The sequence below is a fragment of the Nesoenas mayeri genome (genome assembly GCF_963082525.1).
Source record: "Nesoenas mayeri genome assembly, chromosome: 18".
NCBI lineage: Eukaryota > Metazoa > Chordata > Aves > Columbiformes > Columbidae > Nesoenas > Nesoenas mayeri.
This window is the reverse complement of record NC_137566.1, coordinates 2201446-2317745: the sequence shown is the minus strand read 5'-3', so window position 1 is coordinate 2317745 and position 116300 is coordinate 2201446. Positions and strand designations below refer to the sequence as shown.

Below are 116300 nucleotides of genomic sequence, written 5' to 3'. Positions count from 1 at the left end.
CATCTCCAGCAGCACGTCCCAGGGCCTGGCTCTCCCCTTGGCACAGCCGAATCCAGCACCTGCAGGGAAAGGAGCCTCAGCAGGTCTGGGCTGTGGTTCCCCCAGGCAGGTCCCACAGCCCATGGCTGGTTGGGGGTTGCCCACATGATGGGCTTTTTGCATCCTCAGGTCATTTTCCTGTGGCTGCCCTCCCACCCCAGAGCCACCTGGCACAGCTGGCACGGGCAGCCCGGCACGCTCAGCCCGGAGTCAGGAATGGCCTTTAATTCCACCTCACCCACTCGATTATTTTTTTTTTTTCCTTATAGGAATATAATTACAACAGGGGGGCTGTTCCAGCTCTCCCGATGCTTGGCAGTGCCACGTGCTGGGCCAAGGGCTGCTGCTCACACTGCAGCCACCAGTCCCTGCGTGCCAGGAGACCCAAAGCAAGCGCTTCATAACCAGCACGAAGCACCTTCCCCCAGGCCAGTCAGCAGCCCCATCTCCATCCCACCGCCATGGGGGAGGCTCCTCTAGCCTATCTCTTCGGCATATCTCCAGTGCGAGACGGCAGCAGGCTCCGGGTAATCCGAGTTAATCAACAGGGAGCGGTGCAGGCAGAGGGGTCGGGCCCGGCCCTGCCCTGGCTGCGCTCAGGGCTGCCGGTGCTGCCCGTACCCGGCAGCCGGCATCGGGCAGGCGGGTCCAGCAGAGCCCACCCGGGCGGCAGCTTCGGGGTCGGGGAAGCTCCAGGTGGCAGGGCAGGAGGCAGGGAAAGGGGAAATGCCTGGAGCCGGCCCCGATAGCACCATTGTGAAGGGCAGTGTGAGAGGAAAGCCCTTAAGATAGAGAAAATATCCAGCGCGCTCCATTGTGGAGCAGATGGGCCTGATAGCTGGGGCTGCAATTAGCTCCACATCGGCACGCCCAGAGCGCCGGGGACTCTCTGCCTGCACAGGCTTTGTAGAAGGACATGCTCCCTGCGAGGCACGGCCTTCCTCTGCGGGGTGATGGAGAGCAGAGGGGCTGTGGGAGTGTGAGGGAGCTGAGGAGCCCCACTTTTGCCCATTAATCAGCTTGCAGGGCACCCCACGAAGCCGTGAGGCTCTGCCGCTGGGATCAGAGCAGCAAGTGGCGATGGCCGAGCTCTTGTCCAGCTCTCCCGCTGCACAACGACACCAGCCTCCCCGGGGCTCGTCCTGCGGACAAGGGGCTGCTGCAGCCCCGGGCAGGCTGCCATCCCTGCCCCTCAGCCCCGGCTCACCAGGGCAGCTGCCCCCGTTCCCAGAGAGATCCCGGTTCCCTGCCCGTGCACAGACCCTGCGGCACAGGGAAGTTCCCAGATGGGGAGACGCTGGGGCTGGTACTGTCACAACATTTGGAGACGTGGGCCCACGAGCATCCCAGAGCTGTGCGGGGGGCTCTGTCCTCTGTATCACACGGGGTGATCGGCGCCAGAGCGGTGCGAGACCCCGCAGCGGGGTCCCTCGCACCCCGGGGCCACCCCGGCCCACTCCTCCCGCCCCCCAGGGCCAGGGTGCGGGCGGGCCACAGCCCACCCTCCATCGCACCTTCCCTCCGGTGCCCCCCCCCCCGCCCCCCCTCGGGGATCAAGTTCACGCCCGACCCACCGGTGCGGGGCCAATGGGACCGGGGCCCATTTCCATACAACCCGGCCCGGCCCGGCTCGGCCCCACCGCCCTCAGAGGCCCCGGCGGCGCCGCAGCAGGGAGGCAGCGGCCGGCGGGCGGCCGGGCCGAGCCCCGCATGGAGCCCTAGGGCTGCGGGCAGCATGTTCAGCCCGGACGGGGGGCTGCCGGCCGCCCCCTTCGGCCTCCTGCCCGACGCCGCGCCGCCCTTCCCCCGCAGCGGCTTCGACGGGGCGGCCGCCCAGCCGCTCTTCTTCCCCTTCGCCGCCGAGCCCGAGGCCGCCCGCGACCCTGCGCCGGCCCGCGCCTGGCTGCCCCCGCCCGCCGGGCCGCCCGCCAAGGCGGAGGCGCGCCCGGGCCGGCCCTGCCGCCAGCCCTCGCCCGAGCCCCGCGCCGCGGGCTGCTGCGGCCCGGCCTGGCCCGCCCCGCCCTGGGCCGGGCCCGCGGCCCCCAACGCCGCCAACGCCGCCCTGCCCGGCCCACCCTTCCCCGGCCCCGCCGCCGCCTTCCCCGGCGCCCAGCTCTGCCCCGCTGCCCTGCAGCCGGGCTCCGGCGGGCTCTCCGGGCTGGGCAGTAGCGGCAGCTCCAGCGGTGCCGCCAGCGAGGGCGGCCACTCCAGCGACAGCGGCGACGAGGTGAGATCCGACGGGACGGGAACCGGCTGCTCTCCTGCCCTCCGCCCGGGCAACCCAGGTGCCCGGCACCCCTCGGAGGTACAGCGCTTCCCTCCGTGCCCCGGTGCCGCTGCGGAGGCGGGAGCAGGGGCCAGGCTCGCTGCCGTGCCGCCCCGTCGGGGAGGGGAGCCTCTCTGGCCACTCCGGCTATCGCCGGCTCTGCCGGGGCAGCGGCAACCGGGCGCCCCGCCGGTGCCGTCCTGCCGCGGCCAATCGTGGCTCGGAGCCGGGGCTCGTCCCGGATGGGTCAGGCGCTCCGCGAGGGGAGCGCCTCGGGAAGGCCGCTTTGGGCTGAGAAAGCTGTTTTCGGGGATTTGGTGAGCAGCTGTCACTTTTGCCTACCGTCACTCACACGCAATGCCGCATGGCCGCCCTATACACACGGTGCCCGGTGACCGTCCCTGGTGCGCGATACTCCAGCTCGGGGCGGCGCGGTCACCCCGGGCTCTGTCCGGCTCCTGCGTGACTGCGGCTGCTTCCCCGGCCGCTCCCGCCGCGGCTCCGACGGCTGCCGGAGTGCGGGCAGAGCCAGCCCGGAGGCCTCGAGGGGATGGTAGCGCGGTACATGTCAGTAAGACTGGTAGCTGTGGTTTGGGCTTATTTTCAATATTTTGAAGTCTGGACGTAACATAAGCCCGTCCGGCCCCGGCAAGCCCGCCGCGGGGGCAGCAGCGGCAGATAATGCCGGGGTTTGCTGTGGGTGCGTTGGTTGGGTTTGTGCGGAGCGCCGCGGGGATTCAGGAGTTTCCAAGACGGGAGCTTGGAGGGATGCGAGTCCCCGGGTTCGCAACCTGCCGAGCTGGGCGGGGGCTACGAGGGGCGTTTTTTCCCGGCTGAGTGGGGTGAGGATTGCCCGAGGCAGGACTCTCCGAGCTTCTTGCTGCCGAGGCACTAGAAGCCGAGATTCGGTGCTAGGACGGGCGTCTGCAAATTCCGAAATTGTGCTGCAAATGTGGAAATCGGGTAAAAGATTGCCAAGGGCCCCGCAGCAGCTTAAAGGCTGCGCTGCAGGGAAGAAGGGAAGCACCTGGGTAAGCAGTGTTGCAGAAGGGAAGAGCTTGATTGTGGCAAAGAGGTGTTTGAATCCCACCCAAGTCTTGGGCGCTTTCATCGTTCACTTCATCTGAGCTGTCTCACCTGCCCTGGGCGCAAGCAGAATGGCTGGCGAGGGGCTGCCCCGCGCCCCAGAGCCGGTGCGAACGTGTCGTGGGATGCTTGGAGCGGGGCCACTACTAAATGCGCCCATCAGTGCTGCCTCTGGTCAGGCCACGAGGGTCTGAGCCTGGGGGCAGAGGGGACATTCCCCGGACATGTTGGGGCAGAGGGGGAGCACTGGCTGCTCCCGGGACCTGCTTTTTCCCCAGGTCTTTGTGCCACCCTGGAGCATGGTGTGAGCTGGGCCGTGTACACGGTTGCGGGCTGTCTAGTGGGTCCTGCGCTGGGGCAGGGTGAGGTGGGGGCACGTTGGGCTCTCTGGGCAGAGGTCAGAGGTCTTTTGTGCAGCGGCTGAGGAAAACTCATTTGCCACCCACCCCATCGCTCAGAGATGGCAGCGACGGGCAGGTGTGGGTGCTGCCAAGGGCTCAGCTGAGCCCTTTCCTGTCCCTGTCCCTGTCCCATGCCGACCACATCACACCGACAGACCCCACTCTTGGCAGCCTTTGGGTGTGAATTGTCCCGTCTCAGTTGAATTCTGCCCCTGCCAGGAAGCGCCAACCTCGGAAGAGCTGGAGCAGTTTGCCAAGGACCTCAAGCACAAGCGCATCATGCTGGGCTTCACCCAGGCTGACGTGGGGCTGGCTCTGGGCACCCTCTATGGTAAGGATTTGGGAAGGGTCCCGTCTGCCCCCACACCCGGGGGAAAGGGAGAGGCCGAGGAGGGGGATGGAGCACCTGGGCAATGGAGATTTCTGCTCCTTAACGACCTGCAAAGGAGGCGGTGAGCACCAGCCCCAGGCCTCCTGGGGCTCCCTCACCCTGTTAAAGTACTCGCTCAAGGTGGAAGGGTTTGGTAACAAGGAACTGGTTTAAAATAGCTACAGCTGCTTCTTGAAGAGTGTTTCAGTGCTTTAAATCCCTGCTGAAGCAGCAGGGAGAATGCCTTTCCTGGTCCCCTGTTCCATGCGGGGGGCGTCCTGGAGGGCAAACGGTGGGACACCCCCAGCATGGGGCAGGAGTCTGTGACACCGTGCCTGCCCGCACAGGGAAGATGTTCAGCCAGACGACCATCTGCCGCTTCGAAGCGCTCCAGCTCAGCTTCAAGAACATGTGCAAGCTGAAGCCGCTGCTGCAGCGTTGGCTCAATGAGGCAGAGAACACGGACAACATGCAAGAGGTACGGGGCTGGGGAGCACCGGGAGCCAGGGGCACCCGCAGGCCGAGCCCTCGAGCTGCAGCTTCTCCCTTTTGGATGTGCTTTTTGGGCGAGAACATCTCACTGCCATGGCTTCAGTCTGGTTGTGGGGGGAACTGCTGCTGTCACCTGCCAGGCTGGGGGGAGCCCAAATGCCCTGGCAGACACCTCGTGACAAGTCTGGCAGCTCCTGTCTCAGAGCAACCAGATCCTGCTGGAATCTCAGATAAGCTGCAGGTGCAGCTTGCTGCTCCCTGGGGAGCTGGGGGGTGCAGGCAGATGTGTCCATCTCCCCTGCACCAGCTGCAGGCACTGCTGGGACACTGAGGATGACCCCGGCTGCAGTGGAGTGACACTTTGCGCACAAAGCCTGTCCCCATCCCTTCCAGACCTCTACAGCCAACCACGCGTGTCTAGAGCCTGCTGGGGACATTGCCAGCCCTGTGACTAAACGTGTGGCCTCTTTCTCATTTCCAGATGTGCAATGCGGAGCAAGTGTTGGCGCAAGCCCGGAAGAGAAAACGCAGGACCAGCATCGAGACCAACGTGAAGGGGACGCTGGAGAGCTTCTTCCGCAAGTGCGTGAAGCCCAGTCCCCAGGAGATCTCCCAGATCGCCGAGGACCTCAACCTGGACAAAGATGTAGGTTGGGAGGGTTTGCAGGGTGGATGCCCAAACTGCTGCTGTTCCTGAGCACCCACATCAGGCCAGTTTGATACTGGAAGCTATGGCGGAGTGGCTGGGGCTGGTAGCCACCATCTGCCTGTGTGAGCCCAGCCCCAGGAGGCACTGTGGCAGGGAGGGGGCTGTGCTGGCAGGTCAGGGTGCTGTGGAGGTGTCACCAGCAGAAGGGTCTCCTTGTCACCCATGCAGCGCCTGGGCTCGCCCTCCTCACCCTTCCCCATCTCTCCCTCACAGGTGGTCCGGGTCTGGTTTTGCAACCGGCGTCAGAAAGGCAAACGGCTGCTGCTGCCCTTTGGCAACGAGGCGGAGGGGGTGATGTATGACATGAACCAGCCCCTGGTGCCCCCCGGCCTGCCCATCCCGGTGACGTCCCAGGGCTACAGCCTGGCTCCCTCCCCTCCTGTCTACATGCCGCCCTTCCACAAAGCTGAGATGTTCCCTCAAGCGCTGCAGCCTGGGCTCTCCATGAGCAACAGCAGCCACTGAACCGGGGGCTGCGAGGCGGGCAGTGGTGCCGCCCCGACACCGTGGCTGGGCTGGTTCTTGTGGGGGACAGCTGGGCAGCTCCCCCCTTCACCCCGGGACGGCACGGCCACTCGCTGGGCTGCCTTGGGGCTTTTGGGGCGTGAGGGGCAGGGGAGGGGCTGGTAGCCCGGCATGGGGATGGTGCCTCTGCTCTCTGCGGTTGCTCCCAGCCCTTCCCCGTTATGTGAATTTACTGGTCCCAGCAGTGTTGGGTCCCCACTCCAACCTGTCCTGGGGGGTGGCTGCTCCTGCCCCACTGCACCCATGAGTCTCCATGTCGCTGCATGGAGCCGCCCGCACCCGGCCCCACCTGAGCCGCTCCTGCAAGACCCAGAGAAAAAGTATTTTTTTGTTGTTGTTGTTGTTGGTTTTTTTTTTTTTGAGGGGTGGGTTGGGGGAGGGGGGGGAAGGTTTTATGTATGTTTTTTTTTTTTTCAATGGTTTTGGTTGTAGTTTTTATAAAGCAAAAATCTTTGTAGCGATTGCTAGTTTCCCAGAGTTCCCTCCCTGTCACATGCGCTGGGCTGGGGCGCTGGGCCCAGGGCTGGGGTCCCTGGCGGCTCTGCCTGGGCGGCCGGGCCGGGGCTGCGGTGCGGAGCTGGAGCTGAGCCCTGGCAGCCCGGCCTCCCCTCGTCCCACGGCACACGAGAGCTTCCCCCGGCATGTGGCAGGGCATGTTTTGGGGGCTTTGTGCCCAGCAACACCACGGGCCCCCTGTGCTCTCCCCGTCACCAGCCCTGGTCCCTCTGCCCCAGCCCAGCTGCCCAGGGACCATCTTTCCCTGGGGGTCCCAGCCCAGGGGGGCCAACACCGTTCTGTCCATGCTGCTAGCACCCCGTGCCTTTGAGCCTGCTGTAGTTGATGATGATTTTTATAATTTTTTTTCTTAATCATATTCCCTCTGGTGATGAAATAAATCTCAGTTCTTTGGGGCATGAATGTGAGTTAACCCGTTTCTTGCTTCTCTTGTATTTCTGTGTGGTGCTGGCCAGCCCAGCACCATGGGTTTGGCTGCATGCGGGGCCATGGTGGGGCTGCGCTGGTGCATCCAAATTGGGTGGACGTGTCCCCATCAGCCAGCAACACCTGGCCCTGGATGGACATCAGTTTGTCCAGGCACCGCTCCCCAAAGCAGAGACAGTAATGAGCATGTTAGGGTCATCTTTCACCCGACTGGAGCTGCTGTTTTTGCTGTAGCTTCTTTTGGGAAGGGTGGAAGCACAGTTGGATCTTCAGGCTGTTCAAGCAGATGCCACAGACAAGGAAGGACCGTGTGGGGATGGAGCAGGATCAGCTGAGGTCCCAGCAGCTGGGTGGGCAGCGGAGACATCTGGGAAGCCAGGGCTGTGGGGACCGTATATGAGGAAGCTCCACGGTCCAGCCGGGCAGGCTGGCGGTGCCCGTGCCAGCCAGGCAGGTCAGGGTGGGCAGCAGGGACTGAGCTGCTGGGGGTCGGGGTGCCAGCCCAGCCAGGAGAAGCAAAGGGCTGGGGGCTGACACCTTCACTTGTCACCACTGTGGCCTCTGAAACCTGGTTTGCCACCAGCCTGCACCCCAAAAGGATTTTTCCCCTGAGCAGAAGCAATGAAATGACCAAGCCTGTAGTGAAGCCTCTGAAAAGCCGCTTTTTCAGCTCATCTGCCAGTAAACAATGGGTTTGCTCTCTGGGGCTGGCCCTGCTCCCGTGGGGTGGGCAGGAGTGGGGTGACTGCTGGCACCCTGCAGAGGGCTGGGATGCACACCTGGCTGGGTGTCCCTGTGCAGAGGGGTCCCTTGGTCTTGCCCTGTGTCCCTCCTTGCTCCTGCGTGCCCCGCAGGATGGGAGCACAGCCAGACACGGCACCCGCTGGAAGCAGCTCCCCTGCACTGCTGCCCTTCGCTGCCGTGTGCTCTGAGGGTGCCGGGGGCTGGCGATGGGCAGGGTTGGTAGCAGAAACCCTGCGAACGGTGTCACCTCCCTGAGGTGTTTCTCTCCACGTTTCCACTGTCCGACCTTCTGCTCCAGCAAAAGGCCAGGCAGGCAGGACCCCCAGACCCCCTGCCCCAGCGCCCTGCCCAGGGGTGCTCAGAGCTGCTCCTGCTCTGTTTTCGGTTGACCCAGAAGACACAAGACGGAAATTGGAAGCCACAGAAATCGGAAGAGGGCGACGTGCCTATCAAACGGTAAACCAGAGAGGGCTGGGCTGGGTTAGCTGGGACACAGTGGAGCACCAGCCTGGGGCAGGAATGTCCCCTCTGCTGAGGGGTGACACTGCAGACCTGGGCCTTGCTGCACCCCAAGCACAGGGAGCAGCTCGTGGGGTGCCAGCAGTGGGGTTGCGACTTCAGGGCTGCAGTGAGGGACATCCGTGAGTTGTTTATACTGGGATGGGCTGATGGCACCATGTCAAGGGGCACATGGGGAAGGGTATGAAGAAGACGGATGGAGCAGTCACGTCCCACCCCATGGTCCTGTCGCCTGACCCTGACATTGCTGCCGATCCCAGATAGGTGTTTCCCCTCAGGGTGCTTGGGCAGTGCCTGTGCCCAGGGTGCGTGTGTGCTGCAGGGTGTTTGTGCTGCAGGGTGTGTGGCAGGGTGCCCACAGTGCTGTGTGTGGCACAGGGTGCTGGCAGCGCGGGTGCCTGGGGTGCTGGTGGGTGCACAGTGCAGGGTGTGCAGGGGCTCGGCAGTACCCAGGGCACACAGAGCAGGCTGCCGGTGCCGCAGGGTCCCCATGGGAGCAGCTTTGCTCTGTGCTTGTTGCAATGCCCTGGACTCCCCCGCTTCGCTGGCTTCCTGCCGCAGCAGAGGAGTGAGAAACCACAGCATCCCTCTCTGACTCGGCCCTGCACTGAGCAAGCTGAGATTGCACTCAGGAGCATCTGGTGTCCTGCCAGTCCTTCCTGGCACGGTGACACCCACGGTTTGAGGTGGGGGTGGGTGGGAGAAATGGGTGTGCTGAGAAGCAGCGGAGCAGAGGCTGTGCCTGCCGTCTGTGCGCCAGCGTGCTGGGGACACCTGGGCTGCCCCGAGGTAAACTCCTCCATCCTACTCAGAAATGTCACCACCCAGCAGAAGGTGCTGGGGGGACACAGAGCAATGGCGGGGAGAGGCTGAGGAGCCCTGAGCCCACAGCCGGCCCCCCACGCTGCCCACCCCGTGCACCACAGGCAGAGCCTCTGCAGCACTGTATCATTTACTTCCAAAGCACCCTCTTGTCCTGCCAGCACCCTGGCGAGGTAGGTCAGTGTCGGGTCTGGGGGTGGGGGGTTAGTCCTGTTTTGCAAGAAATTAAGTCACATAGAGTTGCTCAAGGTCCCGGTGTGGCAACAGCTGGACTGGGAAGAGAGGTCAGGGCTTCCGTGTCCCTCCATGCCCCATGTCCTGCTCTGTAGGAGGGTGTCCCAGGCTCCCCTCACCCCAGAAGTGTCCCTGATGGTCACAGCATACATTGCCCTGTGCTAGGCGTTGAACCAGCTCTCCAGGTCGGGATAGACATGGCCACGGGGCAGGCTGGGGTAGGTGGTGCAGATGGTGCAGATGCGCTCCCTCCAGTCGGCATAGAGCTTCACGCTGTACCTCTTCTGCCAGGCAAAGAACTGCCGGTAGCGGCTGGAGTTCATGGTCTTCAGGAAGGTGGCCAGCTCTGCCAGGGAACCAAAGTCATCGACGTGAATGAAAGAGTCTGCAGGGACAAACTGCTCGTAGTTGGCCCTTGGAGGGCCCAGCACCACGGGCACGGTGCCGGCCAGCAGCGAGTTCCTCCAGAGCTTCTCAGTGATGTAGTCCTGGTGAATGGAGTTCTCAAAGGCCAGGTAGAACTTGGACTTGGATGTTGTTGGCAAGAGGCAGTCCTTGCAAAGCGGCTTTTTGTTTGCTTTCCCGTATATGTTAACATGGAGGTACCTAGAGAGGTTTTTGTAGACTTCAGCTCTTTTCTGAGTCCTATGATAGTTGCTGATAACCCAGGACACCAAGTTGGTCTTTGTGGGGATATTCACGGTGGCTGACCGGTTGGGCACAAGCTTGCCATAGGGGATGAAGATGTCTGAGTCCCGCCTGTATGTCATCACCCAGTTGAAGGTCTGGTTCCATCTCGCTAGAGCTTTAGTGTTGGAAGGGGACTCCAGCGAGACCCACACCCAGTTCTGCCCTGGCGGCCTCTCCTTGGGCAGCCTGTCCCTGCCGGGCTGCAGCCTGGTGTGGGGAAACACCACCACGTCTGCCCGGTGCAGGAGCCGCCGCTCCGTGGTGAGCCAGCAGCCTGCGATGCTGTACAGCTCACGGCAAACGTCCCCGCTGATGTTGGGGACCTGCTTTGAGGGCCATGCCCACACCAGGACCACCAGTGGCTCAGTGTGCTTGGGGGCTTCTCTGGAGACCTCAGAGGGGTCGAGGAAGCACCTCAGGTTCCAGAGGGTGGTTACAAGCACCCCGGCAGTGACCGCCACCTTCACGCCGGGCCAGCCCCACGGCAGCCGTGGCAATGCCCGGAGCATGCTGCTGAGCTGGCTGTCACCTTCTTGGGTGACAGACCCACACCTGGGAGAGAGGAGAGGCCACTGAGGAGTGTCAGCTCGTCTTGCCAGAGGTGAGGGCAGTGGGGAGGTGCTGGGGCCAGAGGGGATGGAGAAAGGGCTTCTCCATGAAACTGAGGCCCCAGTATCACCCCTGACCCCTCTGCTGCCTCTCGTCCCTCCCCCGGGTCCCCCATGTACCTGGTGTGACCCCGGGTGGCTTTTGTGTCCCTGGTGTCCCCAGCTCTGGGGTGAGCAGGAATGCTGCTGAAGTTGGGCACGGAGCTGATGAGCAGCAGCCACCTGTCCCCCCCACCTCAACTGCCTGGCACCGCTCCCCATTACACGCACAAGGGATGTGGTCTTGATACTTGCTCTGTGCCTCAGTTTCCCCACTTAACAAATAGTCACAGTCCCACTCCACCCTTCCAGCTTTGCCCAGGGCAGGCTGGGCCCAAAAAGCAGCCAGCCTTGCTGCAGCCAGGGACCACATACCAAAGGGCAAGGGGTAACACCCTGAGCCCTGTCCCAACACCTCACGGTGAGGCCCCAGCTGCAAACTGGGGTGTCCCTGGGAGTGACTGGGAACTCCAAAACCCTGCGCATGGCCAGACTGGAGTGTCCTGACCAAGAAGTGCCCCCACCCCAGCACCCTCCTGCAGTGACCGCAGGGCTCTCCCCGGGCTCAGCATGCGCCCCTGGGCTTGGGGTGCTCCCCCGGTGCTTAGGGTGCTCCCCTTGGGCTTGGGGTGCTCTTCCTGGCCACCAAGGTCACGGCAGCCCCATCAGCCTGGGAGCTTGCAGCCTCGGTGCCCAAACACCGATATTTTATTTTGAGGGTGTCACCGATGGCCGGAGCCCCGCGGGGAGGGCAGGGCAGGCAGAGGCCGTGTGTGGCTGCTGCTGACAGGGCTCAGGCCACGGGTGCACAGGAACCTGGCTGCAAGATGCTCGCCCTGCCATGGTGCCCAGCTGCCGGTCTCAGGCCTCGGCTGGCAATGCTGTACTATAACCTGTGCCGCGGAGGGGACCAGGGAACAGTGGCAGGGATGGTGAAGGGGACACTCGGCTGGGCTGGGGACTGGTCACCAGCTCGAGCCCACCCAGCAGTGCTCAGTGCCCATGGGCACCCAGAGAGTTCAGCACCAAAGGCAGTTTCCTTTTTGCAGTAACCTCTATAAACACGCTGGCTTTCTGAGCCCTGCTGCCAGCCAGGGCTGTGCCCGTTCCTCTGTGATTTTGGAACCTCCTAGAAAGCAGGGCCCTGCTTTCCCACCTCAGCTGCTGCAGCTTTGCTGTGAAAAATCCCTTCCCTGCGCTGGCCTGCTCTGCCTGTCCTGCTAAAGCACACGAGCTAAATTTATGCTCCAGAAAACGCCGGCATGCGAAGCAGGGAGGGCTGGGAAAGCTCTGCCGGCTCCCTGCACCGCACACGGCAGCACCAGTGCCTCAGGTGCCTCTGCCCGCCCGTCCCCAGCAGTGGGGATGCTGCCCCCGTTTTGAGGATGCTCTGGGAGGGGACACCCTGCTCCGGCAGCGCTGGCAGCTGACTCGTTTCTCAGCCTCTGTCCCTGTGACGGGTGGTGGAGCTGAGCTCAGACTTACCGGGGAAGCGCTGGCGCGGCGGCGTGCGAGGTGCCTGCGTCTGCCTGGGCAGCTGTGCCGCTGCGCTGGGGCACTCTAGGGCTTCCTCTTTTCTGCGGTTTTGCCTCGTCCTGGCCCCACGACGGGTCCTTCCTGCTGCGTGCGGTGCTGGCACAGCGGCTCCCGGCACCTCCCCTGTGCCGCGTGGGCAGCGTGGGACCCACAGCTAGTGTGTGCCCCAAGGGCGGGTGCGTGCCCATGGCTGGGCGTGTGTCTTGTGGTTCCTGCATGTCCCATATCTGAGAGGGTGCCCAACGGCTGCGTGCATGTCCCATAGCAAGGTGGGTGCCCTGTGGCTGCCCGATGGCTGTGTGAGTGACCCACGGCTGGGTGCATGCCCTGTGACTGCCCGATGGCTGGGTGGTGCCCGTCACTGGGTGCGTGCCCCATGCCGGGAGGGGGTGCTGCTGCCCCACAGCAGTGCCCTGGCACCCCCAGGAAAGGCTCCTGGTGCAGGTGCTGCTCACAGATCTGCACCTGCCCACCCCTCTGTGCTTCCCCTGCCACCCTCCAGCTACGCTGTGACTACTTGGAGAAGGTACATGTGGCCCCACATGGGATTTCAGTTCCCTAAAGGGGTTTCTCAGGTGCCAGGCTTGAAACCGAGCCCAAAGTGTAGCTCGCATCTGCCAAGCATCTCTTCTGTCCCAGCCGGCAGCCAAAGCCCTGATGTCCCAGCTGAGCTGCGGTTTTCCAAGGTACCCACCCCTGTTTTGGGGTTTGTAAGGTGGCCCCGTGTCCCCCCACTGCACTGGGGCTCTCCAGCACTGCCCATGGTGTGGAAGGGTCCCCACGCAAGCTGGCAGGGACTGAGCCAGTGCCCACACCAGTCACTGTCCCCAGCCGCATTCCCAGGTCCCTGCTCCCAGGGCAGAGGAGTGCCAGGGGATGGGGAGCAGGCACAGGGTGGCACAGAGGAGGGGACAGCGGGCAGAGATCCCCAACCCACGCTGAGGCCTGCCACCCCACGCTGTCCCTGGGCACCCAGCCCTGCGGGGCAGGATGGCAGCACGGTCTGGTGCCCCAGTGGACTGCTCTGCCTGCACCGCTGCCTGCCCTGCTGCCTGCCCTGCTGCCTGCACCGCTGCCTGCCCTGCTGCCTGCCCTGCTGCCTGCACTGCTGCCTGCCCTGCTGCTTGCACCGCTGCCTGCCCTGCTGCCTGCACCGCTGCCTGCCAGAGCCAGGACTGTGCTGTGGGGAAAGCTGCCCGATATGGCTGTGCCGAGCCCATGGGATAGCTCTGCTAGCTGGCAGCTTCATGCTAAAGCACACCCCACAAACACTCTTCTGCTGAGACCACTAATACATCATCACTATTTTTCTCAAAAGCAGGATTGCTGGGTCCAGCTGCACGCCCCTGGTGTATGCAGCTCCTTCTGAGACCACCTGGGAACAGCTGAATGGTGAGATGCTCATTCAGCTTGGGCTCGAACCAGGTGCTTCCTCTGTGTTTGCTGCTGCTGTGGCAGAGCTGGTGGGGATGGATGGGGACATCAGCTCCAGACCCTCAGCCTGGCACTGCCACCCAGGGCCACGGGTGATTCCCTCCTGGCGGGCGGTGGGCAGGAGCTGGTGCCTTGCCCAGGTGTGTGTGCCGGGCTCTGAACACCCTGCTTGTGCTGACACGGGTGCAGGCAGGGCCATGCCCTCAGCCCAGCCCAGGTGCCTCCCGTATGCCACCCACAGCCTGGTTGAAAACAGGATGCCAGCCTGACTCTGAGTGCCACTGACTCATCTTGAAACTGTCAGCTAAAGTGGCACCAGCAGCTCCTCGGTGCTGCCAGGCCCCAGGCCCCTGCCCTGGCCAGGATGCTTGGGGCTGAAAGGGGAACAGGCACACGTGTGCCTTGGCTGCGTCTGCACTGAGAGCTGCCTCCCGTGCCCAGCCTGCTCATGCACATGGTTGTTTTCTTTGCTGCCATTGCTGTCCGAGCACCAATCTCCCCAACAGCCCTGCCAGGTGAAGAGCGATGGGGAAACTGAGGGAAGGAGGGGAGCCCCGAGGCGTGCAGCGCTGTCCCCAGAGCTGGCAGGGGCACACAGCTGGGAGCAGGGCCCCACACTGCTCCTTGGGGGTCCTTGGGCTGCTCAAGCACCCCTGGCGTCTGCACCCCCCATTTCACGTTGCTCCCATCAGCTGCCTGGATCCTGGGCGTGAGGACGGCCACAGCGCTGCCGGCGAGGCGAGGGGCTGGGCAGCAGCTGGGCACAGCGCCGTGCCACCGCGCTGGCGTGCAGCAAGGCTCAGAGGTTTCGGTGCCGCCCTGGGAGCCCTTGGAGGCCAACTGCAGCTCACACTGGGTGTTTTTTCCTCCCCAGTCATGTCCCCTGTTTCCTGTTATCTTTTCTCACCCCCTTTCTGCATTTCTTCTCCTGCGTGACTGGTAGCGCAGACAGCGGGCATTGCACTGTTCCCGGCCCAGCTGGCTGCAGGCGGCGCTCCCCGCTGCTGTCCCACCCCCCTCACCACGGCACAGGGCCATTCCCCTCCACAGAGGACAGCACGGGGTACAGCATCCACCATGAGGTTTCCACAGGGGATACAGGATGGGTGGTGGACCAGGAGGAGCTTTTACCTGGCACTTGTAGCCATCACCCCCAAGTGCTGCCCCAGGACACTCTGGCAGCAGGGACGATGACCTGAGGGATACTTGCATCTTGTGGGTGCAGGCACCCTGACCCCCGTGGCGCAGGGACGTGGCAGCAGTGGCCAGAGGCTCCGAGCCAGACTGGCACCAGGGCCAGCTCTGCTCAGGTGTCTCTGGGGCCAGACCAAGGGACCATTGGGTAACGCCAGATGGCACCAGCACAGCGCAGGGAGCTTTGTGTGGGTGGGTGCTGCCACCTGCAGATGACCCTACACAGATGGAGAAGCTTGGCCAACCCACAAGAACTGCTCCATGTCCATGGAGGAGATGGGGCAGCAGGTCCTTGACACTGTGCTGCCCCATGGGACGCTGCTGCTGGGCCTGTCTCTTGCTGGCCCCTCGTGGGGTTTTGTGGTTGTGCCAAGCAGAAGAGGGGCCGTGCAGCTCACTGAGATGCACCAAGGGGCAGCAGGAGGGAGGTGTGTGGGAGACCCAGGTCAGGGCTTTGAGCCCATGTCACCCACAGTCCCCACCCATGACTCATTCTGCTGCGTCCCTCTGAGCTGGGGACCCACTCTGCTGCAGGGCAGGGCTTTTCTGAGGTTTTTCTAGTGTGGGCTGGGGACAAACCACATGCAGTCCCCTGGAAGAAGCCAAGGGTGCATGCACCCGTCCTTCCCCAAGGACCAGCTAACACCCACTGCTGCAGTGAGGTCTGGGGCTGGGCAGCCCTTGCGCTGAACCCCCACAGCCCAGCTTACCTTCACACCAGATATCTCTGGTATTTCAAAGGCAGAGAAATGCCAGCAAAGCTCGGGGTCATCCCGGCAGTTACTCGTGTTGGCGGGGTGCAGGTGGGACGGTGCTGAGCCAGCCCTGGACAGCCCCTGCCCAGCTCCTCTCGATGCCAGGCGGCTCTGCTGCCCGCACGCCTGCCCACACACCCAGCCCTCCCAAAACAGCCGTCGCGCAGGGCACAGAGCCGGGGCAGTGCGGTGCCTCTGCGCCACCGCGTCCCCTCGGGCAGCCCTTGTCCTCTCTCACCTCGGCACAATGTTTCACCCAGAAGTTTTTTTGAATAATGGCACTTTGTGGCAGGACAAGCGGAGCTTTTGTCAGTGCCTGGGCAGCTGTTGTAGAGCCTGCCCAAAACGCAGTCACCCTTAGCAACACCACTCGGGGCTGGGGCAGCCAAACGTGTTATTCGCAGCTCCCGGCTGCACTTGGCCCTGAAAGCAGCATGGCGGGCGAGAGAGTTAAAGACAGTTGTGGGAACGGAGAGGGGGGAAGGAGAGAGGTGGCTCTGGACGGCTGGGAGGAGACCGAGGGACAGGTCCTGAAATTAAGAGAACCAGAGGGAGCAGGAGGGAGGGAAAGAAGGATGGGTAGATGGATGGATGGATGGAAGCAAGGATGGCTGGATGGAAAGAAGCATAGAAAGAAGGAAGGATGGAAGGAAGAGTGAATAGAAGGATGGCTGGCTGTGTGGAAGAATGGAAGGAAAGAAAGACCGACAGAGAGCTGGCCTGGTTCAATGCTGACTGCTGTTGAGGGTGTCATTCCCTGTCTTGGAGTCACAGCTGGGCTGGGAGTGCAGCTTGGAGCAGGCAAGGTGGTCCCAGCCAAGAACACACATGGACACACCAGCACTTGTCCATGGGATTGGTTGGGCAGGAGCTGCGGGCAAGTGGACCTGAGCAGGGCCAGCAGCAGCGGTGTGTGGGGAACAGCAATGCCACCCGAGCAGGTCTGTCCTGGAGGGGCAAAGATGGAGGAGACGCTCAGCTGGGGGTAACCTCGTTTTGTCTCTGGCCTGAAGAGGCGCAGCGGCACCTCCAGAGGCAGCTCCTAGGGACCGCGGGTTTCTCTTACCCGGCAGCTCCCTGGGGCAGGAGCCTGGCTCCCAGACAGCCCGCACCGGGGCGGCACGAGTGCTGCGGCCGCCCCACTCCGTGCCCCGGGGGCTCCGTGCCCCGGCGGCTCCGTGCCTCAGTTTCCCCGGGCGGCACAGGACCCACCCGCAAGTGCCCGCCTGGCAGCAAATCCCCGGGCCCGCGGCGTGACGGTGCGCGCCGGGGCTCCGGCCCTCGCGGGTTCCAGGCTCCCCTGGCCCGGGCTGGGTCGTAGGGTCCCCCCGGGCCCCGCACCGGCCGGCGGTGCCTTTAATGGGCGGTGGCGGGCGGGCGCCTCGGGGGCGGCGCTGCGCAGGGCCGGGCCGGGCCGGGCTGAGGCCGGTGCGCTCCCTCCCAGCCTGCTGCGGAGAACGGCGGCGGCCTGCTGGCTATGGCGGTGGGCGACGGGTGATCCGTGAGCTGAGCGGGGGAGCCCCTGCGCGGGGTGGGCCCGGCCATGGGGTTCCTGCACCAGCTCCATCTCTTGCTCTGGAAGAACGTGACGCTGAAACGGCGCAGCCCGGTGAGCGCGGGGGGCGGCGGGTGGGAGCTGCCCTGCAGCCCTGGGCGGCGCGGGGGCGGCCGGGGCGACACCCCCGAGTGGGGCCGGCTCCGCGGGGCCGCTGCGTGGGACGGGGGGAGCCCGGGGGCCGCAGGGGGGGTGCGGAGCCACCCCCGGGCCGAGCTCTCCCCGCTGCCCCCGCCGGCCGGGCCCGGAGGACGGGCGGTGCGTGGGGATGCGGACCTGGCGTGTCCGCTCGCGTGGGGCTGCAGGGAACGAGCCGTGGGTGCCGTCTGTGTGCGCACCCACGGGATGCCCCGGCTGTCGGCACGTCGGCCCCGGCGTGAGCCCAGCCCGGCGGGGCAGCAACAGTTGGGTCTCCTCTGCCCCGCTCCCACCCGTGTCCGTGGGAGCTGCCCGGGCCCTGTGGCAGATGGAGGAGCCCAGGGCCGTGGGCTCAGTGCCACCTCCCACCCAACCCTCGGGCCCGGGCAGCATCTCCCTCCCCGCCACGGCCCGCGCTCGTGTCCCAAATGCTCCGGGTACGTGCCAACCCTGTCCTGGTCCCCAGGGCTGCTCCTCCGGGTGGGAGAGCTCTCCCAGGCCCGAGGGATCTGCAGCCTATAAATAGGCTTCCAAGTGATATGTGGGTCAGAGTCGCGTCTCCTCCGTGGGCTGGACAGGAGCTGCCCCCGTGATCTGGGCAGAGGCCGAGGCAGGTGGGGTTCCCGGGGCCTGGTCCCCCGGGCTGGCAGAGGCGGCAGGATGGCACCTTCACCGCTGGGTCACACAGCAGCTGTAACCTGCCCCGGCCCCTCCGGCTGCTGCGCAGGGCTGCCCTGCCAAACCTGGGGGACGGGCGCAGGGACCCCGGGAGGGACCCCGGCCGCAGGGACCCGGGCAGCGGTGCAGCAGGGGGATGGGTGCGCTGGGCGCCGAGGGAGCCGGTTATTTTTAGAGGGTGGGGGAGGGTAGCGAACTGCTGCTCCCGAGCTGGCAATGCTCGCTCCTCTTCCCTCTCCCAAATATCCTGCAGGCCTCATCCTGCCTGCTTTCCCTCGCCAGCAGCTTGTGAGCATCGCGCCTTGCGTCCTTTCCAGCGGCCGGGGCAGCAGGGACTGCCAGGGCAGCAGGGCAGGGTGTGCGCGGGGCTGAGGCCCGCGGTGCAGCCAGGTGCCAGCTGCATGGGCAGCCCTGGTGCCTGCAAAATGGGTGAGGGGGATGATGCTCTTCGGCTGAGTCATCTCTGCTCCGTACCCCGGGCAGAGCTGCGTGGCCATGGCGAGGGGCTGCCCGGCTCTGTGTGCCGGAGGCCCCTGCCTGCAAGGCTGAGCCGGCTGGCACAGCTGCGCCCTGCTATCTGTTGGCCCTTGGCAACTGACCCGGACCTGGCTGCTGGGGCTGGTGTGGTTACAGCCTGGGGTTGCACATGTCTTTTGGGGACCTGTTTCTCCCTGACCCTCCCCAGCCCTGTGTGCAGCAGGGAGTGCAGCGCGGGATGCTGCGGCTGGAGGAGGAGGATGAGGAGCCCAGGCCTGGTCACCGCCATATGTGAGGACTGTCGCTGGAGTGCCCTGCTTGCTGCAGGCAGGGTGGCAGGGGAAGGACCAACACCTCCTCTCCCACCCAGTGATGCCGTATGTGGGTGGGGTGTGTGTAGGACCAGCCGTGTGCTGGGACAAGAGCTGCCCCCAGTGCTGTGGGTGCTCACGGATGGATTTACTGCAGCCCCAGGGACTGTCATGCCCTGAGGATGTGTGCCCTGTATGTGTCACTGATTTCCTCGTGGTCCTGCTGTGTACAAGTCCCACAGTCACCTCGTGCTCCCCATCTGCGCAGGGGACATCATCCTGCCCCGTGCCAGAGCCCAGCCTCCTCAGCACGTGCCTTGCTCTCCCTGGGTTGGTCCCCCAGCCCTGGTCTGCCCTGGCCTCATCCAGAGTTGCATGTTTCACCACGCGAAACAAGCTCCATATCTGGCAGGTGGAGGCTGGGGAGATCGCAGCAGGGAGGGGTAAGCACGGGACCCCTTCCTTGCTGGGGGTTCACCCCGAGGGGTCGAAGTTGGGGGTTGCTGGGCTTCTCCCAGTCTCGCAGTGTGGTGTGTGCCCTGCGCTTGCCCTGCCAGCAGCCGCCCGTGGGCACAGCTCCGTGCCACAGCGTGCTCCCCTGGGGTAGGTGCCTCCCACAGCGTGCTTCCCTCCGGGCAACGTGCAGAGCAGTGGCCCTGGTGGTGTGGGATGGGATGGGGAGCAGACACTTCATCTTTAGCTGAGAGTGCTGGGCTGGGACTGGAGAGAGCTGGAGCCAGTCATCTGTGCTGCCCCTGCATGCTGGTGGCCCTGGGAGTTCCCATCATACCTGACACCGGGGCTCTTTGGGGAGCAGCATTGCAGCGAGGCACAGCAGTGGTTTTGGGACAGACTTTGTCCGTGGGCACTTGAGGCTGCAGTGGTGGTGGGTACAGGGAGGCTTTGAGAGAGGCGTGCTTCTGACCCACGGCACCACGTCACCTGCTTCCATAACCGCTTTGTCACCAGGCGGGCTCACCTGCAGCCTGGCAAGGGTGAAGGTCTCATGTCCAGCCCTTGGGAGCAATGGAATTTGCCTGGCACAGCTGAGCTGTTTTGGGGTTGTTCTGGGGTTTGGCTGGGATTTTTATTCTTCCCAGGGCAGAAATTCAGGCAGGAGCCCTGGAGCAATGGGGGTCTGAGCAGAACCGCGTCAGCGGCTCTTGGAGGGAAGGCAGGGCTGTGGGTGTCTGAGGACAGGCTGTGCCATCATCTGTGTCACCTTGGCTCTTGCTGGGACAGGGGTGAACTCAGCTTTGTGTATCTTGCGGGCTGGGCTCCCTGATGACTATTGGTAGCTGGTTTAAAGCTACATTGGGTGTAAAACTAACAGGTGATCTCTCAAAAGTTACCGCAGGCACAGCTGAGGGTGTTTGGCACTTCTCCATGGCCCTGTGTGCCCACATGTTTGGGACAGGAAGGCGACCGCAGTGGGAGCTCCCGGCTCTGAAGTGCCGGTGCCAGGAGCGTGCTGCCGGGTTTTGTTTGGCCCGGGAGGGTTGGTGGTTTGGGGCTCTTGCAGAGGAGCAGTTGAGGCTCTGGGTGCAGCTTCAGTGTCACAGCGTGTTGGTGGCATTCCCGTGGCGTGGGCCCTGGGGTGCAGGGAGGATGCACGTGGGGCAGGGGAGAGCCGGACAGTGGTGTGGCTGCTTTGCCCTGTGCAGGGTTTGTGCCTTTGGCTCCTTGGTCAAGAGCCAGGAAGCTCCCACCATACAAAGGAGTTGTCCTGGCAGGCCTGCCCTTTCATCCCTGGCCAGTTGGAGCAGAGCTGTGGGGATCTTGGTGCCTACAAAATAAGAAAGGCTGAAACTGGGGCACAGGGGGTGCTCACTCAGCCAGCAGGGCCCTGGCGCAGCAGCATCTGTGCTGGGATGCAGCAGCATCTGTGCTGGGGTGCAGCGTCCCTGGGGGACAGGGCACCCCATGCCTGTAGAGCCGCTGCCAGGCCCTGCTGCCGGGGCCAGGTGGGGCTGGTGCCCGATCCTGCAGCAGGAATCGATGGGCTGGTGCTGCCCCAGCTCCAGGTGCTCTTTGCCCCTTGGCTGTTTGCAGCTGGTGCGGGGGAGGCGGGGGGGCACGCAGGGTGGTGCTGGGCAGGGCGATTGGTGGCCACAGTGGCCCACAAGGCAGGTGGCCATGAGCCACTGAGCCTGCAGCGCTCTGCGTCGCACCGTCTGCGGGGAGAGGCTGTGGGCAGCCAGCGCCTTCCTCCGCACCGCGGCTGCCGGCACGGTCCCACTGCTCTGAGGCCGGGCACCTTGTGCCGGTGCGGGGTGGCTGTGTCCCAGCGCCGTGTGTTGGTGTGGCCCTGGGACAGGGCGCTGCCGATGGTGTGTCCTGCTCAGCCAGGCACACTGGTGCCCAGCTGGCACAGCACCATGGGGCTGACATGGGGGAGAACCATGCTGGGCTCTCCCTGGGCTCCGGGTGCTGGCACTGTGTGACGGGCTCAGGGGAGGTGTTGGCAAACCCTGTGGGGATTTCTTCCTCCTCCAGCTCCCCCGAGGCATGTCCCCAGGCTGTCACGCCAGCGTGTGAGGAGTTGGGGCAGGTGACAGGCGCAATTTGCACGGAGCAGGGCTGTGACTGGCGGCAGGGGTGATGGCAGCCTGGCCTTGGCTGTCCCCATGGGTGAGGGCACAGGCAGGTGACCTCGGGGAGCCCTGGCAGGTGTCCAGCTGGGTGGTGAGCATCCGTGGGTGCCTGTGGTAGGGCAGGGCTGGCCTGGGGTTGTGGGGTTAGCTTGGCCCCCTGGGTCTGCTTGGCTGTGGGGCCTGGCTTACCCACCAGCTCTGGTGCTTCTTTAGCAGTGACCGCAGCTTCACCCACCTGTGCTTCCCAGCTGTGGGCAAGTAAGTGGATATTTAATGACGATTAAATTCTGGAGCCATCAAAAAGTTTAAGATATTTCCACCAGACCTAAAATGCTTGTTGGAAACGTTGGGGTGCTTGTTCTCCAGGAGCTGAACCCCATCACTTGGGGCTCCTGTGGGCCAGCACCTGCTGGAGGGCAGGGACGCTGGCAGGGAGCGGGCAGCAGCTCTCCTTCCTCCAGGGACGGGCTCAGGCAGACCCTGCCCTGTCCTCCGGTGGGTGCAGGACGGGGAATTTGGAGACCAGGCTCGCCTTGGGCTGTGCACAGTGCTGCTTCACCTGTGTTGGGACCAGGAAATCCCCTTGCAGGTGCCGGGTGTGGGGAGAGGCTGGGTTGGGCTGCAGGGCTGTTATTGAGGTGACCAGCTTGTGGGTCTCTGGGTGGGATCTCCCAGCCCCTGGCTGTCCCTGTGCTGCAGGGCGCTGGCTGAGGGCAATGGCTGCGAGTGGGCAGGAGGGACGGAGCGGAGTTCTGGGTGGTGCCAGCGGACATGGAGAGCTGTGTGCGCCTGGCCTGGCTGCTCCCGCGGGGAGTGCCGGCTCAGCCGTTGGGGCATGCACGCTGCCGTGTACTGGGGACACTGGTGCAGTTGTCCTGTTCAAAGTCCATGGCTGTGCTAACCCTGGCTTCAGTGCATCTCCCGGCTGCCCGGCGGGCACGGTGGAACCGCTGCACTGGGCGGGGCTGTTGGCTCTTGCTGTGCCCCATGGGGCTGGTTGGTGCTTTTGGCCTGGCACCCGGCTGGTGCTGCTGCTTCGTGCGCGTCCTCCTCGCAGGTCCCTGCTCCCATCTGCCGGTGTGGAGTCGTTGACCCTGTGCTCTGTGGAGCTGAGCACCACCTGGGCAGGGAGCTGCCTGCCAGGGGCCAGCACCCTGCCCTCAGCACCCACCACCCTCTGCCTCCCTCACAGGGGACTCGGGCAGGATCCTGCTGCCCCTGCATCCAGCCCGTGTGAGGCTGAACGTGGGATCCCACCAGGCACGGGTGTACCCCCGCTCCATGGGGGCGGCAGGAACACATAGCCGCACTCATGGCCTCACCCTGCTCACCTCTCTGGCAGGTCCAGGTGAACCTGTGCCGAGGGATGTATGCACACGCGTATGGGCTGGATCCCTCTGGCTGCTGAGCTCTGCCACAGCCCAGGACCTGCCCCTGGGCCCTCCCAGCCACTGTCACCTGGGCACAAGGGCCCCTGAGTCCCATGTCCCACCCTGCACCCCACTCCAGGCATACATGTGAGAGCCCTCACCATGGGAGGAGGGGTGAGGAGGGTGAGGAGACAGGACAGAGCGTGCTGGTGGGTGCTGGTGGGTGCAGGGCTGGTCAGCTGCTGGCAGGCACTGGCCCTTCTCCTCTCCTTGTCTCTCTCCTTCCAGCGTTTCCTTCCCTGGATCCTGGCCTTTTTGCCCCCTTGCTTCCTCACACAATCCCAAAATGTCCCTCAGAGTCCTGCACCTGCAGGCAGGGACCCTGCAGTCCCCAGGCTGTGCCACACTTGGGTGCCAGCTTTGGGTGCCCCTGCTGGGTGCCCCCCAGGGAGGGCTGAGGCTCCCTTGGGACAGCATCCTTTCCCCTTCCCCCCACCGCCTCTGCCCCATTGTGAGTGTGGGGCAGCCCTGTCCCCCTCACACCTGGAAAGCCCCTTAGGGGCAGCCCTGGGGACCAAAGGGGCAAGATCAGTCCTGGAGGTGCCGACTGGTGACCCCCACTCTGCCACCAGTTCTGCCCATTGCCGTGTCACCCCGGGTGCTGGTGCTGGGGCACAGCCTGCCCTGGCACTGCGGGATGGGGGTCACAGGAGGGGTCGAGGACAGAGGAGGTCTCTGGGGAAGGAGATGAGCAAAAGGTCAATGACCCACTCTAAAAAAATAAATAGCAACAAGCAGGTCCCTCTTGTCACCACCAAGGACCCGGCAGTCCCCAAAGGAGCCTGGTACAGCCCGGCGTGGGTGTGGGGGGACGGTCCCACAGGCGCCAGGGCACAGAGGCCCCTTTGTGTGCCTGGTAAACAGGCAGTGAGTGGCAGGGCGGGAGCCATGGGGCAGGCAGAACGGGTCGGGGTGTCCCTTGTCACCCCCCAGTACAAGGATGGTGACACCAGGGGCTGTGCCTGGGACCAGTGGGACAAATGGGGATCCCCTGGCACTGCTCCTGGAGTGTTTGCAATCCCCTCCAGCCCTTCTTCCTCCAGTCTCTGCCTCCCCCCACATCAGCTCTAGGGGTGGAGAGGGCAGCATGGGGGGTACCCCTGGGTGCAGCCATGCCCGTCCCACCAACCTGCCAGCCCTGGTGCCCGCAGGAGAGCTGCGGCCACGTGCGGTGGGGGCCAGGGGGTGGGGTCCCTGTGCTTGCTGCTGTTTGCTGGGCTGTGGTGACTTTTTGGCAGAGCATTTGCAGGCCCTGGGTGAGGCCATCATGGAGGTGATGCTTTTGGGGACAGGAGGGCCTATCCCTGTCACTTGCTGCTGGTTGTGTCGTTCCAGCCAGCCCCTGTGGTGTTAAAGCCCTGCTGGTGAGCCCCTCTGGCAACTGGTCACCACGGGCAACAGGACCGGTGCGGGAGGAGGTGTTGGTGCCGCAGTGGGAACCTTCCTGGCAGCGGAGCTGGGTCTGCCCTGCGCTTGGTGGCAGCTGGTTCCGGGTGCCAGCCTGGGGTCTGCTCTGTCCCTGGCGTGAGCTGAGTGTGCCTCACCTCACCCTGTGCCTCAGTTTCCCCACACACGGTAGTTTCCATCCACTCAGCAGCAAGGGCAACAGGGCCATGACGTGTCCTGGGCACTCCCAGTGCAAACCAGCGGCAGCTGTGCTGGCAGCGTGCCGGGTCCGGCTCCTGCCCGTGGCTGAGGGCACTGATGCCCATCCCCAGGGCCTCTGGGCACAGAGCCCAGCCTGGGCTGCCTGCGCGATTGGGGTCAGGGATTCCTGAGGATTTGCTGTGATTTACCATATGCCACCGGTGGAAATCCTGTGCAGCCGTAGCCTTCTGGGAGGGCACACAGGGGGTGCCAGGAGCCCCCACGCTGCCCCCAGTTGCACCTGGGGCCAGTGCCAGGGTCTGAACCTGCCCCGGCAGCACTGGAGTCTGCGCTCTGCATAGCCCAATGTGTGGGACCCGGCAGTGGCACAGGCGGCTGGGGGTGTCGTGCCAGGGAGCTGCCAGCCGTGAGGGCACTGCCAGGCTGGGGACCTGTGGCTCTTTGCCAGTCATGGGGACTTGGGGTTATGTCAAACTTGGGGTTTACAGCTGGCTGAACATGACCCAGTGTGTGTATAGGTGGCCAAAAAGGCCACCAGCATCCTGGCTTGTATCAGCAATAGTGTGGCCAGCAGGACTGGAGAAGTGATTGTGTCACTGTACTCAGCACTGGTGAGGCCAAACCTTGAATCTTGGGGTCGGTTTTGGGCTCCTCATCGTAAGAAGGACATTGAAATACTGGAGAGAGTGCAGAGAAGGGACCGGAGCTGGTGAGGGGCTGGAGCACAAGTGCGATGGAGCGGCTGAGGGACCTGGGGCGTTCAGCTGGAGAACAGGAGCTGAGGGGAGACCTTCTGATCTCTGAACTGCCTGAAAGGAGCTTGGAGCCAGGGGGGTCGGGCTCTGCTCCCCAGGAACAAGCGCCAGGAGCAGAGGAAACGGCCTCAAGTTGCGCCAGGGGAGGTTGAGGTTGGATGTGGGAACAATTTCTTCCCCAAAGGGCTGTGGGGCATTGGAACAGGCTGCCCAGGGCAGTGCTGGAGTCACCAGCCCTGGAAGGGTTTAAAAGACATTTAGACCAGGTTCTTAGGGACATGGTTTCGTGCTAGAGTTAGATTAGGTTATGGTTGGCCTCGATGATCCTGAGGGTCTCTTCCAGCTGAAATGATTCTATTCTATTCCTCTGGGCAGCCCCAGCTGCAGTGGCTCATCAGGCTGGGCTCCAGCCCAGCACTCTGTTTGCATTGCTGGAATAGGGGCCTCTCCCCTCTGTGGTGCCCCCTCCTGTCCCCAGGTGCTCCGGGCAGGATGGTGCAGGCAGGGCTGAGCAGGAGATCCTTGGGTGCCCAGGGACCCGTTTGCCTCAGGCTCAGCTGTGATGGTGCCACCCAGGACACGGGCGCTGCGCTACACCGTGCCTCGGGAGCCGCGTCCTGCCCACACTCCTCCTTGGCAGCCGGGTCCTGGTGTCACGATCCCTCTGCTTTGTGTCATCCCCAGTGGGTGCTGGCCTTTGAGATCTTCATCCCCCTGGTGCTTTTCTTCATCCTCCTGGGGCTGCGGCAGAAGAAGCCGACCATCCCTGTGAAGGAAGGTGAGTGCTGGTGGGCGGTGTCTGGGGCCACCCCAGGCTCTGGGGAGCCACTCCAGCCCCTTGGGGACAGCCTGGGTGGGGCAGAGGGGCTGCAGCAGCTGGTGGAGACCCAGAAGGGCCTTTTGGGGGACATGTTGCTGGGCAGGGGCTGCAGCTGGTGGCTGGTGGGGCATACACAGCGCAGCAGAGTCAGTCCCAACATGGGGGGATCCGCTGGGGTGGCAGTGCCAACCAGCCTGTGGCTGCCATCAGCAGGGACAGTTTGTGGGGGAAATGGAGCTGGATGGTGCTGGGACAGCCACGGTCACCCTGAATCTTTAAGGAGCAGCCAGGCTGGTGGTGGGAAGGGTCCCGAGCTCCTCATTGTGCCGGGGGCGGAAATTCACCACATGGAGCTCCATACCAGTTATGGGGGGGTCCGGGATGCTGGGGCCCTGGCAGGGTGACAAACTGATGAGACCGGAGCTGGGGGCTCCTGGTGATGTGCAGCCAGGGCTGCAGGTGCTGGTGCCTGCGGGCTGTGCTGCAGGTGCCGGTGGTGCGGTGGGGCGGGGAGGAGGTGCCGGGAGCCAGCAACTTGGTGTAACTGTGGTCCAAGCCTGTGTTTCAGCACGTGCCGGCGAGGGAGAGCCCAGCTGTGGGGTCCAGCTGTGGGCGGTAGCGGGTGCTGCCCCGGTCCCTGCCCCGGCGCTAATGTGCGCTCTGTGTTGTGTGGTTTTGGTTTGGTTTTTCTTTTTGCTCACGTTTTCTTTTTCTTTCCCACCACCTCCCCTGCCTGCCTGCCCTCCATGTCTCTACTGCATGCGCCAGTCTGTAAGTTGGTGGGGTGGGTGGGTGCCTCCCCCCTTCCCCTGCCTGTGCCAGCCACATGTTTTGGGGAGAAAGAGTCCGGTTTGGATCAACTCATTCTGGCCTAATCCACATCTGTGTAACCCTGTCGCCTTCCTCCGTGGCTGGTGAAGATGAGCTTGGGCAGCACAGTGTGGCCCCTGCCTGCTCCTCCCTGGGGCTGCCCAGACAGGACCAGCCATGGTGGTGTCCTCACTGGGTTGGTGCTGTGTTCCCCAGGTGCGGGGGCCGCTGGTGGCGATGTCCCTGTCCCCCCCGGGACTGCAGAGGGCTCTCCAGGTCAGGAGTAGCTTGTTCTACCCCTTCTCACCTCCCTCCTGGGGCAGACCCTGCTGGGTGGTGGCACCCATGTGGTAGCCTGTGGTCACCCTGGTCTTGCCTATGCTCCCCCCAGTCTGGTCCTCAAGGGGCTAGAGATGGCTTCCAGCCCGGCACCACCACCAGGTCCCTGTTCTGGCCCCTTGCAGCTGGGATGGCCAGGACATGGCACTACTAGGAGCCTGGAGGCCACTAAGATGCCACCAATGTGCTGGCTTCCAGCCACCACCATCTGCCCTGCCAAGCTGCTGACCCATCCGGTGCTTCCCTGCCCTGGGCTGTCCCTTGTCGCTGCCAGAAGCCCATCTTCACCAGCCGCTGCCCGTTGCGGCTGTGCTAACAGCACTGACCTGCCTCTAACCACAGAGCCGCCGGCCGGGCCGCGGCGTGCAGGGCCCCTGCCTGGCGCTGCCTCTGGTCCCCTTTGGGCAGGGCCCTCCTGCACTTGCCCAGTCCCAGGGAAGGATGTGGAAAGACCCCGGCAGGGACGATGGCTCAGTGCCGGCTGAGGGGGAAGGTTTGCTGTCCTCTCACTGCTCCTTATTTCTTCCATCTCCCCCACTGTGTCTCCATCTCCATCCACCTCCAGCAGCCGCTCGTCGGGGCAGCCGGGCAGGGGGAGGCCGGGGCTCGGGGAGCGGTGGTGACAACTTTCTTCCCTGTTGTATTCTTCCTCCTCCTCTTCCTCTGGAGATCCGGCGGTGCCTCTGAGGTTACTAACAAGAGGGGCTGAGAGGCCGGGGAGGTTGGTGGCTGTCCTGGCAAGCTGCAGAAGTTGACATTGTCCTGGGGTGGGAGGGACCTGTCACCCAGAGGGAGCGGGCAGGAGCCAGGGTGGCAGGAGCTGCCCACAGCCCCAAGGGGCCACCAGCCGGGGACAGCCTTGGTTGGAAAGCTGCAGACTTCTGTCCTTGGCCGCCAGCCTCCCACGGGGCTCACAGGGCCCAGCGCACGCTTCTCTGAACTGAGTGTCTGTCTCTCCGGTGGCCCCCTGCCTCCCCCCTGCCTCCCCCGCCTCTGCACCTTCCTCGGCCTGTTCTGCGCTCCCTTGCTGGCTCCAGCTTTCTACACGGCGGCCCCGCTCACGTCGGCCGGGATCCTGCCCGTCATGCAGTCTCTGTGCCCTGACGGCCAGCGCGATGAGTTCGGCTTCCTGCAGTACTCCAACTCCACGTGAGTTGTGCCCTTGCAGAGTGTCCTCCTCCTGTCCAGCCTGCCTCTTCCCATGCTGTCACCACCCCTCTGGGAGCAAGGCGCAAGCCCCTGTCCCCCAAAGTGTTTGGGTGCAGAGCACCATGTCCCCAGGGTGCAGGGGACATCTCAGCCTGTTCCCCTGTGGGCGCTCAGGTGCCCGGTGCTGGGAGGAGGGCAGAGGTGGCCCCCAGGGGCACCTCAAGGCGCTGCGGCTCTCTTGTGTACCCCTGGCATGGTGGATTCGGTGTGCTGGCACGGCCAGGTCCTGGGGCAGCAGTGCCCGAGGCAGGCAGCACTGCTGGCCCATGCACCGGAGGGGCTTGTTCCTGCCCAGGGCTCTGTGGGAGGCGTCCCCACCCCTCCGTCCCTGTCCCTGAAGCCGTGGTGGTGCTGGGCTCTTGCAGGGTGACGCAGCTCCTGGAGCACCTCAGCGAAGCTGTGGAGCAGAGCAGCCTCTTCGACCCGCAGCACCCGGGACTGGAGGAGGAGCTGGAGTCGCTGCGCCGGCGCCTGGAGGCACTGAGCAGCAGCGAGCCCAGCTCCATGGAGACCCACTTCAGGAACCCAGCAGGTGGGCTGTGCCCTGCCTGCCCCCCCGCTGCCTGCGCAGGCAGGGCTGGGGCTGCCCGCCTGCCAAGCACCCGGTGGTGCGATGGCACGTGGCAGCGCCTTGCCGCTGGCCCACATCACTGCGTGCCGGGCAGGGCCAGCTGTGATGCGTCTCTGCGTGGGGCCGTGCCATGTGCCACATTCTGGCGGGCTGCTCTGAACCCCTGCCTTGCTCTTGCCAGGATCCGGCTTCACATTGGCGTGGGCAGCCAAGGACCGGGGCGAGCTGCAGCGCTTCCTGACGCGGAACCTGTCCCTGCCCAACAGCACAGCCGAGCTGCTCCTGGGCTCCAGCATTGACCTGCATGAGGTGGGTGACAGCCTTTGGTACTTGGTGACAGCTTTTGGGAGGTGGGTGGTGGCCTCTGGAAGGTGGGTGACAGCACAGTGCTGCAGGGCTGGGCTTTGCAGGGGTCTGCACCGCCCCAGGGAATGGGGCACCAGACTCAGGTGGGAGTTGGTGAACACGTGGCCAGGGCTCATCCTACCACCCCACGCCAGGGTGCTGCTGGGCAAACGGGTGCTTCTGCTCCTGGCGCGCTCGGCAGCTCCGCTCCCGTCCCCGGTGCAGGTGTACCGCCTGTTCTTCGGTTCCTTTCCTTTGGTACCCGATGAGACCCATGAACGAGACCTGTGGGACGGGTTTGGCCCTCGTGAGAAGATGACGCAGCTGGAGGTGAGGAGTGGTGCCATGTGTGGGAGACTTGGTGGGGCAGAGCTCATTCTCTCCTCGGTGGTGTCCGTCCTGGCAGAGGGGATGTGACAGGGTGCTGTCAGGTGGCCAGAGCAGCAGCAGGGGTGGCTGGGTCCTCAGTTTCCCATTGCAGTGGGTGATGGCACCACCTGAACGATGGCTGTGAAGGGAGGGGGAAGATTGTGTTCTGTCCTGTGGCTGGGGTGCAGACGACCTGTGCTCCCCCCATCTGCACGTCCCCTTTTCTATCCCTCCTTGCGGAGACCATGGGTGTGGGTGCTGTGGGGCCATTCACGTGTGCTTGGTGGGTTCACATGGAGGGAGACCCTGTGATCCCCCACACCACCAGCCTCCTCCTTGGTCGTCTTGCAGAAGAGCCTCCCCAGTGGCTGGAGGAGCCTGCGGGAAGGGCTGGTCCACCGGGCGCTGCGGGACCCTGCGGCAGCCCCGCGCCGGCCAGCGCTGCTCCGCCTGCTCTCCCAGGCCCTGGGCCTTGCCAGCACCACCGCAGCACCCGCCGCCTCCGACAGCCCCCAGGCCTTTGTCACCGAGATGGAGGTGAGTGCCTGGCAGGGCCAGCCAGGGTGCGGGCAGCCGCTCTGCCAGGGCGGGCACTGTCATGTGCCCCTGCACCCGGTGCTGTGCCATGACAGCTCCCTGCCCCATAGGGCGTCCTCTTCACCGGGCCGGTGCTGGAGCAGCTGACATGTGAGCAGAGCCCCGGGGGGCTGCGCCGCCTCCTTCGCGTGGCCCCCGCGCAGCAGCCGCTGCTGCGGACGTACCGGGCGCTGGCCTGCAACGGCAGCCGGGCCGCCCGCCGGGAGCGCTTTGCCCAGCTGGCCACCGAGCTCCGGGAGCAGCTGGACACCCCCAGGATTGTCAGCAGAGTGAGAGCGGGGCTGCGGGACATGCCTCCCACCAGTGTGGGGTGGGCTGTGGGGCAAGGACAGGGACAAGGCCTGGGCAGGGTCTCCCTGCTCACCGGGGATGTGTGGGGGTGGAGGGCTCTGTTACATGGCACAGTGCCTCCTGATCACCCACCTACCCCACATGGGCACCCCTGCCGAGCCCCACAGCGGGACTCTGGATGATTCCCCCTCCTGGCACCTCCTCAGACACTGCCCATGGGATGGGGCTCTGTGTCCCCAGCATCCTCCAAGCACATCCCCACAGGCTCCTCTCCCAGGACTGGTGGTGTCCCTGGTGGCACAGCTCCTCGAGGCTGGCTCTGAGGTCTCCCCCTCCGTGTCCTCCTGCCTGAGTCTGATCTGTCCATTGTGGTCACAGGGGACCACCCTTCCTGCCTGGGGGACATCTTGTGTTCCTCAACAAGACCCTGCCAGCATTTGCCTGCACTCCTGCTGCCTGATAGCCACAGATGCATGGCAATGAGTCCAGGGCCTCAGCTGGTCATAGCTTCAACCTTTTAACCAAGAAAGTGGACATGCCACTGCTTGGGGTGCTCCTTGGTCCCCTCTGCTGCAGAGCAGAGCCCTGTCACCTCAGCCACAGCTAACCCCTTGCACGCTTGTCTTTGCAGCTGAAGCTGGATGAGGTGAACAGCACGGCCGCCCAGCACCGCCTCCGCGCCCTCCTGGAGGACCTAGCAGAAATGGAGAAGGTTCTCCGTGATGTGGACATCCTGTCGGCGCTGGCCAAGCTGCTGCCCAGGGGAGCCTGTGTCAGCAAGGCCCCGCTGCCCACTGCCAATAGCACTGGCTGGGCCAGTGCCAATGCCACGGCTGGCAACACCACAGCAGAGGAGGAGGGAGCTGGGGGTGGCGCAGCCGGCAGTGACAACCCTCAGGGGCAGTTCTCGGCATTTGTGCAGCTCTGGGCCGGGCTGCAGCCCATCCTCTGCGGCAACAACCGGTAGGAGCCCCGGGGGTTGGAGAGAATGGATCGAGGTGGTCTCTGGTCAGGCAGGGCAGTGGGAGAGCCCACCCTGCCTCTGCCATCCCAGCGAGGGGCCGCGGTCATCCCTTGATGAGCACGTGGGAGATGGGTGCTGTGCCGCATCCTTGTGCCATGGCTGGGGGCAGCTTCTCAAGCTGGGCACCATGCTGGCACAGGAGTCAGTGTGAAATCCCCTCCTGGGCAGGGGTGGGGGCTGCTCACAGCAAGGGCTGCTGGGGCTGGAGTGGAATTGGCAGCCTGAGCCCCCTTTGCAGGACGATTGAACCCGAGGCGCTGAAGCAGGGCAACATGAGCTCGCTGTGCTTCACCAGCAAGGAGCAGCGGAACCTAGGCCTTCTCGTGCATCTGATGACCAGCAACCCCAAAATCCTGTATGCACCCGTGGGCACCGAAGTGGACAAAGTCATCCTGAAGGTGAGGGTGCAGAGACTGGGACCCCCATCCTTCCTCTCCCACCTGCCCTGCTCTGCAGGGACCTCCTTGCCCAGGCATGGCCCAGCTGCCAGGAGCCTGCAGCTGCCCTGGCCTTTGCCGATGATGGGTGAGCAGATGCCTCTGTGGCTGCTAGCCATCCCAGAGAGCGGGGTGGCCCTGCCTCTTCATGTCCTGTGTGACCTTCCTCCCCCTCAGGCCAATGAGACCTTTGCCTTTGTGGGCAATGTCACCCACTATGCCAAGGTGTGGCTGAACATCTCCCCCGAGATCCGTGCCTACCTGGAGGAGGGCAGGCTGCAGAGACGCATCCGCTGGCTCCAGCAGGTAGGATGGTGCAGTGGGGACTGAGCCAGCCTGGGCTTTGCTACCCCAGGCCAGGTGGAAAGGGGTGTCCTGCCCTGAGGCACCTCTTGGCTTCTTCATATGAAGCTCTCAGGTGCTCCTAGGTGCTCACCCTGGTGTTGTGAGGACCAGGCTGGTTCCCTGTGCAAGGTGGATGATGTTCTGGCCCCAGGAGAAGCGATGGGTCCTGTTTGTGTCCATGGAGAGGACAGGGGCTGAGAGGCAGGACACACATCCCAACTTCTCCCTCCTGTGTCTCCCTCTCTGTCCCAGTTCACCGCTGACCTCCACAAGCACCCAGAGATCCTGAATGTCTCTGACAGCGATGTTCTCCACAACTTCCTCAACGGCAACTTCTCCCTGCCCAATGCCAGCATCCTGCTCCAGCAGCTGGACACCATCGACAATGCCGCCTGTGGCTGGGTCCACTTCATGGCCAAGGTGAGGTTGTACCCTCCTGTAGGAATGTGGATGCTGGTGCAGCAACCGCTGCCCACAGCCAGGCTCTGCAGGGCCGAGGACAGAGGTTAGGTCTGCCCAGGCCCCCTTAAGGCCATGGGATGGGAGTCCTGGAGGACACAGGGGCTTCTTCAGTGTGAGGAGCTTTGGGGTAGATGTCAGCAGTTGAGGTGCCCACCTGGTGTTGGGTTTGGGGGCTCATGGGATGCCTGAGGGTGACACACGGTGTGCAGGGTCTGTGTGCTAGATCCATCAGGGCAGTGAAGTCTCACTGGCCTCCTCCACTAGGTCAGTGTGGACATCTTCAAAGGCTTCCCAGATGAGGAGAGCATCGTCAACTACACACTGAACCAGGCCTACCAGGACAACGTCACGGTCTTTGCCAGTACGTCCTCATGACCCGGCCCCTTCCTGGGGGTCCTTGAAGCCATGTCCTCCAGCCATGTCCTGGGCTGGGGCCGCTGGCTTTGGACATGGCTCTCCTGGTGCATGTGTTGGGTGGAAGAGCAGGCTGAGCATCTCACATTGCCCATCCTCTGCCCCTGGCCAAGCCGTGCTGGGCGCAGCACCCTGCTGCTGTCCTGGCTCTCCCACCACTGCCTGCTGCCCGTGTGCCCTCACATCCCATACCAGGGCCATGGCCACCTTCCCCATCCACAGCAGCCCTCATGGTGCGCTTGGCTGGGACACGCTGAACCCCTCCGCACCTGTGCGGGCCGGCTGGCGTGGCCATCTCCCGTGGTGCCAGCAGGCTCCCTGCCCACAGGTGTCATCTTCCAGACCAACAAGGACGGCTCATTGCCGCCCCACGTCATGTACAAGATCCGACAGAACTCCAGCTTCACGGAGAAGACCAATGAGATCCGACGGGCATACTGGCGTCCTGGCCCCAACACCGGTGGCCGCTTCTACTTCCTTTATGGCTTTGTCTGGATCCAGGGTGAGTGCCAGCCCCTCGCCGCAGCTGCCTACGTCCCCGGCCCCTGACTGCGCTGCCCGCTCAGCCTGGCCTCTCCTCCCCAGACATGATGGAGCGTGCCCTCATCAACACGTTCGTTGGGCATGACGTGGTGGAGCCCGGCAACTATGTGCAGATGTTCCCATACCCATGTTATACCCGGGATGAGTGAGTAGCACCTGCGTGGGCAGGGGCAGAACCTTCCCTCTTCCCCTTTGCAGACCAGAACACTTCAGCTGGGGAGAGGGGACAAATCTGGGGGCCTGAGAGAGGTTGGTGACATTGGGAGTGATGACCAACCAGTTAAGTTCCTTGGACCAGAGGTGAAGCAAGCAGGGGAAGGATTTTGTGCCCAGTTCACAGCTGAAGTGAGGAACTCATGGCTGTGGGGTGCCTTGTAGGCTGAAAGACTGGAGAGAACACAAGCAGTGTGGTAAATGGATGGCATGTGGGTCTGTCAGTGGTTATTGAACCTGGAGAAGTCCCAGATCCACCAGCTCTCCAGGACAGGGGGGTCAATAGGGTCCCATCCCCACCAGGGTGGGCAGGGCAGTGGGCTGAGCACGCGACTGCTGCCTGCCTGCCAGGACCTGGCAGCCAGGACACCAGGTTGTTCTATGGTCTCATTGGAGAAGCTCTTTCAGGGCACTAAGGAGCCACTGGGCTGGGTGGCTGGTTGTGTCCGTGTGGTGGGAGAGCCCTTTCATTGCCGTGGAGTCTCCAGAGGTCTCTGTAGTGGTGCCACAGTCCAGCTCTCCCTTCTCTCCCTCTACCCCACCAGCTTTCTCTTTGTCATCGAGCATATGATGCCCCTGTGCATGGTGATCTCCTGGGTCTACTCGGTGGCCATGATGATCCAGCACATTGTGACGGAGAAGGAGCATCGCCTGAAAGAGGTGGGGATGGTGGGAGAGATCCCTGGGGAGGAGCTGGTGTCTCCAAGTCCTGTGCTGCATCCATGGACACCTTCCCTGTGTCCCTGGGCTGTGCCCAGGCCCCGCATCGCTGGGCTGAGCTGAGCTGGTCCTTCTCAGTGTTCCCAGGACCAGAGGGAGCTGAGCCCCTTGGCACCCTGGCATGAGGTGCTGTGTCCTGCCCACTCCCTGGGGGGCCCTCAGTGCTGCCCATTGCTCTCCCAGCCCCAGCGACTGAGGCAGTGGGGATCTGCAAGGTAGGGGACAGCCCTGCTGAGCCGTGTTGGCCTCATAGGTGATGAAGATGATGGGCTTGAACAACGCAGTGCATTGGGTAGCGTGGTTCATCACAGGCTTCGTCCAGCTCTCCATCTCGGTCACAGCACTCACCGCCATCCTGAAGTACGGCAAAGTCCTGATGCACAGTGATGTCCTCATCATCTGGCTCTTTCTTGCCATCTACGCAGTGGCTACCATCATGTTCTGGTGAGCTGCCCGGGCCACTCTGTGGGGTGAGGGGGCACAGGCAGCACCAGGGTCCCTGTGCCGTGGGGCGAGGGTGCTGGGAATGGTGTGGGCAAGGGCTGGTGGAGGGGCACGCATCTCCCAGCCAGCTGATTTGAGGGACAATTTATCATCTCCATGCCACCGAAACCAGACGGTGTGGGGAAAGCCCTGGTGTGGGCTCCACGGTGACACTGTCCTCCCTGCAGCTTCTTGGTGTCGGTGCTGTACTCCAAGGCCAAGCTGGCCTCTGCCTGCGGCGGCATCATCTATTTCCTTAGCTACGTGCCCTACATGTACGTCGCCATCCGGGAGGAGGTGGCGCATGACAAGATCACAGCCTTTGAGAAGTGCATTGCGGTGAGTTGGCTCTAGCTGCTTGGCCCCAGGTTTGCCTCAGGCACCCCAGGTCCAGTTCATAGGCCACCAAGCTGTCACCAAGGCCTGCACAAACTTCTGCCTGTATGAAGCACCTCCCCATGGTGCTTTGGAGGCATCTCCAGAAGGTTTGGTGCCTCCCAGGGCAGGGGGCATCTCTACAGGGCTGGGGGGGGCGGCACTGGAGCTGGCCTGGGATTCCTGCTGACATCCCCTTCCCTTCGCTTTCCTCCACCTCTCCGTAGTCCCTCATGTCCACCACAGCCTTTGGGCTGGGCTCCAAGTACTTTGCACTGTACGAGGTGGCCGGTGTGGGCATCCAGTGGCACACCTTCAGCCAGTCACCTGTGGAAGGAGACGACTTCAACCTCCTCCTGTCCATGATGATGCTGATCGTGGATGCTGTGGTGTATGGGGTGCTCACGTGGTACATTGAGGCTGTGCACCCGGGTACGTGTGGGCAGTGGGGCATGAGGGCATCTCTGATCTTACGGGAGCCTCTTGGCTGGGGACACTGCTGGTTCCTCAGTCCTGACATGGTGAATTTGGCACAGTGTACCTTTAGGGTCCCATACATGTGTCCTGTTGGGGACACCTTTTCATATGCCCTGACCCACTGGTGATACCAGCAGGTTCCTTGAAGATCTTCAGTCTTGTGCCTTGGTTCAGTGGCCAACCACAGCAAAGCCAGGTGTCCACAGCTGGAACACTGGTTCCCCTTATCTCCCACTTGAGGAGGAGTCTCACCTGCTTCCTTCGCTTTCCTAGTAAAACCAAAGTGGGAGCCAGGCCCAACCCAAAGCCCAAAGGACTTTGCTTCCTTGCACAGCCCAGCAGTGTCACCCTGAGCCCAGCAGCCCAGGGTGCTTGCAGTCCCACCCTGCAGTGACATCCCTGAGCTGGGGAATGCTCCAGGCCCATGCCCTCCCCTGTGCCGAGCTCTGCCCCAGCCCTTGGCTGGCTGCTGCATGGCCATGGCTGTAGGCTCGGCCCTGACCCCGGGGCTGTGCTTGCAGGCATGTTCGGCTTGCCGCGGCCCTGGTACTTCCCCTTCCAGAAGTCCTACTGGCTGGGCAACGGGCGAGTGGAGACCTGGGAGTGGACCTGGCCCTGGTCCCACACCACGCGCCTCAGCATCATGGAGGAGGATCAGGCCTGCGCCATGGAGAGCCGGCGGCTGGGTGAGGGCAGACGGGTTGTGTGGGGGGGCCCTGGCTCTGCTGCAGGGTCCTGCGTGGACCCCTGTGTGCCCCTGTGGCCTTGGCAGGGCAGGGTCCTGGGCCAGGCACTGCTGCCTGTGGTGCGGGAGGGGGGACGCTGGTGAGAAGCCGAGGGTCAAGGGGCCATGAGCCACCACAGCCACTGCAGGATGGGGGTGGGGAGGTTCATCCCCCGGGGAGCCCCGCTCCATCCTCCTGACACCCCCCAGCTCCTCACCATCCTGCTCTCGTGGCAGAGGAGACTCGGGGCATCGAGGAGGAGCCAACCCACCTCCCCTTGGTCGTCTGCATTGACAAGCTCACCAAGGTTTACAAGACAGACAAGAAGCTGGCGCTGAACAAGCTGAGCCTCAACCTCTATGAGAACCAGGTGGTGTCCTTCCTGGGGCACAACGGTGCAGGCAAAACCACCACCATGTGAGTGCCGTTGGGGCAAATGTGGGATGTGTCCTTCTGGGCAGCCGCAGTGGCTGGGGAAGGTGCTGCGTGATGTCCTCGCAGGGCCCTGTGGCAACTGGTGCCGTGCCCAAAGGGCAGTGGTGTGGATGTAGGGGTGACACAAAAGGGGACAGGCAGTGGGCACATGGCCCTGCACTGGCATTGCTCTGCCTGGGGCCCAGCAGGTGCTCCTGGAGGTGGTAGTTTGGATTGGGACCAGATGGAGTACGAGGTCCCTCACATTGTTGCCTTTCTTCATCTGTCCAGGTCCATCCTCACCGGCTTGTTCCCTCCCACCTCGGGTTCTGCTACCATCTACGGCCACGATATCCGGACAGAGATGGATGAGATCCGGAAGAACCTGGGCATGTGTCCCCAGCACAACGTGCTCTTCGACAGGCTGACAGTGGAGGAGCACCTCTGGTTCTACTCGCAGCTCAAGAGCATGGCGGAGGAGGAGATCCGCAGGGAGATGGACAAGTAGGCACTCCCCCCAGCTCCTTTTGCCCCATCTGTGCGTTTCGCGTGAGTGTGTTCCCTTCCTGCTGGCTGTGCTGTGGTGGGTGATCTGGGAGCAGAGATGTCCCTGAAGCATCTCCACCAAGTGTTTTCCAAAACTTGGGGTGTCAGGCTGTGGAAGCAGCAGCAGATGTTTCTGTAGCCTGGCTGCAGCTAGGCTGTCCCGGCAGCTGAGAGCTGAGGGCGCCATGCGGGGAAGAGGCCTCACGTGCTCCCTGCAGACACGGGGTGCTGGTGCAGTCCCCCCGCATCCCCGGTGCTTCTCCCCTGTCCCCAGGATGATTGAGGACCTGGAGCTCTCCAACAAACGCCACTCCCTGGTGCAGACCCTCTCAGGGGGCATGAAGAGGAAGCTGTCGGTGGCCATTGCTTTTGTGGGTGGGTCACGGGCTGTGATCTTGGATGAGCCCACGGCTGGCGTGGACCCGTATGCACGCAGGGCCATCTGGGACCTGATCCTCAAGTACAAGCCAGGTGAGCGGAGGCAGGCAGACCCAGCAGTGCTCCTCTGGCCGCGGTGGCTCTGGCCGCTCTGATGAGGCTCTGTGCCACCATCAGGGAGGACCATCCTGCTCTCCACACACCACATGGACGAGGCTGACCTGCTGGGTGACCGCATCGCCATTATCTCCCACGGCAAGCTCAAGTGCTGCGGCTCTCCACTCTTCCTCAAGAGCACCTATGGCGATGGCTACAAGCTGACAGTGGTGAAGAAGCAGTCAGACACCAGGAACAGCACAGGTCTGTGGGCAGCAGGACCTCATATTTAGAGGAGTAGATGGGACCAGCCCTTCTTCAGCCCAGGAAACAACAAGAGGCCAGCACTCATGTGCTCCTAGCTTGAATTTCCTTAGGCCACACGGAGGGTGAAGGGGGACAGGGCAGGGGTGTGGAAGGTGGCGTCACTCAGCCTTGATTTCTCCCACCTGCGTCCCAGGTTAGACCCCACATGGTGACATTTGCCTCCACGTGCTGGTTCTCTGTGGCCCCTGGGCTGCCCAGCAAGATGTCCAGCATGGGCTGCAGTGCAGACCCCATCCCCAGGCCAGGGAGGGTGGCTGGGGAACCTCCAGCACCCCACAATGGGCTATAGTGTGGACATGGTGGGTGCTGGTGGGAGGTGGGGTGAGAAGTGACTGAGCGCTGCTGCCCCTCTGCTGCAGAGCCCGGCCAGCCGCACAGCCCGCTGGCCCACTCCTCCATCAGCCCCTGCTCCGAGCCCCGCGTCTCCCAGTTCATCAAGAAATATGTGGCCTCCTGCCTCCTCATCTCGGATACCAACACTGAGCTCTCCTACATCCTGCCCAGCGAGGCCGTCAAGAAAGGCTGTTTTGAGAGGCTCTTCCAGGTACCTGTGGGGGCTGGCGGGGCAGGTGGGTGCGGGGGCCGTGATGCTATGGGCACCTCCTGCCCTCCTCATGCAGGATTTTGCCTCCGCAGCACTTGGAGCACAGCCTGGAGGAGCTGGACCTCACCAGTTTTGGGCTGATGGACACCACACTGGAGGAGGTCTTCCTGAAGGTGTCTGAGGAGGACCAGTCTCTGGAAAACAGTGACGTGGGTACGGGCAGGGGGGTCACACGGTGCTGCTGGGGCTGGCGAGGGGCCGTGTGCCTGTGCCTGGGCTTGGTGGCTCCTCTCCCCTTGCCCGTAGCTGCAGGAGCCTCCTCTCCCAAGGGGAGGAGAGGTCTCCAGCGGAGCCCAGCCAAGGGCAGCGGCCTCTGCTCCACGCTGGGTTTGCAGAGCAGATCTGTCCCTGCTCTGTGCCACGTTGCCATGAAGGGTGGTACGGCTGGTGGCAACCCCTCTTCTTCCAGACATGAAGGAGTCCAAGAAGGACGCCCCGCAGTCACCCGCTCCGGAGCTGGGCCCGAAGCCTGAGGCCAATGGGGAGCCCTTGGCCGAAGCGGCTGTGCCGGAGAAACCCGAGGTGGAGCTCAGCAACCTGGTGACCTGCTCCAAGCTGGCGCAGTCGCAGGCGTCCCTGCGCTCGGCCTCCTCGGTGGGCTCCGTGCGGGGTGACGAAGGTGGGGCTTATTCCGAATTCTTTGGGGATTACGCACCCCTGTTTGATAACCGTCAGGACCCCGATAACATCAGCCTGCAAGGTTCGTGCCAGCGGCAGGGGCCGGGGGAGGCGTTTGGCTGGGATGTGGAGGGTGGCCGGGGCAGTGGCCGTACCGGCGCCCATCCCTGCTCCGGGCTGTGCCAGAACGGGGCTGTGCCTGCAGGCGCAGGACCCCGCAGGGCGTCTGGTGATGCGTCCACCAACGCTGCACCCGGAGAACCGCAGCCTGGGTGGGGGCCTGGGAATGGGTGCTTCTCTCAGTTTGCACCCCCAAACTGGCAGCATGTGCGTGGGGAGGCCCCCTGCTGCGGCACGGAGCCAGCGAGGGCAGCGGCGGTAGCTCTGCCCTGGCCTCCCTCGGATCCTGCCGGTGCCACCCGCAGACTCACCCCACTAACACCCGCCCATCGGGTCGTCTCCTCTTGGCCCTTGGGCACAGAGTCATGTTCCAGCTGGTGGCTTCACTCCTGAACCCTGACCTGGGCTCCGGGCTGTCCCTGCCCAGACACTGGGGTTGCCAGAGGACAGAGGCTGCAGGCCGGCGCCCTGAGGCTGCTGTTTTATTTACAAATCCTTTTCTGCGCTATGCCAGCAGCTCTTGTCATGATTAATTCAGGCATGCTCAACCCTGCCTCGCTAGCCAGGGACGCTCTGAGCCTTGTGATTCGGGCTGCAGGCGGCAGAGCTCTGTGAGGCCCTGCTCCATACCTGCTGCTCGCCGGGTCCCCCCACCCATGTCTCGTCCCCCTTTCTGACTGCACTGAGCTCTCACCACCTGGGAGAGCTGATAGGAAAATGGGAGGTTCTGCCGAAAAGCACCAACTTAGGTTGTCTTTTTAAAAGTATTGACTCAGTTTCCCATTTTGGGCCAAGAGGAACCCGGCGAGCCAGCTGCCTCGCTTCGTGCCGCGGTGCTGCCATGGTGTGGTGGCCGTCAGGGTTGGGGACTGCCCTGTCCCTGGGGGTGGCTGCGCCTGGCTCAATGCCCAGCTCGCTTCCCCGGGGCCAAGGTGGGCACGGGCGCAGCTGTACCAGGGGCTGACGTGCTTTCCCCTCCCAGACCAAGAGGTGGAGGCAGAGGACGGTGACCTGGCTGGGCAGGGGAGCTTCAAGCTGGAGGGCTCATGGCTGAAGCTGCGCCAGTTCCACGGGCTGATCGTCAAACGCTTCCACTGCGCCAAGCGCAACACCAAGGCGCTCTTCTCGCAGATCCTCCTGCCTGCTTTCTTCGTCTGCGTGGCCATGACCGTGGCGCTCTCTGTGCCCGAAATAGGTGCGTGCGAGCCACCCACCTGCACACTGGGGGCTACTGGTGGCCGTTTCTGCTGGCTCCGCTGTGGCCAGTGGGGACACTGGCTGCAGGGAGGACAAGGGCAAGGCCTGTGGGTGCTTGGCCAGTCTGCCTGTGCGTGGCAGTGCTGTGGGTGTGAGCGGGTTCTTGTCCTTGTCCCTGCAGGTGACCTGCCGCCCCTCATCCTCTCACCATCGCAGTACCACAACTACACCCAGCCCAAGGGCAACTTTATTCCGTACGCCAATGAGGAGCGTCGTGAGTACCGGTGAGAGCTGCCACTTGCTGATGACCAGTGTCCCGTGCTCTGTCCCTATCCCAGGGACTGTGATGGGGACAGCAAGGAGGGCAGCTTGCAATGGGGCTGGGGCTGGCTCAGGCTTGGAGCGCAGCCTGGCCATTGCCATGTCCCTCACAGCAGCCTCCATCCTTCCCAGGGTGTCTCTGGGAGAGGTGCCAGCCCTGACACCGGCTGCCATCGGCAGCTTAGCTCATGCCATGGGCTGTGCGTGCCCATTCAGCTGTGATAAGTGCCAAGGCCTAAGGGAGGTCCCACCAGAAAATGGCCAGGGTGGTAATTCCCATGTGTCCTGCTCCTTGCTCCTCCTCACCCGCTCGTCTCCCCGCAGCATCAGGCTGTCTCCTGACGCCAGCCCCCAGCAGCTGGTGAACACCTTCCACCTGCCCTCGGGCGTGGGGGCCACCTGTGTGCTCAAGACCGCCTTCAACAACACGCTGGACCAGCCCATGCAGACCCTCAACCTCAACAGCAACGAGTCCAAGATGCTGGCGGCCAAGTACTTTGATGCCATGTGTATTGACTCCTTCACCCAGGGCCTGCCGCTCTCCAACTTCGTGCCGCCGCCTCCATCCCCAGCTCCCTCCGACTACCCCATCTCAGTGGATGAGGACCTGCTCCGTGCCTGGAACTCCTCGACCTTTTCCTCTGCCATCAAAGGTATCACCTGTGTTTGGTGCTTGAGTGCGTCCAGGCTTGAGATCCATCTCCAGCAGGGAGATGAAGTATCTGCCCTGCAGAAGAAGTCCCAGGGACCCCTGGAAGTGCCCATCAGTTTGGCCTGGCCACAGCAGAGCATCACATCTCTGGGCTGAACTTCTGGCTCAGGGCTGGTGCTGTCCTGGAGCACCGCTCCCCGTTCAGCCCCGGCAGTGCCGGTGGAGTTCCCTGGGATAGTGACACCACTGAGAGCCCTGTGGCCAACTTTGTGTCACCCTCGGTGGGCTGCTGTCCCCAGCCATTGCCGTCTCCAGCCACACTTCATGCCCCCTCTCTGAACCTTTTGTGTCCCCCTGAAGTTGTTCCCCATGTCCATTTCTTGGTCCCTCTTGGTCACCAGGACACAAAAGCTCTCTCACAGCCTGGGCTCTGGCCGTGGGGCAGAGTGCTCCCTCCCTACCTGGCTGGGACCCCTTGGTTCAGCCTCTCGCCCCATGTTGTCCCAGGCAGCCAGGACAGGCTGGAGCCGGGCTGTGACCTGTCCTCTCTGCTCCTCAGAGACCGTCACCTCGGCCCCCACCCTGCCCCACATCATCCACGAGCCCATCAAGTGCACATGCTCCATGCAGGGGACCGGCTTCTCCTGCCCCAGCGGCGTGGGGGGCCACCCCCCGCAGATGAAGGTGGTGACGGGGGACATCCTCGCAGACATCACAGGGCGCAACGTCTCCGAGTATCTGCTCTACACCTCGGACCGCTTCCGGCTGCACAGGCAAGGCGGGGGGCTGGCAGGGTCTGCCCTGTGCTGCGGAGCAGGAGGGATTTGGGGACACCTGCCTGGGGTGCTGACAGGAGCCAGGAGCGTGCTCAAGGATGGCCCTGCTCCCAGAGGTGGGGGACAGTGGTCACAGCTTCTTGGTGCTGCCTTGTCCCACAGGTATGGGGCACTCACCTTCGGCAACGTCCAGAAATCCATCCCAGCCTCCTTCGGGGCCAGGGCTCCTGCCACGGTGCGCAAGATCGCTGTCCGGAGAACAGCCCAGGTGCGACTGCGCTGCGGGAGACGGGCGGGCAGCGGCAGCCGTGGCGTGGGGCGGGAGAAGGGGGCACGTGTGGCGGGGACACCTCGCCCACCGCAGCAGTGCTCTCCACAGAGGAGTCTGGGGGGCTCTTGCCCCATGGACGCTCTGCAGCTGCCACCTCAGTGACCTGCTGTCCCCACAGCCCTGGGACTGTCCTGCCCCATCCCATCCCTCCCCTCCCTTCCAGTATATCTGCCATGGGCCCAGCTCTTTTGCCAGCTCCCACCACACCTCTCTGCCCCTCCAGGTCTTCTACAACAACAAGGGCTACCACAGCATGCCCACCTACCTCAACGCTCTCAACAACGCCATCCTGCGAGCCAACTTGCCCAAGAGCAAAGGCAACCCTGCTGCCTACGGTGAGAACTTGGAGATGTTCAAGGGCAGAAGCACCTCAGGAACAGATTTAGGGCACAGTCCAACCAGGCGCTAAAGTGCAGTGTCCCTCATTGGACCAAGCAGGCTGGTGCCCAGCTGGGGCAGGGGTCCACACAGCTTGGCTGTGAGATCTGGGCTGGGGCAGAATGTCCCAAAGTGCTGCCTGAAGGCATCTGGGCTTGTGATGTGTCTGCCGGACAGTGAGGGAGGGTTTGACCTTGAGGTGCTTGGTTGCTTCGGACAGTGCAGGTCCCACCAAGCTGCAGGATGGAAACCCTTCCTCCCATGCAGAGCCAGGACCACGCGGGTTGGGGGCAAGATTTTCTGTCCTGAGCTCACTTTCACACTCTCGTGTTTTCTCTTGGGCCTTCCTGCAGGCATCACAGTCACCAACCACCCCATGAACAAGACGAGCGCCAGCCTGTCCCTGGATTACCTGTAGGTCCAGGGAGCGGGTGTGAGGGAGGGTGACTGTCCTGGGGTGGGGAGGGAGCTCCTCACTGTGGTTTTGTGGCGTAGTGCCGAGGCTTCTGCCCGCAGGCTGCGTGGCAGGGGACCAGGTGGCTGTGGTGTGCTGGTCCCTGTGCACAGTGACTGTCCCACACCAGGACGGGTGGCCCTCCCCTGGGTAACCGAGGCTGATGAGGTCCCTGTTCTCCTCCTTGCTCCCCGTGCAGCCTGCAAGGCACGGACGTGGTGATTGCCATCTTCATCATCGTGGCCATGTCCTTTGTGCCAGCCAGCTTTGTTGTGTTCCTGGTGGCTGAAAAGGCCACCAAGGCCAAACACCTGCAGTTCGTGAGTGGTTGTGACCCTGTCATCTACTGGTTGGCCAACTACGTGTGGGACATGGTGAGCAGGGTGCACGGCCCCACTGGGGGAGCCCCCAGGGCCGGATGGGAGGGTGGGCAGTCACAGAAGTTTCTGTTTTCTCCAGCTGAACTACCTGGTGCCGGCCACATGCTGCATCATCATCCTGTTCGTGTTCGACCTCCCGGCGTACACCTCTCCTACCAACTTCCCCGCTGTGCTTTCCCTCTTCCTGCTCTATGGGTACGGTGCCTGGGTGGGCTGGGATGCACCGGTGGGTCCCTCTGATGTCCCATCTGCACTGTGACAACACGAGCAGGATCTGGCCCTGGTGCTGCACATCTGGCTGATGTTCTGCAGCTCCCGTAGCTGTTGGGCTGCGAGGGCTGGGCTGGGGAGGGTGGGACTGGGAGGTGGGCGAGCCCGAGGCTCCGTGGTTGTCACTGCCTGGTCCCTCTCCTGCCACGCTGACGTGCGCTCCTGCTGCCTGCCTTCCCAGCTGGTCCATCACCCCCATCATGTACCCTGCGTCCTTCTGGTTCGAGGTGCCCAGCTCTGCCTACGTCTTCCTCATCGTCATCAACCTCTTCATTGGTATCACAGCCACTGTTGCCACGTTCCTGTTGCAGCTCTTTGAGCACGACAAGGTACGGGATCCACAGCTCTGCCTGGGGCTGCCAGGAAGGGAGCAGCTGCCATCGCATCTTGGGACAGCTCGGGCTGGGAGGGACTTCAGGAGATCTCTGCTCCGAACTCCTGCGCCCAGCGGGATCAGCTTTGAGAGCTGACCGGGCTGTATCTTGGTGGGGAACCTGATCCCACCATGCACTCACAGTCCTCAGGGGTGTTTCTGATGGTCATGTCCTCTCTGCGTCTCCCCACAGGATCTGAAGGTGGTGAACAGCTACCTGAAGAGCTGCTTCCTTGTGTTCCCTAACTACAACCTGGGCCATGGCTTGATGGAGATGGCCTACAATGAGTACATCAATGAATACTACGCCAAGATTGGTATGGCCTCTCGTTCCCTCCCTCCCTTGCTCCACGGCATGTGGGGCTGTTGGGGGACCATGGTGCTGGCACAGCCCCTCCGCCTGCCCTGTGGGGCTTCTTGAGGCCCAGAGCAACCTGGAGCAAAAAGCCGGGGACAGGAACTAGACTGGGGTGCAGGAGGAGACACTGTTGAGGGTCAGCCATGGTGTGGTGCCGCTGGTGCTGGAAATGGTTCTTTGGGCCATCCCGAATAGCAGCCCCATGGGGAGGGAAGGTTTTGAGCGCTGGCAGGGTCGTGCGTCTCTGCTGCTGTTGCACATTGCCCATGGTGTGGGGCCACACTGTGGTGAGGGATGGGGACTGCAGGGGCTCTTCCAGACGTGTCCCCGGCTTGCAGGGCTGCCCTGCCCAGCCAAAATGAGCCTTTTGCTGCTCGCCTTCAGCTTTGCCTCTGAAAGCTCTCCCTGTTCTCTGCTTCTCAAGCAGCTTCTGTATATAACCCAGGTGTTGCTAGTGTCACAAGGGATGATTTAGGGGCAGGATCTGACAAATCCGTCCAATACCCACTCTCAGTTGGGTTGATTCATCCTGCTCAGGTTGAAAAGTTAAAAGATGATTTCAGCAGCATAAGCACTGAATGCAAAGCCTTGTTGTGACGAGCTCTGGTGCTGGCAGCACCAGCCAGCCCAGGAGCAGGGACAAGGGGGCAGGACAGTGTCATTGTCACAGGCCAGCCCAAGATGTACAACCAGGTTATCTTCCTGGGAAGGTGTCCGCAGCTGCTCTCCTCTTCCTCCCACTCAGGGCAATTTGATAAAATGAAATCGCCCTTTGAATGGGATATCGTGACACGGGGGCTCGTTGCCATGACGATTGAAGGCTTCGTGGGCTTCTTCATCACCATCATGTGCCAGTACAACTTCTTCCGGAAGCCCCAGTGAGTGTGACTGGGAGCAGGGGTATGGGGAGCTGGCTGCGGGGAAAAGCTTTGCTGTCAGGACCCCTTACCCGAGGGTGCCCCTCCAGTGGGTGCCAACTGGGGAGCTGCCCGTGCCCGGCAGGGGTGCAGGCGAGAGCTCCCCTGCCCGCATCCCCACCCTGTCCTGCGCCCTCCCGCAGGCGTCTGCCCGTCTCCACCAAACCCATTGAGGACGACATCGATGTGGCCAATGAGCGGCACCGTGTCCTGCGTGGTGATGCTGACAACGACATGCTGAAGATCGAAAACCTCACCAAGGTGCAGCAGTGGGGCAGTGGTGGCAGGGGACGATGCTCCAGGGCTGCAAGGAGACACCTCGGAGCTGTCTCATCAAGGGATGTGGGTCGGGGCTGTGGGTCTGGGTTTCTCCTGACGGGCTGAGCCCCCATCCCCTGCCGCACCAGGTGTACAAATCCCGCAAGATTGGGCGCATCCTGGCCGTGGACCGGCTGTGCGTGGGCGTGCGGCCCGGGGAGTGCTTTGGGCTGCTGGGCGTCAACGGCGCGGGCAAGACAACCACCTTCAAGATGCTGACGGGGGACGAGAGCACCACGGGAGGAGAGGCCTTTGTTAACGGGCACAGGTCGGGGGCACAGGCTGGGTGGGAGCTGGGGACTGCCCGCTGTCCTGGGGATGGGACAGGGTCTGCTTGGGGGTCTCCCAGGATGAAGCAGCGTGAGTCTGCTCGTGTGGCTCTGCGGGACTCTGCAGCCCTTCATCCTGCTGGGCTGACCGTCATTTGGGGGCAGCAGGTGACACCAGTGCTCTGCCAAGGCTGCCTGTTGTGTTACCTGGTAGAAGACGCTCCAATATGAAGGCGTGAGAAAGGGTTGAGCAACGGGGTACTCCTGAAAAGCAATTCCCTCAATTCCTTCTCCCCGCGGCCCCTCTCTCCTCTCCTACAGCATCCTGAAGGAACTCCTGCAGGTCCAGCAGAGCTTGGGCTACTGCCCCCAGTTCGACGCGCTCTTCGATGAGCTGACGGCACAGGAGCACCTGGAGCTCTACACGCGCCTGCGCGGCATCCCCTGGAAGGATGAGGAACGGGTAGGGCTGTGGACGGGTGATTGCCGGCACCCATAGGTTGTTGCTGTGCCGTACAAATGGCATCTCACCAGGCACCAGTGGGGACTTGAGCCAGTGCTGCTGCCCTCGTGGCAGTGCCAGCACGGTTGTGCACCCACACAGGGTGCTGGGGCCGGGCACATGCTCTGGCGGGCTCTCACCGGCTCTCCTGGCTGTGCCAGGGGCTGCCACGGGGCTGCCCTGACTGGCACATGGCTTGTGGTCCCCTCGGCAGCTGCGGCACTGCCTGCTGCCGGCTCTGTGGCTGTGGCAGGGTGGTGTCAGCCCCCCCGTGCCTTGCAGGTGGTCAAGTGGGCGCTGAAGAAGCTGGAGCTGACCAAGTACGCGGACAAGCCTGCCAGCACCTATAGCGGAGGAAACAAGAGGAAGCTGTCCACGGCCATCGCGCTGATCGGATACCCAGCCTTCATCTTCCTGGTGCGGCTCCGGCTCCAGCGCCCTGCCTCTGGAGTCCTCCTCCCACCCACAACCCTGGGGCTGGTGCTGGGCAAGGGTGGAGAAATGACCCTGGGTGGGAGCTGCCTGTCCACGGCTCCACCATGAGCACCGTTGGGGTGGGATGGTGTCCTGATCCAGGCTCAGGACAGGAAGGGGGTGGCGGGTCCCCCCGGGTGCTGGCGTGTCTGAGGGTGCTGTCTGTCCCTCAGGATGAGCCCACCACAGGGATGGACCCCAAGGCACGGCGCTTCCTCTGGAACCTCATCCTGGATGTCATCAAAACGGGTCGCTCCGTGGTGCTCACGTCCCACAGGTCCGGGGGAGGTTCTCACTGCACCTGTGATGCACCTGGGATGGTGTGTGGGTGGGAGGGGGCTCCTTGGTCCGCAGGGGATGGCATTTGGCTGGGGCACAGGGAGCAGAGGGAACCTGAGACACCCTCTGTTGCCTTCTCTCACCCCTGGTGGTGTGGCCATGGCTGCTTGGCTCCCCAGCTGCCCCCACCGCAGCTCCAGGCACTGTCCCCCTGTGCCCCTGCTGAAGCCAGCCCTGTCTCCCCAGCATGGAGGAGTGCGAGGCGCTCTGCACCCGCCTGGCCATCATGGTGAACGGGCGGCTCAAGTGTCTTGGCAGCATCCAGCACCTGAAGAACCGGTAAGAGCCCGGTGGGGTCCAGCACTCGGTGTGCGCTGTAAGGCGGGAGCGGCCTGGGCCCCCACAGCACGGTGACAGTGTGGCACCCGTGGCGAGATGTCAGCCCTTCATGTGGGCGCTGCTTTGGAGAGCGGGCAGGGGCCGGGCTTGCTGGGGTGGATATGTTGGCTGCAAGAGAGCATTGTCACCTTCCGTGGGGTCAGTCCTTCCCCACAGAGGTGCACGCTGGGGGGTCAGGTCCTCATGGGACACCTTGTCACCGTGCAGGTTCGGAGATGGCTACATGATTACAGTGCGCACCAAGTCCAGTCTCAACATCAAGGAGGTGGTGAGGTTCTTCAACCGCAACTTCCCTGAGGCCGTCCTCAAGGTGAGCTCCGGTGGTGGCAGTGCTGTCCCCGCCTGGAGGCACAAGCAGCCTTCATCCTCCAGGGGGTAGCTCTGTGGGACCCCTGTGGTGTGATGGCTGGGGCTCTGGGAGTGAGGACGTGGGTGTCACCTCCATGTCCCTTGCAGGAGCGGCACCACACGAAAGCCCAGTACCAGCTGAAGTCGGACCAGATCTCGCTGGCACAGGTCTTCAGCAAGATGGAGCAGGTGGTGGATGTGCTGGGTATCGAAGACTACTCGGTCAGCCAGACCACGCTGGACAACGTGAGAGCGGGGATGGTGCAGGCAGCTGGATGCTTGTCCCCGGGAGGGTGGCTGTGCCAAAGTGCCTGGCAGCACCCACCTTTGGGATGGGAGGTGGAGGGAGGTGTGGGGCAAGTGGTGGCCCCAGTGGCACAGCTGGCAGGTGAAGGGTGACCAGGGGGTGGGGGTGCTCACAGGGATCCCTCGCAGCCTCCTGCCCCTTCCCCCCCAGGTGTTTGTGAATTTTGCCAAGAAGCAAAGTGACAACCTGGAGCAGCAGGAGACGAGCCCCAGCTGCGCGCTGCAGTCGCCCCTGGAGCGCGTGCTGAGCCTGCTGCGCCCCCGGGCCGCCCCCACGGAGCTGCGCGCCCTGGTGGTGGAGGAGCAGGAGGACCTGGAGACGGACGATGAAGGCCTCATCAGCTTCGAGGAGGAGAGGGTGAGAGGTTGTCCCCAGATCTGGGTGTCCCTAGTCCCAGCTGTGTCCCTGCCATGGGGCACCGGGACTGGGTGCCATGGCACCAGCTCTCGCCCAGGGAGGGGGGCATGGTGGGTCCAGGGGTGGAGTAGGGGAGGGGTGGCTGCTCCCCTCAGGCTGGATCCTGGCCCCAGCAGCCCTGGGCAGCCCCTGCCCAGCCCTGAGCCCTGTGTCTGTGCCCGCAGGCTCAGCTCTCGTTCAACACGGACACGCTGTGCTGAGGCCCTGGGGGCAGCCACGTCCCCCAGCTCTGAAGCCACCAGACCCTTTTGGCCTCTCCCCTCTCTTCGCCCCGTCGAGCGGAGCCGCCACGGCCAGAGGCGAGTGCCAGGGAGGACATGGCAGGTGTGGCGCCAGCCTAGATGGACCTCATGAGCCACTGCCCCGCAGCTGGCCTTTGTCCCGTTCAGTGTCACCGCGTGGTGCTGTGGGCTCGCCCGGCCAGCGCCTGCCACGGACAGAGACTGCAAGGAGGACGCAGCTTGGGGCCAGTGCTGCCAGCCCTGCGTGCCTCGTGGTGCGAATGAGACCTGTGAGCGGTGCCTTCGCTTGGGACACCCATCCTGCACCCCCCGGGACTCTGGGCCGCGGGGACACGTGGCAGCAGCAGCGCGCCCGGCCTGGTCGTGGCAGGGCCAAAGGAAGGATGGCTGCTTGCTCCTCGTCCCAGCACCCCTGGCTTAGCCCTTGGCACTGTGGGGGGCTCAGGGTCCAGGAGCTCTGGTTCTTCACCCGCAATTGACTCCTGTCACCAGGAGGATGTCACTGCACCCTCCAGCCCGTCCGAGGCTGTCCTGCCGGTCCATGTGTGCCAGGCGAGGGCTCCAGCCCCCCTGGCCAGGCGTGGGCTGGGCACTCAGCACCATCGCCCTGGCAGGGGGCACCTTCCGGGGCAGGGGGATATTTCACAGGGTATTTCACATGCTGGCACCAGCTCTTTCTCCCCTCTGCCCCCAACCACGTCCCTCCTGCAGCGCCCCTTACCTGCCTCTGCGCCCTCCCTGCCCGCTTCCCCTGCCACAGGGCATTGCTGCAGCTGTGCCGCCTTTCTGCTCTGTCCCCTCCTTTGCCCCCTTGCCCTGGCACTCATTGTTCAGCCTCTGGCCCTCTACAGGAGCCACTGGCACTGGTTTCTTCTTGCTGGGTCCCTGGTGGTACTGGGAGAGGGGGTGCTGCACCCCAGGATGGGAGTGACTGTTCTTGAGGTACAAGGACGATATCGCTCGCTTGGGTGCAGCACAGCCTGGCCCAGTGTGGTGAGGCTGGCACTGTCACTGGGGACAGCGGTGTCCCCTGGGGCTGGCAGTGTCACCGGGTCGGCAGCAGGTGCTCCCTGGGCCAGCAGTGCTCCTCCTTTCTGCAGAGGGTCCTGCAGCCTTGTCATCCGCGGGGGCCCTGCCCAGCACCCCAGCCCGGCAGCACCGCCCAGCCTGCAGCTCTCCAGCCACCGCAGCCCTGCCCAGAGCCGGGGTGACAGCAGGGTCCATGGCCCTGACCCCCCAAAGCCCCCCCTCCTTCCCAGGGAGCCCCTGGGCTGGGCTGTCCGTGTGTCCTTTCTGCCATCCTGGCCCGGGTTTGGCGGGCAGCCCTGGGCACCCCGGTTTGCTGCCGCGGGGCAGCGGGTGGCAGGGGAAGGTGGGTCAGGGCTGGCCTGGCCCCACTTGAAGGCCCGGGAGCAGGGGCAGACCCAGGTGGCAGCTGACCCTCCACTGTGCCCTCCACTCTCACCAGCCCTGTATGCCACTTGCTATAGATTGTGATACAATATACTGTATTTTCAATAGGGGAAAAACTGGGGGGGAGATAAGCTCTATTTTCAGATTTTTCAGACCATATTTTTTTTAATGGCATACTGGAAACTGGCTGGTCCTGGGGTGGGCGGGTGGCATGGGTGGGCAGCCCCCCGCCCTGGGTGCCCCTTGGTCCCTTGCTGCGCACACTCTGCTTTTCCAGGTGGGCACTGGGAGACGAGCCAGCACAGAGTGAGCCCTTTGCCCCCAGGGAGAGAGGGGACGGTGTCAGCTTTGGGTGCCCAGTTGTGAGCTCAGTGGTGACACCCTTAGGGCACCCCCGGGTGGGCAGGGTGCCCTGCGCTGTGCTCTGGCCAGGGCTGTGTCCTCACCCCATGTCCTCACTGCCGTCCTGCTCGGGGCTCCACCCCTCCACAGAGCTGCCCCCACCCGCTGCTGTGCCACCGTCCCCATGCCCCATGGCTTTCCATGGTCAATGAAGATGCTTTAGTGCCCACACAGCTGGGGTGCCCATGGTGGCCTCCCCCAGGCACAGACCCGCTGGGGGTGGCAGTGGGGAGGGGGCGGGAGGGCATCGTTCCAGTGCGGGGGTGGCTGTTGCCTTAACACTATTCGCTTCGTTGAGTCTGGCCCCGCTTTCCTCCTCATCTCCCGCTCCACGTCCTCGGCCACCAGCTGCAGGCACAACGCCGGCGCCACGCACGGGCCTGGGCACAGGGCCCCCCAGGGGTGGGGACGCCTTGGAGGAGCCTGTACATTGCAAGCAAAAGAAACAAAACAATGAAATGTGAAAATAATGATCGTTTTAAATAAAAAAGTAATAACTGGAGCCAGTCAGGCTGGTGGGCGGGAGGGCCGGGGCTGTGTGCCTGGGGAGGGACCAGGCTGAGGGCGCTCGCAGTGCCGCGGGTGGGGTGCAGGAGCCTGCCATGGGCAGCGGGAGCTATGCACACCACAGGGCAGCACTGGCTGCTGCCGTCTGCTGGGGGTAACGCTGGTGTGACACCCCCAGGGCACAGGCAGGAGCCGCCGCAGCCGGCGCTGCTGTGAGCTGTCCGTGCAGAGCAGCAGCGGTGGCCGGGGCCCCACGGCAGGGCCCCACGGCAGGGCGTGGGGCAGGTGTGGGTGGGAGCGGGTGCACCCCGGGGAGGAATGTGGGCTGGGAGGGGCCACAGCTGCGGCACTTGCCACGGCCACCACTCAGCCAGCAGCCACCACCCAGCATGGCCGCGAAACCCCAAATCCAGCTCTTTGTCAAGGTGAGCGGGGTCCTGGGCGCCTGGGTGTCCCTGGTGAGTGGGCACCTCTGGCTGCCACCCACTGTTAACCGGGCTGGGGTGTCCCAGCCAACCCAGCCCACTGCGGTGCCCAGATATGCGGCGCTGGGTGGGGTCAATGGATGGGCGGCTTGGGGCACGTCTCCAGGGCATGGCGTGCTGCTGCTTGCCCCAGGGACACGGGGGGCTGTGGGTGCTCAGCCTGGGGTGTCGGGCTGGGTTTGTCCCCCAATCCAGGGCCCCTTGCCCAGCAGTGCAGCACCTGCCTGCACCTGCCAGCCCGTCCAAACCAGCGCCCGCCAGGCAGTTTGTCTGGCTGCACAGGGCAGGACAACAACTGTCTGGGATCGCACCTGGGGGTGACGGGGCCACCAGCATCACTGTCGCCTTCCTCCAGCACAGTCCCTGCCGTGCTGGGCTGTCCCCTGCCATAGCTGCCCCCGCTATCGCTGTGCTCAGGTCCTGGCCCCCTTGGCACTGTGGGGCTGGGGCAGCCTGTGGCCCCCTGGTCTCCCAGGGGTGCCAGGGCCAGCACCGGCCGTGCCACGCGGGCTGCTCTGCCAAGGGGTGTGGAGGCCCCGGAGCAGGCGGAGGCTGGGGCCGGGCACCCTGCCCAGTGTAGCAGGTGCCACGGGCGGCCAGCACTGCCCGCTGGCCTGCGGCCAGCCCGGGCTCGGCCAGGGCAGTGCCACGCACCCGCCACCCTCACCTGCACCCACCGGCGCTGCCCGGCCCGCGCTGCCCCCACTGCAGCCGCCCTGGGGCAAAGGGGCAGCTGAGCTCTCCCTCTGCCCACAGGCGAGTGAGGACGGGGAGAGCGTGGGCCACTGCCCCTTCTGCCAGCGGATCTTCATGGTGCTGCTGCTCAAAGGGGTGCCCTTCACCCTCACCACCGTGGATGCCAAGAGGTGAGTCGTGCCCTCCCGCTCACGCTGGGGCCATGGGGGATGCCAGCCATGGGTCAGGGCTGTGGGTCAGGCTTGCCATGGCACACTGAGGGGGGAGGTGGGAGGTCCCCGGCACCTTGGGAAGGGGCATGAAGGGAGCAGTGTGGGACACACGGAGCCTGTTGTAATCCCCCAGCTGCCCATGCTGCCTGAAGGAGGTTGGTGGGCATTTTCCAGGGCAGAGCTGCCATGGGCACACACGGAGGCAGGAGCAGTGTGGGGCACAGGACATGTCTGCATGTAAACACACATGTACACGCACAGAGCCCTGCAGAGCCCTGGGCACTGTCGGGCATTAGCACCCGTCCCCATCTCCCGCAGGGCACTGGACGTGCTAAAGGACTTTGCGCCAGGTGCCCAGCTGCCCGTCCTGCTCTACAACGGCGATTCCAAGACTGACACCGTCACCATCGAGGACTTCCTGGAGGACAGGCTGGGCCCCCCCAGGTCAGTGGCCAGCGCTGCCCTGCGAGAGAGGGCAAGGGGCCAAAGAGGGGCCCGGACAGGCTGGGGGTGCTGCGGGCAGGCAGCACACAGCCTGCCAGCCCTGCTGCCCTCCTCAGCCATGCCCACGGCCCTGCAGGTTCCCCAGCCTGGTCCCGCAGTACCGGGAGTCGAGTCTGGCTGGGAACGACATCTTCCACAAGTTCTCCACTTTCATCAAGAATCCCGTGCCTGCCCAGGATGAGGGTGAGGAGCTGGGTGGGGGTCCATGCAACCTCTCAGGCGCCACCACCTGAAGCCCACTCAGGGCTCCCTGGGACTTTCCAGCCCTCCCTGGGTCTCTTCAGGCACTGCCCCCTCCCTGCAGCTCAGCAGGGCAGCCCCCTCATCCTGGGGCTCTCTGGGGAGGGCAGGGGCTGGTGCCAGCGCGGGCAGGGCGGGAGGACGCGGGCAGGCGCTGTGGGCACAGGGCTATGGGCACAGAGGGGCCCATGCCCTGATGAGCAGTGCTGCCGCCCCCCACAGCGCTGCAGCGCAGCCTCCTGCGGGCCCTGCTGAAGCTGGACGAGTACCTGAGCGCTCCCCTGGCCTATGAGCTGGCCCACGAGCCCCAGCTCCGCACCTCCCGCCGTCGATTCCTGGACGGGGACCAGCTCACGCTGGCCGACTGCAACCTGCTGCCCAAACTCAATATCGTTCAGGTGAGCGCGGGCACCCCACCGCTGTGCCCTTCCCTCTGGCTTCTCGATGCTGTTGGCCCCACACTCTCACCTCCCCTGGGTGCCTGCAGGAACGCCCCTGCTCCTCTGCCAAGCTCCATGTCACCCCGTGTCCTGCCCCCTCTCCCCATGCCCAGCACGGTGCGTTCCCACCAATGTCACTCCCCTCCACATCCCCTGCCAGGTGCCACCCCTTGTGCAGCGCCAGGGATGGCCCCTGGCCCCCTGCCACCCTTCCTGGCTGGCTCCTGCACACAAATGCCACTGTCCAGCCGCAGGGCGCGCCTTGGCACAGCCCAGGGCTGGGCAACGGGTCACCCCATTCCTGCCCACAGGTCGTGTGCCAGCATTACCGCCGCTTTGGGATCCCCAAGGACCTGCGGGGCGTGTGGCGCTACCTCAATGCTGCCAGCGAAACCAAGGAGTTCAAGTACACCTGCCCCAACAGCGAGGAGATCATCCAAGCCTATCGCTCCGTGGTCCGGTCACCGCAGTGAGCCGGGCACACACTCAGGTGTGTGCAGGGCTGGGGTTGGGCAGCAGCCCAGTGCCCACCCTGGTCCTGCCACAACCACCACAGCCCTGCCTGCATGCACTCGGGAGGGCAGAGAGCATGAGCTGTGCCCCTGGCACCCAAATTCCCCCAGCTGGCACCCCTGCTGAGGTGCTGGCAGCAATCTGCACCGCACTGAGCCCACAGATGCATCCTCACCTCTTGTGCCACCCTCCCTGTCCAGCCAGGAGCCTCTCGACCTGCCCTGTGGTCCCTCAAGAATCAGGATGGGTGCAGGGGTGCCAGAGCCACAGGCACTGTTGGTACCAAAGCTGGGCAACACCGCGGGGAAGGCAGGAAGTGGGAGGAAAGGCTGTTAGAGCAGAGGCTGCGGGCACAGTGGGCAGCGCACGGCAGGGGCACCCCGAGCATCCTGCGGGGACACCGCGGCACCTGGCAGCTGAGGGACCCGCGCAGGGCTGTGCCAGGGCAGGACGGCCCCTCGCACCGGAGAGGGGAACCGGCACAGCCCGGCAGAGCCCTGGGAACGGAGCTGGGGGATGGACACAGCTCGGCCCCCACCGCCCTGGGTGAGGGGAGTGGGAGGGACCATCCCCAAAGAACCCACAGGCAGGAAGCTCTCAGAGGCACATTTGGGAGAGGGAGGGGGGTGAAGTGGGGCAAGTCCAAGCCATGTACCAGAGCTCTCCAAAATCAATAAAGGCTTTGCAAGTGAGACAAGCTAGAGTGACCAGCCCCAAGGGCTCTCCTCCCTCACAGGACTTCTCAGCAGCCTCCCAGTCCTTTCCCAGTGCCTTGCAAGGACTGGGCCCATTCCCCCAGCTCTCCAGGGGACTGGGGTGGCTTTAACCACTCACCCACCAACGCACTGGCACAAAGATAGCAGGAAAGTGAGCCCCTGACCCTCCAGGTTCACTTGAAATTTGCCACAGGGCTATTGAGCAAAGAAAACGCAGAATGGATGGACAGATCTGTACTGTCCCCGTCCCCAGAGACCATCTGGCTAAAATCAGCTTTACTGGCAATAAGTTAAGCACAGGCAATCTTTTTGTTACATGATGGTATAAAAGTTCTTTAAAAACCCCACCAATTCATGCCAAGTGAGGAAGAGAGGTGGCCCCCGCCAGCAGGGAAGAGCTGCAAGGAACAAAGTCCTGCCAGCCCTGCCCGCCTCGCCCCCCACAGGCCCTGCCAGCACACCGGCCAGATCTGCTGCCCGCTCAGGCCTGCCCGGCGCTGGCTCCAGCCCTTCAAGTGCTGCTCCCCCCTCCCGGGCACCAGGGGCTCAGCAGGCCCAGGGGCAGTGAATCCTCCTCCACCAGCCACATAGGTGTTTGACAAGGCTTCATCAGGGCTGACATCAGGAGATGGGACAGGACAGGTCAGGAGTCCTCGAAGTCCACTCCAGACGGAGCCTTCTTGCTAGGAGGAGATGGAGGAAACATCACAGCCCAAAGCCCCACACCATGGAGCCTGCTCTGTGCAGCACAGCCCCAGCACCACGCCTGGGAGCAGCACTTACCTTTTGAAACCAGGGTTAATTAGAGACTCCCCCGGGATCTTCCTCTTGGCCGGCAAAGCTGAGACAGCACCCCTGTTCTTCCTTGGGCTGGGGTCTGCCTCAGTCAGGACAGGGATTGCAAAAGGTCAGCTAGTGGCCCGGGCAGCCCTGCACGCCCCTGCGCACCCAGGGGGAGCCTTCAGCAGCCCACCAGCCTGGCCCAGCGTCCGTGGTGGGTGAGGAAGGGCCAAGCCTGGTCTCCTCTCCCAAAGGAGCGGGGAGCCATGGACCTGCCACGGCCTCCAGTCTGGAAGAGCAGCAAAGCCTGACCCCAGCCTGGAGGCTTAGTGAGCAACCTGCCTGGTGATACCCGGCATCTGACCTGCACACAGGGCAACCTGGACACTCCAAGAGACACCATGCTGAGCCCCGGCCCCTCTGTGCCAGGAATGGCACCAGGACAGTGGGGCGGCTGACAGCAGCCACAGCTGAGGGGACTCAGAGTGCCCTGGAGAACACACGGACACAGCACCAGCAGCCCCTGGGTAAGAGAAGGCAAACAAACAGTGGGACTAGGGGAGGTGCCCCCTGGCAACTGCCTACCTGGTAGGAAGAGCTGCTGGCTGCGGGCAGCGTTCTTCTCAGGGCTGCAGGATGATACCGCTGTCTCCACCACTGCTGAGACAGGAATCGGAGCCAAAGCTTGTGACAACGCACCCCAATGCAGCATGCATTGCACCCCAAGCCTCCCCAGCAAGCTCCATCCCTCCATAGCCAAACTGACCCACTCCCACCCAGGCTGCTGCTGCCCCAGGATCTTCCTACACCCCTAAAATAGATACTTCTGTAAGGCATCTCCTGCACACAGAGATGCACGTGTGGTGCTAGCCATGGGGACAAGGTTGTGTTTCTGCACAAAGCACCGAATCCTCTGATCCCACACGGGATGTCTCCTGCCCAAGGGGAGCAGGTACAGACCCTGGCCAGCCCAAGGGGAAGCAGAAGGCAGCACCTCTGCTGCCCAATGCTCCTGGCCAGTTCAGCCAGGACCAGCGAGCAGAGACCACCAGGGAGGCACAGCCTGCTGCTGGGTCACCCGGGGCACCCTGGGTGGGGGGGACAGTTCCCCGCAGGTGCCACGGAGCTGCCCACCCTCCCGCTGCCTTCACCCCCGCGCAGACCTTCCAGGCGGCGCTCCAGGCTCTGGACGCGCCCCGCCATGCCGAACAGCAGCGCCTGGAGCTGGCTCCTCGCCTCGGCGATGGGCAGCTTGACGAGACGCAGCTCCGAGCACCGGCGCTCGTCCCGCAGCCGCAGCACGGCCGGCCCCCCGCCCAGGCTCAGCGCGGCGCTGCCCCGGCCCAGGGCGTCCCTGTGCGGGGAGCGGGGCTGAGCGGGGCTGAGCGGGGCTGAGCGGGGCTGAGCGGGGCCGGGCGGGGCTGAGCGGGGCCGGGCGGGGCCGGGCGGGGCTGAGCGGGGCTGAGCGGGGCCGGGCGGAGCGGCCGCGGCCCCGCGGGGCAGCACCCACCTGAGCGTCGAGCCGTGCTCCCCCGGCGGGCAGCGCTGCGGAGAGACAGAGCGGGCACGTCCCGAGCCAGCCTTGCCCGGCCCGGCCCGGCCCGGCCCCTCCCGCCGCCCCGGTACATACGCAGCCGAGCGGCGGGCGGGCGCCGAGCTCCCCGGCCCAGACCTCCAGCGCGTCGGTCACACTGCGGGAGGCGGCGGCTCAGGCTGTGCCGGGGCTGCTCGGCCCCGGCCCGGCCCGGCCCCGGCCCCTCACTCACTAGACGGTGCCGCCGGGGCCGGGCCCGGGCCGGCAGTAGCAGAGGAACCGGCCCGGCCCGGCCCGCAGCAGGTGGAACGGCCCGGCCGGCTCCGCCATGGCGGCAGCGCCGGAAGGGGCGGGGAGCCCCGCGGGCCCTCCCCGGCACTGGCGGCGCCGGCCCCGCCATGGTGCAGCTGGGGCTGCGGCGGGTGGAGGACAGCGTGGCCGCCAAGCACCCGGTGCGCGCAGGGCCGGGCCGGGCCGGGGGCCGGGGGGCGGGCGGGCGCGGGGCTGCCGCGCTCAGTGTGTGTCCCGCAGGCGCTGCAGCAGTACGCGGCCTGCCAGTCCCACGCCTTCGTGAAGGGCATCGGCACCTTCCTGGCAGGTACGGCCCGGCCCGGCTCCCCGGGGGCGGCGGCCCGGGCGGGGCTGCGGCCGGTAACGGCGCCCGGTGCCGGGTTTCGACAGGGAGCGGAGCCGCCTTCGCCCTGCAGAAGCTGGCGAGCACGAAGCTGCCGTACGGGCCGCAGTGGAGCCTGCTGCTGGCCGCGGGTGAGCGCCCTGCCCGGGCACAGCCCCTGTTTGTCCTTCCCCGGGGATTTTCTGCCCTGGCTGCTGTCACACCCCCGCTTCCCGTGGCCCTGCGGCGCCCTGGGCCGGCTCGCAGCCCAGCCCAGCAGCTGGCAGGTGCTTCCCCACTGCTGCCTTTGGCAAATGTCGGGAGCATCGTGGTCTCTCCAGCCACAGGGTCCCTCGCCAGCTACATGGTAACCAGAGCTGAGACGCAGAAATGCTCCGACTTCTGGATTTACCTGGAGACAGACAAGTCCCCACAGGAGCTCGCCATGGCCGGTAGGGTGTCTCAGCCCACAGGTATGTTCACGTCTCCCCCCGCTGCTTTCCCTGGGCTTGTCGTGCCTGGTTCTTCGCTGCTGCAACAATTTGCTGGTCCTGCCTCATAATTAAGCTGGTAACTGTGTCATTGCCAAAATCCACATCTAAGTCCCACGTTGGCACCCCACAGCTGAGGGATGGGAGAAGGCGCCAGGGTGCCGGAGTGCCCCGAGCTCCCTGCCTGCTCTCATGGCTCGTGTGTCCCTCTGAATGGGGCTGACGGTGCGGGAGCACTTGCTTCTGCCTGCTGCCCCTCCTGCTTTGTGGATTCACGAGAGCCAGAGCGAAGGGCTTGTTTACTGGAAGAGAAGGAAGAGGCCAAGGGAATGGAGGGAGGCAGTAAACCCCTGCACGCCTTGGTCGCTCTGTGTGGTGGTCAGAGCTGGAGAGGCACCAGGACAGCAGCTACTTGAAGGTTCCCACAGCTGCTTGCTTCTTTCTTACCTTGAGCTCCCAAAGTCAGGCCTGGCTGAAGAAGCGTTACATGCTTCACCAGGGCTCTGTGGTTTTCTGCCCAGCCCTGGTAAACACACCAGGATAGCTGAGGGTCCAGGGAGCGTGTTCTTTCTGTTGCAGAAAATCTGCCCAACCTGGAGTCCAGAGAGAACGTGACACCACCGGTGAGGAGGAACAAGTACGGAGATCTTGTGGAATAGCTGCCAGAGCACAGTGCACCATGCCTGTGTTCTGCTTCACCCCTTCCTGCCTGCCTAGCCTGCTTGTGCTTGCCTGTGGGACTGGTGGGCTCTGTGGCGCTGCCCAGGAGCTTGGATGGGTTGATCCTGCAGTGAGAGTGTGGTGGAGACACCGCAGGGTTTCCTGCCTCCAAGGTGGCCTCTGAGCATCACACATGGGGGGTACAATAAAAGCTGAGAGCTGAAAACACTCATTGTGGATGAAGCGAAGGCTGGGCTGGTGGTGTGACAGGAAGAGCTGGGGTGCAGGTGGTAAATGTCACCATTCTGAGGCGACCTCTGCAGTAAATGTTGGAGCAGAGAGCTCTGGTCCCTCTGAGGCTGCGGCACTCCCAATCTGACAATGCAGGCCTATGGAATGACTGAGGGCACGGACGACTCCAGGCGAAGGTGTGAGGACAGAGCTGTTGCCCTTTGCTCTGTTTCTTGAGCCTGGCCAGTCACTGTGTCCCTGTCCCCGCAGCGACAAGGCTGTTCTCACCTGCCCGAAAGTGGCTGAGCTGAGCCCTGCAGCTGCATGGCCTCTGGGGGTGTCTTCTCTGTTCCTGCAAAGGGGGTGCACATGTGCCCAGAGCCCCAGACTCTCTATCCAGATCCATTAACCAGCCAGCAAGGGCATGGTGCTGTCTTGAATCCCACGCACCAGAAGGAGGATTAAGAAGCCTCTTCATAACAAACTCCAAGTCATGACTAGGGCAAACGGGCTGCTCTTGGTGGATGTCCAGCTCTGATTTAGCGGCAGCTGAATTTCTTAGAAGGGGAAGCCCAGCCTGCATTCTGGAAGCTATTATAACTGGTTTCTTAGAGCAGAGCGGCAGTGTCTCAGCTCCAGAGACCAGAAATGCACCCTTCTGTGTGAGAGCTGGAGCTGGTCCTTGAGCCATGCCAGAGGATGGAATCTCTGCGCTGGGAGACGAGGGGCCTGGGAGGAAACTGGGTTTGAGCACTCAGAACATCGTCTGCACTGGCATCACACCCAATCTGTGCAGAGAGATGGGGGGCAGCCAGCAGAGCAGCTAAAAACAAAGTGGCTGCAGGGAACGGGCAGGTTAAGATGAGCACAGTGTATTGGGAGCTCGGCCAGAGCAGGGAGCGGAGCTTGTGCCGCCTGGAAGAGCAAGGGGGGCATTGGGAAACCACAACCCTTGCTAAAGCCACTCCTCTCTGGAGGCGTGAGGAGGAGCACGGTGGGCAGGAGGCTCTTTAAAGATGGGCTTGACGAGTCAGGACTGGCCCAGTGCAGCTGCGTGCATGCCATGATGGCTCTGAGCTGCCAGCAACTGCACAAACAAATTGCCAACCCTGCGGGCTGCTCTCGTGCCCTGCTTGGTACCAGACCTGGTCCCCTGGGAGCAGAGGCTCTCTATGTGCATTCCTTTCATGGAGACTGTGGCTGTGAGCACAGCAGTGAATGCGTGGGACAGAGTCAGGTTGAGTACTGCCTGCTCACGCCTTTGGGGTGACTGGACCACTAGTGCTTGGGAAACCTCAGCCTCGCAACCAGGACTGGTTGAAACTTCACCTCCAGGTGGGCCTTTCAAGCCCACCTTGGTCCATCCTGGAGAGTTCTCTGGGCCGGTGGAGCACACGGAGCCGTGATGGTGTCTCAGCTCTGGGCAGGCTGTGAAGGACTGAGACCTCCAGGCACAGCCTGACCTGCTGCTGTGTCCAAGTGGACAGCCAGGCTTGATCAGCCCGTTTCTCATCAAGACCCACAGAGCCACAGGAGTGGTTACAAAGATTTATTTCTGATTATAAAAAAAAATCCCAACCAAATAAACCGAAACCTTCTGCATGCTTGCATGTCCCTGGTTTTACTCATTTGGAAATGAAGGTGCATCCTCCCAGCTGCCTGGCGTGGGGTGATGCAGGGCTCAAACCCTAAAGCAGTGCAAAGCCCCCTCCCACAGCGAGCCTGTTGCCCCTGTGCTGGTGTGGCCACGCACTGGGAGCCACAGGGGCTTTTTGTGCCATTTCTGGAGGGGCAGAGGAAGCTCTGGATGTGGCAAAGCAAGTCTGGCTTAGGAACCACATGACTGGGGAAGGCACCACGTCTGGTCCCCGAAGAGGGACCTGGAAAGCTGCCGCTCGCCACATCTGGGTGTTGCTAAGCCCCTGCCCAAAGCCCCTGTGGCGAGGCTGGTGGAAGTCCAGGCCAAGATCTGGCCCTCAGGAAGGTTGGTGGGGTTTGTGCATTGACCAGAAAGATGGCATGGGCCCTGGGTGATGCCCAGAGCTCCCGGCAGGCAGGGCTGATGCTCCAGGGGCAGGCTAGAGAGGTCAGCTATAAGGACCAGCGTAAGTAATACTCCCTGTTCACCCCATGCACATGAGAATAAATCCTGCTATTGTCCGCACTCACTGGCCCAGTCCAGCCCAGCTCTGGTGGCGGAAAGATGCCCCAGGTCTAAACATCCAAATCCCAAGCCTGCTTTAGGGTCCATCCCTGAGTAGCACTGGGAAACCCTGAAGTCACTCTGCTGCAGGGCCAGCAATCCTCTTCTGTCCTCCACTTTCTGCAGACTGAGAGCAAGGGGAAGGCAAAAGGGACAGCATTCCTCTGGGACAGGCAGTGTTGGGTACTGGAGGAAGACGCTTCTGAGCACTTGCCACATCCCAAGTATTCAGGCCATGGGAGCTCCAGAAGGAAGGATGGTGCTGGGTCCTGCAGACAAGGCCCACCCTGTTCCAGCCGTTAGATTGTGCTGGACTTGCTGCGCCGGAGCAGGCAGACGGCAGTCACCAGGGACATCAGGGCGGTGACCACAAAGAGCAGGATGAGGATGACCCAGTAGTTGTACAGCATGCTCTTGTGGGAAGAGGGCTTCTCTGCTGGGATCATGTTGGTGAGGTTCAGCATGTAGCCCAGGGCCCAGCCAATGGAGGTTTCTCCTGCCTGTGGAAACAAAATGGCATGATCACCACCCCGGTCAAACAGCTCCATGGCCCTCAAGAGACCTTCCAGGGACCACCTCACTGTCAGCCCAATGGAGGAGAGGAGTGTCAGGCAGTCCACAGCATCTTGAGCCCTCACTTGCCCACTGGTCCGGCCAGCTCAGGGACGAAGCAGCTGGGCTCATCTTATGGGAGAAGGATCTCGTCTGCTCAGGCCAGTCCTGATCTTGCTGCCCATTGCGTGGCTTGTGTGGGTGAGAGCACTCGGCAAAGGTGGGATCTTGCCCTGAGATAACTTCCCAACAAGCCTGAGCAAAGAGTTGTTTGAGATGGCTGGTGCCTTGAGGGTCAAAGGACTGGAGGACCTGACTCTATGACTGCCCTACAGTCAGCTCAGCTTGTGTTTTTGCCATCTCCTAGAAGATCCACCCAAAACCTGGGAGTCCCGTCCTTCCCCTATTCCCTGAGATGTTGCCTCACATTGTTTGGCACTTTGTTGGTGAGGGATCATCTCTCCTGCAGGGCCTTTTGACCTAATGCCAAACAGATATCGTGACATGAGTATGTGCTGTGGTGCTACTCACCTTCTTCTGGAAGGCGATGTTGGGGAAGGAATGGTTGTTGAAGTTGTAGCCTTTGGTGGTGAGCAAATAAACAAACATGCTGATGGGGCAGTAATCTGGCAGTCTCTTCTCCAGCTTAGGGGCTTTCTGGAGCAGCTGGGTGAGAAGCAGGGAGGGACAAAGGGGTCAGGCCAGCAGGGCCCAGGCTTTGTTTCTGTGGCCTGAAGCTCTGCATGGTTGCATCTGGCTGGCCAAGGTGCTCCTCATACCCATCGGAGCCTCCCCTGGTCCCACGTAGGAGCCAGCCCCCAGCCTTCCCCAGCTCCAGGGGTACCAGGACACACAGCCCCCTCCAAGGGCTGCGCTCGGAGCCCAGGCGATGCCCCACATGAAGCAGCCCTCTCCTCCCCGCCGTGCCCGAGGAGCCCACCTCACTCCAGCTGGTGGCACAGATGGTCTCAGCAGCATCCCTCAGGTCACTGGGCAAACGCACAGCTTTCCCCATCACTGTCTGGATGAAGTCAACCGTGTAGAAGAAGGCAGAGAAGGCCTGAGAGAGGAAAGGAGGCAGTTGTGAGACAGGCTGGGAGCAAACCCTCTTCCCATGAACAGCCGCTCTGACCAGCACGGTGGGCACAAGCACCTGCCCTTGCAGAGCTGGGGGTCTTGCTTTGCCACCGTGTGGTGCCCGGGGGTCTGGGGACACCTGCTCATCTGTCAGCTGTGCCACCACCCTGCTCCATGCCGAGCCTTACAATGAAGTTTCCTGACACCTTCGGCTGGAAGACGCCATCGAAGGAGCACTGGGAGAAGGAGCAGGTGGTGAAGTCGAAGAGCTTGCTGACGAGCAGAGCGCAGAGGCTCCCGTTCCCGCTGCCCACCACAGTGACAGTGGTGTTGAGGGCAAGGCCGGGCCTCTCCTTCTCTGTGCAGGGGCTGTCGTAGACGCTGCTGAGCGACAGGCTCTTTTGGTAGCCTGTGGGCCAGCAGGGGTGGGGGACAGTTGCTTGGTAGCTCTGAGCCTGCTGCAGAAGAGACAGATGGGACGTGTGAGTCGTTCCGTAGACCCAGCTTCCCCCTGCCTGCCTCCATTTCCCTGCTGGGAGGTGCAGAGGAGCTTTGGCGTCTTGAGGTGACTTGGGACCTCTTGACTCTGACAGAGGGGTGCAACACATTATGGAGAGGGTGAGAGGAAGCCTGGGGACCATGGGAGAGGGGACAAAACCCAAGAGCTGTCTGGGAAGGGTGTGCAACCAGCCCTTCGGGGCTGTCCTAGAGCCAGGGCTGGGGGACACCCCTGTATAAACACCAGGGTGAGGGGGCACCTGCACTGTGACAGCCAGCACCCTGCTGAGCACCTGCTGGTACCTGGAGAAGCTTTGAGAGCAGCCTCTTGAGGACCTGGTCCCTTCCATAGCAGAGGAAGCTGTGGGTGTACACTTTGTACGCCTGGCCGTACAGCTTCAGCATCACCTCATTTCTGGGGTCTTCGATGGTGTCCCTGGTTTCAAAGGTGATCTGTGTGGAAGCACCCCCAAAGTCCATGGCTCCCAGTGTCTTCTTCTGAGGCTGGATCCATTCCCCGAGCCACCCACGCTGAGCAAGGAAGACAAGAGGGGGCACAGGGATGTGAGGAGCTGCAGGACAGCCAGGCCACCACAGCCGTCCCCGGCAGGCGCCTCGCTCCCCTGCCCACCTTGATGAAGTTCTCCAGAAGGTAGTTTGCGGTCACCCAGCCGAAGACCCCTTCCTCTTCCCCCGACAGAATCTTTGCCCCCCGGAAATCAAAAGGGTACGACCTCAGCGTGGCTGCCACGGCGCGGAGGACGGCGTCCGAGGCCTGCGGGTCTGCGATGCTGCGGGCCAGGCGACAGGGCAGTGACGGGGCCGCGCCGGGTGCTGCGCGTGGAGCCCCCGCGGCCCGCACTGCCCTTGGGGCTCGGCCCCCGTGGCACGTGGGGTGAGAGGCAGGTGGGTCCTCGCCTGGGTACCTGTAGGAATGTCCCTCGAAAAACCCCTATAGCCCCGTGTCTGTGCTGGAGAAGGAAGCAGGTGGCAGGGATGGTGTGCTCCCTCCTCCTGAGCCATACCCCATGGCTGGGCGAGGGGGCACGGCTCCCTCCTCTGTGGGCCTTTTGGGGGGTAATTATTGTCACTGTGTCCCATCAGGCTTAGCAATGCGTACAGGGGGCTTTGCTCCTGGCTAGGCAAAAAGACTGGGTGGGTTATGCCAGTGCTGGCTGCATACCAGCCTCTTCTCAGGCCATGCACTGCAGAGCATCTCCTGCCCTGAAAGGCGGGAGCACCTCTGCAAGGGACATTTTGCTGGGCAGCTGGGAGGGTTAGGAGCTTCACCTGTCAAAGGGGACCCATCACAGTTGTCCGTCACCATCTCCATCCCTGCCGCGGGTGGTGAGATGGCAGGGCGGCACGGCAGGGCCCCCTAGGCAGCTGGCACGGCCAGAGCAAGCACTCACTTGAGCAGGCGCATGCCGGCCGTGGCACCCAGGTAGAGCGGGGTGCCCGCGTGCTTCTCCTTGGGCACGTCTCTCAGAGCCTGGTTCAGGCAGTGCACCAAGCTCGTCCCAGCAGTCGGAGGGCTGGAGCTGTAGCTGGAGATGCCGGGACCTGAGGAGAGGGAACAGCGTTGCTCCTTGTGGGTGAAGATGCTCGGTGGGCACCTTTGCCCCTCCCAGGCTGTTCAAAAGGCAGGTGCTGCAGGTGTCTGTGGGCACGGAGCTGCCCAGAATTCAGCCACATCTCCATGCCCACGCCACATCCCCCATCAGCTGACAGCTGGGAAAAGGTTGCTTAAATGGAGAGTGGAAAATCATCCCTTGCTCCGCACTGGGCTAGGCAGAAGCTAAATTGTTTCCTGATAGTGCAGTGCATGCCAGGAAAACATAAACCACAGATGGGCACGGCTGCAGGCACTGAGGGGAGATGAGGGAGGTTTGGGGAAGAGGACTGGACCACTTATAACACCTCACTGTACTGGTGAATACAAAGGAGGCAGCTGGGCATGGCAGGGGCATTCACCCATCACAGTGCGTGCCTGCAGGGATGTGACAGACCCTGCCACCAGCACCGGCCCCGGGGGACTGGGACAGCTCTTACCCTCCACATCGCACATGCTGTGCTCGCCGACCACCCCGGTGTCGTTCTCCTTGTCTGCAGGCCACTTGTAGACAAACATGGCCGTGTGCGAGGACCCGGCGTCCAGCACAATGCCATACTGTGTGGGGGGAGACAGGGGGTCAGGCCGAAGGCCAGAGACCCCCCAGCTGCCCCAGGCCATCCCGAGGGAAGGCACTGGGGCTCAAGGACCCACTGTGCCCGGCCGGTCCTGCCCTGGCAGTGCCTTGCACGGCAGCTCCAGGAGCGTCGTCCGGCAGAGGCGAGCGCCGCTCAGCCCTTGCCCACAGCTGTCTGCACGGGGCCTGCTGGGGGTGCAGCACCGGCAATCTGGAATTTTGGGCATGGGGAACCCCTTGCCCCCTTGAGCACAGACCAGCAGCCTCTCCCCCCGCTTCCCCTGCTTGCTCCCCACAGCATCTCTCCTGGCCAGTGGGCGTCTGTGCTGAGCGGTGTGGGGGTCCCTGGGGCCAGCGAAGGGGGGACACCTGGGAGCAGCCCCTCGGGGATGCAGCTCACCAAAGAAGGGCACCTCGTCCCTCCTGCCCTTGTATGGCTTGGCCATTCTCCGGCTATAAATAACCCTGCTCCCTCCTGCCAAACTAGGTTTCCCAGCTCCCGGGGAGGGGCTGCCCCGTGTTGCCTTCAGCCCTGCCGGTCGGACCCCTCTGCCTCACCCCCTGCACCCCTCTGTGCCCCCAGCCAGAGCTGCTTCCCTGCCACAGAGGAGCCTCGAGTGTGCGCGGGGGAAAGCACCTCAGCATCTCTGGGGTGAAATCACTTGAGGCTTAAACCTGGCTCGTCCAAAGGCTCTGTCTGCTGCCTGCAGGCAGCGCCTCTCCCTGCCCAGTGCCCTGGGGCCACACCAGCCCTGCCTGGTGGGTGCCCCAGTCCCATTGCCGTCCCATCCCTGTCCCCATCCCCGTCTCCATCCCCATCCCCATCCCTGTCCCCATCTGCATCTCTGTTCCCACCAGCTGCAGAGTGGGCTCCAGCCCAAGTGGCTGCAGGGTTGGTTTTGGCCAGCTCAGGCAGCAGGAATGACGTGTCAGAGCACAGGCGGGGACACCTGGGCTCCCCACTTAGAGGGAACCTGCATTTCCATGTGAAGCTGTGGCCCCACACCAGCAGTACCCCCTGCTCCCCCAGGGAACCATTTCCAATGGGTCACTCTCCCCAGCCTCTCCCAGCTCCCGTTAACTGTCTTGCCAAATGCTCTGAGCCAAAAGCCGTGAGCCTGCACAGAATCTTCCTCTGCAGCCAGACAAGGGCCAGTGTGCCACACACTGGTGTGGGGGAGCAGCCCCCGGCCATGATGAACACTGCAGAGAGGAGGATGGGGGCTCAGACGGCCTCCCCCACTCAGCTGCTGCTCCAAAGCACAAAGCTGGGGAGCGGCACCTCCAGTCTGGGCCATTTCTGGGCTGGGTGCTCAGAGCAGCTGCCCTGAGCAGCCTCGGGGGGCTCTCAGCCGCCTCCTCTGCCCAGCACCCCATGGGCCATGCACCCCCTGGCGCTGAGTGTCCTCCCAGTCCCTCATGGCCACAGCACCTTCTGCGTCACCTGCCCGCCCCGGGGCACCCCCTGCACAAGCCATAAAGGATGCTGAGCCTGCCTCAGCGATGCTGCCTGTCCCAGAGGAAGCCTGCTGGCATGTCACCACCAGCTCCCATCCCATGGCCTTCTCAGCACATCCCCTTCACTATCCCAGCCCTCACAAGTGGGTGCTGGCATCCCTGCGAGGGGTCCCTGGGGAGGGTCCAACCCCAAAACACCCCCTGCCCGCCTCTGCCATGCATGTGCCCATGCGCCCTGCGGCCACCATGCAGATGTCCTTGGTGTCCTCGCAGGGCACCACACCACATCTGCACCACCCCAGACATCACCTGGCGTGACAATAGTGTTAACAGGGTGACAACGTTGTCCCCAAAGGCAAAGCATCGCCAAGCCACCCCAAACTTGAGGCTAGGAACAGCCAGGACCCCAGGAGCAGTTTCTAGCCCCAGGATTATATGGATGGGCTGCAGCGCCCAGAGGGGGATGAGGCTGGGGATGGGGATACCTATGGGTTGGCAGGGGCTAAGACATGGTGGGTGGGAGGCAGCGAGGCTGGCCTGCAGCACAGGGGCCACCCGCTGCCACACCAGGGACGGGGCCAGCACGGCGGGAGCAGCGCTGGGGATGCCAGACTGACCCTGCGGCAGGAACGGACGTGGCCACGCGGGCTTGGACACACGGCTGGGCCCAGGATGGGCAGGGGATGTCCCACACGCCTGCGGTGGGGGAAGCGTGGTTCAGATTTCCTCCTGCCTTCTCCAGGGCTGGCTCGGCTGGCGCTGCTGTCGGCCCCACAGAGAGCTGGCACGGGGCGCACACGTGGGGTTGCACACGTTGTGGAGCTGTACACGGGGCAGTTGCACACATGTAGGTGCACATGTGCACACGTGGATATGTGCATGTGCTGTGTGTGCCTGCAGGTGTGCACTTCGGGGTGCGTGTGCACAGACATGCAAGTGTGTGCAAACTTAGGTGTGGAGGTGCATGTGAACGTGCACACACAGGTGTGCCAATGTTTGTGTGCACACGGGTAAATGCGTGTCTGTGCGTACATGCATTCAGGTGGGTGTGGGTGTGCGTGAGCATGCGCCAGCGTGGGCACACGTGTCGGGGGCAGCCATGCTGCCCGCTCAGCCCCAGGGAACTGGAGCACATGTGGTGGCAGTGAGATGCGGCACAGACCCTGGCCTGGGGGAAGCCCTATGGGGAGGTGTCATGTTTGGGGTGACAGGGACAGCGCTGGGGCAGGCTGCAGAACCAGCTGCCCCATGGAGGTGCATCCTGGTGCCCTTTGCTGCCAATGTGTGTGGGTTGGCAGGGCTGGTCTCTCCTCTTGTCCCGGCGTCTGGGTGAGCAGAGTCCATTGCTCCTGGGTGTGGGGCGGCAATGATGGGCAGCAGCTCCAGGGCTTGCGGGTGAGGGACAGTCCGCGGGACTCCCTGACCAGTGGCGGCCCAGCCCCAGCAGCAAAGGCAGCAGCACTTGGGCTTGGCCAAGGTAATGACATGTGGCAACACGAACCGCTGCAGTGCAGTGGCCGCTGGCAGCGCAGGGAGCGCCCAGCGCCCAGCCAGCCGCTGGGGCTCACTCACCGCCCGCCCCAGCCTCCTCTGCCCCACTCCTGGGGAGCACAGGATCTCGCATCCCAGCCTGTCTCCATGGAGGAGTCATCCTCCCCGGGGGCACTGGCAGCGGTGAGCAGGGTGGAAGCCACATGCACAGGTGTGCGTGCACAAAGGGGCTGAGGCAGACCTGGATGGCCAAGAAGGATGAAGGAGATGTCCCGCTCCCTCCGCCAGACCCAAGGGTACACACACGCCTGCAGCACCCACACGGGAATCGGGGACAGAGGCACCCACAGCGGGGCTGCGATGACGCCAGGCCCTGTCCCGGCTCCTCTCCCAGCGCCTGTGCCTGACACTGGAGCTGCTGCATCACCCAGTGCAGAGCAAGTCCCCAGTGCAGGCTCGAGCTGTGGCTGAGCTGTGGGGTCACGGGGAGCTCTGGCAGCTCGTCTGCAGGGGGCAGGCAGATGGGAAGCCCCGGGAACGAGAAAGATGGCTGAAAGCTTCATCTCATTAGTGATTTGCAGCATAAGCACTGCCCTCAGCTCTTCCAGACGAGGTGTCCTGCGCCTGCCAATGAATGGGCTGGAAACAAGGATGCCCTGGCACACTCCTGTGGCGGCGCCTGGCTCTCATCCGCCTCGGCATGCTCAGCTGCCGGAACCCTGGGGCTTGGTGGGGCCTCACACGTGTTTGTGGCCTTGGCCTCAGCCCGTGGGACAGTCCCCCACCTCCTGGTGGCACAGGGGTGATGGATCTTTCTAACAGCAGGACACCCTGACCAGACTCTGGTGATGCCACAGGGCCAGAGGACACAGGGATCCCCAGTGTGACCTTGCACTGAGACAGTGTCCCGGTGCCACCCCTGGCCTCGCTGCCACCTGGGTCACCTGTGGCCCCACAGGCTCTGCCCCGTTGGCACGTCCCTCAGCGCAGCCCAAGCCAGGGCTGCTCAGCCCTGCAGCCCCTGCAGAGAGGCCACAAAGGGCCGGGACAGCCCCAAAGGCCACGGTGCAGTGAAGACACGAGCAGGGGTCAGGTTCCCCCATGAATACGCAGCTCTGCCCAGAAACATCCCACTCCCCAGGGGAGGAGGAACAGTGGGGCACTGAGAGCTGCCTGACTTGCTGCAGCCCCACACCAGGCCCCATGGCCATGCCCGGGCCTGCAGCCGCCACCCCACAGACTCTGCGGGATCCCCCACAACTCAGCAGGGGCTCAGCCCAGCCCCACAGCACCCCACCTCTCCCAGGGGCACTGAGACCTGGGGGGCCCCCCGGTCTGCGGTGGTTGTGATGGGTTTCCTTCCCACCACAGAGCCAGGGAAGAGCCCAGCTGCCTTTGTAAGAGCCGTTGGAGAGATTTGCCACAAGAAGCAAGAGCAGCCAGCGGAGCCGCAAGCCCTGCCGCGGGCCACGCGGGACGGGGAACACCGCGCTCCCGGGACTTGCAGCAGGATGTCCTGGCAGCAGGATAACTAATCCAGGATATTTTTAGGGCTATATTGCAAGCAAAGGAGATGGAAAGTAAAGACATGGAGCCGTAGCTCAGCAGTGAACAGCTCAGCAGCTGCTGTAACGGGAGTGAGCCAGCACACACCATGTCTCACCCAGGAGGGTGGGGACAAGCCTGGGGTCCCCCACAGCAGGACCAACCTCCTCTAAATCGTGTCTGCACATTTGGGGCTGAGTTAGACTAAGACAAAGCCTTATATCCCCAAAACAGCCATGATCTCTTTGCAAAAGCACAGCCCCTCAGTGCCTGCCCGGCTGCCCCACAGGAACCGGCGCTGCCGCGACGCCGGTGCTGAGCTCTGTGCCGAGCTCTGTGCCGAGCTCTGTGCTGCACCGCGCACACTGGGCTGGACCTCACGCCTGCTTGGAACAGGGCAAGACCCCAAATTCCCGGGCCGGGTGGTGGAGCAGGCCAGGACTCATGTGGGTGTTTGGGGATGCTCAGCCCCAAGCGGCAGTGCTGTCTGCAGACTGGAAGCTGCCAGCACCCAGAGAGAAAAGGCACAAAAAAAGCTCAAAAATGAAATATCTGGTAATGCATCTGGCTTAAAACCTAAGCCTGGAACCAGGAGGAAAAAAGGCTTTCCAGACTGACCCGAGTGCTGCACACAGGCCTCAGCGCTGATCCGTCTAATTCCCCTGTGTCCAAAGAGTCAAAAATCCGTTTTGGAACCAGCTACGGGCACTGCTCAATGTGCCCCAGCACAGGGCAAGGGCTGGTAAAAAAGGTGCCACAGGGAAAGAGTTGCCAGTTATACCAACAGCAGCGAGTATCATCGTGGCTAAGCCAGCTCGTCTTCATTACATCTGATACACCAGAGAGAAGGCAACACATCTGGCATTTGGGCTGGCTCAGAAAGTTCCAAAGCAAATTGCTTGGGATGAGAAAAAGGGGATTTTGGATGAACCATTTTTCAGGACAATAATATATTCCCCACTGAACCACTCGGTCTATCAGAAAAGAAAAGAAAAAAGACTTTTTTAAAACAAAAGACTTGGGCTGCAAAATGTCAACTGGGAGACTTGGCCAAAAAGAAACTGGTCAGGAACTTCTTTCAGCATTGAATTTACAATGACAAAGAAATAAAAAGCAGCTCATTCTCATAGGGAAGTGCATTTCTCGTCTGGCAGCGCTGGCTGGGGCAGCGCAGCTGGAACCCGGGGTGCTGGGCGATGCTGGGTGCCCAGGGTGCCCCATCCCCAGACACACGGGAGCAGATGCTGACACGGCTGCTCAGGCCTGGAGGGGACACATCCGGACACGCCACTGCTCTGGCACAGCGTGCCCAAAAGATTCCTCTCTCGAACGTAGGTCTGAGGTGGCGGGGCTGGGTGTCCCTGCAGCCGGGGGGCTGCTCCCTGCACCCCCAGCTCAGGCAGCAGTGCGGGGACCCCCAGCCCCGTGTCCCCGCCGCTGGGGATCCCCGGGCTGCAGGAGCCTGTCCCGCCCCGGCCATCCCGCAGATGGGGGTGTCCGCTGCGGCTCCCCCAGCCCCAGCAGCCCAGGTCCCTCCGCTGCCCGTTGTCCCCGGTGCCAGCCCCGCTCACCTTGAAGCCCGGCGGTCCCCGCGTGTCCCCGGAGCCGAGGCAGAGCAGCAGGATGCCCAGCAGGCAGCCCAGGGCCAGCAGCAGGAGGACGGCGGCAACCCGGCGGGCCATGGCGGGGCCGGAGCGGGGCAGGTGAGCGGCTCCGCGGCGGCTGCGGCGGCTCCTGCTGCTCCTCCTCCCCCGCCTCCTCCTCCTCCTTCTCCTCGCCCGCCTCTCCCGGCTGAGTCACCGCCGCCCCGGCCCCCCCGGGCGGGACACCGGGCTCCGTGGGGCTGCGGGGGGCCGGCCCGGCTGCGGGTCCCGCCTCTGCCTCTGCCCCTGGCCCGGGCTCGGCTGCATCCTGTCCCCCCGCCCCAGGCATCGCCCCTGCCCCGGGTCAGCCCCATCTCCTGCCCTGGGCATCACCCCTGGTCCCAGAGATCAGCCCCATCTCCCTCCCCGAGCACAGTACTTGACCCGGGGACTCAGCCCCATCCCAGTCCCCCAGGTATCACCGTTGCCCTGGGATCAGCCGTGTCCTGCCTTGCTCCCTGCTCCGGCATCACTGTTACTTCGGGGCTCAGCCCTAGCTTGTCCCTCCTCCCCGGGCAAGTCCTCTGTCCCCGGAATCGGTCTCAGCTTCCTACCGCCACCAGGCATTGCCCTTGACCAGTCCCATCCTGCCCCCACCAAGGCATCACCCCTGCCCCGGGGCTCAGCCCAGAGACGGGTTTGGTGGGATGTGAGAACGCCCTGAGTTCTAAGAAAATGTCTCACCTACAATGATTAACAACTATGAATATATCTCTGCTTTTAATCATCACAAGGAGTTTGTGACAGCCCTGAGGAGCCCAGATGTATATAGAGATTGTTTTTAATACAGTCACAAGTGAATAATGTAATGCGTTTCCACAGGGAGCAATGAGCCAAGGAAGGTTTGGCCCCTGGCTCTGAGAAGGACATTTTGAGCTTGCTTACATAGAGGGATAAAACAGTGAACAAAATAATAAACAAGAAGATATCACCAAGGAGAGGAGGCTGAAGGAGGACGTGGCTTCCAGCCCAGCCGGGCGCTTGCTGGAGGGTCACACTCCGGCTCCTCTCAGCCCGCCTGGCTTCTGAATTTTTTTGAAACAAGCCACTTTTTCTGCTGCTCAGAGCTGCTCCCCCATAGCAGGTGCTGCATCCACGCTTGGGACCCTGCAGAGCTCCGGGCCCATGGTGGTGGTACATGGTGCGGAGGCGTTTGGGGGCGCAGCCTCTGCCAAGGGCTTGTGGTCCCAACGTGCCGCTGTGCTCTGGAGCTCTGCTGCTGGGGGTGGCAGCTGCGGATGAGCTCTGGTTTTGGTCCCCAGAGCAGTGACTGGTAGTGGAGTCTGGGGAAGAAAATGGCTAAACAGGGCCACAGAGAGTGACCATCACCCAGCCGGTGCCCATCATTGCAGCGCAGGGCTTCTCCGCAGCACCGCTGTGTTCAGCCTGTGAGTGTCTGAGGATGAGTCTACCTCCTCATTTTAATTCATTAAGCATTTAACCTCTGGAAAATCTGTGTCTGTCAACTCCAAGAGGTTAACATACAGATTAATGTGAAAAAATTATTCCCCTTTGCTGCTGCTGCTAATACCACAAGAGACCATAGTCTTGTCTCTGAGGATTAGCGGAGCATCGTTTCCACTGCTCTCCTGCATTACTGCTGACTTGAGGGCGCTTCTCAAGCTTCCATAGGGAAATACCTGCGTATTCCTAACTCTTCTCACCACCCTCCTCACCTGTCCAGTATTTCTGAGGCACATATCTGCAGCCCTCATGGGTGTAACTGCACTAGGGATTAATGCAGCAGCAGAAAGATCTCTGGATTGTGCTTAAAACCCTTTCTTAATAGCTGCCAACCCTCCAGTGTTTCCTTTTGACTGGACAAGAAATGAGAACAGATCTTCAGAGACTGAGAAGGAACTAAAAGTCTCTTTTCTGAATGGTGGTGAGCAGAGATGGGGTTGGGAGAGCCCACAGGGTAGGGATGTAGGTAGGTAGGAGGTAGGGATGGTCCCTTGCTCCTCATCCTTATTTTGCTTTCAGTGACTTTGGAGCAAGTCCCTTTCTGGCAGGTGGTTACTCATTGTGGTGAGACCCTCCTAGGACTGCAGTGGAAGTGTGAGTGTCTTCCATACCTCGATCTTGCATGGACTTGGCCACCTTGCTCCCAGGTTGCCCGTGCATGGCATGGGATGGGGGGCTTGCAATCCTTCCCATTGCCAGAGGGGCTGTTCCTCCTTCTGTGCGCAGGGTCCCATTTGCCAGCCTCTGCGCAGCCCCAAGGGGCAGGGAAGGTTGAGCCGAGGTCCAAGGGAGCGTGTGCCCAGCCCTGGCTGATCACTGGTGTCCCAGGAGACTCAACCTCCAGCACAAACAGGGAGGCACAAAGAGCTGAGACATGCTGGGCTGGAAATGCTCCCAGCCACGCAAAGGGAATGACAGCCACATGAAGCCATGTACAGCCAAGAAATATCTCCATGATGGTGCATTCAGGCATCGAGGACACCGACACCACTGTCCTGAGCTCAGCCTGGCCGGGGTCAAGTGCTGGCTGTGAGCGACCATTTCTCGTCATGCCCTGTTTACAGGTGGCAGCACTGGCAAGGAGAGCAGGGAGGGAGGGCGGCAGCCCCGCTGCCCACGCGGTGACAACAGACTGGGCCCCTCGCAGGACAACCCAGCCACATCCCCGGGCATGGAGCAGGTGCCTGTGCTGGAGTGGCCCCCCTAGGTGGGCAGTGCCTGGCAAGGAGCATGAAATCACCTGCAGGAATGAACGAATTCAGCGGGAGAAAGAAAGTGAGGGGCAGGGAGGGCTTTCTCCAAGATGCAGAATGGAGCAGACTGGAGAATCGAGCGGGGAAAAATTTAATGAAATATAACAAGAGCAAGTGTAGAGTCCTGAATCTGGGCAGGAACAACCCCAGGTTCCAGTGTAAGTTGGGAACGACCTGTTGGAGAGCAGCGTAGGGGAAAGGGACCTGGGGGTCCTGGGGACAGCAGGGTGACCATGAGCCAGCACTGGGCCCTTGTGGCCAGGAAGCCAATGGTACCTGGGGTGGGTTAGAAGGGGGTGGTCAGTAGGTCAGAGAGGTTCTCCTGCCCCTCTGCTCTGCCCTGGGGAGACCACACCTGGAATCTTGTGTCCAGCTGTGGCCCCTCAGTTCCAGCAGGACAGGGAACTGCTGGAGAGAGTCCAGCGCAGCCACCAAGATGCTGCAGGGAGTGGAGCATCTCCCGTGTGAGGAAAGGCTGAGGGAGCTGGGGCTCTGGAGCTGGACAAGAGGACACTGAGGGGGGACTCATTCCTGGGGATCAATATGGAAAGGGGCAGTGTCAGGAGGATGGAGCCAGGCTCTGCTGGTGACAACCAGTGACAGGACAAGGGGCAATGGGTGCAAACTGGAACACAGGAGGTTCCACTTAAATTTGAGAAGCAACTTCTTCCCAGATGAGGGTGTCAGAGCCTGGTCCAGGCTGCCCAGGGGGTTGTGGAGTCTCCTTCTGTGCAGACATTCCAACCCGCCTGGACACCTTCCTGTGTAACCTCATCTGGGTGTTCCTGCTCCATGGGGGGATTGCACTGGATGAGCTTTCCAGGGCCCTTCAACCCCTGACATCCCGGGATTCTGTGATTCTGTGATCTCCCGATGCCGTGGGAAGGAGGGTGCTATCTTGTTTGTCTGAGGAAACCAGGAACATGTGTATTTTCAACTCCAGCAATGCAAGGCTGGCACAAATGTCACCTCTGTGGGACCCCAATTTCTAAAGCAAAAGATGTGCTTGAACAAGTAGGTTCAATGCACAAGCAGCTGCATGGGGAGCCAGCCCAGCACAGCCCAGTTGTCCTGCTGCACAGCCACCTGTGCCACCCTGCCACCTCCCTGCACCCTGACACGTCCTTGCATTGCACAGCAACGCAGGGCTGGATGGAGCACAACGCCAGGTCTCAGGGCCCTGTGCCCCAGTGGGCAGCAAGGGTGGCCCCAGCAAAGCTGCCCAGCACCGCCAGTGTCCCACTGTCCTCCTGTCCCCAGTGCCAGGGCTGCTCTTTGCCCTCAGCAGTGCAGTTGCAGGGCTGCTCTCCATCCATTCATCTTGCCTTGAGCATCCCCAGGGACATGGTGAAATTTTGGGGGTCCACTTCAACAGCAGGAAGGACAGAGACCCTCAACATGACCAGACACGATAACCTTAAATAACCATATAATCAATCAGATGCAGGGCCAGGGTTTGCTATGAGCCAGCAATATGCTCCCCATGAATTAATGCCAATTTTGTGTGCTTAGAGTCTGTGTACGTGGTGTTATCTCCTTTATGGGGCCAAGGCAGAGAAGGACCAGGTACAGTAAGGGGCCCAGAGTATCCTGTGGATGTCACAGACAGGGGGGTGCAAATGCAGAGCCCCAACTCCCAACCACGCTGGTGTCTTCACCTGCCCTGTAACTGGGCAAGCACAGAGACCTGAGTCCCAGGTAAAGCCAAGTGAAGATGTTCCACCAGCACGCCTGAGGCACCTGCAGGCTCTTGGCATGTATTTCTGCATCACCTGCAGCTGATGTGGACACTGACAGCTCAGCAGCACGGGGAAACAGGGCCTTCCCCGCTCTGTGCTGGGGAGATGCACCTGCACAGGCTCCCCAGGACAGATCCCCAGATGGGCGACAAAGCCTGTCCCCACCCTGGGGCACTTGCAGGAGAATATTCACTGGGGACAAAGTGGTGGTTGGGGAACAAAGACAAGAAGGTAGGGAGTGTGTTACACCCAGCAGTGTGGAACAGCCACCTTCCCAAACAAAGGAGAGAGGTTTTTCTAATCCACTTCTTCCAACAAAAGCGTCTGACGTGGGGCCACCTGGGCGAGGGCCACCTGGGTTACAAAGGACTATTGGAGAATGTGGAGCCAGAGAAGGGACTCGCTGGCTGGTCTTGGGAGGACATACCTAGGGATGGCGGGGTTTGCTGGTGGCTGGGGCTCAGGGCTTCATAATGTCTTCGTTAACGATGGATGAGATCATCTGGGAACACTGGTGGGCGGCACAGTAGCTCCATATGTGGCTGGGAAATAACAGGAAGAGCAGAATGAGCCTGGAGACATTGCAATGGGCCGAGGTCCAAAGGGAGGGATTAGGGACAGGGTTTTCTGCTCCCATCTGCAGGCTCCTTGGCCAACAACAAGTGCAGGGGAGATGGATTCAGGAACATTCAATAATCTTGGGATTGTGATGAGCATGGGCCAACAATGAACAATGCACAAGCAGTCCCACAATGCGCTGGAGAGCTGCTAGAACAAAACACTGATCTCAGCCCTGATGAGAGCCCCAGTGGTCCCAACCTGCTCCCAAAGGAGCACAGGAGGGCAGTGGGTGCCATGGTTGCTCTGCACAGACACCCAGGGCAAGGAACAGCAGGCAGAAAGCGGGGCTGGGTGGAGAGCAGCACGGTCCCTGTGACAGCCGGCAGCACACTTGGGATGGCAGGAGGCTGCGGAGATGTCACCAACATGAGCACAGCTCCCGTCTGCTCCACAGGCAGCTCTTGAGCAGTGTGTGAATGAGGGACAAAGACAGGAACTTGCTCCTCGGTCACAGGCTGGGCTGGGACTGCTCACAGGGCCACACGCTGTCATCCATGGGAGCGGGAATCCACCAGCCCTGCTCTCAGTCCCAACTCTAGCCCCAGTCCCAACCCTAACCCCAATCCCAATCCCAATCCCAATCCCAGTCCCAGTCCCAGTCTCAGCCCTGCCTGTGAGCAGCACTGGACCTATGGCTGGGTGGACAAGCCGTGACCTGTTCCCAGTCCCCAGGGCCATGTGCAGCCCAGCTGGGCTCTGCAGCCCTCATTGGAGTCAGGAGCTGAACTGACCCGGTCATGGGGACTTGGCTGAGAAATCAGCTGTATTTTTTGGAGACCATGGCCAGCGCAGGCCAAGCCCTGGCTCAAGCCCAGAGCCATCCCTTCCCCAGGGACCTCTAGCCAGGCTGAGTCCCAACCAAAGAACCTGAACATCCGGGCTTCCCAAACAGCTGCTGCTGACTCTCTCCCCTGTGTTGTCTTGCATTAAGGGCTCCCAAAACTGTGTGGGGTACTGGAAAGTCTCCCAGCAGCCTGTCCTCGGGGGGGATGCATCCCTCAGCCCAGCAGAGGTGTGTCCAGCCAGAGAAAAAGAACAGAGTTCAACAAGCCCAAGTATGACTGAGGGCATCTTTGCATCTGCACCGGGTGGATATGAGGTCCCATGATCACTTAAGCCTTGGCTTCCAGCCCGGAGCTTTTCACTCACAGGCACTGAAGAACTGGAAGGACCCCAGTGTATCCAGGGCCATAATCCACCTCCTGGCAAAGCCGCTGGCCTGGGAAGAAGATCAAACCCAAACACAAGTTTCAATTCTTGCCTTACTCTCTAAAACCTTTTCTCTCTCCCATTTCCCAGGACTGCATCTCTGTGATGCCAGTCCAGTGGGGTTCCCATGGACAGGGCTCTGCTCCCTGTTGCCCGGGCACTGAAGTGACCAGGAAATAGGCGGTTTCTCCGGAAAAGCCCCGGCCTTTTCTCCTGGCTGCCTCGCTGGGAGCCCCCTGGTAGCGGGGAGAGGGCAGGGAGGTGTCTGGCCACAGGGTGCTCACACCTAGCGGGGCAGGAGCCCTCGTGGGCTGGCAGACATCCCGTGCTGTCAGCTCCATTGCTGTGGCAATGGTGCCTGGTGAGCTGTTTCCCCAAGCTTGTGGTACGAGGCTGTGGGTCCTGGCATGGGACACAGGACCCGCCAGCAGAGCATCCTTCCCCCAGGACAGAGCTGTGCTGGTGTGCAGAGCCGCAGGGCTGTGGCTTCATCCCACTGGCCCCGTGCAGCCGCCACGGGTTCACCTGTCCCTAGACCTGTGGGATTGGGTGTGTGGACAGGAGGGAGCGCATGACATAAAGGAAAAGAGCATGATAGGCAGAGCTACGTGGACAGCCTTGCCCACAGGGCTGATCCTCATCCTCAGAGTGAGGGAGGGATGGTGGTGGGGTGGGAACAGAGCTGGCAGGATGGAGGGGGAAATCATGTTCTTGCTTGGAATAAAGCAGGGAACTGTTTGTCACTCTTCTTAGAAATGGCCAGTACTACCTGGGGGCCCAGTCGTAAATGAGAAATCACACTTTGCATGACCTGGGCTCTCCACCACAAGCGCCAGCCCCAGGGCAGCAGGGTGAGCAGCCAGGTGATGCCGGGGCTGAGCCCTTGTCCCGGCTCCTGGGGCAGCCCCCTTGCTGCAGCAGCTCCGTGCGGCCCGTGGCCACCACTGCGGCCCCACACAGAGCTGCTGCAAGAAGGGGCTCCCCTGCGGGATGCCGAAACACTCAGGCTACCCTTGCGGAGTCCTCACCAGAGCAGCCGAGGGGCTCTGAACAAGCAGGGGGCTTTTGAGGGCAGCTGTGTGTCAGTCCTGGCAGGGCTGCTGCTTGGCTTCCCCAGGCCCGGAGGTGAGCAGGACCATGGGGACACTGCCATCGTCCCCCTGTGAGCAGCAGCAGGCAGCAGGACGGGCAGCAGGGCATGGCGGGGTGGGGGTGCCTGTGGCCATGACTCCTTTGCCTGGAACGGGTGCAAACACTGCAACCCACCTTTCCAACAGACTCACAACGCTTTCTGACCTGGTCTCCTATTACCCATTTATCTACATTTAACTCAATTATTAATACATGAGGGATTTTGCCCCTTGAAGGTCCAAACAGGACCTGTTTTTCCATTCTTAGCTATCGCATTGGTCCACAAAGAGAATTCAAGTAACCCAGAGGGGTGCGGTTTGGTTAGCATATCTCCATTAGCTCTCCTGTGCAGTGAATTTGCTCTTTTCCCATTTCTATTGCATGGAGAAACTCTATTTTCCGAGGTTCCCTCAAGTTCCTAGTGGGGTTAGGCATAAAACTAACATTTTAGGAGGACTTGGGAACCAGGAGGGCTCAGAGGTAGAAGCATTTCTGTTAGGGCATAGCTTTCAATGGACTCAATGAGAGGTTCCACTTAAATTTGAGAAGCAACTTGTTGGGGTGAGGGTGTCAGAGCCTGGAACAGGCTGCCCAGGGGGGTTGTGGAGTCTCCTTCTGTGCAGACATTCCAACCCGCCTGGACACCTTCCTGTGTAACCTCATCTGGGTGTTCCTGCTCCATGGGGGGATTGCACTGGATGAGCTTTCCAGGGCCCTTCAACCCCTCACATTCTGGGATTCTGGGATTCCATGATCCTAAGGGTCTCTTCTAACTAAAAGGATTCTATGATTCTATGCTAAGCCACCTTCCCATCAGCATCCTGCAGCTATGTGGCAGGATGCTCCAGCCCCATGAGGTGACATTGCTCCAGCACTCCTTTCCTGAGCCCTGGGAAGGAATGTGGGAAGGTGTCAGTTCAGCCCAATCCCATTTTGCACTGAGCAAGACCATTTTGCTTCTTTCTGATACTTGCAGTCTGTTTTGAGGACCAGCAATGCAAGAGGGTTCCCGGTCGCAGAGGTGTAAATGCGTCTCTCAACGCTGTTGCGTGGTGCTGCAGCTGGAGAAGCCGTCCTGTCCCAGGGCGACTGTTCTTTCACGTCTTTGGCATCAAACTATGCTTGCGTGATGCAAGATCTCACACTGGGAACTCAACTCAAGGGAAAGGAGGCGTTTCTCCTCTTCTTTGGCAGGACGTAAATGAAAACCAGATTCCCAAGGCAGGCTGAGGCTCCCTGGTGGCCTCCCCCTGAGGCAGGGGACATCCAGGCATGTCCCAGGCTGCACCAGGGGCCTCCTGCTGCCCTCCCTGCCATGGCAGTGGGAAATGAAGTCTGTCCTGTGTGTGCCACCATCTGTCCTGTATGTGCCATCATCTGTCCTACCTGTGCCATCATCTTTCCTGTATGTGCCATCATCTGTCCTGCCTGTGCCATCACCTGTCCTGCCTGTGCCACCATCTGTCCTGTATGTGCCATCACCTGTCCTACCTGTGCCATCATCTTTCCTGTATGTGCCATCATCTGTCCTGCCTGTGCCATCATCTGTCCTGTATGTGCCATCATCTGTCCTACCTGTGCAATCATCTTTCCTGTATGTGCCATCATCTGTCCTGCCTGTGCCATCACCTGTCCTACTTGTGCCATCACCTGTCCTACCTGTGCCATCATCTTTCCTGTATGTGCCATCATCATCTTTCCTGTATGTGCCATCATCATCTTTCCCGTACGTGCCATCATCATCTGTTCTGTATGTGCCGTCACGCTGGCATTGCTGCATTGGGCAAGCGCTGCTGAGAGTTTTCTTTCCTGGGGACGCTCCCTTTGCACATGCCCCACAGCACCCACGCAAACCAAGTGCAGTGCCCAGGGGGCAAAGATGAGCTTCACAGAGCCACCATGAAATCACCTGTTACTGCCAGATTCAACAGATCCATGCCCAGGCCAGCTTTGAGCAATTTATTAAACCGGTTTTCTTCCATATTTAACCCTCCCACTTCACCACTGTTGCCCACCTGGGGCCTTTTGTACAAACCTTCCTGCTGAGTTCCTGGTGCCCCTCCAGCTGCCCAGGCTCTTCCTTTAAGGCTTTTTCTCAATTGACTCAAAAATCGGAGTTGATCAGCCCGAAATCCTGACATTTCAAAAAAGAAAGTTTGTGAGTTGTGGAGATTTTCACGGTTAGACTTTTCAGTTTTTGAACCTAACTGCAAAAGTGGACTTTTGTCTTTCAGGGAGAACTGGATTTTCTGAGCTCATCATGGGATATCACCAGCTGCAATTCCAGAAAATCATGTGTTGTGAAGCTCTCAAAAGCCCTTGAGAGCCTCATTCATTTCCTCTTCCTCCATACACTGCAAAACAGTGTGATTTATGAACAGCTGCATGCTCCCGAGGATGCAACAGCATATCTCCAGTTGCAGATGGGCATCCTCAACGCACCCCAGTGCTGCAGGTCACCTGTTCCTGCCCCAGAACCGAGACATCTCTGCGGGTTTTCTTCAGGCCACATCAGGAAGATCTTGGATGCAAACCCCTGAGAAATGAAGGGTGTTGCTTCAGCATGAAGCAGCACAGGGACTGCTGGGCGTCCCCTGTCCGGCCTCCACGCGGCGTCCGGACTGGCCGCTCAGCCTCCCTTCTACACTAATGTGTGCAAAAGAATCTGAAGAAACATGGTTCTGCGAAGGGTGTTACGTGCTGCAGGACAGAAGAGCGAGCAGGACCCTCGCCTGGGGTGTCACAGTTAAACGTTCTCCCTGAGGATGGAGCGGGTTGCAGAGGCGGTGGAAGAAGGAGAGGGAGAATAGCTGTGTCCTGGGATGATCTCTGGGGCTTTCAGGGCTGCTAATGCTTCACTCAGAGCCACCATCCTGACCTTTTAAGATAGGTTTGTGCTTTGTAATTGGGACAAAAGGGAAAAAAACCCCACCCAGGTTCATTTGTGGGAAGCTGGCAGTGTGACATCCAGGTGATCCTCTGTGCGTGGGGATGGGGCTGTGCCCGGGAAGGGCATGGGAAGGATGCTTGTCCCGCCTTCAGGTTCGTTCCTGCTCTCAGGTTTCAGCAGGTGACTTGGATGAAACTGCTGAGTGCCATTTTTCCAGCTTCAGCTGGGTCGTGCCTTTGTGTGGGGTGGAAGAACAAACATTGCTTCGTGTGCCGCTGGCGGGAGCCACAGGGAGACACTGCCCTGCCGCGGGGAAAGGCTTTCCTTGCTGGAATGATACTTTAAGCCCAATGTCCCTGAGCAGGGCTGAAGTTAAACCCTCAGTGCAAGAAAATAGCGTTTTGCGTGAGTGTGAAATTTGGCAGAGACCAGGGGTGCGAACAGCTCGCCAGAACCGAGCGCAGCAGCCGCCTGTCTGCTTCCCAAGAAGCGGCCGGCGAGGTCCAGCTCCTGAAACACGCCCTGTGCCGGGTGTCAGAGGAGCCGCTCAGCGCGGTGAGTCCTCTGCAGAGCTGAATCCAGCCCAGGCGTGTGGGAGGATGCTGCCAGGGAAGGAATGATCCTGCTCAGTGTGCACTGACCAGACTGGAGCTGGGCAGAGGCTGCTGTGGATGAGCGACCACGTCCCGCTCCCAACACATCCCCCTCTGCTCCAGCTGCATCCCCCGCTCTGCTGGGGAGACATCAGGTCCTCGTCAATGGGTTTATGTGGGGAGGTTTTGGTGGCAGGTGGCTGCAGGGGTGGTTTCTGTGAGAAGGTACCAGGAGTTGCACCCATGTTGGACCCAGTCAGCTCCAGCTGGCTCCAAGATAGACCCACTACTGCCCAAAGCTGCGCCCATCAGGAAAGATGATGGTTCTTCAGTGATAATGCAGTTAAGAAAGAGAAAAAATGCTGTGGAGCAGCTGGGAGAGAGCAGTGAGAAGATGTGAGAGAGAAGGAGGTGCTCCAGGTACCGGAGCAGATTCCCCGCCGCCTGTGGTGCAGACCATGGTGAGGCTGGATGTCTCCCACAGCCCATGGAGGTCCATGGTGGAGCAGAGATCCACCTGCAGCCCATGGAGGTCCGTGGTGGAGCAGAGATCCACCTGCAGCCCATGGAGGTCCATGGTGGAGCAGAGATCCACCTGCAGCCCATGCAGGCCCATGGTGGAGCAGAGATCCACCTGCAGCCCATGCAGGCCCATGGTGGATCAGAGAGCCACCTGCAGCCTGGGGAGGCCCATGGTGGAGCAGAGATCCACCTGCAGCCCATGCAGACCCATGGTGGATCAGAGAGCCACCTGCAGCCTGGGGAGGCCCCCACCCCTCTGCAGCAGGAGCTGCTCAGCCTCTGAGGGTTGGTTTGAGCACCAAACTGCTGCCAGGACCCTGCCTGGCTCCCACCACATCCTTCTCCCACTCATCTTATAGGAAGGTTTGCACACGGTTGCTTCCCTTTTTGACATCCCACACATGCCTCTCTTTGGAAGTCAGCCCTGGGATCGGCACTTTCAGTTCTCCTGTGGTTGCATGAGTGCTCGACCGCAGCAGGACTTCCACAAACTGAGGCCAAGGGCAGCTGCCAAGCAGCTGCTGCGTCCTGACCGCTGCCAGCCAGAGGCAAGTGAGTGTGAAACAGAGGAGCCAAGCCCTGTCCCAGGCTGCAGGTGCAGCTCAGGCTCCTCTCGTCACCTCACCAGGACTGTCACACCTGCGGGGCAGGAGGGCAGCTCGAAGGGGAGAGGATGGAAACCCAGTCCTGTGGCTTCAGCAGCGGGTGTGTGTGAGGAGCCACATCTGCAGTGTCTGGAATAACCGCAGTCCCTGGGCAGCTCGTGGTGAGGAGCTCACTGGGGAACCAGGCGCTCACCTGGACACTTGCTTCAGGCTTTCAAGTAACATCTTTACAGGCACAAATTTCACAAATAACCATTTCAGGGTCCAGCCAGTGCCTGTGCCAGCTGTGTTCATTGCTGCCACATGCCTCTTTGAGCAAACAAAGCTGGGAGCAGGTGGCATTTACACAGCTGTGATGTTCCTACCAACCCCTCCTACCATCCAGTGTTGTCCAGGGATGAGTAAGATGACAACAAACATACATGATACTTTCCTTGAGGCATCTCCCAGTCTCCAGCTATCTTCAGTTAGGGGGATTTCCTGAGCCAGATGTGATTTCCTGATTTCTCTGTATTTACACCCTTCAGTAGATCCTTCCTCTCTGGACTTGTCAAAAAAATTCCCTTTGGGTGCAGGCAACACCTGCATCAGCACCATCCCCCGACAGGGAGCTCCTGCCACCCCAGCATGGAGAGCTGCCTGCTCCAGGTGGGGCTGAACCCACTGCCGGCTCATTCATGCACAGCCAGAGCTGGTGCCTCTGTCTCTCTCCAGGACGATCCTGAATTTTCACATCCCACCTGTATCTTCCCTGGTGGGAGGTTCCTGCTCAGATAGGAAGGTCCTTCCCACTGGAGTTTCTCAGGAACCCTTTGGCCGCCAGAGTGTCTGCAGGAAGGGCCCATCCATCCCTGCTGCCCCTTGTGGCCCCCACTCCTCACACAGCACCCGGGGTGCATCCCGGGGGCAGGATCAGCCCCTTGCTCTGCACTGGCTGTACCCCGCAGCCAGGTCCCACCTGCATCCCACCTGGGGCCAGTGGCACATTCACCATGGGACAGAGGTACGCCGTTATCCCGCAGGCTGGCCCTGACCTCCTGGATTTTCCTTCTAGCGATGTAGTTTCCACTGCATTTAAAAATAAAATCCCAGCAATAAAAGCTCTGGCTAATTTTATACCCGGGTTGTCTTTCCCAGGCTCCCACAGGACAAGGTGCCTCCTGCAGCCCCGCAGTGCAGGTCCGTCCTGCAGCACGGACGGTGCTCACACAGCCGTGCTGGTGTCACACGTAGACAGGGTGCGGGGGTGGATATAGGATGTGGGGGTGGGTTGGAGCACAGGATGTTGAGCTATGACAGAGCTTGTTGCCCATGGAGCAGATCCTTCCTCTTCGCCTTGCTGGGAACCAAGAAAGCTGAGGTCTCCATGTGCGGGGCTGGGAGCACAGTTTGGTGTGATGTGTCCACGGTCATGGCGTGAGCACAGACACAGTGTGGCCATGGACACAGTGTGAGCACAGATACCATGTGAGCACGGCCATGGTGTTAGCATGAGAGAGTGTGGCCACGGAAATGGTGTGAGCAGAGATAAGATGTAAGCATGGCCATGATGTGACCACAGACATGGTGTGAGCATGAACACGATGTGACCATGGACACAGTATGAGCAGAGATATGATGTGACCATGGACACGGTGTGACCATGGACACAGTGTGAGCACAGACACAGTGTGACCATGGACAGGGTGTGACCATGGGCACGGTGTGAGCACACTGTGACCATGGACACAGTGTGAGCACAGACACAGTGTGACCGTGGACACGGTGTGAACATAGACACAGTGTGACCATGGACAGGGTGTGACCGTGGGCACGGTGTGAGCACACAGTGTGACCATGGACACAGTGTGAGCAGAGATATGATGTGACCATGGACACGGTGTGACCATGGACACAGTGTGAGCACAAGACACAGTGTGACCATGGACATGGTGTGACCATGGGCACGGTGTGAGCACACTGTGACCATGGACACAGTGTGAGCACAGACACAGTGTGACCATGGACACAGTTTGAGCAGAGATATGATGTGACCATGGACATGGTGTGAGCACAAGACACAGTGTGACCATGGACACAGGGTGAGCACAGACACAGTGTGACCGTGGACATGGTGTGACCATGGACCCAGTGCGCATGGTCCCAGGACAGCTGGGCACATCATGAGTGTGCACACCCACAGGTGTGCTGCTGTGCCCGTGCTCGTACCTGTGTACCTGTGGCAGGGGGTTTCTCCAGCGGTACTTGAATCCCTGAGCGTGCTCCCCGAGCAGTGCTGTGAATGCTGGCACACGGGTGTCTGTGCAGGGGTCTGTCGTGGGTCAACCCGCACTGGCAACACAACCACCACAGCCGCCCACTGACCCCCGCTCCACCCAACCCGCAAGAGGGGAGAGAATCAAGGGGGAAGGGAGAAACTTGGATTGAGATAAACACAGTTTGACAAAATAACAAAATATTAATATATTACTAGTAAATATACACAATATATATATTATAATACAATACACTATATATGTATATATGTATATATGTATATATGTATATATGTATATATGTATATATGTATATATGTATATATCTATGTGTGTATATATATTATATATATAATACACTACTAGTAAATATATATAAAAAATAGAAATAGAAGATACTCAAGCTCTGTCTACAACAGAGCAGCCAGTCCCAGCAAGCTGCACCTAAAGCTGATCCCAGAGAGAGAAAGGAGAGGAAAAAGGCAGAAAGGCTCAGAGGCCTCTGCAAAATGGCAAAAACCAAACTAAACGTCCTGACCAGAAGTCCCCTGTCTCCAACAACAAAAAAGAAAAGAGACGAAAAATATCCAACGCGCCAAGAGAAAGCACCCAAGAGAGAGCAAAGAGTGGAAGGTCCAGCTCTCCTTATACATGAAGCACAATGCCAATGGGCTGGTACGGTCTCATTGCTCAGTCCGGTGTCAGTCCAGCTCTGTCCGTCCATCCCCTTCCTCGCTGCTTCACACCTGTGGGCAGAGCTCAGAGTGTCCTTGGCTCTCAGACCAGAGCAATTCAAAACATTAAGTCTCTTGTTCTCAAACTAAGTCCAAATACTGACCATGCTGACTATGGAAAAGAAAGGTTTCTAACTGCATGAAGAACTGAATGAACATCATTTTCAGTCAAACCAGCACAGTGTCTCCCCTGGCAGCCCCCACCTGCCTGTCATTTGGGGGAGTTCGAAGGCTGACGGGCCAAGCAGGAGCATCCCCACAGCTCCTGAGCTGCAGCAGGGCTCTGCGGTGCCGTGCCCGTGGCTGGGCTGTGGTGGCTGTCACAGCCTGACGCTGTCCCACGGCCGGGACAGGGGAAGCCACCTCGCAGCCCTGCAGCCGGGCTGGCAGCTGGAACGATGGCAAAAGCTGCCCTGGCACTGCCAGCCTGCGGGGATGGAGACCTGGGCGAACAGATCCCGTCCTGCAGACCCACATCCCGAGGGTTTGCCACGCAAACGTTCTGTGAGCAGGGAGAGGCACCAACCCCACCGGGACACAGGAGGAGGAAAAGCAGCTCACGGCTGCGGGAGAACGGTGAAAATCCCTGGAAAAGCCACAGGGAGTGGAGATGGGTCCCAGGGCAGCATGGGCGGGTGTCCTTGAGCTCCCGCTGTCCCCAAGACATGGCAGGGCCATGGTGAGAGCCGCATACCCCCGCAGACCCGCTGGCAGAGCCGTCCCGTGGGACATGGACCAACGGGGGCGTTCCTGTCGGTGTGGGATCCTGCTGGTGAGCTGCTCGCAACCTTGCAGCCCTAACAGTCCCAACGGCTTTGTCTTTCCTCTTAACCAGCGTGTTTTGCAATGTTTAGATTTTCATAGCTCCTTTGGTTTCATAAGACTGGGCTCCTGCTCAAGGTGGGTGTTGCAAGGGAAAGCTCAGTGATGGGAGTGATGAAGGTTGAGGCCCCTGGAGAGGAATAAACGCTCTCTCCTAAAAGTATTGTTTACAAGAACTATCTTCTTCTTCTTCTTCTTTTTATTTTTTTTCCCCTAATTTCATGCTTTCAGAAGGGCCAAGGAAGTTTCTGACTTTCTGGGAGTTGGCAGCTCTGCAACAGCCTATTCATCGGAGGAAAATGTGAAAAAAAGGCTGGGCTGTAAAAACTCCCCAGGATTTTGGGCAGGGAAGCACAATGAGAGCTGACACGTCCAGGTGTCCCGGGAGGGGCAGCGCACGGGGTGCCAGGGACACTGCCAGGGTGCTGGGCTCCTCCGCCCCGCAGGACAAGCCCGCAGCCCAGCAGGGAGCTGTGGCCGCTGGCACTGACCAGCCACGTGGCCACCGGTCAGAAGGCGTTTGCATCTGTGCAGGAGCATCAGAACCAGGATGTCTCTCACAAGCACAAATTATTCTCTTCCTGAGCCATCGATAATAAATATTTAATGACGGAATTGTTCCATGATTTGGTTGTTATCTCCCTGGCCCACCCAGCTGAGCTCCGTGCAGGCCGGCCAGAGCTCGCCCCTCGCGGGGGATGTGGCACAGAACCCAGACCCCAGCGCAGCTCCCAGCACGGGGGGATGTCCCATCTGTCCCTGGGTCTCCCTTGCGAAGTGTTTCAGCCTGAGGGCAAATGGAGATTCTGAAATCTCTTACTATCTAATGAAGATTTTGGAAACATTCCAAACAAGTGGGTGCTCTCTTCACGTCAGAGCTCATGCCAGGAGTACCAAGACAGGGCCATTTGTCCGTGTGGTTTTTCCATTTCAACTGGCCCTAAATACAGCAGAAGGCAAAAAAAAGGGTGTTTAAAAAGCCTGAACTGAACTCAGAACAATAAAAAAATCTTTTTGTTTTGGGCTAAACAAAACCTTGGGGGCTGAGGTGATGTCTTTTAGGTTTCTTTGTTTAGTCAATAGGACAAAGACTGGTTCTTTCCCAGTTTGACCAGCACCACATGGGAGCTGTTCATCTTCAGCAGGGATGGAAAAAGCCGTTGTGGTTTGCGAGCCGCTCAGCGCTTTGGTAGAAATGAAGCAACACAAAAACGCACGCAAGGCTCTGGATGGGAATGTCACCGCTGCAGGCCGAGCTGCACCCGCCACGTCCGGCCCCGCACCACCGAGCCCATCTGGAGCTTCTCCTCGCCCCCATCTCCACAGGGCACGAAGAACAGTTTGAGCTGGCGGTGACCTCCAAAGCTCATCCAGGCCAACCCCCTTGCCATGAGCAGGGACATCTTCACCCAGATCAGGTTGCTCAGAGCCTATCACCTCACTCCTGGGGACCCTGAGCGGTAAATGCAGATAAATATTTTGCCATGCATGTGTGTACGACAGCATGAGGGACAATGCCAGCCCGTGCAGCTGGTGCGGGCTCTCAGTGCCGCCCTTTTTACCCTCCATTGCAGACCTGTCCGGGTTGCCCACCCATGAATCTGCCGCCTGGTTCAGGTGTCTGCCAGGACCACAGCGGTGTGGAGGAGCCCAGGGCTGGGACACAACAAACTCGTGTCACTTGTGACACCCTCCTCACAGGTGATCATGGCACCTGTGTGGGGTCTGGCAGGGCCTGGCCAGCACCAGTCCCTGCACCGCAGCTCTGTCCTCACCAGCCAAGAGCTGCCCGGAGGCTGCGCCTGGGGACACGGGGCTGGGATGCCCTGTTTGCACCGGGCTGACACCACTGTACCTGAGCTCTGCCCTGTGGGTCCCCATCTGCGGGACACCAACCATGGCCACGGCTGCGACCCTTGCCTGGGGGCGGCTGCAGGATGCGCAGGCAGCCCTGCCTGTCCTCAGGTTCTTGACAGGAAGATTTGATAATGGTTGCTTTTTCTTCTCCCCAAGGAAAAGGGCCAGGGGACATCCCTACATCCACCACGCCCCTACTTGGTATCTTCCTGGGCTTGTAGACACCCCTCAGGCATCCTCCATGGGCAGGAGATTGTTTTCAGCAGCCAAAAGAAACGAAACCTGCCTGCCTGGCCCTGTCTGAGGACAGCGTGCTCCTGGCTGCCAGCAGCAAGGGACGGCAAATCTGTGGGGTCCCTTGGACCCTTTCAGGGATGCCCTTGGGGAAAACGGGGGACATGCATCCAGGAGAGGCTCTGGGGCAACAGGATTTGCTGCCTTCAGCACTGGCCCCCAGGCCCGGCCACAGCTGCAGGGTAAGCGGGAGCTGCGTGTCCTCCCTGCTCGGTCTCCACGGGTCCAGGGTCCAGCAGGTCTTGGGAACGAATGGAGGAAAAATGCTTAATCATTGAAACTGTGCAGGCATGGGGCAGCCCAGGTGTCCTGCTGTGGGCATGTGCTGGTCCACATGCCCAGTCTACAGCTGGGGAAACCGAGGCAGAGCAGTTAAATGGTGCCATGTGGATGGGTTTTAATTGTTCCTGGGCCACAGCTGCAGCCCGGCCTCCCGCACAGGCTCCCTGCCCATACAGCCTTTTCTGCCCCTGCAGCTGCCTGTCCCTGCCCAGGGCTCGGCCCTACTTGCCATGATCCCATCTCATAGGAAGGGTGTCCCGATGGCAGGGAAGGGCGAGGGGGTCATGTCCACCACGTCTGCACCCACCGCTGCACTGGTGTCCTGCAAGCGGATGCTTTCAGTCTAAGGACACCCATACGGTGAGCGTGCCCCCTCCGGGGTGCTGGCCAGGCCCCCAGCCCCTGCTCCGGTCCCCGATGGCTGGTCACCGAGGGTGAGGAAACAGGGCGGATATCCGCCACGCACAGCTGCCTCTTTATGTAATGCGGGGAGAAAAGCCACGGTCCCCATGGCGTGCAGCTGCTGAGCAAAGCAGGAATTTTGGGAGCCCCACCCCTCCTCCCGCAGCGGGTGTCCCTGGGAGGGACCATATGGCTTCAATCAGCTGTACCTTGGACGGGGCTCGGCTGGCGGCGCAGGCAGCGCTGAGCACCCACGCCGGGCTGGGGTCACGGCCATGGGGACACATGTGGACCTGGCAGGATCACAGAATCGTAGAGTGCCCTGAGCTGGAAGGACCCACATGGATCATCGGTTCCAACTGCTGTCCCTGCACAGGACACCCCACAGGTCACCCCGTGTGTCTGAGGACGGTGTCCAGTCTCTTCTTGAACACTGTCAGGTTGGGGCCGTGACACCTCCCTGGGGAGCCTGTTCAGTGTCCAGCACCTCTGGGGGAAGAACCTTTTCCTCATGTCCCACTGACCCTCCCTGGCACATCTGCTGCCGTTCCCTGGGCTCTGTCACTGTCACAGAGCAGAGCTCACCCTGCCCCTCCTGCTCCTGCTGAGGAACCTGCAGCCCATGAGCTCTGCCCTCAGGCTGCTCTGCTCCAGCTGAGCAGACCCAGGGACTGCAGCCGCTGCTCATCCGGCTTCCCCTCCAAACCTTCCCCAACTTGCTGTCCCTCCTCTGGACGCTCTCCAGCAGCTTTATCTCCTTTTCTCCTGTGTCCTCAGCCCTGCACACAATGAATGCTGCAGGTGAGGCCAAGTAGAGCAGAGGGGGATGATCCCCTCCCTGTGCTTGCCAGGTGCTGTGCTCAATTCCCCTGGGGTGGAGATGCTGGGGATACCAGGGACGGTGCACCAGAGACTCACCAGCTGCTGCCCCTGCCATTCCCCACAGAGGGGAGGGCAGACCCGATCCCTCGCCACCTGGGCAGGGGTCTTTGCTCCACCATCATATGAGCGGAAAACAACATCCTCCCATGGCAGCAGCCGTGGTGCCAGCCTGCGGGTCTGAGATGCGCCAGGCAGCCCCTTAGCCAAGACAGCCCTGCACGGTCCGTCCCCCCGTACTGGTGAGGACCAGCCCCGGGACCCAGAAGCTTCTCCAGATCACCACATCCACAGCTCATCTCCCAGAGATTCGCATTGGCAAGCGCAGGACAGGCGGTGCAGAGCGCTGGGCTGACAGCACGCTGGACATGGGGCTGCTGCAAACCACCCAGGGCAGCATGAGCCTTTGATGGGCTGAGCAGTTTCTGACTGTGCAGCAGGGAAGAAAAAAGCACAAAATGTACAGGCTGAGGGCCCAAGATGCAGTTTTCCTGCTGGCATTTGGGATAATTGCTCTGCTGGGAGAGCAGCCCTTCTCTAAGGGGGAGTAGCTGGGCACGCAGCCCAGCCTCCAAGGGCGTGAGAAGGGCACGGAGCTGGGCAGGAGAAGAAAGAGAAACTGCAAATAGACCTGAGTGACTGGATCCTTCCCAAACCGCACTGCCGAGGACACGGAGGATGAGATCCTGCAACGCCCGGGGCAGCTCGGGGCCGGTCATGTCTACGGGTTGAGCCCAGACAAGGGCCGAGTACAGCACGTTCCTGACACCAGCCCCCATGGCCAGGCTCCGGCAGCGGGAACCCTTGTGCGTATCACCCTGGTGCCTGTGTTAAACCTCCGGTGACATGAGGATTGACTACGTGGTGCTGCACCCGGGTTTGACAAGCTCAGGCATGGAAAGGCTGAGTCGAGGTGGGCTGGCAGGAGCTGTCCTGGTTGGGGACAGCACAGACCTGCTCCAGCTGTTCCCAGTGTGGACCACAGCTTCACACAGCGGTTTCCAGATGTGATCAGAGCCCTGCAGGTGCATTCACAGATATCTGCAAACCCAGCCTTAGTGGGAGCAGAGCCTGAAGAGAAGGGAAGCCTGGACCAGCACAGCAGTGGTGTCAGCCCCTGCAATTAAGGCTGCCGAAGCAGACACAGCCCAGATGCCCGGTTGAGGGTCAGCACAGGCCAGACCCATCAGGGACGCAGAAATAGTGTGACCAAGCCAGAGTGACAGCGCAAGTTCAGCCTTGCACTTCCCAGAGGACCCTGGTCTCCGCAGGCCCATTGCACCCCTGGAGCACCCGCAGCGCTGCTGGGCCATGGCAGGGGGAGCAGCCCTGGCTCTGCCCAGAGCAGCACTCAATGGGCACCATGATCCTCTGTCCCTTGAAAGACCTCACAGGCTTTGCATTGCTCCTCTTTGCCCTGTCCAGGATTTGTGGCTGCCCTAAGCACCACTTGACAGATGCCCCTGCAGAGATCCTGCGCTCAGCCGTGGGTGAGCTGGCTCACATCCCCTCCTCCCAGCTCTGCTCCCAGCAGGGGAAGCTCAACCCTGAGGGGTCTGCAGGGTGCACGGGGTCCCAGTTCACCCCGCCGCCCCAAGGGGCAAAGGGAGGTGACTCCGGGCAGCACAGAACCCTCATTCACCCCGGTGGGTGCTGCCAGCCTTGGACCAGGGCAGGGGGTGCATGGCGCAGCGTGCCCTGCCAGCACAGTCACTGGAAGGAGTCACTGCAGGGCACCAGGGTCACTGTGCCCACAGGGGCCAGCTCCGAGGGAGGGGGCTTAAAAAGAAATAACAGGTTGTAAACTGCACCAGCAGTACCTGAGGAGTACGACCCCCCAGCACAGGTTCCGGAGGAGCTGCCAGGTGAAGCTATGAGCACTGGAAGGGGTGCAGGTGGCTTCATGACCCCATCTCACAGCAGTGAGGAGAGACCGGGAGTCCCCAGCCCCAGAGAAGCCCAGATGGGACTGGAAGGGCATGGGAACAAGGGCTGGAGCAGAGACCCCCGGGCTCCTCCTGCTCAGGCTGTGATTGCGCAACCTCAGCTCCCCCCACAGCCCATGGGACAGGACCGGCAGGAGTTGCAAGGCTCACAGCAGTATATGGGCTGATTTAGGCAGAGACAAAAGGCTAAATTAAATAGTTCATCCCACTTTATTATCTCTACAGATCCTCCTTATAAAGAGGGTCACTTTTAATTAAACCTCAGGCAAAACAGGCTCTGGACACCAGAGGTGGCATTATGAAAGAGAGGGAAGACACCGATGTCCAGGGGACAACTAACACCCTACTCCTGCAGATAGGCGACCTGACTCGCCATGGCCTTGCTGCTCCTCCTCCCTGTCCCTGGCACAATGCTGATCCCCACTCTGGCACAGGGCAGCAAGTACGGGTAGAGCAGAGATTCATGCCTTGCACTGAGCCTCAGGTCAAGATGAACCTCAAAGAGAGAAGCTGGATGGGACAGACAGCGCTGGACAGAGAAAAACAGGAGTGAGAAGGGAATCGGTCTGCACGGTACCCAGCCCATGGCAGGGCAGGTCCAGCACCTTCGGCCCAGCTCAGTGCATTGTGCCAGGAGTCAGAGCACGAAACTACCCTGGAGAGAAAGGTCCTGGTCTTGGAGCTACAGAGGGCCAGGCCTGCACTACATGAGGATTCACAAGGATCTCCCATGGAAGCACCAGAAATACCAAGTACCAAGCCACAGTGGAAAATATTGTCCAGCTCAAGCATCGTCACTGAGCTGGGTGGGAAGCAGAAGGTATCCTGAGATACACCAGCCTAACAAGACCCATGCTTAGACCCGCCCCCCAAGAGACCTGGAGAGGGGCGCAGTTCACACTTGGATGTCACCCTGGGGAGCCGGCGTACACCATCAGCACAGGCAAAGCTGCCACTCCTTCACCTGGAGATGTGCAAAGGAAAGAGCCCATCAGCATCGATCCATCACCCACGTTCAGTTGAATACAAACCTTCGTCCTTCTGTGGAGTCAGGCTTGCGTTAGCATCCTCATGCTGGAGGACATCACTTATCCTTTTAAAGTCATCAAGAAAAAAATATAAGCCTGGCAGTCATAAGGAAACATTTGCCAGGTCAACCCAAATACAGGGATGTAAAGGTGTCTGCCTCAATCTGCAAACAGCCTGAAACAGCAGCTCAGAGGTATGGACTACCTCGTTTGGGTCTATGGCTCATCAACTACGGGAGCCTGCAGACATGTAAACAGTGACTATGGCATCGCTACCGCAAACTGGAAAGAGGGATTACGCGGGGAGGAGCACCAGCTCGGGCACTGCTCTGGCCCAGTATCGTGTCTCTGGCAGGCAGAACTCAGGCAGCAGAGAGGGGCCAGGCACGGCCCATCAGATTTTCAGTCTTGTCTTCTGACGGTGGGACAAGCAGGGGATCGGCCACCCTTGAACGGCCTGGCTTGCTGGAGATGCCAGCTGGAGTGTTGAAGATGCATCATCTATTTCTGAGAGCAGCCAAAGTTCAGCCTGAGTCAGGCCAAGGGCACAGGAGCGCGTCCCATGTGGGCAGAGGCCGTTCCCAGCACGCGGGGGCTCGTGAGGCTGGGGGTGCAGTCCCTGCAGGCCCCTTAGAGACAGAAAAGGAGCAGCTGAGAGCAGCACAGCTGGAGAGCCCAGCAGCAGAGCAGTGCGGGGATGCTCCCCAGGCAGGGCAGGGAAACACCTTCCTGGCTTCCTCCTGCAGCTCCAGACCTCCAGATCCGACACCTGGAGCAACGGGTGCAACGGGTTCTGGGCAAGAGTCCCACAAACCCCTGAGGAAGCTCGAGGATGTGGAGTGGGGAGACAGGCACTAGATGAAGGTGGAGTCCAGCTGGCTCGTTTCATGGTTATTGCGGGCACGAGCCTCAAAGAGCTGCTTGATCAGGGCGGATTTCTCCTGCTCCAACTGGGTGATGCGTTCGCTCTTGTCGGTCACCTCCTGCGCGGGACAGAGGAGGAAAATGCTGCTTAGAGGAGGAAAATGCTGGTGTTCGCTGCACTGTGGGTGCTGGGATGTGAACCCAGCGGGGAGCCCGGCCCTGGCAGGGGAGCGCGGCCGACCCCTCCCCGGCAGCCCTGCGCGCAGACCCGGCCGCAGCGCCCGCGCCCTCCCCTGAGCTGCGTTTGTCACAGCCTCTTCCCTCCGCTGAGGATGCCCCATCCCTGCCCGTGGACACTCAAACAGCTGCATGACATGGGCTCTCCAGCTGCATCCTGCACGCCCTTCTTTGCAACGACCAAGGTTGGCCAAGCTGAAGGAACACTTCCACTGCCTCGGATTCCCACCCTGCCTCCTCTCCCAGCCCCCGAAGGGGATTTTCTCCCCCTGTACCCCACTCACCTTGGTGAGAAGCCGGTTTTGCTCCTTCAGCATGTTGATGGCTTGCTGGGAGCCTGCTGGGGCTGGGGACGCTGCGGGGCCCAGCCTGCTCAGAGCTGAGGAGGGGTGCACCGGCTGCAGAGAAGGGGAAGGGAAGGGATGAGGCACTGACTCTCCTTCCCAGTGGCCTTTCCAGCCCTTCCCAGGGCCAGAAGCTGTTTCTGTGGCACATGGGGAACTGAGAGAAGCCCAGCACAGGATTAAGACCCAGCACAGTGTCTCCAGAAAGGCAGGCAGAGGTGGGCAGCGCTCCTGCCTGCGTGCCCAGGAGCCTGGTGGGACAGCCAGCTCCCATTGGGCTGACTCAGCAGCTCAGCAGGGTGGTTTCCTTATTCACTTGACAATGGCTGCACCTTTTTGGGGATGTCCTTTAGTTCCTCAAATGCCTTGAGCATCCTCCAACCCAGCTCGGGACTACCTGTGCTGTCCTTTTGGCTGTCGCCCATCCCCTGCCTTGCTGCCCACAGACCCAGGTCACCTCCCCAGAGCCCAGGGATGCTGTGACAGTTCTGATGTCAGCCCAACTACTGGTGTAAGTGGAGGGACAGGATGGGTCCTCACACAAACAACCACAAGCTGCTTATCTGCTGCTCTCACCTTGCCAGTGGTGGAGAGAAGGTCACCCAGGCAGCGGTTCACCTCCTGCAGCTTGGGGACCAGGCGTCCCAGGTGGCTCTGGGTGCCCTCGGGGAGGAATTCCTGCAGGATGGGGGAAGAAGAGGCTGGGGGTTACCATGGGGCCAAGTCCAGGTCCAGCCCACTTCTCCAAACCCAGACAGCAGCTCCAGACCCTCCCAAGCAGACAGGCACCCCAAGAACAAGCCCCAGACTCACAGCACTGGTTTTGTTCTTCCCCAGCAGCCTCTGGCGCTCCTGCATGAGCTGGATGTGCTGGTGGTACCACTCCCGGGTGCGCTCCACCAGCTCCAGACCCTGCAGCAGGAAATCCTTCTCCTGTTCCAGCTCCTTCATGTGCTTCAGCTGCGGGACAGAGCACGCAGAGGTGTCAACCCCTCCCCACCAAGACCCTGTCAAGCCCCAGCAGATGGTTTCTTCACGAAGCACAGAGGAATATGGATACGGGCAGGGGGGTCAACCCCTCTCCCCACAAAAAGCCGTTGAGGAGCAGGATGATGGCTGCTGCCTGATGCTGCTTTCGGTGAAGAGTTCTCTGGTTTGGGAGAACAACAGAAGCAGGTAAGGGACAGTCAGGCCACCTCCGCCCTCCTGCTCCCCACTGCAGAAGTGGGTTTCTCTGCCTCGTACTTATCCAGGATGCAGCGAGAGCAGCCTGCAGCTGCTCCCCAGATCCCCCCAAGGCTGCAAGCATCGCCCGGCAGCACGAGCACGCGGCTCTCCCGGCAGCAAGGAGCTGAGCGAAGTGTGCGCACTGGAAGCCGGAGAAAACCTGCAGCCTTGTTTCCCCAGCGCTCTGCTCCCCTCTGCTTTACCACCAAGGCACCTCCAAGCAGAGCAGAGCACAGCACACCTTTCTACTGAGTCTCTGCTGGTCTTTCAGGTTCTAGCACCAGCATCACCTGGAGACATTTATAGAATCACAGAATAGTTTGGGTGCAAGGGCCCTTCAAAGCTCCCCGAGTGCCCCCTGTGCCATGAGCAGGGACATCTTCACCGGCTCAGGTTGCTCAGAGCCCCATCCAGCCTGGCCTGGGATGGGACATGTTTATGCACCTGGAGGGCTGGTACAATGGTTCCTGCAGCTCCTGTCCCCAGAGCAGCCCCTTGGGGCCAGCAGAGCAGGACCCTGTGTCACAGCGCAGAGCAGGACCCTGTGTCACAGCGCCGCCCAGGCCACTGCAGCACAGCCCCTCCAGCCCCCGGACCGGCAGTGAGGCTGGAGCAGCGCCCTGTGCCCCAGGGGACAGGGGGTCCCCTGCTCCGCTCCCACCTTCTTCTCCTGCAGCCCCCTGGCACTGTGCTGCCACCAGCAGTCACAGAGGTGGCGAGAGAAGAGGGGACAGCCCTGGGGAATAGAGCAACCAGTGCAGTGACCCTTTCATCAGCCCTCACACAGAGAACCCAGGGCTCCCGCTCTCCTGAGCCACACCAGGCGGCCCCCCCGGCTCCTGCGCCTGTGTCTCCATGCCAGGAGCACAGGGAGCTGCCTGCCCTGCTGCCTCTGCCTTCTCTGCCACGACACAGCCTGGACCCCACCGCCCATGGCCAGACTGGGCTCCAGGAGAATCTTCTCCAGGCACCAGTAGGACTTGGAACACCCAGAAGCTGCTGGATGCTCAGGAATATCTCCTGCTGCTTTGGAGAGCATCTGCAAGGCAACAATTCAGCTCAAAAGTGATTGTGGACAGATCCCCACGCCCTGGGACAAGTGAGACCATACCAAGACCTTTTTCAGGCCACCAGCACCTCCCCATCCCCACTGCCAGCCCCAAAGCCTCCCACCCACCCCACACCAGCCACCCTTTACACCAGGGCTGCTCTTGTCCCCACTGCTCCTGGAAATGCTCTTTGCCACGGGACAGCCCCCCGTTCCACATGCTTGGATGGACAGATGGACCAAAGGGGACATACCCACAGGAAGAAGCGCAGAGCCTTGGTGCTATGCCGGCTGTTGCTGAGGGGCATGAAGAAGATGCTGTACGTGGCAAGGACCCCCACCCAGCTTGGGCTGCAGCCTGCGACCGCCTGGCCCGCCCTGGTGCCGCCAGGCTTGCCGGCCAGTGCGGCAGCCGGAGGGAGAGGCAGCATCCCACAGAGCAGGGGGACGTCACCCTCTCTGCCACGTGCGGGGACAGACGGCATCTCAGTGGGGGTGGGATGCTGTGGGGGCAGTGGCAGCTTCTGGGGCAGGAGGAGGACAGAGCACTGGACTTGGCTGGTGCCACCCGGGGTAGCAGGGAGGGGACAGTGCCACAGACTGGGCTGCTCACGAACGGCAGCGCTCAGCCTCTCACGGAAGGTCTCATCCCAGCTACCCCCTGTGGCCATGGGGAAATCAGGCCGATCGATGATGGACCAGCTGAAAAACACCAGCTGAGCAGACAAGAGCTGCAGTGGTGCTGAGGGTCCCGGGGCTGCAGCACAGCACCCGCCCCTCTGCTTCCCTGCTCAGGATGAATCGGTTCCAGCGCACCTGGGGATGCAGGATGGACACCAGTGCTCCCAGTCCCCCATGGGCTTTAGGCAAATTAGCCCAATCACAGCTGAGTGCCTTGTCTCTGTGGGAGCCCAGCATCCTCTCAGCATCAGAGGGGAGGCAGCAGCACCACCCTGTACAGGGATTTGGTCCTTGCTGGACTCAAACCTCTTCTGACTGTCTCTGTATGCTCAGAAGCGGGATTAGTACCCAAAGGATCGTGCCAGGGAAGGGGACAGGGACAGACAGCCCTTCTCCAGGGACAGGAGCATGCCAGAGGCAGCGCAGCACTCGGGTACACGGGCAGGCAGGAAGAAAGGCAGAGGATCCCCCTCCCACCACCCCACACCAAGCTGGGGAGAGAGAGGCAAGGGCAGCACAGGCTCAGAGGAAGAGTGCTTGTGGCAGTGCTGGGAACAAATCCCAGCCCTCGGCAAGACCCGCGGGCCACCAGCGCCCCCTCATCAGCACCAGCCAGGACCCCGAGCTCACAGCAGTGATGGCTCCAGCGGCACACACAGGGAAGAGCCTTGCCAGGGAAGGACCTTCCCCTCTCTGAAACAGCAATTCCCAGCCACCAAACCCTGAGAACCAGAGACCCCCAGAAGCACACATTTACATTTATTACTCCTTGCCAGCCCCTCCCAGCAGAAAACCCCTCGGCCCAAGAGCACCCCAATCCCTGGCATGGCCGCAAGCCCAGCAAAGCCTGTTCTGCGCCCCGAAGGCGGTGGCAGGCTGTGGTCCACGCTGCCTGCGCCACCGGCCAGCCGCGCTGCGCTGGGGAGCCGGGTGACACCAGGGTGCAAGGACTGGAAGTGCAGAGGTGACAGTGGCAGCCTCAGCAGCAGCTCCGACACTGGCCAGAGCTTGTCCCGCCATCACTCATCCCGCAGGCTGGGTCCTGGCTCTCTTCCCAAAAAATGTAGCTTGAGCTGGTGAGCAACATGTCCAGGCAGCTCTTCCATCCCACTTGGGAGCAGCACAGATCCCTCCATCCCGGCAATCTGACTCAGCCACGCCGGCTAAATCCAATACTGATTTCTCTGCATTACTGATAAACATTTCTCCGGAGCCAGGAGGATCAACATGCTTGAGCTCTGACCTACAGAGAACAGCTGGAAAGGGACACAGCCCAGCACCACTGCTCACCAGCGCGGTGTACCCGACCTTCTCTGGGGCACTTGAAAGGCCCAGAGACCCACCTGCTCCTACACCTACACGTTTGCCTTTCCCTGCCCAAGTTTTTGCCCATGGGGATGGCACCTGTGCAGTCAAACACGGGCTCGGTGGGCAGAGCCCAGGGGAACACGTGCCTCCTGCCAGCCCGGCACGATCCGGGACAGAAAGCACCTTGAAAGTAATGGCAGGACCTCCACGTACATCAACAGAGCTTTGTATCTGGAATATCAGGATCTGCCTGGCAGCCCGTGGCTCACACACACACAGGATGGGCAGGGGGAGCCATAGCCCAAACAGAGCTGGTGTCAGCACTGAGGGACACCTGCAGCCCACCTGCCCCCGGACCACGACAGGCCTGTCCCCTTACCATGCTGAAGTCCACGCCGTTGGTGATGGTGTGTCTCCGGTGTTCTGCACGTCCCCGCTGATGCCTCCGGGTGTCCCCAGCCCCTGCGTGGCTGCCATCTCCCTGGGCCTGCCCAGCAGCCTTAGCATCACCACCTGTGACAGAGGACAGAGGACAGAGGACAGCATGAGGCCACCAGCCGCTTGCAACAAGAACTTGCGGCCACTTCTGTGAGACCATCTGCAGGGTGGTCTTGCAAATGGACATGGCAGGGAGCAGCCGAGCAAAGCACCGGCCCAGGCGCCTGTTGGTGTCCTTGTATGGGCAGAGCAGACTTCAGCAACGACCCACGTGGCTGCGCCAGGCGGGCAACAGACCTCGGTGGTCATCTTCTGCAAACAGCAGGCGGCTCCCAGGCACTGCTGTTTCAGTCCCAGCACAGGCAATTGAACCATTAGTGATACTGCCCACCCTCGTCCTGCCCCCACAGGACCCCTGGCTCCCACTCGGGTGGCACAGGCTCTGCCAGGACCCCAACTCCTCTGCCTGGTGATGAGCTTGGCTGTGCAAGATGTCCCGCAAGACCCTGTGCCTGTGCTTTAAACATAGGGTAAATCAGGCCGTAGGTTTTCCAAAATGTTATTAAAATCCCAACATCCCAGCTTGCAAAAGACTGATCTACTACAAATGCATGATGCTGGTGCAAATCCACGCATAACCTATTTTTGCAGATTTAGTACTGGCAGGTTTTAGGCTCAATCCTGACTGAGCTGCCTGTCAGCTGAAGCAGGTATTGGCTGAGCACCTGCAGAAAAGTCAGTACAAGCCCCACACCGCCTGCCCTGGCGAACACTCTAGAAACAGCCTTGTGGCCACGGCCAAGCCAGCTCAGATCCCCTTCTGGCTGAGCAAGGACAGCCGAGGGGCAGCCGGTGCCCGAGCAGCAGCCCTGCTGCACCCCCCTTCTAGCCCCGCTCCCCTGCAGACCCTGCCCGGCGCTCCCCCGGGTATGGCAGCTCACCCTGCCCTCCGCACACCGCGTTCCTCAAGAGCTTCGTTCCCAGCCTGGCTTTCAAACCAGAGCAGTGTGGAGGGTGGCAAGGGAAGGTAGGCAGTGAGGAGAACATCTCCCCCTTGGGACAGCTCCCCACGCGTCTGCCAGGCGCCCCCGCCCATCACCGTGTCCTTCTCCCGGGGCTGGGCACGTGCAGGCTCCCCGGCGCCAGAGCTGCCGGGCATGGATCCAGCGTGTTCCTGGCTACGCTGGCACGAAGGGCTGCGAGTGCCGGGACAGGGCGCGTGGCATTGCCTGGGCTGGCATATCGCTGCCTGCTGCCCCACAAGTGTCCTGAGCCAGGCACATGGACACAATGGAAGAGCGATATGGGGCAAGAGAGGGCAGCTGTGGCCACAGCAGCCACCCGTCACCACAAAGGCAGCGAGGTCTGGGGAGCTGCACCATCCTGGGGCTGCCTGTGCTGCCACATCTGCACCAGTTTAGCAACCAGAGCCGGGCTCAGGTGGCTGCAGGCAATGCTCCCTTGCTCAGCCTGTCACTTTGTGTCACTGCGGAAAGAAGCCACTGCGGCACAGGAAAAATCCTCCTCTGATCCATCATGATGTCCTGCTTCTACCAGTAAGTGCTCCGGCACAGACAGGTCTCCAGCGTGTCAATAAACACAGTCTGTGATATCACACATCTGGTTTGCCAACTGTCTTTGGTTTCATGCACTATGATCTACCTGGGAGGAACCCAGCAAGACCAGTGCAACCACACCCGTGTTCTGCTGGCAGACCTGTAGCACATCCTGCTTGGGAAGCTGAGGAACAGCCCCAAAACCAAAAGTAGCTTCAATAGGCACAATCCCAAAGCAAAGTCAGGAGCACCTCTGGGAAGAGCTGCAGGGTAGAGACATGTTAAAAAGGTTTTCACTGCTGGTCCTGGGAAGCGCCAGGTTGAGCTGAGCTAACCCTGTGATGTGAGCCCACTGCTCAAACAACTGGGCTCTGTGCAGCTGAGCTGACAATACAGCGGCTAAAACAGGACCCCAGTAATGAGCTGGGATCTGCTCTTCTTAGGCAAAGAGCAGGACCAGCTCACCAGAGGTGGAGGAGACCCTGCCATGAGATGTGGGGTGGCCTGCTCCCCGAGAGCCCCTCTGCCCCACAGGGCACGAGCCCAGCGCTCCCCAGCCAGAGCGCGGAGCAGACACCTCAGGGGCATTTTACACACTTACAGACCTGTCCTTGGCAACAGCCCAGACAGTAACAGCCACCACAAGCCACCTCCTTCTGAGCAGGCCACCAGCTCTCCAGGCCAGCCCAGCAGCCAAGGTAAGCGCTGTGCTGGGAGGCGGCAGCGCCCAGAGCCACCACAGAGCTCCCGGCCAAGGCACTTGCTGCTCCGTGTCTTAACTTTCCCAGGTCTCGGCTCTCAGGGGAACCCCAAGGGTAAAGTCCTCCACCAGCGAGATGCTTCGCCAGTGCTGTGACAGGCCACCCAGGCACCAGCAGCAGGGAAGCCATCACAATGACTCCCATGCCCAGTGACTTCTCCAATACCAGCCTCACCATCCTGGTGCCCGGCAGACGCTGTCGGCGGCGGCGGCTCACGGGCTGCTGGCACAGCTGGGATGGGGAGAGCTCCTGAGGAGCTGGAAGCCGGCTCTGGGCAGGGACTTCTCCAGAAGCACTTCTGCCCATATGCTGATGGGAAAGAGGGGACAGAATCACCGCCCCACTGGCTCATTGCACCCCTGGATGCACCAGGAGATCACCTGGCCCCAGCCTCTGCCGTCTTGCCGTGATCTGCATCCAGAGCAGCTCTGATGTATGCAGATGCCCTCTGGACCAGAAAGCAGAGCTAGGGTGGCATCCTGGGAGCACCTCCTCCCCGCAAAACACAGACAGGGAGAGTCTCCTCAGACTCTTTGTGGTTAATGAGCACTGATACACCACCTTGCTGCAGTTGGTTGGGCTCTTACTGAAGCTACCTGGTGAAGCTGGAGCATCACAGCCCAAATGATATAATAACAATGGAGACAGGGCTTCCTGGGCCCACAGGCAGCTCTGAGCGCCCAGCACACCCCTCTGCAGCAAGAAAGAACCGTGTCCTCCCACGGCAGAGCCCAACTCCCACCCAGCCAGGTGAGAACATCGACCTGTTCAACCGCAGCCGGGGAACCCTCGGTGATGGGAGGGAGCGCTGAGCAGCTGCGCAGGGCCTGGAGCTAGAACAGGTACAATAGCTCTGAGTTATAACATTTGCTAATCTGCTGAATCAACACGAAATTCAGGCCTGTTGCCAGAATATGGCCCTGCATTGTGGGAAGCCCACAGCAAGGGCTGAGGCACTAACCCTGCCCACAGGCTCAGGACATCACTGTAACATCAGCCTACCATGAAAAGATCCTCAGCAACCAGAAAGCTGCTGCAGTCACCTGCTCAGTCCTTCCCAGGGCAGAGCTTTCAAATTGCTGGGTTTTACCAAGCAGGATTTTTCTTCAGGTTTTTCCAGATTTACATTCCTGACGACAGAAGAACCAGCCTGCTTAATAATATTCACCCAGATGAAGCTCCAGTGATTAGTCTGCAGGCAAAATGGAAAGTAGAGAACCTCAGCCATGGTTAAAGTTTCCTCTCCACCCAGCAGACGATGGGACAGGGAGGGAACGAGTGGGAAGGGAAGTCAAACCAGCCCAGACAACTTTCCCGAGGTGGAGGAAGCCATCGTGCTCAAGGGTTGTGATAGAAACACCAGCTCCTCACACAGACCTTTGTGTCCATAGATCTCAAAGCACTTCATGAATCTAGATGAAGAATTATTACCTATACCAGACAAATCCAGAAGTCTGGTTTCCTTATAACGTCTCCTACTGCCATAGTCTCCCTGTTGCCAAGGTCAGTGTGTCACCAGGGCTGGGGGTCCTGGCAGACCCAGCACAGGAACCACAGGTCCTGAGGAAGGGGCAGGGTCCGCAGGGACCTGCCAGTGAGCTCAGCCCCGTTGCCTGGGGACAGCAAAGCACATCTCCCTGATGCCATTTTCCCATTTAATTATTGCTTAACCATTTATTATTGTAAGTAGTGCTGCGGAATTATGCAAATAAGAAAGTTGGATTGGATTTCTCTGTGGGTTTTTTGGTCCCAAAACGTGGATGAAATCATGAACAAAGCCTTTCCGAGGGCACATCCACAGCCTGGAGCCCACCCGAGCACCTGACGGCCCACTCTCCAGCAAAGCTGCTCGGTTCTCAGAGACCCCAGCGACTCTCCAAGCCACTCAGCTGCCACACCCGCCCCCGAGGAAGGTCACCTGCAGACTCTGTGCCAGGGGACAACCACAGACACGTTACGGTAAAGCCCTTAATTCTTCCTGTCACCGGTATGAACAGAGAAGCACCCACGCGAGGAGAGATGTGAGGGAAAGCACAAACCTGACACGGTCAGGGGAGCAACACGCTCACCAGCCCGGTTTACCCGCAGCTCGGATCAAAGCTAAAATTAAACCCAGCACTAACTTGCTTGCTGCTCGTTTAAGCCCATAGGAGGGACCAGGGCTGCGCTGCCCGAGGACCGGAGGGATCCGCAGGTCCCAGCCCGTCCGCCCGGCTCCCATCTCCGGTAGCGGTGCTGCCCCGCAGCCCGCGCCGTGCGGCTCCGGTCCCGCCGCGGCCCCGCTGGCTCACCCCGGCCCCGGGGCTGCCCGTGCCCCGGTTCCCGCTGCCCGCCGCTCTTCCCACGCCGCTCCTCTGCACCGCGGGGGCTCGGCGGCTTCTCCGCGCTCCGCCGCCCGCCGCCGCTCTCCCCCGGGGGGTCGGCACCGGGCAGGGCAGCGCGCAGCCCCAGGACGAACCGCTCGAAGGTCAGGTACCCGCTGGCCGGGGCCGCCCGCCGCAGCCCCTCCAGCACCCCGGCGGGCAGCTCCCGGGCTTCCGCTCCCCGCCAGCGGGACTCGATCTCCCGTAGGTGCACGTAACCCCGCCGCCGGTCATCCAGGATATCGAAAAGAGTCCGTAGGCTCTGCAGGAACACCCGGGGAAGCCCCTCGGTACCGGCGGGGAGCGACCGATCACCGCGCTCCGGTGCCATCACCGCCGCCGCTCCCGAGCGTTACTCGCTAGTGCCGCCCCCACGCTCCTATTGGTTGGTGACGGGGGGTCCCGCGCTCTCATTGGTTGGCGACGGACGGTCGCTCTGGCCATTGGCTGAGGGGGAGGACGAAGGTTTGAGTTCCAGGCGGCGCCCGCCCCGCTCCTGGCCGGGAGGCGGGGGTCGCGGCGATGTCACCTCCTGCATCCCACCGGCCCCGCCTGCATCCCACCGGCCCCTCCGCCATCCCACCGGCCCCTCCTCCATCCCACCGGCCCCTCCGCCATCCCACCGGCCCCTGCTCCATCCCACTGGCCCCTCCGCCATCCCACCGCCGCCCGAGACCCTGCATCCCCGAGAACGGGTCGGTGACCCCCGCCCCGGCCCTTGTCCATCCACCGGGCACGAATCCTCATTTCTCGCAGCGCAGACCCGTCCCCGCCACCCCGGCAGCTGCACATCTCCTTATTTACCGGCAGAACTGAGGGAATCGCTGCGTGTGCCGGAATGCAATGGGTACTCCTAGTGCCGGTGTAATAAATACTTTTGGACAGTTGCATTTTTGCACCTCAGACACACTGTAACCTTTCAGAAAGGAAAGCAGCTTTAAGCAGAGATACCTGAACATCTTACATCCCACTCCACAGGAAATGTGATTAGGGAAGCCCAGAAAGCCCAAACGTGGTGTTTGCTCTCACTGATAGCTTTGCAAACACAGCCAAGAGGTTTCAGTGCAGGTTCTCACTTTGGCAGTGTCCCCGCAGGAGAGGGGTGTACGGCTCTTCCGCAGCAGCACAGAGAGCTGCTGTGTGCTTGACTTGCCGGGTGCTGCGGAGGAGCGAGTGCTCATAGCGGGAACTGAGCCTGGGCATCCCAGTGCTGTGACTGCAACAACAGTGGCCACCGGCCAGCAGGAGCTGAGGCAGGGGCCCAAACGAACCATGCACACGGAGAAAAGAGGAAAAAAAGAATGTAAGAGAAACAGGATCTGGATCGTGTATCTTATGAACTGGCTTTGTTTAGAGAATGGGTTTCTCTAATTTGTACTGAAATTCACTGCATCTGTTAGACTTGACAGCATGTCAGTCCTAGTGAAAGGTGCTGCCCTCCTCTGCAAACTCAGTCTGTGTTGCAACAAAGCAGACTGCAGAGCCCTGGTGTCACGATGCCTGTGTCACAGGCACCACGACACGCTCGAGGGGCCCTGGACGCCACCTCCAGAGCCCTCATACTGGATTGATGCTCATGATGCTGAGAGAAGGAGTGTCAGGGAGCGAGCATGCTAGAGGAGGGTGATGGCCAGAAAGGGTGATTAGCCACTGGCTGTGTGGTCAGGTTGTGATGCTGCCTGTGCCATGGACACCTCCCTGTGCCATGGACACCTCCCTGTGCCATGTGCCAGCATGATTTCCTTTAGCTCCGAGTTGGCTTCAAAGCCGAGGGGTGGAAGATGTTTGGCCCTCAAGCCCGCACATCCTTGCGGCCCTCGCAGTGCTTCCCTCGGATCAGTTTCCCTGTCCAGGCCAGGTGCTGGGACTCCATCCCCGGGTGCCTTCAGCACCTTGGTCCTGCTCCTGGCTTCTCAGCCCGTTCTTACCACTCCTCTTCTCCATGGAGTTTTCCAGCCCTGCCAGGCCCAGGCTGCCAGGTAACCACGGCGGCTCTGGAGACCCACACTGGACTGTTCCCTACCAAGGTCCTGCTCTGGCTGGTCTCTGTCTCAGCCAGACTGCTCACAGCCTGCTTGACTTGAAACCATTTATTTTCATGATTTTCCCAGACTTGTCCTACCTGTTTTGAGATCTCTGCTGGCTTAGCCATGTTTGACTGAACAGGTTCCCAGCTGCGTAGGATACAGGGAGAAGAAACCTGTGCAGCATCTCTCCCCTTTCTGCTCCAGAAACAAGGCAGTGAGTGACGCTGCTCTGCTCTGATAGCGTCAGCAAAGGCTACATCAGCACCAAAATGAGTTTTTCCCCAGGTTCCTCCCACACCTCTGGGCTCGCCAGAAGAGACAAGAATAACAGGGGGAATTCAAAGTGACCATAATGTCTCTTGTCCAATTTCCCCGTCTGGCAGGTCTGTGCAATCTGGAGACACCAGAAACAGTTCCTGGTGTTGATTGTGTCTGGTGGTTCAGATGAAACACTCTGTCTCCTCCATGCGGCGTTTCCTGCTCTGGTCCCAGGGCCGGGACACACACGCACAGCCCCTGCCGCTCCGCTCTCACCGCGTGTTCCGCACCAAAGTGCCCTCAAGCGGCACTCAGCGTTTCCATCCTTGACGTGGTTCTGTGAATGAGGTTAGGAAGACTTTGAAAATTCTTGGGGAAGGTCGTGTTTCTTTGGTTGGTGGTGGTGTTAGTTTGGGTCTTTTTGTGTTGTTTTGTTTGTTTGTTTGTTTGTTTTGTTTTGTTTTGTTTTGTTTTCTCTGTCACTGAATAGTTTCCCTTGGGGCCAGCCCAGCCTCTTCTGGTTGACAGAGTCATCTTTACTCTTTTTAAAAATTTTATTTTATTTTATTTTATTTTATTTTATTTTATTTTATTTTATTTTATTTTATATATGTATTTAACATAAACAAAGTAGTCATTCAGTTCTTCCTCCAAGCTACTGGGAAGCACCATCTGCCATTCAAACCTGGCCCGGCCCTCCCCGCAGGCACTGGTGGGAACACCCCGGGCTCAGGTGTGGGGGCACCCAGCACCCCAGTGCTCCTCTCTGGGGAGGACACGGGGTGTCTGTTGTCCCCAGAAGGCTGGTGGTGGCTGGGGTGTCCCGCCAAACAGCGTTGCTTCCCACGGGAGGAGAGGTCGCAGCAGCTGCGCCAAACCCCAGCAGAGTGCTGGGGGAACTGGGTGCTGCTGGTGCAGACTGGGGCGCCTACAGGACACTGCCCACCTACGGATGATGCCGGGCGGCTGTGGCAGTAGGGTAAGCTACTTCAGCAGCGCATAGGCGTTCACATGTGATTCTTGACTCTGCAGAGAACCACACGGTGCCTGCAGCCGTGAGGTTATCTCCTGATCACCATGTCCAAGCAGATGCTGTGAGCCTCTGCTGTGTTCTCCTGGGGGACAGCGAGGTCCGGTGGGGAAGCAGCCACGTGTCTGTGGGCTCAGTGCGTGCTGCTGCCGGCACAGGGACAGAGCAAAGCACAGCCGGCCCCCGCGGGTTGCGCTGCCGGCCAAAACAGCGCCGCAGACAAAACGTGCTGGCTCCTGGCCAGTGCAGGTTACCAGACCATACCCAGGAAGGGCTGGTTTGGGATGGGTTAAAAACAGAGCAAGAGCTGTGCAAGCAACAGTCCAGATGCCAAGTTCTGGTACCCCCATCACTGTTCAATTCATTAAGCGCAATTGATGTTAACTCTTTCAGCCCCAAAGCTGAGGGTGTGCAGGAAATCACTTCCAACCAGGTACCGAAGTGTCAACTCACAAATGCATCTGTCCCCAGGAAACCTCTGGACAGAGGCTGAAAGGCGAGGGGAGCGTGGTCGGGGAGAGGCAGCAGATTTTCCCTTGGGGAGGGCTGTCTTCTTTCATCTTCCCAGCTCCGAGGTGTCATCGTGTTTTCCATCTTGCTGCTCACGGGGCCTCTTGAGGACGTGCTCTGTTTGCTTTGGAGGGGCTGGGTGCTTTCCACAAAGTGACTTTTCTTTCCTCCAGACTGTTTTTTCCGGGGGGGTTGGAGCAGGAAGCCTGTGGCTGCCCGAGGCCCGTGGGCTGTCACGAGGGCTGGGAGCAGGGCGGCCGGTGGGAAGAGAAAATGAGCTGCCGGGGGGCGGGTTTGTTTGCTCACCCTGCGACAAGCCTGGCTCTGCAAGGCAAGACTTCGTGCTGGCAGGCAAACGGCAGTCACTGTGTCCAGCCTCACCCCCACCCCTCCAGCCAATGGGGCTCAGCACAATGAGTTTAAATATAGGACATTGTCTGGGGCTTAAATGAAAGCATGATAGATGCTGCAAGGCCTGCGACTAGAATCCATCCCGCAATTGCTGTCTTATTATGAATTCTGCTCTGCTGCTGCCGATGAAGCCAGGAGTGCCTAAGGACAGCACACAGCATTCGCGCCACAGCCATTAACTACCCCGCCTTTCATCTTATTCAGGGAACGACTGTAAACTCACATTTATTTGGGGAATGTATTGGTATATACTTACATACCAATGCCTGAAGCAGCTCTGCCTCTCTCCTGGTGGGATACCTCACCCCGACCGAGCAGTGTTTGCCATCTGTCTACTTTCAGAGTGCTGGAGCTTTTTTAATGACAAATTTCCTGTTACTCCTGCACGTTTGTGTTTTGTTTGGCCCCAGTGACCTCCTTCCTGCTCTCTCAGGTTGTCCTGCCTGGTATATCTGATCCAACATGCCACTGTTTTATTGCTTTCCAGGTTAAATTTCTACCCTCATGGGTGCGACGGGTTGTGGAATCAGCCCAGGAGACTGCAGCAGGACAAACGTGTTCTGGTGGATGGCTGGATGTGGGGGTGGCAGCACATTCACCAGCATGGTTTGCCGTGGTTGTTCTAGGAGAGCTGAGATCCCATGGCTACGAGATCCCACAGCTGCATGCTGAGGTTCCTTCAAGCCGAGGCAGCAAAGGCTGTGCAAGTTCTGCAGGAAAAGACAGAGCTGGATTTACAAGTTGGATCTGATAGAGGCTTTTCTGATGAATGGGGTCGATGGTTATGCAGGCAGAACGTGTGTGGAAGGGCCTGCACCAGTTCACACAGCAGGAAGGCAGCGAATGCAACCACAGCAGGAATGTGTAAATGGGAGCAGAGCGAGGAGCTTTGGAAACGCTTGGGCTCTGCCCAGCAGGAGCTGTTTCGAGTCACATAACACAGGAAACGGTGTGACAGAAGCTTTGACAGCTATCAGGGATTCTTCCTGACCTGATTGTCACACACGGATGGGGTCCAGCACCCCTGACTCTGGTCACACGCAGGGAGGTGGGTGTCTCTGAGCAGCTGTCTGTCTGTCTGTCTTCTTGTCTCCTGCGCAGCCGGGTTTCAACTGCAGGCAGGATGCCACGGGGACAGGCCGGTGGCTGGGACAGGGAGCTGGTGCCAGGCTGCCCAGTGGCAGGAGTGGAGTGAACATACGGGGGGTTCAAGCACAGGGCATCGCACTGTCTGCACTGGGCAGCCTGTGACCCCGGCGCTGGCCGCGGCGGGGGCCGCCTCGCTGTGTGCCTTCTGACACCACACGGCTGGCACAGCCTTGGGCTCTGGGTTTTTGTGTCCAGTCAGTTCAGTGCTTCCCGTGCTGCGTCTCTGATGAGGAGCCAGACTCGTGAGCCGGGGGGCCTGGCCCCGCAGCAGCCATCGCGGCTGGGGGCTGAAGTCACCCCAAGAGCTTTTTGACATGTTTGCAAGTGCGGGTGCAAGAAGGGGTCTGAGACTTTCCCAGGTACAAAGATCCCAGCGCCCCTGGGGGTACATTTGGTACCCTGGTCAGGTACATCTGAGCCCCCAAACACACCTCGTCTCGGCTGGCACGGCCCAGCGCGGGAAGGGGGAGACGCTGCGAGACCCCGCGGTGCCGCAGACCCACAGGGTCCTGCAAACCCGAGGACCCGACCCCCGGGAGCCCGGGCGGGTCCCGGGAACCGTGCAGAGCCGGGGGCCGAGCGGCGACCCGCGGATCCCGCCCTTCCCCGCCCCGTCCAGCCGATTCCCCGCCCCGCGCGGTCCCGCTCCGGGCAGAGGTGGCCGCGGTGCGGGCCCGGCGGCCGCGGGGCGATGGGGCCGCCCGAGGAGGCGCGGGCGCGGCTGGCGCGGTGCGGGCAGAGCCACCTGCTGCGCTTCTGGGCCGAGCTGGGCCCGGCTCAGCGCGGGGCGCTGCTGGCGGCGCTGCCGCCGGGCCTGGGCGAGCACTGCCGGCTGGCGGCGGCGGCCGGGGCCCGGCAGCGGGGGCCGCCGGAGCGCCTGGACGGCCGGATGGAGCCGCTCCCCGCCTGGCTGCTGGGCAGCGCCCGCCGCAGCGGCCCCGCCGCGCTGGAGCGCTGGGAGGCGGAAGGTGAGCGGGGCGCGGGGCCGCCCGTCGGCTCGGGGCGGGCTCTGGGGCTCTGCGGGCTGGGACGGGGACGCGGGAACGTCTGTCCCAGCGTCGCCGGCTGCTCCCGGCGGGCTCCCCAGCGTGGCCCTCCCGCCACTCGGTGCCGAAAATACTGCGGCTTGTCCTGCAGACCGGCCAGGGCTGTGCTAAAACCGACAGCGGGGCCCGGCCCTGCCCCGGTGCGGGGACTCGGCGGGCACGTCCATCCCGCGGGGCCCGGGGCTGTGCCTGAGGGGATCCCCGCGGCAGGGTCGTGTCCTGCGGGGGCAGCTCTGGGCCAGCACCGTGGGCTTTCAGGGTGTTTTGGTGTCAGGCATGGGGGATGCGAGGCAGGCAGAGCGGGAGAGGTTTGGGGTTGCGGCTGTAGCTCCGGGCCGTGAACACTCAGGGCTGTGGGGGCACTTTGGGGCTGAGACGTGGAATTTTCACTCCGCAGCGGCTGAGGCTGGAGAGCGCGCGGTCGGCAGGACTCGGGTGAGGCCGTGGCTCCCAGGGGGAGGCCGAGTCCCCGAGGGGGCTGTGAGGGGAGGGTTCGCGTTGCCGCTGCCCTGGGGAGCTGCTGTGGACACTCGCTGGTCTCCCAGGCCGCTGCGGGTGCAGAGCAGATCTCGTGGCGGTGCAGGGGCTGGTGTGGGACAGGGCGACGGCGTATGGGAGCAGAATGGGTAGTGTGGAAGAAGCCCAGCAAAGCCCAGCGTCGCTGATGTTTGTAGCCCAGTAGATGCTGGCGGCTTTCCCTGGTCACCCCGTGGACGTGTGAAGGGTGGGGGCGATGGGCGAGGCAGTGGCTGGATGTGGGTGCTGTGCCCTCCACAGGACACACATCTTACACAGACATCCTGGGTGCTCTCTTGCATTTATTTACAAAGTTTCAGCTTTGTCTTCCCTCCTTCCTTATAAAATGTAACAGCACTGTTAAAAATAACTGTAATAAAAAAAGGAAGCCAGGAAAACCAGCTGTGGTCGGAGAGACGCTTGCAAGTGTCTGCACAGCCTCGACCTAAACCTGCCAGCAGAGGTTGGGATGTGTGGGCAGGGGAGTAAAGGCTTCCAAACAAGAACAAAACCAGAAGTGGCAGAGTCACAGGGCAGAGGACTTTCCTGGCATGTCAGACTTGGCTGACAGGGCTGAGCGGTCATGGAGGAAACTGGTGACCCGAGGCCACGTGTACTTGATCCAGCCACGGTTTCCACCAACCATGGTGACATCTCCAGCCCCGCAGAGGAGGGAGTCAGCACCCCTGGCACCACGGCGGCCACCCAGACACTGCTGGGGTTTGATGGGAACCCACTCTGGTGGTGGTCGCTGCCTCTTACCTGAGGGTGTTGCGATCAGGAGGAAGGGAACCCATGAATTCTAGAGGCACATGGGTCTAGGTCAGGGCCGCACGGTTAAATTAACAGTTTTACCAAACTGGGTCCTTTGTGTTCTGCCCTGCTGGGCCAGCGAGGAGCCTCGTGCCGCCGTCGGCAGCAGGTAGGGCAGGCACACTGTGCTGTGAGCAGAGCTCAAAGGGGTCCAGAATGGCTGCTGTGTTTGGGACCACCAGCATCGTGCACAGCTCAGCTAGTCCTGAAGTCCAGTCCCCGAGCCACATCCGTCCTGCAGGCAGATTTTTGTGATTTCTGCCAGGAGAGGGGGACGTGGTTCTTCTGTTTCCTTTTGGTTTGTTTTTATGATCCAGTTTAATGCTGGAGATGGGAATCAGCTGTCAGAGGAGGGTAATCGGGAGCAAGACTTTGTGCTGCTAAACCTGTGCAGCACTTGGTGGGCCACGTGTCCCTGCGGACGTGGTCTCGTCCCCGTGGGGTCCTGTTCCCCTGCGTGGCGTTTCCCAGTGGAGCCCAGTGTCACGGCGCAGGCTTTGCAGGGGTTGTGGTCCCTGAGGGGACACAGGCTCTGAAAGGCTCTTGTTTCCGTGCGCTGCTGTGGTGTTGGGCTGGCCAGGAGCAGAGTGAGCCATCTCGAGCCGTCCCGAGCTCTCCCGAGCTGTCCCGAGCCGTCCTGAGCTGCTGCTCCACGTCCCCGAGGCTGCGGAGCTGATACAACCGTGGCTGTGGGTTGGGCTGATGCAGCCTGTGGCTCTGGGTCGGGCTCAGCACTGAGCTGAGCTCATCTGCCCAGGGGGCTCCAAGTCCCAGCAGCTCCCGCCTGCAGTGTGTCCTCTGCGAAGACAACAGCTGAAATGATGTCTCCTCCTTTCCCCTTCTCCCTTTTTTTGCGATAGAAAATGGTGGTTGAAAGAACCAGGCAACTCAAAACTTAGTCTTGGGAACACCCAAGGTACTTTTTAATAGTTAAAAAAAGTATATATCATTGTTATTGTCTTTGAGATGATAAAACTTAGCCTGGGCAGATTTGCTTTCAGATCCTAAACACAAACATGAAGTGATCACATTTTCTAGGCAGCCTCAGGGATGATGATACAAACCAAGCTTTTACATTCTGTGAATGTTTTATTAATGAAATCTGAGTCTTTGGCCTGGGCCACAGTGCAGCTCCCCTTTCATCAGGAGGTTTGCTCATTCGTTCTGGTTATTTTACTGCTCTGCAGAATTAAGGATTTGGGGTGTTTTGCTTTATTCTCTTGCTGAGTGCTGTTGTAATCGGGCTGATGTGCCTGTCCAGCAGGAGAATCCAGTCTGTTCTTACAAGATCAATCTGTTCTTCCTGCAAAACTGTTCTGCCTTTTTTATTTTCTGTGCAGAATGAGACTTACAGCAGCATTGGTGTGTATCTAACAGCAGCTCATCTTCCCGTTTTTGTTTGGTTGAGCTGTTCATATTTCATGTGCTGCAGAAAATAAGATGGATTTTTTTTTTTTTCAGAGGAATAAATATTTCATTTAGTGCAGGAATGTGCAGCGAGATGAGTCAGTTGTTATGAATTTTAGTCGTGAGTATTAGCAGTTTTACAGTTGGGAAGTCGGAGCAGACCTACTCATTCAGATTCTGGGGGGTATTGGTTTTCATGGCAACCAAGATCAGAAACTTGGAAAAACTGTCCTGTAGTTGTAGGGTTGCACCCCAAAAACTGGGAGTGCCACAATCGATGGGAAGGACAGTCCCCTTGCCGGTTGTTCGTGTGTGCCTGGTCTGCCATCTCCCGGGAATACGGCCCTGTCAGTCTGCTGGGTTTGGGAAGAGAAAAGGTGACTGGCGCCGTTGATGTTATCAGTGGTTTCGCTTTGGACTTGGGTTCATCCCCCTTAGGTCGAGGTGCCGGTCCCTGCAGCGAGAGGCCCCTCCAGGAGGCGAGCGTGAGGTGCCCAGTCACCCTTGGGCAGATTCTGTCATCTCATCACTGCGTGGAAAACATCTGAGAGCTGCCGTGTCCTCCGGGACATCCCCACTTCAGTGGGGTGATGCCAGCCCTGGTCCCCCTGGTCGTGGCCAAGGATCGTAGCTGCTTGTGCTGGATGCTGCATGACAAAGCGAGACCTCACAGGCTTTTCCCGTACAGCATTTGCTCCAGAGCTTCATGTGAGTGACGCCCCATGGTTGCAGCCTGTTGCCGTGCATAAACCTCTAATTTGAGATCAATGGGATGTGATCTGTCGCATCAGGACCAGAGTGTGCATGTGGGTGTGAGCCCAGCAGTGCTGAGGTGGGGGTGGAGTGGAGCAAACGCCTGGCTCGGTCCACTGGTGGATCAATCTCAGTTGCACCCCAAAGCAGCACCTGCTGTGCTGCAGCCCCTGAGACCAGCAGGTGCTGAGTTCAGAGCTCAGTAAGGCAAGGCCTAAGTAAGGAGGAGCACTAGTGAGTATGGGGCTCTGGAGCACGGAGGAGTGCCGTGTCTGTGGGGCGGGCGATGGACACGTGCTGCAGCTGCACCGTGGCTTGGTGCCTCACTCTGCCGGGTTGTTGTTCTCCA

At 61.3% G+C, this 116300-nt stretch overlaps 9 protein-coding genes across 16 annotated transcripts in view; 5 read left to right on the top strand and 4 right to left on the bottom strand.

Moving 5' to 3' along the window:
- Positions 1–1774: 1774 nt before the first annotated feature.
- Positions 1775–5828, top strand: LOC308047501 (POU domain, class 5, transcription factor 3-like; the record flags this gene model as incomplete). Its single annotated transcript, XM_080356034.1, has 5 exons — positions 1775–2266; positions 4012–4123; positions 4510–4640; positions 5136–5300; positions 5577–5828. 5 exons carry the CDS (start codon positions 1775–1777, stop codon positions 5826–5828), a joined length of 1152 nt encoding a protein of 383 aa, XP_080212160.1.
- A 3482-nt stretch (positions 5829–9310) lies between these two features.
- Positions 9311–10348, bottom strand: FUT7 (fucosyltransferase 7; the record flags this gene model as incomplete). The annotated part of the gene is made up of 1 exon (XM_080355992.1): positions 9311–10348. The coding sequence occupies one exon, from the start codon at positions 10346–10348 to the stop codon at positions 9311–9313; it is 1038 nt and encodes a 345-aa protein (XP_080212118.1).
- Positions 10349–16948: 6600 nt separating this feature from the next.
- On the top strand, positions 16949–49543 carry ABCA2 (ATP binding cassette subfamily A member 2; the record flags this gene model as incomplete). The annotated part of the gene is made up of 49 exons (XM_080355977.1): positions 16949–17014; positions 25636–25729; positions 27958–28069; positions 28495–28661; positions 28882–29009; positions 29271–29375; positions 29766–29951; positions 30062–30280; positions 30934–31265; positions 31565–31724; positions 31941–32069; positions 32361–32528; positions 32835–32931; positions 33313–33486; positions 33570–33672; positions 34286–34400; positions 34714–34904; positions 35132–35282; positions 35546–35750; positions 36317–36481; positions 36757–36937; positions 37226–37438; positions 37755–37951; positions 38036–38218; positions 38641–38825; positions 38918–39038; positions 39295–39585; positions 40606–40818; positions 41002–41104; positions 41466–41794; positions 42353–42566; positions 42732–42837; positions 43124–43235; positions 43632–43692; positions 43932–44106; positions 44192–44307; positions 44564–44711; positions 44949–45072; positions 45859–45991; positions 46174–46291; positions 46438–46616; positions 46939–47080; positions 47402–47536; positions 47767–47870; positions 48119–48211; positions 48479–48581; positions 48728–48865; positions 49077–49283; positions 49508–49543. 49 exons carry the CDS (start codon positions 16949–16951, stop codon positions 49541–49543), a joined length of 7527 nt encoding a protein of 2508 aa, XP_080212103.1.
- Positions 49544–52225: 2682 nt separating this feature from the next.
- CLIC3 (chloride intracellular channel 3) lies at positions 52226–54957 on the top strand (the record flags this gene model as incomplete). The annotated part of the gene is given in 7 exon segments (XM_080355931.1): positions 52226–52258; positions 52261–52332; positions 53149–53258; positions 53619–53744; positions 53881–53987; positions 54267–54442; positions 54796–54957. Coding segments are annotated over 7 exon segments (786 nt in total).
- A 995-nt stretch (positions 54958–55952) lies between these two features.
- Positions 55953–58466, bottom strand: PAXX (PAXX non-homologous end joining factor). Of its 8 annotated transcripts, none has more exons than XM_080355909.1 (7): positions 58260–58386; positions 58124–58184; positions 58004–58038; positions 57657–57847; positions 57079–57153; positions 56497–56590; positions 55953–56396 (listed from the first exon to the last, which is right to left on the bottom strand). In XM_080355909.1, the coding sequence occupies exons 1-7, from the start codon at positions 58355–58357 to the stop codon at positions 56357–56359; spliced, it is 594 nt and encodes a 197-aa protein (XP_080212035.1). In that variant the 5' UTR covers positions 58358–58386; the 3' UTR covers positions 55953–56356. The 8 variants fall into 8 exon arrangements, with proteins under 8 accessions (XP_080212035.1, XP_080212038.1, XP_080212033.1 ...); XM_080355912.1 differs by having other exon boundaries at positions 57079–57150; XM_080355907.1 differs by lacking the exon at positions 58124–58184 and having other exon boundaries at positions 58260–58466.
- On the top strand, positions 58356–61586 carry TMEM141 (transmembrane protein 141). The gene is made up of 5 exons (XM_080355913.1): positions 58356–58479; positions 58559–58625; positions 58709–58792; positions 58982–59113; positions 59711–61586. Exons 1-5 carry the CDS (start codon positions 58426–58428, stop codon positions 59788–59790), a joined length of 417 nt encoding a protein of 138 aa, XP_080212039.1. The 5' UTR covers positions 58356–58425; the 3' UTR covers positions 59791–61586.
- Positions 61587–62524: 938 nt separating this feature from the next.
- Positions 62525–72717, bottom strand: ENTPD2 (ectonucleoside triphosphate diphosphohydrolase 2; the record flags this gene model as incomplete). Its single annotated transcript, XM_080355876.1, has 9 exons — positions 62525–62725; positions 63309–63443; positions 63718–63837; positions 64043–64309; positions 64656–64883; positions 64984–65143; positions 65765–65915; positions 66405–66522; positions 72607–72717. 9 exons carry the CDS (start codon positions 72715–72717, stop codon positions 62525–62527), a joined length of 1491 nt encoding a protein of 496 aa, XP_080212002.1.
- Positions 72718–96058: 23341 nt separating this feature from the next.
- Positions 96059–106365, bottom strand: SAPCD2 (suppressor APC domain containing 2; the record flags this gene model as incomplete). The annotated part of the gene is made up of 6 exons (XM_080356153.1): positions 105960–106365; positions 101293–101426; positions 97463–97609; positions 97226–97327; positions 96590–96703; positions 96059–96187 (listed from the first exon to the last, which is right to left on the bottom strand). The coding sequence occupies exons 1-6, from the start codon at positions 106360–106362 to the stop codon at positions 96059–96061; spliced, it is 1029 nt and encodes a 342-aa protein (XP_080212279.1). The 5' UTR covers positions 106363–106365.
- Positions 106366–112107: 5742 nt separating this feature from the next.
- Positions 112108–116300, top strand: part of UAP1L1 (UDP-N-acetylglucosamine pyrophosphorylase 1 like 1) — a gene marked incomplete at both ends in the record, with an annotated part of 19981 nt that continues 15788 nt past the window's right edge. The window contains one exon of the mRNA XM_080356173.1: positions 112108–112384. Within this exon, the coding sequence (XP_080212299.1) occupies positions 112108–112384 (277 nt within the window). The remainder of the gene's footprint in view (positions 112385–116300) is intronic.

Coding starts and splice junctions, on each gene's coding strand:
- PAXX (XM_080355905.1), bottom strand. CDS start 58,427: ATGGCGGGGCCGGCGCCGCCAGTGCCGGGGAGGGCCCGCGGGGCTCCC. Junction 57,154..58,003: donor GAGCACGGCTCGACGCTCAG/GTGGGTGCTGCC, acceptor TTCCTGTCTCAG/CAGTGGTGGAGACAGCGGTA. Junction 56,397..56,496: donor ATTAACCCTGGTTTCAAAAG/GTAAGTGCTGCT, acceptor ATCTCCTCCTAG/CAAGAAGGCTCCGTCTGGAG.
- TMEM141 (XM_080355913.1), top strand. CDS start 58,426: ATGGTGCAGCTGGGGCTGCGGCGGGTGGAGGACAGCGTGGCCGCCAAG. Junction 58,480..58,558: donor GCGTGGCCGCCAAGCACCCG/GTGCGCGCAGGG, acceptor TGTGTCCCGCAG/GCGCTGCAGCAGTACGCGGC. Junction 59,114..59,710: donor TAGGGTGTCTCAGCCCACAG/GTATGTTCACGT, acceptor TTTCTGTTGCAG/AAAATCTGCCCAACCTGGAG.